This window comes from Neomonachus schauinslandi, chromosome 7 (assembly GCF_002201575.2).
Source record: "Neomonachus schauinslandi chromosome 7, ASM220157v2, whole genome shotgun sequence".
In the NCBI taxonomy this organism is placed as follows: domain Eukaryota; kingdom Metazoa; phylum Chordata; class Mammalia; order Carnivora; family Phocidae; genus Neomonachus; species Neomonachus schauinslandi.
In genome coordinates, this window is record NC_058409.1 from 88710977 (window position 1) to 88855155 (window position 144179).

Consider the following 144179-nt stretch of genomic DNA (forward strand, 5'->3'; position numbering starts at 1 on the left):
ACATCTAAATGAAGGATGAATAAAGTGGTGGTTGCAGACTCATTAATAAAAGGGAAAAGTTGGCAATTGTAAATGCCTGCAATTATATTACTATTTAAATTTAAATTTTACCATAAACTTTAAATTTTATGTATAAGATTAATTTAAAAAGATATGGAATAAGTATTAATTCACATTTGAATAAGACTTGCATAACACTTGTGTGCATATGATAATATTTAACAAAAATCTGTATTAACTTGCAAGGAAATACATAATTTATTTATTATGAAGGTAGTTTTCTATTCAATTATGAATTTATAATGAAGGTAGTTTTTCTATTCAACTATGAAAGTCCCACTTCCAACAAAACACACCAAAATTAACATATAATTATGATTCAATTTAAAGTTCCATCTTTAAACTCTTCAGAGTCTTCTTTGGTAAACAGGTCCAAAGATAGGTTAATCCTAAATAAAAGATGACAAAATTGAATCTTGTTAAGATAAAATGTCATGGTCAATAGTCACTGAAATATTTTAACATTTCTAAGACTGCTAAGCAACAGTTAGCCACTCCCTGTATTTACTGTTTTGATAACTTTTACTTTCTCTAGTTGACCATAAAAAGCTTCTAACGCACTCAACATGTAATTCATTTTTCTTCTCCACTCCAGCTCCTGCCAATAATCTTGATGACTTCAACTGCTCCAGTTACAGAAACTGTGTCACAAAAACACTATATCATAGTGTTTTATCTCCAGGCCGCTTCAAGCCACTCACAAGCAGCAGTATCACTTTCAACAATGTCATCACTTGGCACTTCTGCTTTACTTCTAGGTGCGGAAACTCTCAAATTGTTCCTAGCTGATGTATTTCTATACTCCTAAGTTTTGTACCCCTACACTGTCACTGAACAAGACCATTGCAACCCTTTGAACTGCCAAGCCCCTAATCTCCTGTAAGCTTCATTTGTACCCCACTCCACCCCTCTCATGACTTCTGATTAAGCTCCTAGAATCACTCTTTGAAACTAAGATTCCTCTTCATCCTAGACATCACCAACATTGTGTTCTCAGTCCTCTCCTCCCCCTCCATCCTCACATTGAGGTTTTCATGCACATCTACTGCCACAACTACTTATGACCTTCATGCAGCATAGATTGTACGCTAGCTCCAATAGGACACTTCCAGCTGCGCCCTTGGAATTTTCACCTGAATACGTCATTACAGCTAAAATTCAACACACCAATATAAAATTCAGTAGCTTCACAAAACCAGTTCTTCTTTTGACTTCCTTCTTTCTTAACTACTCATTTGCAGAACTTAGGATCATCTCTCTTATCCCCTACAGCAAGTCCTTTGTCTCCTCTCCACCACTCTGCTACTCCCATTTAAGTACATTTCACTTTCACTTGGACCCTGTCAGAATCCCCAGTTTTTTCACTTCCTGTCTTGCCTCCATTCCAAACCTTTCTACAAAATAACATCAGATTCTTTCTAAAATGCAGATCTGATCAATCCACTGCTTTAAAATGTTCTATACTGATGATGTACAAGGTATTTGCATAGTCTTTTATTATGTTTCCATAAAATACTTATTAATTACAAAAGGAAAAATAAATTCCCTAAATTTGATCATTGTTGTGTGGTTATATAAAAGATATCTTTGGGGTGCCTGGGTGGTTCAGTTGTTAAGTGTCTGCCTTTGGCTCAGGTCATGATCCCAGGGTCCTGGAATCGAGCCCCACATCGGGCTCCCTGCTCCGCGGGAAGCCTGCTTCTTCCTCTCCCACTCCCCCTGCTTGTGTTCCCTCTCTTACTGTGTCTTTCTCTGTCAAATAAATAAAATCTTTAAAGAAAAAAAAAATATCTTTGTCCTTAGGATATACACACTAAAGTATTAAGGGATAATATTTATATATTATATATAAATATATAATATATATATTTTTAGAGAAAGAGAGAGCTTAGGGAGAGGGGCAGAGGGAGAGGGAGAGAGAGAATCTCAAGCAGACTCCACACTCAGCATGCAGCCCGACACAGGGCTTGATCTCGCCACCCTGAGACCATGACCTGAGCCAAAATTAAGAGTCAGATGCTTAACTGACTAAGCTACCCAGGCACCCCTTAAGGCGTAATATTTTATACACACACATACACACACAGAGAAAGAAAGTGTCTAAGAATGAGAAAGCAAATGTGACAAGATGTTAAAAATCAGTGGAACTAGGTAAAGGGTGTGCTGGAGTTCTTTGTATTATTCTTGCAACTTTTCTGTACATTTGAAATCATTTAGAATAAAGGGTTAAGAAGATGTTTATTGCCTACTTAATGGAATACAAATATTACTCACATGAGACCCTTTGAAATACAGTCTCAGTATATTTTTATACCTTTCTTCACAATGACTACCGTAAACAAGGTTTGATCAAACTGTTCATTCCTGAACATTTTCTTGGACTCCACAGAACTTGCTCATGTCCATGTCTAAAATATACTCCCCTCCCCCCACATCCCCATGTACAAAAGTCTGATTTCTCTTTCCCAACACCCAGCTTACTTTTCTAGTACTTTCCAAACCCCACCAAACTGGATGTAATCTCTCACTAGAAATTCAATGAACCCAGATCATTAGCAAACCAAGGCACAACTGAAATGAAAGGAGAAAAGATGATTCACTTGATTGAAAACATGTAATATTTCAAAATAACTGTAGAATCGCCTAAAGAAATTCAGAGGTCAAAGATAGAAGGAAGATTTAAGGGTCATTTAAGGGTCATACACACAGTAATTGAAGCTATAAAAATGGGTATGTTGGGGCGCCTGGGTGGCTCAGTCGGTTAAGCATCAGCCTTCAGCTCAGGTCATGACCCGGGGTCCTGGGATCAAGCCCCACTTCAGGCTCTCTGCTCAGCAGGGAGCCTGCTTCTCCCTCTCCCTCTGCCTGTCACTCCCCCTGCCTGTGCTCTCTCTCTCTCTCTTTCTTTCTGTCAAATAAATAAATAAATTTTTTAAATGGGTATGTTATCTCAGAATAAATATGTAAAGAGAGAGCAGAACCAACAATTATTCCCAGGGCAGCATTTGTTATTAAGTGGTAGCAAAAGGGACAAATAAAAAATATCCAGAAAATATGGTCAGGAAGGCAGAAAGAGAACCGTGTCATAACCTCCAGGACACTAAGAAAGAAGAAAAATTTAAAGTAGTAGTAAGATAATATTAAATGTGACAAGTTCAAAGAGAAAAGGGACCTAGAAGATATAAACAAAGAAACAAACAAACCCACAGAAACCATGGACCATGGAAAGAGTAATTTCAATAGCACTGTGAATATGGGGCCCAAATGACGTTTATTAAATTTCAACAAATATTTAATGAGGGCTTACTATGTGCCAAGCACTGGGTTTCAGGAAGGAAACAGGCTGGAATTAGCAATAGGCATACACTAAAGGTTGGAGAAGGTCAGATGTAAAAGGAAAGGAAATAAAGCCTATATTTTACAATTGTTATATAAATGGATTCTTACCAGAAGATGATAAGAAGATTCACCTTGTGTACTTTGAGTCTAGGAACAACATAAAATATACAGAAGATTCAAGTTGGCCTCTAGCACTGGTTTTCCCATTAATAAATACATAGTAAGAAATAAGAATTATAATACATTTCTAAAACATTATTATTAGTTTTGTAATCTGGTTTAAAATTGTAATGCAAAATAATAAATTACAAAGTACTTGTTTATAACAGGCTATTTCTGGAAAACACAGAATATTATTTTAAGTTGCCAAATAAGCCTTACAAGATTACTTGACGTTAGTAATAAACGTCACAAGAGAATTAACAAGTTCAAGGTTATGGTCAGAGCAAAATTAGATGTAATCTGTTTATTAAAGTAACTGGATCTGGATTAACACCTAGAACAATGTCCAGGGTTTGTGTGCATTGCTCTGCCTATTCAAACATCCTTTTCACCTAAAAAACCACGGACTTCTTTTTTTCTCCTAATCCCCACTTCTGCCTTATTCTTTCTTAATTGAATAAAGAGTATCGCTATTCTGAACATTGGTTTATCTGTCATTATTGCAAACAATTTATGCTATTATTAATGCAATATTACACAAACAGTAATGAACTTCCAGTGTAACACTGCTTACAAAATGGCATTCTATTCTAATTATCATCTTATGAAAATATTCTGGGGCGCCTGGGTGGCTCAGTCATTAAGCGTCTGCCTTCGGCTCAGATCATGGTCCCAGGGTCCTGGGATCGAGCCCGCTTTGGGCTCCCTGCTCAGCGGGAAGCCTGCTTCTCCCTCTCCCGCTCCCCCTACTTGTGTTCCCTCTCTCGCTGTGTCTCTGTCAAATAAATAATTTTTTTTAAAAAAAAAGAAAAAATATTCTTCACAAAACTCAATTCTGCAGATTTACTGACTGTCAAAATAGAAGCTGTCATCAAGTGACTGTACTAAGACCTACAGAAGTGTTCAGCATGGTAACATGAGTATTAGGACAAGTATGTGAAGGAAAGGTAATAACTATTATGATCTACCAATTCATGTGGCATTATTAGTTACATAAATTTTATCCAACTTAATTGTTTGAGAATCCAGAACTTCCTATTACTTTAATAAGTATACTAGATTACATCTAATTTTGCTCTCCCACAATATCAATTCAATATTGATGCAGCTTTAGAACATGGTTTAATTTATGAGTTGTTTTACAGGAATGAATTAATGACATCAAGGCCATAATTCAAGGGCAGTTTTGTTAAATACATTAAATTAGACTGCAGCATCCATGGAAGGAAGTGACTATATGAAGTGACACAGAATGTATTATTTTATATTGCAGTTAAAATGTTTTTCTTCATCAATATGGATGAGTTTTGTAATCTGTATTACAAAGCTGGCATTAAAATTCAGATTTAACAGACAAGTGTGTTCCTTTTGCTCAGTAAATTTAGTCAACATTTACCTTCTCTGCTCCTCCACTCACACTTACACCTGTGGTCTAGTCTATAACTCAGTGCTTTAAAATGTTTTGTACTTTTAATTATGATGAACAGTGATAAAATGGTGGCTGCATTTCTATAGTTCTGTACACTGATTGTGACAATTAGGAAAAGTACTAGACTAGTGTGACCCAAGGGTGACTAAACAGTTAGGGAAGCCAGTCTTCTTTAATACAAGCAAAAACTGTGTTAACTTACTTTCACAAGATAGTTGTTGGTATTTTAGCCTGAATCTATATTTTTCATTTTCTTCAAGCATTCTAGAAATGACTTTGTACACTCTATTCCATACTGAAACCTTAAAAATATAAGCACAGTTAAGGAACACTGAGCAGAGAAGCAGGAATACATTTTGACAGAGGCAACTGGCAGTGACTAAACCATGCTGCATGTCAACTGATATCACTATAAAACAATAACAGCACTTAGAGACCTGAAATTTGTTTTCCCATAATCAGTGATCTCTTCTGCTAACTTCCTAACATTTCCTCTCTGTAGTATTTATGTTAACTCTCCTGGATGAAGGCAATGTCTATAAAGTCCTACCCAAGTTGTTCCAATACATTCAATTTTGTTTTCAACAGTTATAAAAATAGTGAATTTCTAGAGATTTTTTAATGTATTTTATTCTAGTTAAGAATTAAACATTTCTCCTAGGACATACCAAAGCAAAAATTACCAGACAGCATGAATATACTAGAATAGAAAGAATGAGAACTATGGAAGCAAAGAGATCTAGGCTCGGATTCTGGCTTTGCCACTTAACAGTTGCTTGACGTTGGGCAAGTGTTTTACATCTCAGCTAGTAATAACTTCATATATTGGATTATTAGAATTAATGAAAAACATATGTAAATATATGAAATATATGTAAAGCACATACCCCAGTAAGTGACATATAGTAGTTATAAGCAAACATTGGCTATTGCTCTCTTCTCCTCACGCAAGGGGAATTGGTTCTTGGAAGAAACAGTTCTTAGTATAGTGGGAAGATTAGATGCACACTCAAAATACATTTAGGATGAATCACCTTGAATGCTATTTTATACTATGCATGGGTTGTAACTCATACAAACTCAAAGCTTAGAAACAATACAATTTTATGTGTCATTATCAACTAACAGTTTCTTTAAACCAAAGTGTAAAATATATGGTGGAAAACAAAGATTTGTAGAGCTAGTGATCTTGAATATGTTTAAAACACTCAAGTTACCATGACATTTGGATAACTAGAGGTGAAAATGGTTCAGCAGTAAAGGTTCATCCTTGTTAGCTTTCCTTCTACCAACTAAATGTATATCCCTTCTCTTTAAAAGAGCAATATGACACCAGTATAGATACGTTATTCTTTTCTGTTAAGTCCATAATTTTCTCTTTATATTACACTATCTATGAAAGTTTGCTATATTCTATGAAACATGTATTTTCATGCTTTGAAAAATCTCCCATTACATTTTGATTAAAATGTGTTTATATTTTCAAACACTGGAAGGACTGTTCTCTACAGTTAATAAATATTTCCAAACCCAGTTCCATTTCTGCTAAATTAATTCTATTTTCTCATTTCAGTAAATTAAACTTTCAAAAGATGGAACTACTTTTACTGTTGCATATCTTCACACATTTGTATTTAGAGAGGTTAATCTAAAATTCAAATATTGCTCATTCTCCTTTATAATATACCTTTTTATTTTTCTTCATTATTTTGGAAGCTTCATTCAAAGGGATGGGGAAATCAAACTTTTTAGCTAAATTCTTCTGGGTTAAACCTAATTTTAAAAAAAGAGAGAGTGAAAAGGTAAAAGATCAAGGCCAGCACATATTTTAAATGATTCACTATCCTGATAATAGACACAATAATAAATGTCTCTTGAGTTGTCTTCGGGGATTTTTACACTTGTTGGTATATTTCTGTTAACTAGATAATACCAGTTTACCAATTAGCTAATACTATGCTGGGGGAGAAAACCAAGAAACTACCTTGGAAATGCCTAGGAAATCTCCTTTCTTTACTGATTTGAAAGGTGAGTCCCCAAAGTCAGCAACACCAAACAAAGACCAGAAGCCACATCTTGACCCAATGCATCTCTATAGTCTCCTTTCTTCTCCATTCAACTCCAGACACACATTATGATTTCAACTCTCCCAAATACCTGTGGTTCCTCAAATGCCTTGTTCTTATCCTTCCCAGCCTTTGCACATGCTGTTCTATATGGCTAAAACACTCTGTGTACATGCATGTGTGTACACACACACAAACACACACCTGCCAGGCAAATTTTTACTTGCTCTTCAAGACTCAGCTCACCCCATCACCTCCCCTCTACAGTCCCCTGCACAGCACTAGCTCCAGGAACACTGAAGTCACATCACTTAGCACACTTTTATATCACATATTTATAACGTGCTTCCTCCACTAGGCTGTGACCTCCCTGAGGGCAATGGCTATGTGTGTCTTAGTTATCTTTCTACCCACACTATGAGACACATAGTAGGTACTAATAAAGCTTTGTCAGAGTGAGTAAGCCTCCTCCCTCTACTCACCAAACCATGCTGCCTTCCCAAATATTAACTGTTAGAAGAAAACCCAAGGGCTTGTGTGTCCAAGGGCAAAATCAGAAAACACTGAGCACGTGTTCCCTAAAAGCCTTTATATTCGTCTGTAATCCGCCCACCCGAACACTTACTCACCTTATCCCTGCCCTACCACTACCACTCTATACCTGGCTTTCTTCCCCTCATTCAGTATTTAGCTTTCCAGGAACCTTCTCTGATTTCACAAAGCACCCTATGCTCAGTTATCATGAGATTTATCATGTTGTTTACTTGGGGAGTGTGTTTTATTCTTTAATAGAGATCCAGTATCTAATACCATACACACTAGATATGCAGTAAGTATTCCATTTGCTAGTGAATTAGAGTATGTTCTAAAATGGCATTTCCCAATTTGTGAGAAGCATACCACTGATTCTGGGTGGGGCACAGACCTAGCACTAAAGAACCTTAAATCACACAGTGAGAAACTCATTCTCTTTCCCATTATTTTTCAATCTGATGACATCAGGGAGAAAGTATAAGTTTGAAATTAGTATGTTATTAAGACTTCTCTGAGATTTGCTTCTCTCTCTTTATGACTATAGACAACCTTCGTTAGACAAGCTATTTGGCTAGAATTTAATAATATTGCTTTGCCTTTATTACATCATTTTAAATTAATTTCTATTCGTGGCAAATGGTACAGGTTTGCCACTGAGATAATGATGTAAAGTGTTCTAAAAAGAAATTTAGTTGAGAGGAAAAAAATGCACATATTTAAATAAATATATTAAGTAAATGATAGTACAGATGATATGCAGATACAGCGTAGGAAAATAACTCAAGTCTAAGAATCTCTGTTCTTCACATACCCATATGTACCTTTCCCTCTAAATGCCTATGCCTTTGGAATACTATACTTGCATCATTCTCAAATGTTTTCCATTTATAAGTCTTACCTAACCTAGACATTACTCCTTGAGGTCAGGATAGGAGCTATCATGTCTACCTATAATTACTGGGGATCTAAAATATGTCAAGGAGTATAGAGGATGTGAGAAAGAAAAAGACAAAATCATTTCTTCTATTTGTTTTGCGTACTTCACTAAGGGTAGCTCCAGTGTATACCAGAGACTTTGTCCCAACTTAATGTTTTCAATCTTTCCCTAGCCTTCTTTCTACACACTGTTTCTACACACTCAAAATATACTCCTAGTTCTTCCCTAATCACTCTCCATCACAGATCCATACCCAAGGCTATGCTCACACAATTTTTCCCACCTGTAATGCCCTCCTAGCTCAGCAACATGTGTGACTCTCATGGAGTTCCACCACCATGAAGCCTTCCCTGATTCCCTCATTCCCAAATTATTCACCACTTCCAAAGCATTTATTTGTACTTCCACAAAAGCACTTGTCATCCTCTGTTGTATATAAATTATGAATATATCTCCCAAGTTCTGTGAGAATTGATTTATTAGTCTTGCTTGAAATGTTAGAAGAGTTTCCTGATTTGCCTGCCCCTGGATTTCTAAACTCCACTACATTTTTTTTTTATAGTTTTTTTTTTTTTTAAGATTTTATTTATTTATTTGAGACAGGGAGAATGAGATACAGAGAGCATGAGAGGGAGGAGGGTCAGAGGGAGAAGCAGACTCCCTGCCGAGCAGGGAGCCCGATGCGGGACTCGATCCCGGGACTCCAGGATCATGACCTGAGCCGAAGGCAGTCGCTTAACCAACTGAGCCACCCAGGCGCCCCTAAACTCCACTACATTTTACAGAAACAGCTTACAAAGTATATCTTCCAGAAGTGTACTTGTCTCTGATTGTTTCACTCCACCATTCAAAAATCTTCAGTGACTATGAAATGACTGTCTCCAAGGCATTCTGCAATATTGTCCAAAACTTACTTTTCATTCATTCAACAAATATTTAGTCAGGCCCACTATATACTACTCACTGGGATAATCCCCCCTTTCCTCCAAGCCATCTCTGTTCATTTATTCTATATCAAACACTGTGCTGGACACTCTACATGCATTCCGTACTTCTCTTAGTCTTTGTAGTAACTTGTTGTGGAAAGAGCTATTATCCCCATTTTACATATAAGGAAACGGAGAATCAGAGTAGTTAACTTGGCCAATATTACACTACTAATAAATGACAGAGCCAAGATTATGTCTTTCTGACTTCAAAGCCAATGCTCCTGATAATCTCTACCTTCCACTAGCAATTTCTCTATTCATGTCCCTTGATTTCCTACCTTTATGCCTCTCCTTTCCCTAAACTATCAAAGCCTTTCTCAGGTGTCTTTCTTAGAGCATTCAAGTCGACTAGCTTGTATTCATATTATTCATTTAGAAGCTCCTTGACAGCAGAATATTCTGATTCTTCTATGTCAGTAGCACCTATCTAGTGCCCACAGTGTGGAAGACGTTCAAATGTTGTTGAATGGATAAATAATTTACCTACTTCCCCATAGAGTGGCAAGCATAAGTATTTAATAAACTTCCCTGTAATATTAATATTAAATACACCCCAAGCTGAGTAAAACTTAAGCACTTTCTGCCTTGGTTTAAATATAAATATATAACTCTATTCCTGGTCTCACAAGCACAGCAAGGGGGCTCTGAAGTTAATGGCTCCATCATCTGCCCAGCTGCCTAGCACAGAAACTTCAGATTTGGCATCAACCCTTCCTTCTCCATCTTTTATTCAGTCATTGATCCTCTGCTTTCTGTATTGCTGCTATGTTAGGTCAGACCTTTTATCTTTGCACTGGATTACTATGACTGCCCTCTAACAGGACTCTGGCCTCCAGTCTCTCCCAGCCCAGCTCCGCCCTAGTTCTCCTTCCTCCAGATCTGACCATGTCATCCCTACCACAAAGGAGCAGCAAAAATCCCAAAATTTCAAAACCAAACTTCAGGGCAAATTGCATTATTGTCTTTTCCCACCCCAGCAGAGAAGTCAACCAGAGGAAAGCCAACCTAGGTCTGTACGGTGCTAAGTTACAACAGCATAACACTGGTTTCATAATCTCAGCTACCCAGTTACTCCTAACCCACATAGGTGGGGATCTCTAGCACAAATTCATGCATCCCTTCCATTCTGTCCCCCTCCCCTCTGGGAGCTTCTTCATCCACTTTCAGTGTTCTTCACTTTTAATCCACTATCTTGCTGATGGACTATTACTTGTCCTTTGATCTGTGGCACTAAAGCAATACAGGCTCTCGTTCGAATCCACTATATTTTTTCCTGGCATCTCGCCTAAGCTGTAGAGCTCCTCACCACCACAACCACTACCACCATCACCATACTCTCTTCTCTTCCTAGAATAAACCTTTTATCCTGTTTCAACTATTCAAAGAAGCTGGAAACCCAGGGCTAAAGTGTCTTCTACTACCCCTGGATTTTTTGATCCCTGGCAGAGGAGCCAGAAAAAAACAAAACAAAACAAAAACGTGAGCGCCTTTTAACAATGAGGCCACTCAGGGCTTGGAGTCCAAAATCATGACCCTGCTTAGGTACCTCTGAAGGCTTCCCGCCACAGCTCATTCTCAGCAGTCAATCAAGTCACACAGAGTACAATTTCATACATCTAAATTATCAAAGTAAATTTAGTCTGGAAGGATACCAAACCAAATATTTATATATTCCTCAACTTGGGCTTCAGTCTTGCCTGCCTCCAATTCAATCTCCCTTATATAGCATGGCCTAAGTAAATCTAACCCTATCACTTCTCTATCTTTTTTAAATTTATTTATTTGAAAGAGAGAGAGAGGAGGAGAAGCAGAGGGAGAGGGACATGCAGACTCTGTGCGGAACACAGAGCCCGATGTGGGGCTCGATCCCACAACCCTGAGATCATGGCCTGAGCTGAAACCAAGAGTCGGATGATTAACCAACTGAGCCACCCAGGTGCCCCTCACTTCTCTTGTTCAAAAACCTTCAGTTTTGGACTTTCTGAGTCACTGAAGACAATGGGGAATGTAGAGTAGTTGACTTCCCAAAATTTCATGCCAAACACTTTCACATTTTGAAAATTCTACATAAAACCACACCTTCAGCATTACTTGAAGACAGAGAACACTGCAACTGCAAAATAACTGTCTAAGTAAAATAAGAAAAATCATTCAGTCACAGAAATATCGGGGCTCTGATCCCATATGCTCCAGCCCCACCCCAAGCAGGGCTTTGTGGCCAGCAGGGAAGAGAAGATGGACACTAAAAAAAGTGCCTGCAGGAGAGCTGGAGCAACCAACAGAAAGATTAAATCCACCCTAAATCTGAAAATAGTAAAACAAAACCCTACAGATTAGAGAAAAAACTACAGAAAAGGGATTTCAATGGGCAATTTAAAGGGCCAGACACCACATAAAGTACCAAATATGTCATTTAATGGAACTGACTCAGTTTACTAAGGGGCAAGCATGATTTAAAGGGACAGTTTTCCAATTGCATGACTTCCAGGGGAGAAAAAGAACAAAATTGAAGGATCACAAATTAGGTCACAAAGAAAACATCAGTAGCATCCATAAAAGTGCAGACCTTACAAACATTCAGATTATAATGCAATAAAACAGGGATGCCTTTGGCTCAGGTCATGATCTCAGGGTCCTGGGATTGAGTCCCACATTGGGCTCCTTGCTCAGCGGGAGCCTGCTTCTCCATCTGCTGCTCCCCCTGCTTGCTGTCTCTCTCTCTGACAAATAAGTAAATAAAATCTTTAAAAAAATAATGCAATAAAACAGTTTACTAACAAAAACAAAACAGAAAATTCCTGGAAATTAAAAAAACAAAACAAAACTTGAATCTATTAAGCAACTCTAGAGTGAGAAGGGTAATACAAAGTGAAATTACAGAATTTAAAAATATAGTGACAATGGAAACACTACATATTAGAATCTATGGGATTTAAAGTAGTGGTTAGAAGAAAATGCATTGCACTAAACACTTATCAATAAAAAGGAAGAATAAAAATAAATGAATGAAATGTCCCACTGAAAAAAAGTATAAAAAGAACAAAGTAAGTCAAAAGAAAGCACATATAAGGAGATAACAAAGTTTCATCTTTATTATTTATCTTTATTTTTTAATGTGGAAGAGACTAGAAAAACAAGATGTCTCATTAATAAATTGAAATCTTCTTTTTTTTTTAAATTAAAACAAACAAAACACTGGCTAACTTGATCAAGAAGTTCAAGAAGAAGGGGGACTACACATACATACAGAAAAAAATGACAACTGGGAAATAACCACTGAAACACAAGACATTTTTTTTTTAATTATAAGATACTACTTTGCAGAATTCTATGCAAATAGATTTAGAAACGCAGATGAAATAGAGAATTCCCTAGGGAAATATAGATTACCAAAATTGACCCATCAGAATTAGAAAGCTTAAAAAGAGCAATTTCATAGAAGATATAGAAAAAGTTGTTAAGAAATTATTCCACAAAAAGCACTAAACCCAGATGATTTCACAGAAAAATTCTACCAGGTAGTCCCACTGTTCTATAAATTTTTCCAGAGCACTGAAAAAGAAGGAAATGTTTGTAATTCCTTGTTTGAAGTAAGTATAACTCTAATACCTAAACCAGATGAAGAAGTACAAAGAAAGAAAAACTACAGATCACTATCTCTCATGAATACCAATGTAAAATTCTAAAGAAATTACTAGCAGAGTCCGAGCCACTTTAAGAAAATAACACATCATAACCAAGTAGGATTTATTGCAGGAATGCAAGGTTGGTTCAATATTAGAAAATCCATTTATATTATATACCATACTAATAAATCTAACAGAAAAATGTGTTTATCTCCATAGGTCTGAAAAAGTCTTTGACAAAATTCAAGACTCATTTACTATTTAAAAAAATGAAGAAAATAAAAATTGAGGAATACATTTTAATATTTTTAATATATATGCCTTTGTCCTAAAGCCAGCACCTTATTTAATGAGGAACACTAGAGGCATTTCCCTTAAGGTCAGGAATAAGGCAAGGATGCCCACCATCTCCACTACTATTGAACATTGTACTCGAGGTATTAGTAATGCATGTAGTAAGACAAAACAAATCTACTGCAGGCATAGGAATGGGTAAAAAAAAAAAAAAAGAAATGAAATCATCTCTATTTACAAATAACATCACAGTATACCTGGACAATCATTAGTATCAATAATAAAACTTATTGTAATAATAAAAGAATGCAGTGAAGTGCTAGGATTGAAAGTTAACATACAAAAACCAACAGGCTAAGTGAAAGAAGATAATCAAGAAATCTCACATACTGTATGAGACAATTTATATGAGATATCCAGAATAAGCAAATCTATGAAGACGGAAAGTTTAGCATTTGCTTAGAGCTGGGGTTAGGGCTGGGGGAGGGCAGTGAGAGGGAATAGTGAGTGTTAATGGGTATAGTGTACAGTACTAATAGGTACAGGTTTTCTTTTGGGGCATTAGAAATGTTCCAAAATTGAACGCGATGATGGTCGAACAACTCTGTGAAAAGCATTGAGTTGTACACGTTTAATAGGTGAGTTGAATGAACTGTGAATATCTCCATAAACTCTTTAAAAAGCACAGGTGGAGGGATAAGCCTTCAAAAAAGAAGAAAGACTTCTCCAGAAGCTAGAAATGCTCTATATCTTAATTGTGGTGGGTGTTACCAGAGATATAACTTTATCAAACCTCCTCAAAATGTATATAAAATCAATCCTAAATACAGTTGATTTTTTTTCCTTTCTTTTTTTTTTTTTTTTTTTTTTTAGAGATCAAGAAGTGGGGCTCCTGGGTGGCTCAGTTGGTTGAGCTTCTCAGTCTTCATTTCAGCTCAGGTCATGATCTCTGGGTCCTGAGATCAAGCCCCACCTCAGGCTCCACGCTGAGCACAGTCTGCTTCTCCCTCTCCTTCAACTTCTCCCCCTTTGTTCTCTCTCTCTCTCTCTCTCAAATAAAGATCAAGAAACTTCCTATATATTAACAATAAATAGAGGGGATTATGGAGGAGGAAACCCCATTTACAACAGAAAATCAAACACCTAGGAATCAATTTAGCAAAGATACACGCAAAACCTATGGGAAATTTTCAAATCTAGAACATTCCCAAGAGACACAAAAGCAGACTGAACAAATGGAAAGACATCCTATTTTTAGAGAGCAAGTGCCTCAACCTGGTAAAGACGTCAGTTCTCCTTAAGCTAATATAAAAATTCAGTCACTCCTAGGAATACCAACAAGCACGCCTTGGCCACCCTCATTGTGGGGGACGCAAGTGGCTCCATCCAGTGACCACTCCTGTCAGTCTGACTGACTACATGACCGGCACGTGCCCTTCGGCCCCCTATCCGGGACTCGCGTGAAGCCAGGGACCCGCGGGGCTCATCATTCGGCCCCGCGCAGGCGGCTGGACTGACAGGAGGCCGAGCCTGGCCGCCCACGGCCCGAGGGGCCCCCAGGCCGCGGGCCGCGCGGGGTTACCGCAGCTGGGCGGGAAGGCTGACAGGACGCTGACTGGAGGCCGAGGGCTGAGGCGCCCACCGCCCCGAGACCGAGGTTCCCGCCCGCCCACCGCCCCCTAGGCACCACCTGCTCGCGCCGCAGGCCGGGGACCGCTCCGCGCGCTCGACGCCCGCGCCGGTGGGGAGGCCGCGGAGGCCCGGGACGGAGGGCCGGGGGCCAGCTCCACGCGGGCCGGAGCCGCGGCCCGCGGCTCCTCGGGGCTGCAGTCGGCCCCGCGCCCGGTGCTCCCGAGGCCCTGAGCCCGGCGGCCGCCGAGCTCCAAGATGCCGCCGCACCGGTGCGAGCCGAAGCGTGTCACGTAGACGAAGCGCGCCAGGTCCCGCTCCTGCTCCCGGCCGGCCGCCGCCATCGCCGCCCTGGTCGCGGAACCGCCGCCAAGTTTCCTCAGCGACCCGCGGAGCGCACGGCCGGCGACCGGGGACGCGGGCGGACTGCGAGGACCGGGCGGCGGGGGCGGGGCCACTGTGCACGTGCGGGGGAGAGGGGCGCGCGCTGCAGTGGGGGCGCGCGCTGCAGTGGGACCGCGGGGCGGGGCATGCGCAGGTTGGGTGCGCGAGGCAGGCGAGACGCCGGGTGGTCAGCGGGGAGACAGCGCCTGGGGTCGACCGCCCTGCAGTGAGGCGGCGAGCGAGAAGGGTTTGGTTGGGGCGATGGTGGACCACTCAGCTGGAAAGTGGTGTTAAAGTTTGGGGACCGGATCATTGTGGGTAGGGAGCAGACTATGGGGGCACAGCCCTCTGAAGAAATGAGCTGAACTAAAATGAGGGTAGGGGGAAAGGGAGTAGGCCACTGGGGCACCCTCCCCGCGGCTGGGTGTGGGGAAGGTTTCCGAGTGAGGAGCTGACCCTGGACTTGACCACTCTGGAGCGTAGATCAATGAAGTTGGGGGACTGGGGGAGGGGAGAGGAGACAGCACCCTTTGCTGCCAGAGCGTTCCAGCGGGACCTTGGCCTGGTATATGTTGCGCTGGGCCATGGGCCTAAGGCCAGCGTCTTACTCACACCGACTTGAGGCCCATCGTGGTTCCGCTGCTGCCCAGCTGGATTATTTGGGCAAGCTACTTTTCTTCTCTAAGCTTCCAGTTTCCTCAGAAGTAAATTCGGGATGACTGGGTTGTTAAATCAAAATAAAGCATATTAGGCATCTGGCACATAGAGAGAGTTCCCTTAGACTTAACCTTCACGTCACGTTTATTGTACATACCCTATGAAGTGCATGTGGGCAGTATCTTTACATTTATACTTTACAGATGGTTTTCCCATAGACCATCCTTTTAAATCCATGCAGCAATTCACAGCAGAGGAACTGAGGCTCCAGAACGAGTGACTTCCCCAAAGTAACAGACAGTTTTGATAGAGACATATTTTCTTAAAATGAATCTTTTTAATTGAATTATAAATATGTGCAGAAAAGTACACCGATCATCAGTATACAGATGGATGAATTTTAACACACTAAACATATCCATGTAATATCCACCCAGGTTAAGAAATGGTGCACTGCAGAAGCACCTCATGTCCTCGCCCAGGCCCAATGCCTTTGCTTTCTTTCAGATTCAAACAGATTCAAACAGCATCAGTGAGGTTTGCCCTTTCTGTTTGACTTCCTTCACTCAAGCTATGTTTGTGAGATACAAGTTATTATATGAGTTTGTACATCATTTGACTATAACTCCATTTATTCCTCTATTCCACTGTTGATGGACATTTGGTTGTCTCCAGTTTGGGGTCATTGTGAATAGTGCTGCTAGGAACATTAAGATATATCTTTTGTTGAACATATATTAAAAAGTATATATTTTAGTGTGGAATTACTGAGGGCATTCATAGGTTCAACTTTAGTAGCTACTGACAAACGGGTACCCGGAGTGCTCGTACAAATTTTCACTTCCGCCAGCAAAGCATGAGAATTCCAGTTGCTCCAAATGTTCAGCATCACTTGGCATTGTCAGTGTTTTTCATTTTAGCCATTGTGATGGATATGTGTATTAGGGCTTTCCAGAGAATCAGAGCCAATAAAGATGTGGATGTGTGTGTGTGGGGGGGGGGTGTAAAGAGAGAGAGAGGTTTTAAGGAATTGGCTTACATAAATATGGAGGCTGCCAAGTCCAAAATCTTCAGGATAGGCCAGCAGGCTGGAGACCCAGGGAAGAAATGGTGCTGCAGTTCAAGTCTGAAGACCATCTGCTGGCAGAACTTCCCCTTCTTCAAGAGAGGTCATTCTTTTTCTATTAAGTCCTTCAAGTGATTGATTGGATGGAGGTCCAACCATACTATGGAGGGTAATCTGCTGTATTCAAAGTCTACCCATCTAAATGTTAAGATCATCAAAAAATACCTTCGCAGAAGCATCTACAGTAATGTTTAACCAAACATCTGGGTACTGTGGCCAAGGCAACTTGACACATAAAATTAACCGACACAGTGTGGTATTGCTTTCTTGTAATTTGCATTTCCCTGATGATTTAGGAAGTTGGGCTCATTGGCTATTTGGATATCATCTTTTGCGTTTAAATCTCTGGCCTAGGGGCGCTTGGGTGGCTCAGTCAGTTAAACGTCTGCCTTTGGCTCAGGTCATGGTCCTGGGGTCCTGGGATCTATCCCCACCTCGGGCTCCCTGCTCAGTGGGGAGTTTGCTTTTCCCTCTCCCTCCACTCCTCTCCCCCACTCTGCTTTCTCGCTCACTCACTTGCTCTCTCTCAAGTAAATAAATAAAATATTTAAAAAAATTTTTAAAAATAAATCTCTTATCTATTTCTATATGGGGTTTTCATTCTGTTCTCAATCATTATGAGGAGTTTTTATATATTCTGTATATTAGCTATTTGTTAGCTGTATGTATTGCAAATTCTTTCCTCATCTGACACACCTTTTATTCTATGAACTCTTAAAAGTTTTTTAACGTTAAAGTAGTCCAATATATCAATATTTTTTTTTAGAATTATACTTAATGCATTTGGTTTAATAAATCTTTACATATTCCAGGATATTCTCCTCTGTTATCTTCTAGAAGCTTTATTGTTTTATCTTCACATTTAAATATTCAATCCACCTGGAATGGATTTTATAAATAGTATGATGTAGAGAGTCAAGATTAATTATTTGTTTATATGGATTTCCAGTCCACTTTGGCTAAAACCTCCAATATAAGGTGAATACAAATGATGATAGTGAATATCCTTGTCTTATTTCCGATCTCAAATGATAGTTTTGGTGTTTTATTATTAAGTATAGTATTTGCTGTAAATTTGTTTTTTTATCATGAAATTTATCAGATTAAGGAAATTCCCTTCTATTTTGAGTTTAGTTTGGTGTTAAATTTTATCCAATACTTTGGCTATAATCTATTGAGATTATTATGTAATTTTACTCCCTTATTCTGTAAATGTGATGAATTGATCAAATTCTAATGTTAAACCAACCCTGTCTGGGATAAATCCTACTTTCTTGTAACATATTATCATACTATATGATTGCTATACCTTTAAATTTGATTTTTTACAATGTTTTCTTTAGACTTTTCACTTCTATGTTCATGAGAGAGAATGGCTTACAACTTCTTATGTATTTGGTAGAATTTATTGATGAAGACATCTGGGCATGGAGTTTTCTTCATGAGAAGGTCTTTAATAATTATAGGATTATTCAGATTTTCTATTTCTTTTTGGGTCAGTTTAGTAAACTGTGTTTTTCTAGGATTTGTCCATTCCTCCTGTCATTTAAAACTCAGTAGCAAAAATTGTTCAAATATTCCTACACTATCTTCTTAATGTCTCTAGGAGCACTGGGATATCCCCTTTTCATTCCTGATATTGATAACTTATGTACTCTTTTTATCTGATTTGTTCTCAACAGTACGTTATCAATTTTATTAATCTGTTCAAAGAATCAACTTTTGACTTTGTCAATTCCCTCTATTGTTCCCTAATTCTTTTTATAACACCCTGAGATGGATATTTAAATCATTGATGTTGAGACTTTTTTTTCTAATGCAGGCACGTAAAGCTATACATTTTCCTCTGAGCATAGCTTTAGTTGTATGCCACAAGTTTTGTATGTCATATTTTCATTATTCAAGATATTTTAATTGTAATATTTTAGGTAGGGATTGTGTGTAAGTATATCGTTTCATTTCCAAACATTTGGGAGCTTTTCAATTTTTTTTGTTATTTATTTTTAGCTTAATTCCATAGTGGTCAGTGACCATACTCTGAATGATTTCAGTCCTTTGAAATTTTCTGAGACTTGCATTAGAATGCAGTGTGTGGTCTACTTTGGGGAACTAACTGTGTGCAATTGAAAAGTATGTGTATTCTGTAGTTGTTGGGTCTAGTGTTCTATATATGCCAATTTGGTCAAATTTGTGAAGTGTCTTATCTAATAGGTTTCTTAATCAACATATCCTGTTGATTTCTTTTTATCTATTTTGTACTCTCAGCTAAATTAGGTCAGACTGTTCTATCAGTTACTGGCAGAGGTATGCTGAAAATCATCCTCTATAGCTCTGGATTTTTTGTTTATTCTTTTTGTTCTATCAATATTTGCTTTAACTGTTATTAGATGCCTACACATTTAGAATTGTTATATCTTGGTAATTTGACCCTATTTTATTTTTATGAAGAGTTTCTCTTTATTCTCTTTATCTCTAATGATGCTTCTTGTCATATATTCTAGTGGTTAGTGTTTCATGGTCTTTTTCATTATTTTACTTTCAACCTTTCTTCATTCTTGAGTTTATAATGTCTGTTGTAAGCAGCATATAGATTATTTTGGTAATTCTACAGTGTATTTTAAACATGATGAGACATTAATATTATTACTGTTTTAAACAGTCAATATTCATTTTGATTTACTGATTTTTGATATATTTACCCTCTCCATTGTGTTTTTATCCATTCATACATATCCATTTTTCCAAATGGGATTATCTTCCCTCTACCTATAGGACAACCTTTACATTTTACATTAGTGTGGTTGTACTGGTGATGAATTCACTTAGTATTTGTTTATCTGATATGTCTTTTTGTAACGATTTTTAAAGAACGTTTTTGGTGGGAATCAAATTCAAGGCTGCCAGCTATTTTCTTTTAGCACTTTGAAGAAATTCTATTATTTTACAATTTCTATTTCTTTTGAGAAGTCAACTGTCAGTCATATTACTGCCCCTCTAAAAGTAATGCATCTTTTCCCTCTGTTCTTCAGATTTTATTTTTGTCTTTACTTTTCAGCAGTTTTATTGTGAAATGACTCAGTATAATGGTCTTTGCATCTATCCTGTTTGGGCTGCATAGTGTTTCTTGAATGTGTACTTTGATCTCATTTATGAGTTTTCTTTAATTCTAGGTTATTGTTTTTCCACGATTGCTTCTGCTAAATTCTTTCCCTTTTTTCCTGAGACCCCACTACACATGTTAAATCTTTTTACCCTGCTCCGTATATCCGTTTTGCTCTTTTCTGTGGTTTCTGTCCTTGTTTCTCTCGATGCTTCTGTCTGGTTATTTTCTACTCATCTGTAGACCAGTCCACTAACCCTCTTTTCAGTACTATCTAATCTGCTGTCCTCAGGTGTCCCACCTTAAAGTCTAGGGCATTTACTAGGGCCTCCCTGGGTGTCCCTGAACACTAGGCTGCCACTCATAAACTGGGCAGCCTCTGGTTGGGGAAAGCTATGGTGTAGAGTCACCTTGGTGCTTTTCTTGTCCTTGGAATCTTGACCCCTCGAGGTCCTCTCACCTCAGCCCAAGCTCTCCAATCCTTTTGGACAGATTTATTTTTCCTCTTTAATCCAGTGTTTGATGATTTTCTTGGCAGGAGAGACAATAGATCTGACACAAACTAGTGCCCTCTGGGGCAGATGCAGGGAACGGAGAAGACCAAGGCTACTGTACCTCATGAGCGTCTTTTGGCCTACCCACATGGAACAAACACAGATTTCACTCTCACTGCCCCTGTCCCCTGGGGCCCACCCAGTGCTCTACGAGTAGTCAGGGGGGATGGCCCCTGACGGGACAACCAGTGGGATGTCAGGAGAGCCTGGCATATAAAAGGAGTTCACAAAGCCAGCACCTTCTCAGGGTTCAGATCTCAGCCCAAAGGACCCTCCTGAGAGCAGCCACCCTGGGTCTCTCTCTCCCTGCCCCCAGTCTCTTTCTGCATGGAAGTCTGGAAGTATCTAATTTAGTGGCTTACTCCTTGATTATCACACCACAACCCCTATAATTGCTACATGAAAGCAAGGACTTTGACCCTTTTGTTCCCACAACATGTCCCCATGCACTTAACACAGTGCCTGACACACACAGGCATTCCAGACTCATGTGCTGTACCTATAAAGAAAGAAGTAAATGACTAGACACATTAGAAAAAAGCCACGAACAGAAGGAATTGCTCAGCTAACATCACCCACCAGGTGGCAGTCACGGCTCCCATATAAAAAAGAGTCTCCCTTTTTTTTCCCCACCCTTTAAAAAAGAGACAACTCAATTTTTATTTTTACCAAGAGTTAGTAGCCTGAATTCAAACCACGATTCTTTCATTTGAGCTTTTTGAAAATAACACTTGGGGAAAATGCATTTCCAATCCCTATGCCCTGTGGAGTGAGTGGCCCTGGCTGCTGGTGTGTTGGCCGGGGAAGGGGGGGTGGCAGGTGTGCTCAGGTAGCGCACTGCATAGAAAGACCAGGAACAATTGTATAAGATGTCATCTCAGCCCACAAAAGAGATGATTTGCTGCTCCCTCCCTCACCCCTCATCAAACAGCTGCAGGAGCTGAGAGAAAAACCAACGGATGCATATTCCTAGTCATGAATTTCATTTGGCCAGCCGTAGGCATGGGGACATACGGTTCCCCAAGGAGACAGCCACAGATGACTGTCGGAAAAGGGCCTTCCCACCTCATCTGTGTCTGAAATGCTCTTCCTTCGCTCTCCCCTGGTTCTGACAAGTCCTTCCTGCAGCTTCCACCATGTTCCTGGGAGTATAAAAGGTGGGGGACCTGGAATGGTCCCTGCTGCTAAGCCAGCCCCAACTTTCAAAATGCTAAGCCCAGGGCTTCTTGAGAAAGAAAGGGGCCCAGGCCAATTCCATTTCAGGGGGAAGGAAGCATGAGGGAAAGTACATTTTTTAACATGAAGAAATTCTGATACATTTAAAAATGCTTACATTAAACAAAGTTTTAACTCCCGAAATACAATGTAACAGAATTATGTGTTTCTCAGAAAGTATAGGTATTCCTTTTTAAGACTGGATTCTTTATGTGTTACAGGCAGAGGATGTGGTAACGGTACCCAAGCATAAATGTGTATGATGGTTCTATTCTCACACCTGTCAGCGGATCTCTATGGCCATTGTTTAACCTCAAGATAATGTCGACTGACTCCATTTTTTGGCCGTTTGTGAATGAGAGAACCTTGGGCCCCAGGGGACCTAGCTCAACACCTGAGTTTGTTATGATTGAATGGATGGGAGGACCCTGCCCTGTGGGGAATACAGAGAAACTTCTCTAGACGTGGTCCCAGGGAAACTGAGCATTCCTTCCCTCCCCTGCTGCCTCCCCTCCACCAACTCAACACACTCTCTCACACATACACATGTGTGCACACACGCCTCGGCCCCTGGTTATTAAGCCCATCTCTAAGATTAATTAAATTGTCTGTGTCACCCATCTATCTCATCTTCCTTCCATACAACCCCTCCGAATTAAAATAAATGCTTAATCAGAATTAGATCCTGCTCAAGGTGTCTCAGTGCCACTCATTACTTGTTAAAGTGGGATCTCTCATGCCCTTTCAAACAAGCAAAGAATTTCAATGAGACCTCTGAGGATAGGGAGGGGAATGGGGTAAAAATTTCCCTTTGCAAACGATATCCTCCTTTCGAAGCTTCTGTGTGTCTAGATAGAATTAGAACTGCCTTGTTTCCTCCTGGTTCCACGACGGTTTTACTTTTGCCGAAGTGTTCTAAGGGAGTAGGATTAGTACTACAGGGTAAATTGTGTTTCCTCCAAAAATAGCACAGCAGGTGGCATTTACCAAAACCCAAGTCATTCTCCTATATCTGTCCCTCCAACCTGTAGCCCTAACATGCCCACCTCTCCCTGTTCTGCTATCACGCTGGCCCACGCTACCAAAATCCACTGTCCTCACCCCCAAACACTCTGCGGTCCCTCCTAAATTGTTCTTCTGCTCCCACTCTTGCTCCCCTACAGCCTCTTCTCCATGCCATCACCAGAGTGATCCTAAATCAGTTCCCGTCCTTCCCCTGCAGCTACTCTCCAGCGGCTCTCCATCTAATTTAAAATAAAACCCAAAACCTCTACCATGGCTAATAGTCCTCTGCCTTCTCTGGCCCTTTGGCCTCTCTGAGCTCATGTCATGACCTCTTCCTCTTGTCGCTGTGTCCAGCTGCACTGCTCGTCCTTTCCCAAATATGCCAAGCTTGGTCCTGCCTCGGGACTCCTGCATGGGCTGTTCCCTCTGCCCAACGTACTTTTCCCTCAGATTTCACCATGGCTTGTTTTTCTCATTACTCAGGTCTCGGCTTAAATCTCACCTATCAGAAATGCCTAAACCTCCAATTAAAGTAGCCCCACTTCTAGTCTCACCAAATTATCCAGTTTTATTTTCCTCATAACACTCAGAACATTTTCTTATGTATGTGTTTTCTTGTTGATTATCTGATATCCCCTTCCGAATGTAAATGCCAACAGGACAGAGACTTCGATGGCTTTGCCCACACAATATCCCCAGAGCCTAGAACAGTACAAACACTTGGATGCATGATTGAATGAACAAGGAAACCCCTCGATGTAATTCTCCTTTGCAGATTTCCACCTTTGGCTAACAGAGAGCAAGTTCACAATTCAGATGAGTAGTTCTGTGCATCATAAGAATGTGTTATCTTTGTCAGGGGCTATCTCCTGAGAATCTCCCGGCAACTCCCTATGTTGAGAATGGGCATCACATTTCACCAGGGCTCAAAAGCTGAAATGACTCACTCAAATCACAAACACACACACACACACACACACACACACACACACACACACACACTTACTTGAGGTCTCAAATCCAGGTCGTTGTTTCCAGGATGTTAATGCCAGGAGGACAGAGACTTTACCTGTCCTGTCCCCACAGTATCCTCAGGATAAATAATGTGCAGATATTTGCTGGAGAAATGAGTGGATAAATGAATGAGCAAACTCCTGGATAGAAATCTCGCTCTGGAACTAAGGCACATTCTAAATAACAAGATTCCAGCCTCTCATCCTATCTGGCTGGTCTGCTCTGGCATCAGGAGGATGTTCCTCCCCTCCCGGCCCCTGGGTCCTGGGTTCCAGCAGCTTCCAGCTCAGGAGGTGCACCCACAACCCAGCTCTCCCAGTCACTACGTTCACCCTGTCCTTGGTACTCCAAGGTTTAAAAATCCAAGGCTTCCTCGGGGACTGAGTTCTTGCTTCTCCGTGTGGTCTGAGAAGCAGCAGTGGTGGGTTCACCTGAGAGCTTGTTAGAAAGGCAGAGTCTCAGGCCCCCAGCAGTGCTGAATCAGAACCTGCATTGGAACAATATCCCCAGGTGAACTTGGTGCCCATGAGCACTGCGGGGCTCTGAGCTACCTTTATCTGGCATTCCGATCTCTATTTTACTTGTGACATACCTGAGCCTTGGGGCCCCGTTAGCTGTCAGGCCCCCGCTTCTGAGGCACAGATCCTTTAGTGGCTGTTTTGAGAGCAGGTCTAGGAAAGAGAACTAATGTCCGGATCCTGTGAGTCACTCGTCCAGTAAACATTTATTAAGCACTTATGATGTGCAAGGCACATGACTGGTCCTGAGGACACAAATATGCCTAAGACAATATTTATCTCACCCGCCCAGAAAAACCAGGTAAACAAATTATATATAATGCTAATTACACATTGTAAGAAGTACTAGTCAGAGGAGTGCTTCTGATGACACAGTGTGTTGGGGGGATGGCGGGGTGCTTTAGAAAGAATGACCCAGGGAGTTATTCTCAGAGGTGATGTCTGAGCTAAGTCCTGCAGGGCCAAAGGGGAGTTGAGCTGAAGTCTGAAAAGTCAGGGAGACAGGGCAGCGGGGCCGGGAGAGAATTTCCCCCTGAGGAAACAACCGGGGTGGAGGTGGGGGTGGGGAGAAGACCCTGCCCCAGGGGAGGGGCCTTGCATCAGAGGAATGGATTGAGGACCACAGTGTGGCTGGAGTGCCCAGTGGAGAGGAGCTGGGGATGGAGGCCGGGGCCAGAGGCCACAGGGCCTATGGACTTGAGAAAACAGATGCAGATTTATCTCCAGGGCTGTGGGATGCCGTTGGAGGGTTTGGCAAAGCCAGATTTGTGTTCCACTCCAGCTAAGGAGTGGCAGGAGGAGAAGGCACGGCACTGTGGGGGGTGGGGGGGATGGAGGAGTGGCAACAGGGCATTCCCCTGACTTGGTTCTCACCCCAGTCCTGGGAGGTGGGTATCACTGTCCCCTCTGTACAGAGACAGTGAGTATACTATCTCAGGGAGACAGGGGAGGGGACGTCCCCAAGGTAGTTGTGGCCCACAATGGCCAGATCTGGGACAACAAAGGTGATGATGACAGTCTTGAATGTGTATTGGGTAAGTGGTTTTTTTTTTTTTTTTTTTATAGATTTATTTAATTGACAGAGAGAGACACAGCGAGATCAGGAACATAAGCAGGGGAGTGCGAGAGGGAGAGGCAGGCTTCCCGCCGAGCAGGGAGCCCGATGCTGCGGGGCTCGATCCCAGGACCCCGGGACCAAGACCCGAGCCGAAGGCAGACGGCCAACAGCTGAGCTGCCCAGGTGCCCCAGGGTAAGTCCTTTTTTGTCCGATTGTCTCATTGAAGCCTTACCTCAACCCGATGATGGAGATATTATTTTCCGCCCCTTCTCACTGGTGAGACAACCAATATTCAGAGGTTACCTAACGTGGCCAAATTCACTCGCCCAGAGGTGGCAATGGGACAGAAATCCTGGGGTCTCACCCCAGAACTATGTCCCTAACCCCAGGGACCCCTGACTTCAAAATCCAAGTCACCTCTACTACCTCACGCCATGCCTGGGTCCACCTTTGCCTACGTTTTGCCATTTATAAAGGCAGAGGGGAAATAACCGAGAAACTAAAAATCGGATTTCCTCAAAGGCAGTATAACTGAATTGTCAGCTGACAGACTCCAGGCCGAATCTCTAGCTCCTACCTTTCTCTTCCTGCTTCTTTCCCTAAAGAGAAAGAATCTCGGCTCATCGGCAGCTCTCCAGAGCTGAAAGTCACCAGGGCACAGTCCCTGGGAGTTTGTGTTCACATTGGTAGCCCGGACTCCGGGCCCTCCGCTGCAGTGTATGGTTTCCCCCCGTGGGAGGAATCCCCTTCCCAACGTGTGAAGGAGACAGCAAGAACAGGGCGCAGCCAGGGCAGGCACTCGGCCTGGAGCCTCCACACTTTCTCCGTCACCATGGCAACTCTGGCAGGCTGGATGGGGCAGAACCCAGAGAAGACGCAGAAGGGAAATGATGGAGGATGGCGGCGGCGGAGGGCTCCTGCCTGCCACACACACAGTCACCCTGCCACCCCCTCCTGCCTCCAACCCAGCCCGGGGACCAGACCGGCACTTTGTACATATAATAACAGCAACAAGAATCATTAGGATGCTAATAGTAATAGTTAACATACACCCAGGGCACTAACTGCTGTCAGAAACAGATTAAGACATGCACAGACCCCACTTTGGAAGGTCATGGAGCTGTGCTCTCCATATTAACTCAAAGGGGAAAGTACTATAAAATAAGTATAATGAAAGCCAAGGAAGATTCCGATTTTCTGCCATCATGGGTGACTACTGCCGTCATTGCAAAAATGTCCTCATTCTGGAAGAGAGAGATGGTGTGGAAGGCTGTGGCCCCTGCTGCTGGCTCTGTGTGTGGAGGGAGGTGCTACTGACTTCTGACACCAAGCTGCATTTGATTAACTGAGTTCCACTCCCCTTCTCCTCCTGTCCTTCCCATTCCCCCTACTGTCCACCCTCACCCTCCCTCGTTCCCCCGACCCAGGGACATCCCTCAGGGAGGGCTGCTGATTCTGACTTAAGTAGGACACCTTAGGGGACCAAATCAGCGTCCCCATTTGTATCTCTGCCAATTTTAGAATGTAGTGTTTGGTCTTTGTTAGATTTGAATTCTTCGGGTGGCAAAGAAAAAGGAAGTTGCTGATGACTGTATTTGGCTGTGGCCTTAATGTCTCCCTCAGAAGGCCGTTTTGCTGCAAATCTATGTTCAAACATTCTAAGTTGGTTCTTCTAGGCTCTACAGCATCACATCTGTTCAGGAACAGCTGTTCAGGCTGCAGCAATGATCAAAGCTCTGCATTCCAGAGTTCCAGTGCTCTAAAAATGGCAAACACTTCTTTTTCTTTTTAAATATATATATATATATATAAAATCAGGAAATATATATAAATATATATTCTCTGCAAAAATCTATTTTAATAATTCTGACATCTCAGTCCAAAAGCAAAATATTCAAGTGCTGTTTTAAAATTCACCAGGAAAATTCATCAGTATGAAAGCCTCTCCCTGCTCTTTTGGATTTCAGGACTATTTTTGTGAGATTACAGAGACTTTGCAGAGTCTCCAAGAATGGGGTGCGTGAGGGAAGGCTTGATTTCTGTGTATAGAACGTGTTCAATTATAGTTCTATATAAAGAAATAAAACACTCTCTCCTGGGGGGGATTTTCCTTGAATCTAAAAAAAAAAAAAAAGATGTGTAGCTATATATAATATGTATGTAAATCTGTCAGTCTATCTTCGTCCATCCATACACCCACCCACCCATCTAGCCATCCACCCAGCCATCCATCCGTCTAGCTAGTTAGATATCCTTTCTTGGCACCCATGTGATTCGGTTGGTTGCACCACTCCTTAGTTCTCTCAATTTAGGAGATGATATAACTACCACAAAAATCACAGTATTGCTAAAGACATCCTCGTCAGACAAAATAAAGAGAAATAACTTTTCAATGCATTTGTAAAATGGTATACTTTCAGTATAACTCCTCTTCGGCTGGTTGGAAACTCAAAAGGGGCAAGGTGAAACAGGACCTAGTATCTGTGTGCCTGGGTTTGAATCCTGGCTTTGCAGATTAGTTAACCTTTCGGAACATTAGCCACCTGAAAGTGACCCCACTAACAGTACCTATCGCATCAAGTTGTGGGACGTTGAAAAGAGCAAACACCTCTCGAGAGCAAGATGCCTGGCACTTGGTAAGCACGGCATCCATGCCAGTTGTCGTTGTAATTATTGTTGTTCTTCTCCCTCCCAGAACTGCTTGTAGTTCTGGGATTTGGGGGTTCGTAGTACTACAGAAAACGGTCCTTTTTATTTGTTTCCTGCCCCAGACTGATCTTTCACTGGTGGTCAAAGAGAAAAGATATGCATTAAGAAGTTCTTCAAAGTGAATAGAAATGACACTTCAACTCCCTTGCCCCATCTCCTGGAATGAACAGTACACCAAGTCTGGCCACTGAACCACAGACACACACTTAAGGGAAGCCAGTAGCCAGACAAGAACCATAGAGGTAGCCAGAGCCATCCAGGCCTGATGACAGGAGAGCTTCCATCTGGCCTTCTTACCTGGTTTCCACTACCCAACTCCATGACCTTGAGTGAATCCCTCAAGCAAGAGTCAATTCTTCGGGGGCAAGTAGCCTCATGTTAGGACTCACAATCAAAACTCCCATTTTCTCCTGCAACTTTTGTTTCATCTTCCTGTCTCTATACTTTCAAACATGACACCTAGCACACAGATTCGTTTTTTAAGAATGAAGCTTCTGTTTGGGGGCGCCTGGGTGGCTCAGTCGTTAGGCGTCTGCCTTTGGCTGGGGTCATGATCCCAGGGTCCTGGGGTCGGGCCCCACATCGGGCTCCCTGCTCGGTGGGAAGCCTGCTTCTCCCTCTCCCACTCCCCCTGCTTGTGTTCCTGCTCTTGCTGTGTCTCTGTCAAATAAATAAAATATGGTAATAAAATAAAATAAAAATAAAATAAAATAAAAAATAAAATAAAATAAAATAAAAAAATAAAATAAAAAAATAAAAAATAAAAAATAAAATAAAAAAAAAGCTTCTTTTTTTTTTTTTAAGATTTTATTTATTTGACAGAGAGACACAGTGAGAGAGGGAACACAAGTGGGGGGGTGGGTGGGAGAGGGAGAAGCAGGCTTTCTGCCAAGCAGGGACCCCGATGCGGGGCCCGACCCCAGGACCCTGGGTGGTGACCCGAGCCGAAGGCAGACACTTAACGACTGAGCCACCCAGGCGCCCCTGAAGCTTCGGTTTTAAAAGCAAATGCAAGGGGCGCCTGGGTGGCTCAGTCAGTTAAGCATCTGCCTTCGGCTCTGGTCACGATCTCAGGATCCTGGGATGGAGCCCTGGCTCAGGCTCCCTGCTCAGTGGGGAGTCTGCTTCTCCCTCTCCCTCTGCCCCTCCTTCTGCCCCTCCCCCTGCTCGGTGTGCTCTCTCGCTCTTTTTCTCAAAAAAAAAAAAAAAAGCAAATACCAACTGAAAAAAATATCCTGTCCATTGTTATACCCCTGGCAGTGAGGTTTATAGGGAAAAAATGTGGGATTTGGTAGATGGGGATTGAATCCAACCTTTACCACATACTGGCTGTGTAACCTTGTAAGTCACCCAACGTTTCCTGGAGATAGTTCTGTGTTCTGTTCAGTACCTCCCATGGGTGCTAACTATGCTAATGTATGTAAGTGCCTGACCTACCAAGGTGGTCAGCAATTAGTGGTTTTGCTCTTTCAGAACCACTCCATCATTGCTGAGTTAGGAAAGCTGAGTCCCCTGATAGACGAGCCCACTCCACACCCCCACCCCCACCCCCCACTCCCCACCCTTGTGGCAGATCTTTGAAATCAAATCTTCAACCAGCAGTTGAACACACAAGGGCTGCTTCACTTTTCCCTCAACCATGAGAGGTGAATGATGCCTCTTTTCATTCAAATAAGGAGGCTCAGGTCTGTAGTGGACCCTGCCTAAAACCTTTTATGAAGTTTCGCAGATTTTTATTACCACCAGTTCTCATCCTGGGTAACTCATTTCAGAACAAATTTTAAATGCCTTGTGTTGCCCTTAGTGGGTTCTGCAGCGGGGTGGGCGTGGGAGGGTCGCTCCTGGGTCTGTTTGGTTCTTTTCTCTCTCTTTTGGTGTTGGAGGGGGGGTGAGAGATGAGTTGAAAATAATCTCTTTAAAATGGTGACATTTGCTTAATGACATTGACATTTTTATGGTATCAAAGCCCTGCTTACTGAAATAGAACTCCAATGAAAAGGATAAAGAAAGCTCAAGCTTAGCTTTTGGCATTTGTATTCACTGATTCACCACCCTCCACCCCCCATCTACCCACCAGCGGTTTTTCTCTGACACTTAATCAGATTATACCCAATAGAAAACACTGGTGGCTTGCGCATGCAGTGCATTTGGACGCCACTGTTCATTTTTAACTTCCTTGAGAAAAACTGTACTTTTCCACCTCTGGTCACCACACTGAATCACAGTATGACACTTTTTCCAGCCAGTCAACAATGACACCCAAATTGACTAGAAAAAGATTCGAACTTAAAATATCCCGACAAGATTCAGGCATGCCAAAACAAAATGTTCTTTAATAAGAGAGACTGCATTGGTACTGCTGAAGAGTTCATAGTAGGGCACAAATGCTCATTTTCTGAATTCTTAGAGTTTATTCAAAGCCTGCGGTCCCTATTCTCAGAGCATCGGCAGGGGTGCAGGGGGACATTTGCAAGGGAAAATTTTCCAAGGAGGGAAATGATAAAAATGATCAGAAAGATAGCATGTCATGAAGGGCAGATTCAAACAAGCAGCTTGTCTGTAGTAGTACCTGGGATGGCCCTCACGAGAAGTAAGGGCTGATCTGAGCCAGGGAGTGGCATAATCAAAATTGCTTTACAAGGTGATGGTTCATTTTGCAAAGCAATTTCTCTCCTTTGGAACTGGGAGTAGAGGGAGGGGAATTAAGGAGCTGAACTGGAAATGGTGCAGGGGTTAGAAGCAAGGCAACCACGTCAAAACCCCGTAAAGTTAAATGTAGACAAGGACAACAGCCCTGGGTATGACTAGGGAGGGACAAGGACCAAGAGCCCTTGCAGAACAAAAAAAACAAAGTGAGATTCTTTGACTTCCTGATACCAGTAAACATACCAACATGTACAGCAATGTATCACAAGTATGTCCCGTGGGGCTCCCATGTTATCTGTAATCAGAGACTACAGGCAAAGTAATTTGGTGGTGGGGGGAGAGACACTTTAAACAAAGAAAGAGAGATTTCTTCACTGTACAACTTCTCAAAGCCTTAACAAGCTAGCTGCATATTTTGATTTTCTACGAAACAGGGTACCTTATTTTCTAGGCTTATTTAATGACAGGGGATCAAGTCCCACATCGGGCTCCCTGCTCAGCGGGGAGTCTGCTTCTCCCTCTGCCCTAAAGTTTTATTTATTAAACAAAACTTTAAATTTTTTTTGTCTGTTTCTTGTAGAGAGGATTACCTTAGTGATCTGAAGATCACAATTTGTCAAATAAATATTAAGAGTTTCTTGTTTATCATTCCATCATTACATACTTCAGAAAAAGAATTACGCTTTCAATGTTTTTATTTCATTGACATCTTCACAATTCTTTAATTTTTAAAAGCAGGAATTTACTTCCCCCATGACTTCTGACCAGACATTAGGGAGTATTTATCAAACTTAAAAAAAAAAAAATTCCTAAAAAGATTATTTTCCTTTTGAACTGGGTATGAATACAAAACCATTACCAAAAGAGGTTAGGAGATAACTTAATTGTTAATAGTGGTTAAGAATGGGGTAGAGAACTCTCCTTTTTGGGTGAGTTTGGGTGAACTACCAGTGAATAAGGAAACACAGCCTAGATGGCCTCTCACACCCTTTTCAGATTCACTGTTCTGTGATTTAAAACACCGAAGTACTGCACCTACATATTATTTCAAGATTCAGTTGTTACATCAAGATTATTTCAAGATTTAGTTGTTACATCACTTGTAGTTGATATGCCTAAAATAAAGAGTCCTAAAATAAAGAAACACAATCTACTCATGTTTGGTTTTTTTCTCTTCAAGTGCCTAAACCAACCCAGAATGCCAAGGGATGTTGTAGAAGGTGGCAATCAAACGCCACCCACATCTCCAATGTCCCCGGGGCTTACTTAGGGACCCTTCACTGAACTCTGAACAGGAGTTTTAGCTACTGTCAGCCAAAGCTTCTGTGACCCGGTATTCCTGGGAGAGCCCATGTGCTGCTGGTTCAGCCCCTCAGGCGCCCCCTACAGTTCATAGAGCTGCATATTGGGGAAAAAAAGATTTAAGAAGCAAAAGACCTCTACAATCCATTTGTCTCAGGACGAGAATTGCTTCTTCTAGTCTTAAGAATACTGTACTCTGGGCACCTGGGTGGCTCAGTCGTTAAGCGTCTGCCTTCGGCTCAGGTCATGATCCCAGGGTCCTGGGATCGAGTCCCACATCGGGCTCCCTGCTCAGCGGGAAGCCTGCTTCTCCCTCTCCCACTCCCCTTGCTTGTGTTCCTGCTCTCGCTATGTCTCTCTCTGTCAAATAAATAAATAAAAAATCTTAAAAAAAAAAAAAAGAATACTGTACTCAAGGTGAGAAAGAACAGAAATCAAATCTGACAAAACAGAATATCCTCCGGGTCATACTTTATGTCATAAGAAAGTGTTAAGTTAAAAGTTTGAAAATGCAGTTTAAAATGTAAATACTAATACATCACAGTACTCGGTAGTCCCCACGATTAATGGGCCAAATCAAAGACGGTACTTTCAATTCACATGCTATAGAGATTATTATCCCTGAGGCCATATCCTATGATGTTAGGATCTCGGGAGGAACTGGGGGTTGAAAGTTAAGACTTGTTGACCGTGATCCTCTTGCACGGCGGCCAAAAATCAAGGTTCTTCATTAGCAAAGACCACAAACTAAACTTCCCAGGTAGTGACCTTCTCTATGAAGACACATGGTTCCTTACTTTTGTTGGACATTTGGCCTTAAGCAGGTGACTTGGCCTTAAGCTCGGATCCTGACTGAGGCCTCAACACACATACTGAAGGCAAAGAGAAAAAGAAAAAAGGACTGTGCAGGACAGTATGTGAACAAATAGTGCAGATCAAAGACCACAACCCACCGATACTCATAAACTTACATAAGCAATACACACTTGCCACTAGTACTTATATGACTGGACATCTTTTCATATCAGTTTGTTCTGCGTTGGCCCAAGAGTACATACCTAATATTTTTTTAATGATACATTCCTAATCATGGAAGCATAATCTATTTATGTTCACAATAAATAAGTATATTAAAAGAAAGCTGAGTTAAAAGTTTTATTCATTCAACATCTCACATTACAAATATTTAAAAATTATATGCATACTGGTATAAATAGTCATTTGCAAACTATTTAATAACATTAATTTTCCACTAGCACTTCAACAAATGAACTCTTTTAAAAAAGGAACTGTGTTATATAACTTAAGAGTAGAACATACAAAAATAGGAACTTAACGTGAAAATGACTTTAATAAAAAATGAATTACCCTTATTTAAAATGCTATAATAAATACTACAACCTCCCCATACACAGTAAAAACTATATGGAAATTCAGCCAAGTAGTACAATTAACTGACATACTTAAATAACTTTTCCTTCTGATAATATGAGCAATACACTGGAAAAAAAAAAACATTAGGGATTAGTAAAAACTAGACACCCACTTGCTAAAAGTTTCACTTCCAAAAAATATAACAAAAATCTGATGAAAATTATAAAAACTAATTATACTTTAAATTTTAAAAATATAAAAAATAAAACAGTTGAATACAATATTGTCCCAATTCTTACAATGCTATCAATCACAGTAGCTTTAAAATAAGATAATAAAATAAAGCAAATGACCAAAACCTCTTTTATTCCATTTTTAAAAATAATCTCAAATTTACATTAGTAGAAAGATTGATTTCTGATTCTTTTCTTTAGAAACACCAGCAAGAAAGAGGATTACTCTTAACAGTAGAAAATGACATTTTTAAATGTCTGCAATTAAAAACAAAGAATTACACTGCAAAGATCTTTCAAAAGTTTGAAATAAGTATTGCACATAACTTGAAGTCAACTTGCCACAATTCATCACATTCAAGTTTTAAATCACCTTTTAACAGAAGATTCAACTCTTCAAAACAAAAGGGGTGAATTATCAAGTCTTTCCAACAGCACTCTCATAAAATGCTAAATTCATTCACTGCAAGTTTTATTTTGCATTCTGCAGAGGTCTGTGTATGGAGAAGTATATATATTATACCAAAGCGTGGGGACCGAAGGGGAAGGGAGAGGGTTCCTTTACATAGAAAATAATCAAACACTTTATTTTACATTGCAAAAATAACCATGTAATTACTCTGTAACTACATTGTAAGTACATGGCCAGTGCCATGCTAGTGCGCTAGAACTACATGCTTGGTAAATTGAAGTGATACCCTAAAATCTGTAAACTAATTACATGTTAATTATGTTTTGAGTTACACGGTAACTCCCAACTACAATCCCATGTAATCTGAAGGACATGTAATCAATAAAGTTCAGAGTAATAGATAATAATTGTTTATGCCCTGTAAATTGAAGTGTAACCAAATAATCTGTAAACACGCTTGTCACACAATCACAAGTAAGTATTAGTAGAGTAACAATTTCTTACATTAGTCATGCATACTAACATTACACACCTGTCCCACGGCAGGCTATTTTTTTTTTTTCTTTATATATAATTAAAAGAGCAGACATCTCTGAATCAAACACTTAACATCAATTTATTAATATTAAAAATGGCTAAACATTCACCAAGAATGTCTGCGTTATGAATAATTTTAAAAACTTAGTAAGAAGCTGTAGACAATTCTGTTATTTTAAATTTCTACCCTATGCTTATGCATTTAATTTTTTTTTCTTTTTAGGAACTACAGTGTCATCTGTCATTCTCATGCGAATTGTTTTCCTTAATTTGTGACTTTACATAGACTATTTCTTAAATTATAGGTGCACCAATAGCTGGTGCTGGGGAAGGATGTTTAAGCAACATGCTTTCTCTTCTCTGCAGACTCGAAAATAGCATTGCCAGTGCACAACAGCCGTAATCTAAACTGTATGCAGAGCACTGAAATGTATAAAAAGCAGAATATAAGAAAATAAAATTTATTAAAATTATTTATATTAAAAAATGAAGTATATGAAGATCTCTCAGTAATAAAAGTACAAAAAGCTACTCTTTGCAATATGAAAAATTGAGGTATTGCATAAAGAGATATCCCGTCAGTGAAAAGTGTGCCTAAAAATGTTCACTGTTGGAAAAACAAGATATACAAAAGTAGTGCATAACAAATATACATTATGTGCATGACAAAATAAGTTAGCTACAAAAACACTGTACCGAAATTCAGCAGGTCATGTACAAAGGGAAAAATTATTATTCAAAGCTAGTTCTCAAACAGTGTTATTTCTCGGTAACTCATCACACCTGTTTACTGAGTAGGACCAGCACAATAGCACACCCCAAGCCACCTACAAGCATTTAAAAGAATAAAAAGAGGCAAATGAACATTTTGATTAGAATTATGTAGTTCAGGAGAAAAGAAAAAAAAGTCCCTGACCAGCTACACAAGAGCACCCTCCATTCGCATGACTGCTTTCAGTATTTGCAGGGAATTCTTTAAAAGCAGCTCCCTTTCTATGTTTGACCATTAGACAGCATATGCCTCCATTTTGACCTTTGGAACTTAACAGGTATATAGTTCATTAAAGCCTGTATTAAAAATAAAGGCCTGCTTTTCCTAGCGATAATCAGTAGGGGTCATCAGCCAGGTGGTTCCACCTTAGTGCCGGGGCAAGTCTTTGGTTTTGAAGGATCCAAGATGGTACTGTTAGGTAGCACAACTAGCAAGATTGCCGTTAGATTTTTTTTTTTTTTTTTAATGTTTTGCACACTGGTAATCATCCTTTTAATGGTGGGTAGGGCATTTGATAAGAGAATGTCAATTAAAATAAAAGTTACTTCCATGACCAGGGCTTCAAGAGACTATTTTAAATTTACTCCTGAAGCATACCGTTCAACACATAATAACGCCTTTCAAAGCTAGAATTTTATTTATAATAAAGCATGCATTACTTGATGAAGTTGGCACTTCAAACACTGACTATGTCCCATGCTAAGTTCTGAAACGGTAATGTTATTTTATTTTATAGGAAGAGTAAGATAAACATACGTACCTTTGCACAGATTTACACAGTTACTTAGTTCAACGGTGCAAAACACTTTGCAACTACTTGACTTTTTTTTTTAACTTTTTTTTTTCATTTTCTATGTTACAACTAAATTACAGGATACCCAAAGTAACTTTAAATCTAAAAGTAAGCCAATCAACAGCCAATTTGTATATTGGTTTTGTTTTCCAGTTTGGGCTACAATTGTACTATAACACAAAATCAAAAACGACATCCTTGAGGTATCTCTAGGTCCGTTCTGTTCGGTCTTGTTTTTGAACGTCAAAATGGAGCAAAGGCTGACACCTGATGAGTGTTCGTAAATTAGGATAGAGAGTTTATACAGAACATCAAAAATAAAATTTATACATTTGTTCTTCAGGAGAGGAAATGCTAGTTTTCCCACCAGTTGTCATTAATTCTAGCTTTGGTAGGTTTCCTGGGGCTGTGACCGGATAAGGAAGTTTAAAAAGAAGTAAGTGCACTCCCCTCAGCAGTAAATTTACCCAATTTTTACACTCTAGTTTTAAAAATGGTTGAAAAGAAAATCAACCTAGCTCTGCCTACTTAACTATTTGTTGTCTGATGCAGTTACTGGTAACTCGGAGGCGTCATGAAATTCTATTCGGCCTCTACACCCTCACAACTTTTGTTTTAATGCTGCTTCAATCTTGCTCATGCATTTGTGTTTGCTTTAACATGCTCTTTCCTGTTAATAATTGTTAACTTCCTCCACTGCTGTTAAATGAATAAAAAAGTGGGGGAGGGGAAAAAAGAGAGGCAAAAAAGAAAGAGAGAAAGGAAAAGGCAAAAGCACTTCTCTGGGGGAAAAACTGTGTCAGGACAGACTGATAGTGTTATCGGTGCGTGGTTAATTTTAATAAAAGTATTCTTATATATTATTAACAATAATTTAATTAAAAACCCAAAATACTCTATTGTTTCATTTCTCTTTTAATATTTCTCTTTCTCCTCTAAGAAAATGTTACAGGAAGTTTGGATCCTCTTGGTCTCCAGCAAAACAAGAGGACAAAACTTCCATGCAACACGATGGCAATACGAAAAAGGAGTTCTTACATATTGTTTTCAGTGACACAAGAATCTACAAAACGCCTATATTATAGGTCATTCTTTTCATTAGACTATTGTTAAGTTACGGGCTGCTACAAAAGGACATGCCAGCGTGAAGAGGTTGAGGAAGGGGTCAGAATTAACAGAAGAGTGCACTTATTCTGAGGCCTGAAAACGAGCGCTGTAGTTACCCTTTAGTTCCAGCGGAATGAAATATGTCGCGGACGGTCACCGCCTTCCTTCACCAGGGGCTTGTGGAATTCCCTGCCAGCACGAGAATGAATAGCAGCCCAGCAATATTCACAGTAATACTGCAGACAGGTAACATTAGCACAGAAAAATGGAGCAAATTTTCCCCCACAACGGGCCCCCTGACATTCATCACACAGCTGATCATCCAAGACATATGGCTTAACTTCCACCTGCAATTAAAAATAAAAGAAATGAGTTTACGTTTTTTAATGAGTGGCCCAGGCAACTCTGACTATGGTGCGTACATTTCCATCCACTGTCTGAGTGAATCTATGCCAGGGTGCCCAAAAACAAGGGTCAATAGCTCTTTTATTGGAATTAAGATAATCCATCTTCTCAGAACCTGGTAAGGTTTTTATACCCATCGTCTTACATTTCTGTCTTATTAAAAAGCCACTTTTCAAAGGAAAATGGGATTCTACCAGAAATCAAAAAGGGAAGCCAACTGTTTAGAACATTATGAGATTAAACCCACAGGAGAGTATTTATAGGCACAAACCATCACTTTAATTAGTGGATCTGGATTTTTGTCATATGTGGAATTATAATGTAAACAAACCACCTAAGAGCTTCCCAGTTCCACAAAACAGCACTTCAATATTCACATCAGAGGGAAAATGCGTGGCTTCTGCGTCATAAGCTTCTAAGTTGTAATAAAGCCTGGGTCAGGGTTTCTATTTACAGTGTACACATCTTGGGTTATAACCACAAACTCAGAACTCTGAGAAAACAAGATTCAGCCATAGTACTCACAACCTATAACCTTGCTTTGTTCTTTGTCAGTAAGAATGGTTGACTTCAGTCTAAAACTTCAGAGGTGAATTTATACAACTGGGTCTGTTCCAGTGTTCAATAGGCCAACCTGTCATTTGGGTCTCTCAAGCATTAAAAATAATCTGGCTATTAATTCACCAGTGAGAAAAGGGTAGGTTATTTTTACTCTTGGAGAGATTCATGGGTAAATTCCCTTATATCAGGCTATCACTACCACTGGTGCCATCTCGTTCCAACAAGGAATCCTGACAAAGGTTAGCTGTGAACAAGACAAGTGACATGAAGACAGGAAGAGCAGACAAAACTGGAGCATTAGCCTTCCGGCCCTGAGGCCATTCCATAAACATCTACGGAGTGGCAAGAACCCTGGTCAAAGATCTGATCACAGAGGAATACAAATGAAGTCTGCATTTCCAATGACTAACCTTACCTCTTGACACCTTTGTTGGGACGAAGCAGCAAGGCAGAAGACCCTGCTTACACGGATGTAGGAATTTTTTAGTGTGAATAAAAAACAAGTGGGCTTGTTAATGTATACTGCAACTTGTCTTGCCGTCTTCCTCTGTGTTTATAATAGAATCTATACCTTTCTTTTTATAGATTCACAATATAGTATGATATCCACTATAATCTTATATTTTATACTGACACTGAAGTAGCATACACATGAAATGAAACATAAGCAGTAAGTGTAAACCACTATTGACTTGATAGTTTCTACATAATGAATTGAGAACAGCACAATACAATCAATCAATAAGGACTTTTTTGAGCACAATGCCTCAGAGTGTTGATATCTAAGTCAGTCCTAATGAAAGTGCCAGTCTCCCATGAAATAAGGAGCTGACACCAGAATATAAATCAACGCATTGCTTCTTTCATCAAGAGAGTCTTTCTACGGGGAGGAAAAAAAAACAAGTCAGCTGAACTAAACATTATGCTTACTAATGCAGCTGATTCACATTCTGGTGTAAATTCCTATCTCACCACAAGCTAGTAACCATTGGCTGCCGGCCATCGATACCCAGGCCACACTTTGAGTAGTATCGGTATAAGATACACTTATATCTATCAGAACATAAACTCCTGAGGACAGGGACTTCTTGTCCTAGAGGCTAAAACATATGTTGAATGCATGGAACACAAAGATAAGAAATAAATCTGTGAATGCAAAGAAATAAGATGGACAACGGAACACAGAGTTTCAAATACAGTACCTTAGGAAACAGAGGAGAACACTATCTCTGAGGTTTTCTCCAGCTTTTTAACTCAGAAGCTAAACCAACAAAGAGGAATTTAAAGTGCTGAAAATAATGCTAATTACTACCTAATTTCAGGTGGTAGAATACACTAGAAATAAAAAGATTATGATTTCTTCTACTTAATTTGTTACAATGAAATATTGCTAAGATATGCAGTCCTACAAGTGAATTTATTCAGTCATTTGTTACATAGTACACTGGAAAAATAGGGCTTACTGAGGTATTCATGATCAAAAAAAAAAAAAAAAGGTCAGGAGATCTCAAGGGCATTGATGTTTGTACTTGATATAATGATATTTACTGAATGACTGACTAACTGAATAAATGAATGAATGGAGGCGATAGCTTAGGAGATTAAATTGCCCCGAGTAAACTGATACAGCGTTCTGGTTAGGCTACTCAAAACACGAAGGGATAGAAAAAATTCGTAGGAATCCTTAGCTGTATTACAAAGCATACACCTAATTGGTCCTAGAGGCGTAACTGTCAGCTGCCAATTTTACTGTCATATAAAATCCCCCCATTCCAATCTTGGTAATGACACACTGAGAGGGCCATTTCTAGAACTTTCTGGAATATAATCTACGACTTACCCGTTTATCTATCTCTCCATGCTGCAGCTGAACAAAGCGGGCACTGATAGCAGCTATGTAACTCTGTTGATTAGAGAATGCAACTCGCCCAGCGCCTTTTGGGTATTTCAGCTCAGGGTCGGTATCAATCCCAGCATAGCACACACCTCCATACAGACGATCCATTATCATGGCAAGCTCCACTAAATGAGAAAGGAGCAAAGAGGGTATGTGAAATCAGGAAAATCCATCTGGTTCACCAAAGGTTTCACCTAAAGCAGTTCATCTGTATTCTGAGCTCATACCCTTATTATAATAATTACTAAATCAATCATTAATCTTTAATCTTTTAAGTAAGGGCAGGTGCTCTGCTGGGTGCTTCACATATGTTCTCTTTTAATCTTCACAAACAACCCTAGGAAGTAGGTAGTAATTTCCTGGGGAAATCGAGGCACAGATGGTTAAGTGACAGTGCTGGGCTCGGCACCCTGGTCTGTCTGCTTCTATACCATGTTGACACCACACATTTACAGTTAATAACGTATTGCTTAGTATAAACAATCATGTGAACACTAGAAAATTGACTGGCAGACTTTGTGTGGAGGTCCTCCTAGATTATCATCATCCAATCCTTGTTACCTTTCCCTACAGTCTAGCTATTCACCAATTTTTTATATAAAAACCTGAAATAATGAATGTATCATGTTCTCCATGAAATGTTACAATTTTGAAACTGCATTCTTGTTCATTTTCTGGGTTTTTTTTTTCTCACTTATACCAATAAACCTCATTTTACTTGAATTTAGGGATGAAATTTCTCCTGTAAGTACTACTCCTAAAAATACGATGCACCAGGGGCGCCTGGGTGGCTCAGTCAGCTAAGCGGCTGCCTTCAGCTCAGGTCATGATCCCAGGGTCCTGGGATCGAGCCCTGCATCGGGTTCCCTGCTCAGCAGGAAGCCTGCTTCTCCCTCTCCCTCTGCCTGCCACTCTGTCTACTTGGGCTGTCTCTCTATCTTTCTGTCAAATAAATAAATAAAAAATCTTTAAAAAAAAAAAAAATATGAGGCACTGCTGAGAACCCTACTGTATTTCGGAGCTCAGTAAATAGCTGGTGAGCAAATGTGGGCATGGGAAACAAACCCTGAAATTCTTGACATATAATCTACTCTCGAAGGGTTTTTCCAGATGATGATGAGAATGATGCTCACTAACACCACACACAGCACTTGGCACCACTTTTTCCCACTTAATCCTCAGAACAATTCTATATGAAGCAGATACACTTACTACTCCATTTGACTGATGAGGAAATTGAAAATTAGGGAAAATAATTTGTCCAATGTCATTCTACTATTAACTGGGAGCAGAGCACATGAATTCAAACCCAGATACTTTGACTCTAAAACTCTCGCTCTTGGACATTAACTCAAATGCTCCTGGAGAATTTTCCTAAAAACCTTTATAAGGTATTTCTTATACTCAAGGGTAAAGGGGGTATTTCTGTTTGTTTCATCATACCAGCTCGTAATGGTCGAGGAACACCACCAACAAATATAGTTTTTCGTGGGTCAAGAGGCTGGGAACCATCCATCACAAAGTCACTGTCACTGAGATTCCAAGGCCGAATCTGTACCTAGGGAGCAGACAAACCGAAATGTCTCATTTTTAATGCAGACAATTTATGAGGAAATAAGTTTAAAATTATTGCAGAGTATTTTAAGAGCAACAATAATCCACATCATTATAAATCAATAAAGCTATAAAATTAGAAGACTTACATATAGCGTAGCCCAACCCTTCATTTCATTTTTAAGAGTAAACCAACTGATTTTTTAAGTGAACCATTTTTAAGTGAACCAAAGTGGAAAGTTCAATTTTTATTATCTATTATAAGCTAAATCACTAACATGTCCTTAATTACTGGTAAGTCAATCAGCTATTTCTCAAATTATTTGGGCTTCTATCTTCCCCAATCCCCCAATATCCACACAATGTAAGTTAGTACAGTATTTGATGTTGATCAGAATACAGTGCTAAGTAAACTAGGATTGTGTGTCCAATCCTACAAACGCAAACTACTCCTGATACTAACAAATCTGTTGCATTATTTCAAAAAGCATTTCAAAGTAAAAAGGTATATATTTGCAGTAAACTTATGATAAAACACTTCAATGTGCCCACTGCTTTAGTCAACTAAGAATCGTGCACCTTATTTTTATTGTTTGCATTTATTAATGGTTAGAAATGCCCACACCAAAGGCTATGAATGGGTTCATAGTAGGATATTCCCAATATGCACATCAACAAAGTCCTAAGCCAGAGGTCCCAAATTCAAATACCTATGGGGACTGCAAGGGAACATAAACAAGTCAAGTATAGAGAATTTAGGCCATGGGAACTCTGGGAAAAGTGTTCCGGACTTAGGCAATCCCAAGACACCAAGAGGAGCTCCATTAACTATTGCTTGAGCTGAACCCATAGGCACCTCCATTCTGAACTGTACCCCATTACTAGATCTGGCTGAGTGATAATAAATTGTTGATTTGCCAGATTCGTCCAAACAGGCCAGTTGCTACTATTCCTAAAGACTAAATTTTATGACAAAAACTTTTTCAAAAAGAAAAAACAGTATGCCATGTACCTTTCTGTATATACATAATTCATTTTACTTTGGGAGAGTACCATGAGCAAAAAGTTAAGGATAGTATTGGGTAAAATCTTGAACAAAGAGAGGAAGGAGACAGACAAATACCTATTTGTGATTTTTGAGTTCTATTATTCAGAGGAAATTCAGCTACTTTATCTTTATCAAATGCATTATCTTTTTTTTTTTTTTAAAGATTTTATTTATTTGAGAGAGAGAGAAAGAGAGAGAGAGAGCACGGGAGGGAAGAGGGCAGAGGGAGAAGCAGACCCCCTGCTGAGCAGGGAGCCCAATGTGGGACTCGATCCCAGGACTCCAGGATCATGACCTGAGCCGAAGGCAGTCGCCCAACCAACTGAGCCACCCAGGCGCCCTATCAAATGCATTATCAAGTTAAATCTTTTAATGGTAAAGACTTACCACTATTTTAATTAACTAAAAAATTCAATGTCAAAATAATGTGTGTAAATAATATAGAATGTCAACATTATGAGGTTGGCAACAACAGCATTTGTAAGTAGATTACAAACACATCAATTAACAGATACATCAAGATGTCTGTGGGTTTTCAAACAAAGCAGAGATGAAGGCAAAAACAAGAAGCTATTTTCATGTTAGACAGCACTCACTGGCTTATCTTTGATAGTGGGACTTGACACACACAGGTAGAGTTTTCCATCTTCTTCAATACATGCATCAATCAGAGCCTGAACAGAGCTTTCATCTTGAAAGAGCAGGAATGCATAGCCTGATAAAAAGGAAAAAAAAAAAAAAAAAAGGCTTATTTGTTCTCTAATTTTTTTTAAATTCTTCAACAGAAAGGAAGTATAAGCTGAAACTAAGGAAGGGAAAAAGAGTAAAAAAAATTTAAGAAAACTTAAATCTTCCTAGGCAAAGTCTGATAGTATCAACATTAAGTTCAGTTTGTTATCTTGAAACATCTTTTAAAGTAAAATTAAATTTGAACTGAAAGTATGTATTAGGTATAAATTTAAAGATGCATTTGGGAAAATATAAGTTTAACAATGGAAAATCTTACAGCAGAGGTAAACATTTATGAAAAGGCTAAACATTAAACAATATAAGGATACACTGTACATGTATACTGAATCTTGAGAATTACCTTTAGGAGGAAAATAGGATTTGCTCTCTGCTTTATGAGGCCAATCCACAATCAAAGGGCCAAAGCGACGAAAACTAGCTGTGATCTCATCTAATGAACAACAAAGCAAAGCAAAAAAAAGTAAATTTAAATATCTCTATAATCATTTTGGGGAAGTAGTTTAGAAAAAAACAGTTTCAAATCTACTATTTACAAGAACAATACAAAGAACTCCTGTATCCCCTTCACCTAGATTCCCCCAACTGTTACTATTTTACACATTTGCCTTCCCCTTCTTCCTTCTTTCTATCTCTATGTATGCATAAATCAACCTATCTACCTACCTACCTACCTATCATTTTTTTTTTCTAACGTGACACTCTATAACCCAGAAATACAACCACGGGCACCTGCTCAAAGCAAGGTCATTTCCTCATATATTACCATGTAACCTTCCCAATCAGGAAATCAATATTCATACAGTATTACTCCCCAATTCACAGACTCCATCCAAATTTCAAACTATCCCAATAGTATCTCTTTTCCCCTTTCTGATCCAGAATCCTATCCAGAACACACGATATGCTTAAGATGTTCTGTCCCTATAGGGTATCCGTATTCTTCACTTTTGGAACAGCTTCTCACTCTTTCCTATCTTTTACATATTTGACAGTCCTAAAAGTATAGAGGCCATTCATTCTGTAAGATGACTCCCAGCCTGTACCGTTTCCTCATGACCAGACTCATGAGTAGACTACAGGAAAATAAATTTCCAAAGAACTTCTGGAAAGAGTAGGTAAGCATGTATAGATAAGACCTGGGAGGAGGGCAGGACAGAGGAAAAGAAGAGATGGGGGATGTGTTCAAATTCCAAGCTGGTAGAACTGTTTTCCTCTCCTCCAGATTGTGAAAACAGTACAGTCTGCTCTGCTCTGCTGCCTGTTTCTGCAGTACCATTTAGCTCATGTAAGAGAGACTGGTGAATAGAGGAATGAAATCACTATAACCTAGAAGCTGTCCTGGTTCGCAAATGATTGTTCCCGGGCAAGGTGAGCTAGCATAGTGGGAGTAGAATTATAACCTTCATCAGGAAGAGAAAAAGCCCCTCACTTGTCTGATATGCAGGCAGGAGCCCTCCTACTCTCTTATAAGGAAATAAAAAATGAGCACAGCAACCAGGGCTCTCTTACTAGAGAGGCACACTCCCAACCTTGCAGGGCTCTCATCTCCTGGGAGCGTGCACTTTCTCAGGTGCTCAGAGGTCTGGTTACATCTGCACTGCCTCCAAGCCTGCAAGCCAGCATTTCTGCTCTGTTGGTTTTGTGCATTTTCAGTATTCCTTGAGGCAGTGTCTAACCACACTGAGCTACTTGCCTGAATTGTCCAAGTTATTTTCAAGGTATTAATTCTCTTTTTGTTAGTGCTTCCGGTACAAAGGTCATTGGGTTCTGAATTATTGCTTCCTACCCTATTTCCCGAGAAACCTTATACTCTTTAGTGTATAATTCTACAGAACACAATATTCTCAGGAATACATATTTTACATTATAGTAGAAAGGTCTGTCTACTTAAATTGCTACTGATTTATCAATATGCTTGATGATTATCATAATTCCCATTAATTTTGCTCAGTTTATACCATCTCCTTTGCCAGACTAGTCATATTTATCTGTGCTCCTAAGAATTTTAGAAATTGCACATTTAAGATTGCTCAGTAATTTTCCAAAAAGATATAGACTATCTGGGCCAGAGAAGGAGTTTATTCCAGGCAAGGTCAGATAAAATTCAGTCTTTGCTCTCGTTCTGTATGTAAGCATATAATTCATTCACTAAACACCATCTGGGCTAAGGACTTGACTTTCAAGGGTCAAAAAAACAAGAATCCACAGTACTAAGGAAAATGAGAATTCCAGGTAAAGAAAAGAGCAGGCCACACCCAGGAGCTTATTAGAGAGGCCAATACTGTGACCACACGGTCAGCCCAGGATGAACACTTTGGAAAAGCTAGGTCCTCTGAGAGCAGGATGAAGACTGATTCAGTCTAGCCTGAAATCCCAACACAGCTTCCACCCAAGACAATTTTTCATAGATTAAACAAAACAAAACAAAAGAGAACTGTGTTTATTTCAATCTTTGGCTTTTTGAAAACTTTGTCTCAACCTTCCAAAAGATTGACCATCTTAAGGAAAATGAAGTGACTCAATACATTTAATCTCAGTCTAAATTGGAAGTTATTAAAACCTTATTATTAGACCTTATAGAGTTTTAGAGAAAACAATTCTATTCTACATAACATTAATTGGTTTATTGCCATTTCCATTTAGGAAACCAAGACAAAAGAGATTAGGAAAACAACCACCACCACCACTAAGGATACATGGTTGCTATATGGTCTGCTACTTGAGTTTTAGTCTGAACTTGAACTAGGGTCACTTAGGCCCACAGATGTAGAAAATATTGCTGAACAACTAATCCTCTAAACCTTTGGCTGGCTCCTAATGCAGATCTCATCTCAAATATCACTTCCTTAAAGAGTACTTCCTTGGGACACCTGGGTGGCTCAGTCAGTTAGGCGTCCAACTCTTGATATCAGCTCAGGTCTTGATCTCAGGGTTATGAGTTCAAGCCCCGCATTGGGCTCCACACTTGGCATGGAGCCTACTTATAAATGAATGAATGAATGAATGAATGAATGAATGAATGAATGAATAAATAAATAAACAGAAAAAAGAGGCTTTCCTTAACTACCTAATCTAAGAAGATACCCTGAATCATATCATAAAATAGTGCAATATCATGCTATTTTCTTTTCAATACTTACTCTCTGATATTTTCTTGCATGATTACACACTTTTTATCTGCCTTCCCCTGCTAGAATTGAAACTCTATGCACACAAAGACTTTCTATCTTGGTTACACCGTAAACAAGCCTAAGAACAGTGTGTGACTTTTAAAAAGCCTGTATTTGGCAAGTGAAAAAATACTCAGAAAATGATAAAACTCTTAAGATTCCCTTTCTTGTGGTACAACTTTAGGGTTTATTTTTCAAAAGTTCATCCTTAATCTAAGATCTCAAATTTTCAATTAACTACATTTCTGGAGCAGGTAGGAAACAAACAGGAAAACATACCGAATCTGGCCAAGGCAGCACACACAGACAAAAATGCAGTAAGCACTGTTTGCCCACAACAGAACCCCTGAGATGGGTTTCCCAATGACAGTTACTCTTTTCATTTAATCACTTGCTTCAGCTGGTTCCCAAAGTCCTGCACCCCTTCCGTTGTAAACTAATCTTATATGCCAGGATAGAAAGACAGGACAAGAGAACAATGCAATCAAAACTGAATACCTGGAGCCAGATAAGACTGTTATTATAATAACAGCAACCACTATCTATGAGTTAGCTACTATGTGCCACAGCCCAGGCACTGTACAATTAATAGTTCTTTGTAAATATACCTTCATCGATGTCAGGAGGTAATCCGCCCACAAACACCTTGCGAGAATATCGTTCCACTCTTTCTCCATTCTGGTGAGTGAAGCAGTGAGGTGAACCCAGGCCACTATGAAGAGGTTGATCCCCACGGCCATCATCCAAAAATCCATCTTCCATTGGAAACAGTGAAGACTGACCTGGAAGAGAAAGCAGGAAAAAAAGCTAACAGCACATGTTCCTTGCCATTGCTGATCTTACACAAGAAACAAGGGAAACAGCAGATTCAATAAAATGGCTTTTATTTTTCTCACTGAATAACGAATCACTTAGATATGCTCTTGAATTCCCATCACTTTGAAGTCTTAGTGGAGTCAGAGAGAAAGTACATTGTTCAATAGAAGGCTGCTCCACTATCCCCCTGGGATCCAGAAACTTCAGTGAGGTGAAATGGAAGTACAGGAGGAGGGAGCACTCTTTTGAAAGCCGCTGGCAGTAGACGCATTGCCTTGGCAGGGCCCCAGGGCCGCAGACAGCCTAGACATGTACGCTAAGGATTGAATTCGACTATCAGATGCTAGGTCACTTAAATTTTTTAAAACACAAAATCATATAGCCTACCCAGTTTCCTCTAAGACTGTCCTTAAAATGAACAGGTCCATTTTTAAAGTGAGCACTCATCTTGGTTTACCTTAATGGGATATAATCAAAACCCATTTATCGCTGTTACCCAACTTCACTACCTAGTATTAAAGAATTTAAGATTTTTAGGCATGCTAAAGATTTATTTTTTTTAGTTGAGTAATTAGCAGCTGCCACTAGTGCTATCTAATTCTAAAAAGTCGTCATCAAGTCTGCTGTTTGAAAATCCTATCATACAGAATATATAAGCAGAAAAGACCAGAGATGCCAATGTGGTTAATATTATTCCCGTGTTTACCTGACAACAAAATATGAACTTTGGAAATCATAAGCAAAACACGGAGCTACAAAAAACCAGAATCTTTCAAGCACTGTTTTGTCACTTGTCAGGCTGGCCAATTTACTTCTAGGTACTACATAAGGAGTTTGTTAATGGATCCTAGAGAAATGTAGCTTCAGTGCTCTTCCTTTACTGAAACACTCCAATGCCTTTGTTGCCACACTTGTCTTCCTTTCAGCTTTGCTAACTAAACACAAGTAACAGTATATTTGTTATGAATTTACCCTACAAAACTCGAGTTATATAATGAAGATAAAAAAGGACGATAAAATTGGAGGTTATTTCCTAAATAATTTTTAAAAGTCACTTACATTTGGAAGTTGAGCTATTTGACTATCTAATTTACTTGCCTTTTTACAAGCAAGTAAATTAGATAGTCAAATAGCTCAACTATCACAGGCGGCAAAAATAAGGTTTATTCAGGCACCTCTAGGAAATGATTCTTTAAAATTCTCTAAAATTTCTAGAGCTTTTTCCCCCAATGTTTGAAATTTATAGGAGTAGTCACTTATTTAGCTAATCTCATTTTAAACCAAGTGTATTATGCTGACATAGTAGAAAAAAATAGACATAAGGTATTAAAGTATAACTGAGCTTCCAATATAATCAAGTCACACTATATTTTCCTTTTTAAAGATCCTTAATTTTTTTTCTTCCAAGAAATTCCTTTCAGAAAAGAAAAAGGTGAAATAAATCCTCAGATATAAATAAGTTGAGTTTATAATACAGGATATTGACTCAAATCCAGATCCTATCATTCTGACTCCTTCAAATTAGAAAGTCTATAATTTTAACTATGACATACAAAGTATGTATGGATCAAAGCTACGTCGCATTTCCTCCACCCCTCCTTCCCCACAAAGGTAAGAAATTGAGCAAACTTGGGTCCTCTCCAAATATAACTGGTACATTCAAAAGTTAGAAACAATAATGTTACCTCTCCTTCGCCCATATGTCCTTGCTGCATGTCAAATGAGAAAAAAAAAAACAACCTTTCAAACATTGTCAGAAGAATCAACTGTGATTTAATCTACCAGCTTTTGAAACTGAAAAAAAAAATTGGCTATGTTCCTCATTTCCTAGTAAATGTCAAAAACAAGGAATTTAGATGGTGAGAGGTCAATTTAATGCACGCTTTTTTTTTTTAAGTTCTTCAAGGACACTGTAAAGCTGTATTGAATTTTACTTGTGGTAAGATAAGTAGTTGGCTGCAACTGTCACTCAGGATCCAGACTAGTATGACACTAAGGTAATATGTAACATGATCTAAACCAATTCCTACCACACTGATCTTAAATGCTCCCAGAATTCCCTGCTAACTAGCAATTCAGTAAATATTTCAATATTTAATTCATGACTTTTTCACCACTACAGGATAAACAGCAATTTTACATCATGGCTTTATGATTAATCCCTAATAAAGAAAATCATAACAAATGAAATCTTTAGGCAATTTATAAATTTCCTTTTAGACAAAGGAAGTTTCTTGTCCCTTGTCAAATTTTCCACCATGTCCCAAATGCTGAAAAGTAAAAGGTTTGGCATTTTATTGCCAAGTAGGTTACAGCTAAGAAGAGAAAAAAAGTATATAATACAATATATGTATTTCCCTGAATACTTGGGAAATGGCAGTATAAACTTTAAATCAAGAAACTTTTGAGAAAATGTCTTCCCTGAAACAAAACGGGCACTTATAAGCCCAGCTTGTCCAGTTACCTCAATCCTATTCAACAAACATTGCTTAAATGCCTGATCTTGCTAGGGACTATGGATAAACAGCACATGGCCCTGACTACAATGGAACTAGCAACCTTAAATGCCAGACAGCCACATAAGCAAATAATGACAATGCAGCATACCTATTGCTATTGTAGTTATATGTTAGGTACAACAAGAACAGAGGAGGAGAAGCAACTGGCTCTTACTAAAGAATCAGAGAGGGGGGGTGTGGCATTTGAGGAGGAGATGGGATAGCATTTGAGACCTTAAGGAAAAAAACAGAGAAAGGGCATTGCAGGCCTGGCAATGCAGCAAATAGGGGTGCTATAATGTTCAGGGAAAGATGCCTAGAACAGAAGCATACGGAACAAGTGAGGGCTTGGCTAGAGAGGAGTGTTCGAACAGGAAGCTGGGAAAGATTCCTGAGTTAGAAGGTGTAGCACCTTTAAGAAGTCATTATTACAGACTGGTCAGGGTTTTAATTCTTAGCCTACTAGATAAATGCTCATTATGTATAACTCAGTTATAACTGAGTTGTAACTTAGAAGTACCATGTGCATATTTTCCAAAATGAAATTGTCTTACACCAAAATACATTTCTCCCATTACTAGATACATTGAATTTTCACCAAAGTACTTGAACAAATGGATTAAAACCCCATAATATCTCCCTCAGCTAGGATTTCACTTTGCTAGAGGTCTTAAATTTGGGGGGGGGGGGCCGGTATTTTCTCAGTCAACCTGACATAGGCTAAAAAGACAAAGATATCATAAAAACAGATGCTTAAGAACATTCTATTCCTATGACTGCTTCAATGATAAGGGAGTTTGGGAAAATAAATTATTTGAAAATTTTGGTTCTGTCAATCTTAAAAAGTTGATTGATGCTGCTTAGATTTCTAAGAAAAAGGATATTTGAAAAGAATAGAGACTTTTAAAAGCTACAAAATTAACATAAAATTCTCATAGCTTCCATTTATCAAAAATAACTAGTTTCAGTGCTACAGATTAAAGGCAAAAATCCAATAAATCTCAAATTCTTTAAATATGTTCTTTCAAACTTTGATCTTGTGCCACATAATTAAGCTGCTTAATCTAAGAGAATTCATGGTTAAATTCTGAAAACTACCTAGAAATGTTTTCCCACATTGACAGAAAATAAGTTATAGGTGTACAATGCTTACAACCATAAAATCTGCCAAATCAGAAAGGGAAATTAATATAAATTAGTATTAAAAAATAAAAACAATGATATTCTGAAACACAGAAAGTGAGTGCTTAATTTTTTTACTTCTACTTATTATAATGCTGTTAATAACTATACATTATTTTCAGTGTAGATTTTGACATGACATGTATACAGAAAAGTACACAAAGCGTAAGTACAGAATTCAATGAATTTCCGATAACATGAACATACCTATGTAACCAGAACCCAAACATTAACAAAATGATAAATGGTGCCCCTTCATCCTACACGTGAAAGATGTACTAAGTACCTTTTCCCCAACTATTTCAAATTATACTTGGCTTAAGACTATTATGATGCCATACTTGTAACACAGATCTTTACCACTTTACTGAGGAAAATGTCAGATTTCCAATCTCATGATTATCAACTGTTGCATATTATTTGATGGTTCTGAAACATCCAAGAAGTGGCAAGGTAAAAAAAATAATTCACTTTAAATAGGTTTAAAGAAATCTACATTTTGGAAAACTTCCAGCTAAGCTGGCTGAAATAAACTCTGCCCAGATCTTTCCTTTAATTACCAAAAAGTACACTGTTAAAAAGATTTTTAAAATGCATGCCGCTATTGAATACAAATCTTCTAGTAGCCATAGGATTTAAAATGACTACTATTTATACATTTATCTTTTATTTTTATTTCTTAGTTTTTACTTATGAGGTCCTCGATAACTTCATATTCAGTACTAATATGATTCAAGAATGTTCTAATAGACTGGAAATATTCTACTATAAATTTTTATAATTTCTGGATGCATGTTGCTATTAGATCTATTGAAAAGCACTTTATTTTCAAAATGTCTTCATAAGATTGCTTACAAATATCCTGTATTCACCATTAAATTCCCTCTAGTAAAACATTTTACTACTCTGGAATACTATATTTGCAAAGAAGGTACAGAAAGACTTTTCAGATCTTTTTTAAATATGCATTATATCTATATATATTTCATTATAAACATGAAGATACTATTTTTCTTAGAAAGTATCATTTTCTCACTTGTTATAACATTTGTTATAATCAAAAAGAAATAAAGTAGCCATAACAGCGATACAATCATAAGAAGTAAATACCTAGCATGCAGCCATTTTAAGAGTGGCACATATTCACGTGCTGATATCTAAACCTCTCTAAGATGTAGATGAGTTTTCTACGTGTGTATTGTATGATTCATTATTGTGTACATGTAGAAATAAAGAAAATATAAGCAAGTATGTGGGAATAAGCATAAATCTTTTTTCTAGAAACAACCACAAGAACCTTTAGAGAGAAAAACTGGCATGGGGAAGGAAAGAAGGATTTCACTTCTTGATTTATCCCCTTCTGTACTATTTACATTTATTAACTATATTACTACACTTGTTCACAGACCCTTTTGTGTTTTCTTCTTGGTACTTATGTTAAAAACAAACAAATGATATATTAAAGAAAAATATCCTTTCCTACATGAGAAGACCTAATCATCTTTGTAAAGAAGATGAGGGCTAAGATATTACTAGATTTTAGTAGGCAATGAAAGACTGCCCATACTCAGGCTACTCTGGCCCACTTCAGGCCCTCCATCTACCTCTCATTGCCCCCAAGCTGAGAAAGCAGATAGCAATTCTATTTGGAAAAAAACAAGGGGAGAGGGCTCAGATTAAAAGATGTTATCAAATAACTGATTTTTTCAGTAGGACTGGAAAAAAAAAGAATGTAGGGGAATTAGTTAAATTAGTAAATCATTTAAAAAGATGTAAGTCAAAGACTAGAAGCTAAAAGGAATTAATCTGTTAACAAAAGAATAAAGATGATAGAACCAAAAAGTAGACAATCATCATAAAGACCAGGGCATACAATTCAACAAAGATGCAAAGAATCATTTTATTTATTTAGTTATTTATTTTTTTTGTTAAATGATCTTATAAATCAACCCATAATGTAATGGACTGACTCACTGTCACAAAATTATTTTAAATATATGCCTAGTAGTTGAGATTTCATATGTCACATTGGCTTGTGTTTATACTAACTTGGTGGTATAATATTCAAAGAATGTCAATAAGATACTATAAAGATGAGACAAAGATATTATTTGTAAAGAGCTATCTTAGGAAAAAAAGGGCAAAGAATGGGACTCTAGTTTCTCTACATCCCTAACCTTCAGTTTTTTACAAAAATGGAGAGCTGATCAGAGAATAACAAAAGACACCCTATGTATACATGATGACCACACAGTCAGATGTTCAGTAAGTAGTAATTTTTTCCTTTCTGCAAAAGTAAACTCCTGTGTCTATATTCTGAGGTTGTCTTCAATAATTACTCTCAGCTTTTCATTACTATTCTAAGGCTAACAATTGCAGAGCACTTTAGAATTTACAATATGTTTCCATATTATCTTTTTCGTGAAGGCATCTTTCAACATCCTCCTTATTGTAGCAACTAGATCCACACTATATACATTTTCAGTAAGTGACTATAATGTACATTTCTCATGGGTAAATTATACCCTCCCCCCTTTCATAGATTTCTGTGTACCACCCCCAACCCTTAAGCAAACAATCTTCCTCCTTCCATTCCAAAGAACTATAATTAAGAGTTGTTCTATGCTAACCTTTTTTTAAAAGATCTCTTAAGTAATCCCCTCCTCTGGGACAAGCAAATATTTTAGTGGATGCTTCCAAGGGAAAGACATCCACAGAGAAAAGGAAATACATACATAAATCTGTTAAAACCTAATATATTTTGCTGTTATTCTATAACTTCCCCTGCCAGAGGTTTCATTTTTGAAGCAGTTAATCCTATGGGCTAACACAATGGAATGGAAGGTGGGGGATAAAAGGACCATGCACGAGCACTTTATACAGAGGCGGTTGGGATTGCATGTTAGTTTTCTCAGGCAAACTAAGTTTTCAAGATGGGTAAAGGGAAAATTAACCTTTCAATCTGATGTCTGTCTCAAAACTACACCAAGACATACCAAAGGAATCTGAGGTAAGTCTGGCCCAAGCTTAACACTCCTTTCTGACTTGGCTGAGACACTGAGTCAGTTTCAGGCTTGTTTTTCATAACCATAATATGGATGTTCTAACTACATTCCTATTACATAAAATTTACTAGGAAAAGGTATGTGATCTGGGATGAATTGTGTTTCTTCCTCAAAATTCATATGCTAAAGTCCTAACCTCCAGAACCTTAGAGTAGGACTGTATTTGACAACTGGGTCTTCGAAGAGGTGATTAAGGTTAAATGAGGTCATGGAGGTAGGCCCTAATCCAATAGGACTGATGTCCTTAAAAGAAGAGATTAGGACACCATTCATGCACAAAGGGAAAATCATGTGAACACAGAGAGAAGACAGCCATCTACAAACCAAGGAGAGAGGCCTCAGAAGAAATCAACCTTGCTGGCACTTTGATCTAAAAACTTCTAACCTCCAGGACCAGAAGCTCTGAGGAAATAAATTTCTGTTTAAGCCACCAGTCTGTGGTACTTAAGGCAGCTCTAGCAAACTAATACAGCATCCAGAAAGTAGCTACAAAGTTTGGTTTTTTTATACACTTAAAATCCAAGGATTTCCCCCAAGAATGTCCTCTAAAAAAAAAATCTGTAAAACTAATAACAGTGATGGATTGAATAATTTCCCCAGAATGTGCACCACAACACTCTTAGCACAGTTATCAATTATTATTTGTTGAATTATACGGGCAGTGTCTTTTGAAAGTCATGAGTAGTATATGAAGGTCACTGCGTAGTATAAAAACTGATGATTGAGCATGGCCAAAGGGGAAAAATAGTAATTTGATCCACTAGATGAGTAAGCTCTTTTTATCTTTGTACATGCAAATCCCAACATTACTCCAATATAAACTGCTGAAGCTGGTAGACTATTCTGAATCTTTTTTTCATTTTATTTATTCAGGATTTAAACCCCACTTCTTTTCCAAAAAGCTTGGACATTGCTTGAAAATTTCAAAACAAGTTATACAATGAAAATCATAGTCGAAATTCAGATGTTCATGTGAAGAGAGTAAACAGTTCTCACATATTTTTGTCTAAACAAAAAAGAAATGGCTTTCAACTCAACAGCGGCTTGTAAGAAAAAGCTCTGAAAGTTACCGTTGAGACAAGTAGAGTAGCTATATAAAATCACCTTTCTAAAGGTTTTTAAGCCTGAATAGATTATTTATGGTGGACAGGGAAGAACAGCTCCTTATAGTTCCTTAAAGTCTTAAAATTGAATAATGAATGTAAAGCAACACAATGTACTAGGCTTTTATTTCAGTCTTAAGAAAAGACTGCATGGATAGGAGATACAAAGGGAATGCATTTAAAAATGAATGTAGTAATTTTTATGTTATTTATTTTAATAATCAGCCAAAGAAAGCATGTTCAACTATAGATGATTTTTACACTCATCTTAATCCCGTTTTGTTTTTTCCTTATAAATTTTCAGCACTAATATTCCTAACCAAAATATATATGTATATATTAGCACTAATATTCCTAGCCACAAATATTCCTAAATATTCTAATTATTTTAACTATGTAGCAGCTCTACACTAAGTGATTTACACGCATTTCATCTTCATCACAATTCTGTGAAATGGGTAGTATTTATGAGTCCAAAGGTTATCTTCATTAAATACAAATAGTGCTTTACAGTAGATTTATACGATAGGTACCCCCAAATCATGAACTAAATTGCCAGCAAAGTTACTAAAACATCAACACACAAATGAGATGAATTTATCTATAGAAGCAATCCGCCATAGAAGAGGTTTCATAAATTTGACTGAAGAGAATGGGCAATGCCTACATCTACACCAAGGTGACTAAAAACTGTCTCAACATCCCTCCACCCCCACCTTGCTTTAATTTCATGATTTTAAAGTAATCTGCTATAATCTGGACTTTGCTACTGGAGAAAGAATGACTCTGTCAGTCACCTCCAGCATCTGGTCTACCTAGTTTTATTCCTTATTAAAATGTATAAATTGGGGGCGCCTGGGTGGCTCAGTCGTTAGGCGTCTGCCTTTGGCTCAGGTCATGGTCCCAGGGTCCTGGGATTGAGCCCCGCATCGGGCTACCCACTCCGCGGCAAGCCTGCTTCTCCCTCTGCCACTCCCCCTGCTTGTGTTCCCTTTCTCTCTGTGTCTCTCTCTGTCAAATAAATAAATAAAATCTTTAAAAAAAAAAAAATGTATAAATTGGCATCTGGTCCTAGCTGGTTGGTTATTAAGAACTAACACTTGATCAAATATGATAAAATCAAGTTCTAGGACCCTCTGAGATGAACACTGGATCTGAGACCATGGCAGTCATAACCCTTCTGGGATTATGCTTAAGGAACCAGCAAGTTCTCCCTCTTTGACAACTCTTTGTTCTTTATCTTCCTATCTTTCAGTTTGAGACAATATTAACCTCAGCTGGTATACTTTTCTAATAAACACAGTTTCCATGCAAACGACAGCAAAAACCATCCAGTCCCTTTTAGAATCTATGGACAAGTAAAATTTCAAAACAATTATTTGGGGGAAAAATTACCTTTATTTTTCATTGCCAAGTAAGGGTCACAAAAAATAATCTATTCATAAAAGAAAGGATATTAATGGCAGGGGCAGAGGAAGCAATCTCACAATAATAGACTCTAAAAAAATGAAGTGAATTTAGCTTTAAGGAAAACCCATTAGAGAGTCTCACCTCAACAAAGATGGACTCCAGGGGCAACTGATCTAATTTAGCAACTGCATGAGGAAATTGAGACAAAGAAGAGTTGACTACTTTGCCTAAGATCGCACATCAGCATTTCAAATCTTGGGTTCATTGCCATTTCCAGCACACAGACTGGGGAACTCGTTCCACAGGAAAAGCTAAAATCCTGCTATAATGGCAACCCTTATATTATTCCCACTTATCTTGATGCCATTATCACCACTGGGTTTGGTTTTCAGTCCACACACATTTATACTGAAATATTATATTTTGGCATTATTTCTGGTAGCTGTAGCATGAAAAGACCAAAGTCTGATGAATAAGTGAGGCTTTTACAAACTGTATAGTCTTCAGAGGATCTGATGTACCCACGGCAACTCTCATAAATCAAATTTCCTTTTAACTTTTCCTGGCTCAACAATCCTATGTTCTACAGAATACTGATGTCAAATACTAACCAAAAGTAGATCCAGTCATAAAAATTATTTTTAACCTTCCATTCACAATATACCATAGACGAGTACAAAGTTTGCTTGTTTGTTTTGGGGGGCTTTCTTTTTTGGTTTTGTTTTGTTTTTGGAATGATGAGAATATAGCTATTTAGCCAAGAACACTTCTTCGAGGTGGTGGGACTTACAATGAGCTTTGACAGATGGAAAGCATTGTGAACACACAAATTTAAAAGCCATATTCAATAGTGAATGAGTAGGAAAGAAGTAAATAAGACTTTTGTATTTTACCCAATTAAACTATAGTAGTACAAAACAGACACTTTTTGATTCTTTAATTCCTTCTATGAGGAGATGCCCCTTCCTTGTGCAATTTAGTCTACTGCAGCATAGACACATAAAAGAGAACTCAACAGCACATTGGTAATATTTAGAACCAGAAAGGAGAATTTCCCAAAGGCACTGTAAACGTCAATAAAACTTCATTTTTCTTGTTCTCATTAGACAGCAAATAGTGAATTGACCTTGTCCTTTACAATGTCAACCCCTGTGGTCTCAGGCTGCTTTTCCTGGTTTCAGATCTCTGATTACCCTCCCTTTCTCCTAGAACATTTTTCTAACTACATGGAAATGGTTTTCATGTTGACATTTCAAAGGTCACTCTACAGAATCTAATGGTAGATTAAACCATTCTTTATGTATAATTATGGGGTTCTCACTTATTCTGTCATCAATTTCAAGACAGAGAATAAGTCAGTTCTCAAAGTTTAAAAAAGTTACTGCCGCAATTTGGAGGAAAAATAATTATTCATTATACAGCTAATAAAGTAACAGCAACTTGCAATTATCATTACAGAACAAACTAATGTCATTTTTCCACTTGTCAAAGCATACCTACTATATTTTCTCATCTAGGACTAACTTGTTTCAGTTCTGTAAACTTCACTAGGGTAAATCAATTATCACTTACCATTAATAAGCAGAGAGCTATCGGATCCTGGATATGAATAGTTTAGACGACCTGAAGGTAAAAGAAGGCCGTTACTAAATTTATTTTTTTCATAGATGGTTTAAATGTATTCAGTAACAAAGCTGAATTAATAGCTTTAATAGGTAAGGTATTTTTAAAAAGCTTTATTATGGGATAAAACTTTGCTGTGCTAATGAACACAATGAGTCAGAGGACATATCAATCAGCATGTTCACAAACATCCAAAAAGGGCAAGTTTGAAAGTGGGAAAATAAAATATCCCTCATATTTAACTATTTGGTCTCTAATTTCCAAACTCCCATACAAAGTAATTTTCTTTATAACATTATATTCTAATAGAAACTCGTAATAATAGTTTTTTTGCCCCATAAATGTGAAAATGTTTTCATGTCTGTAGTTTTTTTGTTTTTTAAAAATACATAATTAGCAGGAAGATTTCTCTATATAATTCATAACAAAAGTGCCAGACTTATGCCTACATGTACAGACACACTAATGGGTTTAAATTCTCACTTTGGAGGAAAAGTACAGAAAGTAAAGAAAAACATATCACTGTACTTACAGGTGACAGAAAGTATCAAAGCACATAGCACAATGCCCAGAGCACAGGAGGTACTCAAAAAATGCTGGGTTAGTTTCTTTCTAATTTTGAAGTGGTTCAAAACCTAGTTTTGAACTTAAAATGGACACCCAAGATGTCCATCAAAAAAGAATCTGTGACAGTACTAAAATTTTTGGAGGATGCAACATCTTTCCAAATTGGTAGCCACAATTAAAGGGGCGAAACAGCACTGGGATTTCTCCCTTTATCAGGAATTACATTTCTGTTTTGGAAGAGTTTCTACATATTGAGTTGAGGTATCCAAACCACATACCATATACCTATTCTGAGTACCATACCATATGCCTAGCTCTATGCTGTTAAGTTATAAAAAATCATTAGGGCAACATTTTTAAGTCTCCATATTCTACATCTACACCCACCTTCATAAAAATGATGGAAAACCCTCTACAAGTCTTGATCATTTAGAGAATGAATAGAAGAATGTGACTGTTAATTATCTACCATAGTCAGTACTCTGTAAATTGGGTAGTGTGAGAATTTAAAATTGATTCATAATTACAGACATTCTACTAGGAAACAGCAGCCTAAACTCTACTTCCACAGGATCACAGCAGACTCTCCAAAGCTATGGAAAAAGTGGGGAAGCAGCCTTAAGGCTGAGGCAAGCCTTCCAAGATGCCAGAAAGGCTCTATCTGGTTCCACTGAACAACACTATGGGAACCAGAGCTAATATGTGGTCCTATCAATCCACGAGCCATATATTTACAACTCTTGAGGAAAAAGGAACTTTAGGCCTCAACTATCCTACAACTTCTCAAAATTCTGCTTCTTTGAAATAGTCTCTAAAGAACTGAACTCACACCATCAAAAAAGAAAACCATTCTCTATTGCTAATAGCTTTAATTAACCCATATCCAAAGCTTGGGGGTCTAATACGAAACAAAATCTGAACTTAACAATTTTCCTACTACAATTTAAAACCAAATACAAGGGTTATTAAGTTGTTAATTAGGTCACTTCAATTTCAGCTTGTTTCTATTTAGAGTGAAGGTAGGGATGGAGATGGGGAAGGAGGCGGCAAAAATTAATTTTGATATTTCAATTTCTTTCTAAAAATTGGCTCAATTATTTAAGGCTAACATAGAGAGCCAAGTATCCAAATCCAGTGAATTCCATCTGAACTGCTTTTAACTATAAACCTGGATCGTATAACCTATCACAAGCACATTTTTTAAAAAGCACAGACTGGAGATATTGGAAGAACATGACCTTAACTGTTACAAAAGTTAGGAGTGGGTGAGTAGTGTTTCCGAATCAGTTAACTCAAAGTAGCAGCTGATTTTCTGGAATGGAACACATGTATAAATTTTATAGCTGTAAAAACCATCTAGTAAATAAACTAACAGAAGTTCACACATACCATTTTTATTTACCATTAAATATTTTTTTAAGTTGATGTAGGTCAACACACAAAGTATTTAACTATATTAAACAAAGTTTAAGAGGAAATTCTTTATTTCGGAGAAGATACTCTAATTTTTTTAACGCTAACATTTCAACTGAAACCAGAACTGTTCCATATGAACTAAATGCTTCTCATTTGATGCCAAGAAGGGATAATGAACAATGAGAATCCAAAAGACAAATTACCAAACTGGCTGGCCCAGTTTAAACAAATCAAGTTCCAACCTTATCAGAAACTCACCTTTTGGGTACCTCTTTTAAGGAGAGAGATAAGAAGACTATTTCAACTTGACAGACACAAAAATGTCCCTTAATTCAGTTCTCAGAGTTTGCCTCAATGCACAGCTCCTGAAGAGATCCTACCCTCTACCACCAAGGTAGGTGACCTTTGATACTTTTTCTGCTCTTCAGACTTCTGAATGCAGTAATTCTACCCTTCAGCTAAGACAATAGGGCACTGAAGAATCACTGGCAAAGTCCATAGTTTAACTCTGAAAGTGATACTTGTTTTTAATTTTCTAACCTGATCTTGTGATATGAGTCCTGTCAGGCTGGAATCAATTTTGGCCTCTGAGTAACAAATACACCTGTGACATTTTGTTAACCAATCAGTAATGCTTTCTATTTCAATTTTTAAAATATAAGCAATGACATTTTTTTAAAAACTTTTTTTTTAACTTCATAATGCTTTCTTATCCTGCCTGTCCTATCTTTCTGTAAATTTTTTCTACAATTAAAATATCTAGAGTCATCCATTCATGACATCTATTACGGATAACCCATATCACTTCCTTTCTGGGAATCTTCTGTAAGCTCTCATTATAAGTGTCGTGAGACTTTCAAGTCTTCCTTTCATTCTCCTTGTACACCTTTTTATTCTCCTTGTATACCCTTCATTTCTGCTCTAAGATCCTCTCTGTTCTATAGATGCCAATTTATACAGGCATTTCTGCATTTTCTGTCCCACAGCTAGATCACTGACAGTCCCCTCTCTAGTCTGAGACAGTGCCCTCTTCCTTTGTTACCAGTGGAGGGTATTTTTCAATCTTTTTTTTTTTTTTTTTCCTTCAGATTCACCTCTTTCCAGGGCAACTTTCCCAAAAAGGCAACCCCCTTGTTAAGATTAATTCACCAACTTTTCTTTCTAGCTATGTTGCAACAGTCAACCTTCTTAGGTAAATCATTTTAGCTAACTTTTTTCTCTCTTTTACCATAATAGCCCCCTTTAAGAATCAGAGCTTTTTTTTTTTTTTTACCTAGGTACCTTGAGTTTCCTTGTTTGAGTACCATGTAAGCACTCAATGAGTTCATTCCACTGAACTTAAAACACCAGCGTTTCACAAATGAATAAAGTGAAGTAAAATAAAAATAAACAAGCTATCTGAAGCTGAATATAATCCAGTGTTTTGGGTTCTGTTTGTTTTGTTGTTGTTGTTGTTGTTTTTTTGATAACTCAACTATCCATAAATATAACCGAAGTTTTGGCACATCTAGAATTGAATTTCTCAAGGGAGAAGGAGGGCTTTGGGATTTCAGGCAAGTGAACCCTATTTGGTGGATAAAATTCAATCTTTGAAGGCTCCTGGTATTGATTGTGTTATAAATATAAAGAAATACTGCCTGATCAGCAGTCCTAATCTTATGACAGGACGTTATGACAGGAAAGTAGTCATCTCTGGAGGCCAGCTGTGGCATTTGGAGCCAGAAGCCTGGCATACATCATGCAGAAGGCATAGACTATATTTGGTGATATGACTCAACCTAGCCAAATATAGGCAACTGATACAGTGTGACTCTGGGGAACTACACTACCAAATTCTACAGCCCAGAAAAGATCTGTACTTCAACTAGGCAATTCTATGCCAGGCATTTGCAAGTTGGAGAACCAATATTTACCAACCAGACTAAGAACTGCTTGGGTGAGTAAGTGCCCAAAAGAACACTATGTACTATCATATTCTTTTAAGACTAAAACTAAAGTAACCTAGTCAATGAGATGAAAGGAGGAAGGACTAGAAGGAAATATTCTAATACATTAGAGGATATAAATGTATATATTCTTCTCAAAATGAGAGAAAAAGTTATTTTCTAAAATGTAATGCAGATATTATTGCTACTGATGATTCAGCAGGAATTGATATAATAAACGCTATTTCAAATATACAAACACTGAAAAATATCAAATGTTCTACAGAGCTATTAGACTTCATGCTATGACCTTCTCTTTTTCAGTCATACTAGCATTGTTGGTGATGTGTGTAGGCTAAGGAATGATAATACAGAATAACTGCAAGGTTATCCAAAATACAGCATGCAGTCCTAGAAAGTGACAAGTAATGTGAAATTCTAAGTTAATTTTTTTGATTGACTTACACTATAAAAACTTGGATACTCCAAAGAAAAGGGAAGGGTTTTCAGTGGACACCATTAAAAATTTCTAACAGGAAAAGGAGACATATGGGCTTAGGCCCATTTTTAAGGTAGAGCAAAGATTTATACACACCACACACATCCATACATGAACATACACAAACATTTGTTGTTGTTTAGCTAGAAGTGTTCCTCCTGCTCCTGTTCCTGCTAATTTTCCTTAGTTCACATTTAAGAAAGTCAAAGCTATACTGCCACAAATAATTGTTTAAAGGAGGTGCTACTCCACCTGCCTTTCTGCATCTGTAGTTTTCACCAACACTGCCTGAGATTTGCAGCAAGATGGCACTGTGGGGACCTAGACAACACAGAGCAAGGCTCAAGAAATGCGTAATAAATTCAGTTTCTGAATACCAAGTTTTTACTTCTACAGATGCAGAACACATATCAATATGAACTAATAAAATGTGTTCACTGTATCCTATCACTTAATGATATAAAGATAATTATTTTAATAATTTATTCTATTGACCCAAAAATAACTCCCCAAATCAAAATCAGTACCTTACTCTCTACCTATCTATGATACAACCAACTTCCAGTAAAGATGCTTCCATGCAAAATCACAGAGGAAGAGCTGGCTGGGGCTGACATCAGCTGGAGAATCTTGCCCCTCACCCACTCAAAGAGCCATTTAAATCACACACACATATACCTTTTAGGCTAAACAAAACCCTTCTCCAGGAAAGATGTGGCTTTCAGTTTTTTAAAAGCCAGGGCTTATTAAAAATTCTTGACTCCTCTTGCCTATCTCTCCAGGTTCATCTCTCCACACCACCATTTCCCTTCCCACATTAGGTGGTACTCCGGACATTCAGAACTACTGGCCCATTAATTTTTACCTCTCGGATCCTCCCTGTCTGGAATGGCCTCCTCTCTTTGTTCCCAATGTCTCACCACTCAAGCCACTACCCTTTTGCCCAGGTATCTTCTATCTCAGGCCTCACATCCTATGGAAAGTCCTCCCTGCCCCAAACCACCTGTTCTGATTCAGATGACCTCATGGGCTCCATACAATACCCTTCACACTTACTGCACTATATTTAAATTACCTATTTCTAAACTCTCTCTTTCTCTAAGGCAACAGAATCTTTAAGGATAAATTCTGGGTTTTGCATCGCAGAGCTTGGAGCAAAGAGGCTCAATAAATAGCTGTTGAATGAATGAATGAATGAATAAAGCTAAGCCAGCAACTGGTGGTCTCCCTGCCATGGAACATGCAGTGGAAAGGGTAGAGAGTCAGTACAATCTCATCTTGTGAGCTAGGTCAAATTACGTAGCTTCTACGAACCTCAGTAAAACAAATATTTCCATTTACTTCACAAGGCTATTGAGAAATTCATGAGACCATTTTTTCAGAATGCTCAGAAAATTCCCTGGATATAGAATAGGTGCTTTATTAATATTAAAGCCTTTCCCCTCTCAGAATATAAGCCAGAGATAATCAACAATTTTCCACTTGTGAAAGAAAGAGGAAGGATTCATTTTAGCCAAATAAAATCCAAACTGAAAACTTGGGAGAAGGGAGTGGACATCTGGGGGATTTTTCAGCTTCAGAAAAATCAGAGTTTGCTAGTGTTCTTGGTTACAAATGGATGTAATTCTTCTTTGGGGTAAGCAAGAGGAAAAAAAAAAATCGAACTCCTTACTTTTATAATAGCCAAATTGGCAAAATAGCAGAAGTATTTTAGGAAATGAAAACTGAAAATTCAACTGAATAATGTTCCTTTTTAAAAAAACTAAGGAGGTCTTCCTTTTGTACCAATGGCTCAAATTTACTTTTTCAGTTGTGATATGAGACTGTAATAGTGGCAAAAATAATAATAATAATAATAACATTTATCCATAAGATAAGGAAAGTCAATGGGTAAGTTTCTATAGATTACAGAAGGTTTCATATAAAAAGATGGCTTTGACTGTAACTCAGGGCAGTTACAAAGTTGCAAGATCTAAAAGCATCTAAGAATTTCAGGCAGAAGGGAGGAATGTCTAGAGAGAAACTAGCGAAGAGCTGACCCAGTTAAGGAATTCAAAAGATTTCCTACTGCCAGTAAACCAACAACAAGCGAGCAAGCAGGAAGGCTATTTTTATCCCTGCCAGAGGCCTTCTGACTCTGGATGCTACATTTAGAGGACAGAACAACAAGATAACTTGGCTTAAGAGGATGTTATGATACCAGTGATTAATGGCAATTTTTTAAGCTTAAAAAACGAGGCATAGTTTTTGTCCAAATTTAAACTAACAAAAGCCAGTCTTAAAAAAAGAATAATATAATGGAAAGAAAAGTGGAAAAATAGACCAACGGGTAGTAGAAAAGTTTTAAGTAATCTAGAAAAAAGTCAAGACAGTAATTTAAAATTCTCCTACCTTGCAAAAAAGGTTGAATAAAAAAGACATGTGTTACAAGACACACATTTGAAAAGAACCAGTGAATAAACATAAAGAGTTGTAGATCTGGCCCCAAGGTAAAAAATGATTATGAGAAATGGCTCTCTGTACTGACATGAACATAAAAGACCAAGACAAACTTAGGAAATCTCTAGGGACCATAAGCCAAGATACCTGCAAAAGATTGAGAACTTTAGAGAGAAGAGTGATAAACTGCTCTTAAAGCTGGTTACTGAAGTCCAACCCCCAAAAAGCAATCAGTAAAGTCATTAGTTGGCTTTCTGCATACATACCTATCATTAATTCTAATCACTTATTTAATACAAATTCTGATGACTTTATTGAACTTTAATGAAGAATGTGCTTGAATTTTCATACCTGTTATAATTTCACCTTTTGCTATTTCTCAGAAGGCCCTAGTTTCTATTTTCTCCTATCTATATTCAAGGCAGAGTCTTCCTCTTACTTACTAGCCTTCAAAACTAAATAATAAACAAGCCGTTCAAAAATATCTGCTAATTATTTGAAGGATAAGGTGCACGAGGCCGGGAGTCTTTGTTTTTATTCCCTGATATATCCCAACAGCCTAAAATAGTGTCTGGCACGTGGCTGATTCTTGATATGTATTTGCTGTATGAATGGCCTGCCATCGCTTTATATCAAAGTGGTTCACAAAGGGAGTGAAGATGGGGGTGGGGCAGGAGAGCAGTGTATTTGAATCATTTGGAGAATACACATGCTTAAGTCTCATGATAGACCTGGTGAATCAGAATCAGGGAAAAGAATAAGCCAGTTGGGAAAAGTTCCCTCCATGATTCTATTTTGACCTCCACCCCCAAAATGTACCCTTCAATAAGAAACCAGCCGATGTGAGATCTGAGTTTTTTACAGACTATGATAAAATACAGATCTTAAATTCTATATCCAGTCTCCTAAGTAGAAATTAAGAAACTTTTAATGCCTACTCTCTGTCTAAAGCATACTGGAAAAAAAAAAAAAAAAAGTTTAAGTTCTTTTTATGTGTGTTTCCTTCTTAAATGCTACACAATAAATATCCAAGCAACTGAACCAGGAGTCAGAAGCTGTGTGCTCCTGTCTTGACCCTCTAGGTACCAGTTAGTTGAGTGACTATAGAAGCTGTTGTGTCTTTCTGAACTTCAATTTCTCCAGCTGTAAAATGGAGATCACAAAACTCACATAAAAGGTTATTGTAAGGATTTAAGTTATATAAATCTCAGAAGGGGCACAAAGTAAAAGTCAGAGAAATAGTATCAGAAGTAAGTGCTTTTTTACTTGGAACTGGTTGTTAACACTGCTTCCTATACAGAATGTCCAGGTCTATCTCAAAAAAGAAAAATGTAGACTGGTACCGAATGTGTCCTTTGATCTACTACTACCTGGTACCTAGAGTGTGCTCAAATATTTGTGGAACTGGAATATAAGCAGGAGCTAAAATGTAAGATACTTCCAAATCATGTGTTAGGGGGAGCTGTCTCCCCCTAACACCCAACTCCAAGGTGCATTCCTCTTGTCATATGGCTCCCCCTATACCTTAGCATCGTGCCAGATGCAGCCTAAACATCCCATACTCTTAGCCCTGCCTCACAGGGCAAACAGACGGTTTCAGAAGTCAGAGACAAAGTTCCAAAATGCTATTTGATGGAGATAATAATCTAGGATAGAGCAAGTGACCTCCTCCCTCTTCTGTCTTCATCCTCACCATTTCCTCTACTAAATTCCTTCTTATGCTGTGTTCTTATTGGTAATGGGCAGTTTAAAGCAGAACAATTAGATAAGTTCTCTAGAGCAGTATTTCCTAAACTTCTGTATTTAAGACTAACTTTAATCAAAATATTTCAGAGAGCCTCCCCACCATGCTAAAACTGAGGTCCCCAACCCCCACTCCAGTGAATACTACAAGTAAAACAATGACAAACAACCTTAATACAAGGCTTCTGTAAATTTAGCAACACCTGTAAATGTATTTTAATTGCATTACATCAGCATCCACATGGTTTTGAAAAATAATCCTACATATGTAAATGAATCTATCACATAACTGGAATGCTTAGTCCTAATGGATTCACAGGCCCCATCAAATAATTCCCATGGGTGAAGAGGCCTGTGGTCCACACATTTGAGAACAAAAACATTCCATGAGGCCAAGTTTAAACAACTGCTTCTTAAAACATATTTTTAGGCCTATCTCAAAAAGAAAAGATGCTGTCTAAAAACAAGCCTTCATTCAACTGGCTACATTTGACTGATTTCTGGTATACCCTTTCTATAACCACTCAATATTAAATACTGCTACACGCAAACTCACATGAAATTCATACACTACTTTTAGTCATTAAACTACAAAAACCTTCAATTTTGTCCCTCAGGAATACCAGGTCAGAGAGACTGCATGGAATTGCTACTAGTAATTTAAATGTCACGATGTTTGTCCTTCCATTACCAGGTGAGGAAACCAAGATCTAGAAAGAAGTGATGGACCTAAGGCCATATAACTGCTAATGGCAGAGCCAGGCTCAAACACAATCCTAAATGCTTCTCTTTTTACCTCTTACAATTTGGGAAAGTCTGTTATAAGCTAACAACTACTGATCATTTACAACAAAGAGACTGAGTGGCTAATTTAAATATCTGTATTTAATTAACCATACCAGGCACTTATTATTTGGAATATTAGAGCTAGTAGAAGTTAGATTTTTTTTTAAGTTCTTTATACTTCAATTAATCATGACTACTCTTCAGAATTAAGATTTGCACTTATTGTTGGTTTCTTGAGAATTAAAAAAGGGTCCTCTAATTGGTTGATTCCTCCTTCTCTTTCCCAATGTATAGCAACTGGCACCAGCCCAACTGGATTCCAAAGAGATTATAGAACTGCTTTCCCTTCAGAGTTCCACTAATGTTCTTAATTGACTGGTTACCAGGTAATACCCGGAATAAAACAAAGCCTTGCTTTTAGAACAGAGTGCATGGCGTGGGACTGAATTCAGAATCAGTCAGTTAGACAAAATAATGAAGCCCAGAGGCAGCCTGGCCATTTCAGTACCTGACTGAAAAAAGTAGTAACTATTCAAAATTAGGTAAAAAGTAGTCCTTTTGCTGCATATTTTTACTGCTGAACAACAACAAATTCACTGAGTTTTTGCTCTTTTCCATCTTTTAACTTTAGTAGTGAGGACAGTGGCAACATGAGGGGAAAAAAATAAGGAGCACTGGGGTAGAGAAATTCACCGTATGAGGCATACATAGGTGATAAATGAATCAACTGCATACAATATTCAGGTAGAAATTCCACGCATATCAAGGAAGAAATAATTTTGTGGCACAATCGTGCAACGGTTCTGTCCTTCCTGTTACTAAACTGAATACAAAGAGAATCTTGGGTATTTTTATGACAGCTATGAATCAGGTGGTATTGCTTCCCTCCCTCAAAGTCAGCAAATAACATTCAAGGATTATATAACAGGATCAAGGAAAGTCTTAAGACCTTCACAGACAGCTCGCTATTGTATTACTCCATTATCAAAAGAGCTTTCATTATGCAGATATTAGTATACAGGGCTGGTTTAGTCACAAAATGAGAGAGCAAGTCACTTCTCCATAGAATTTTATAATTCAGAAGGGGAAAACAGAAAAATAATAAGTGACAGTACCAAAAGGTACACTTCTATTATTAAATTGGATGCAGAGCAGCAACAAAATGGATCTCTATAAATACTGTGGACCTCCTTCTACGATGTTTATAGTGTAGAGAGGTCCCTAATATTTAACACTGACAAATTGTTGACAACATCTGAAAACCTTACTACTGAAATGTCATCCTAATTTCATTTCTCAATGGAAAATAATAGTAATTTCTGTCCATATTATAATACTTATACTTATTAAGCTGTACACAACACTGTGGAAGTGTAAAACATTACGGGAAAGCACTTGTTACTTTGCTACCTGACTGCTGCTTGTTTTCGAAGTTATTATTTTCTCCGTATTTCTAAGTGTTAACTATCACCAGTCCCTGTTCTGAAGGTGTCCAACAAAATTAAGTCAAAACAGCCATAAAATATTTACACAATTTGTAAAGGAAAAAACAAGTTACTAAGTTAAAAGCCTCTTTTAAAGAAATGTTTATGAACTTGAACCTTCTAGTATTATAAAAAGTTCACTCTCACTTACCCCCCACACCCCCTTTACCTTCACCTCCACCCAGGTAAAATCAGAGATTAACAATGTTTTAAGAGGACCACTCAATTTTCATGGACTCAAAATAAGATTCTTTGTGCTCCATGTTCAGGATTAAGAGGACTGCTTTAGTAATTATGGACCCACATCACAGATGACATAAGACAAACTCCCCCTTTGTGACAACTGCTTATATGACTTTCAGAACAAATAAAAACAAGGGTCAATATTCTATCACAAATGTGTGGAGGATAGAGGGCAAAGGATCACTACTTTCTACTTACCAGTACATGTTAAGTCAGTAACTTGGGCAGAGGAGGATCTGTACACCGCACGAGGAGTGTTTAGTATGAACTGAGCTGGTTTCAGTTCAGAGGCTAGAGTGAGGAGGACTTCAATCCAATGCTATGAGCACATCATTGTTCACACACATCACATTTTGTTCTCCCAGGCATTCCCCTCCCCCACTTAAAACAAAACAACCAAACCAAAAACAACAGCAATCCCCAATCTGAAAAAGTGTAGTCACACTGTTCAAAATCCACACCTTTGTAAACTCCGCCTACACAGTGCTGTGAGGAATCCAACAAATCCTGACCAGTAGGAAACTAGAAAGGAGACGGTGATTCAAAATTAAGAATACACCCTGCATCCGTAATACAAAGAAAATCATGCCCCACTACTTTGTCCTCTCCTTGCTCACAAAAGAATTACCTCAACAAGAAGCCCAGGTCCCATCCTGCGGCACAACTAAGCCAAGCAAAAGAGAGAGACTGTTTAGGATGTTCCATTTCAGCAGTCATAAAAGGGAGAGTGCAAAAGGAGAAGAAACCACTTCATTTCTAAACAGCCACACACGAAGCTTGTTGTGGCCGAGTTTAAACTGTCTTCTTTGCTATGTACCTTACTCCATTACTTATGAAGCTTCTAGAAGTAAGGCAATTTTCTACTCTCTGGAGGCCTCACCCACTCCCCTCCTATGCTGCTTTGAGTTACTTGGTATCATCCAAACAGAGCTAGAAGGAACCGGCTGAGTTCAGGAAGGCTCCAGCAGGGCTTTCAGAGCAGCCGCCTGGCGGACTCTGAATCTTCAAGAAGGGTCTTTAAATATTACCCTTCTTCTTCAAGAAGGGTAATATTTAAAGACCCCCCAGTTCACCAGAAGACATCTGACATCAAGTGATGGTAATTTACTTGGAAGGCGAAATCTGATTAAGAACCACAAGTAAAATGAGCTAGTTTGCACTATCCATTTCTTCTGTATGGCACTTTGTATTGTGCTCTGTTACATCTCCCTTAAAGGAAAATGTCCATTTAGTCCTGTACAAAAGTGATGGAGGAGTGGGGTGCAGGGGAGTGCATAGCAGTCTTTTCTCAAATTGCCAGAGGCAAACTGATTCAACTAGAAAAGGGTTAAATACTGTAAGAAATGATACCCCTCACCACCATTTAAATAAATCATTTTAATATTATAGCGACAGAACTTATTTTAGTAAGAACTCCTTTCGTTTTTTATATTTTTATTGACTCCAAAATTCAAATCTATAACAATGATATTAAATTTAGTCCTACGATGGACTCTGAAAAACAAACTGAGGGTTCTAGAGGGGAGGGGGGTGGGAGGATGGGTTAGCCTGGTGGTGGGTATTGAGGAGGGCACATTCTGCATGAAGCACTGGGTGTTATGCACAAACAATGAATCATGGAACACTTCATCTAAAACTAATGATGTAATGTATGGGGATTAACATAAGAATTAAAAAAAAATAAAAAAATAAATTTAGTCCTATTTTCAGCAACTTTCATAGAAAGTTTTTGGAGCTATCTCAGTCTACAGAAAGCCGGTATGCAATATATGTTCTAAAACATCTGTATCAGTCTGCAACATCTGCTCTTTAAAATAGAGAACTACGTGGCTGCAATTTGGAATACAGAAATATTTTAAAAATTGTTCCTCAAAGGAAAATTTAAGGTTTCCTAGTTATTTTTTAATGGTATCTTTTTTTTAAGTAGTACTAACTTTTTTCCTCCCCCTACTGTAAAGATAAAGAATTTAAATTATCCCAACGGTCATTCTCTCACAGTGACATAAAAAAACCTTATACAAAATAAATGAAACAGGCTTTGTGTACTAAACTTTCAACAGAGTTTCATGATTTTCTTCTAGAGAGATCATTATAAATTCTTTTGCTTAGCAACAAAGAAAAGTAGCACAGATGGAATCATCGCTTGCCTACTCATTTAAGCGTTTCAAACAAATCCACAGGAATGAAACTAGTGGGGGAAAGGGCCCCCAAATTTAACGTGCAGTAAAAAATGAAAAACATGTATCAAAAATATTTTAAAACGCAAGGTCACAATACCTTCTGCAGTCAGGAATTAAATACATAGTATCTTTGGAGTAGATCCAGCTCTTAAAATAAATTCTTATTAAATGAATACATGAAATAAGTGTGGCAGTAATGTCTAGCTGTATAACATACTCCCACTACTTACTCTCCATATGCAATAGGTTTTTTGGGCACCATAGGATATGTAAAAGACTGGCACTTGAAACAACCTGCATTTCTGAATGCAATCATTATTGCTTACATTCATATCAAGTATTTAAAATGCCTGAAACTCAAGGGGATTGGGTGGATATGTTGAGTTCCCTCTTCCAAAAAATGAAAGCAAGATACATTCTATAACAATATGAAGAGAAAAAGATTCCAATTTCACAATATTTTGAGGAAAAATAAGATATTCTGACTCATAATTTAGTTAATTAATATCTGAAGAACAATTATAATGTTTTGACAATTTACAGATTGCCTTTTTTCTCTCAGTAATTTTGCTGTCTCATTTGGCTTTCTAATGAAATGAAGCACACTGGTACTAAATTGTTTCCATATATAGGATTTAAAATGCTCAACCACTATTATGAAACTCTGGATTGTTCTACTCCATCTGACATCTGATAATTTTCAAGTACTATTTTTTTCCCCTCTTTATTCCTGTGTGGTCTCCTTCTGCTTCCACTCCATAACTGCTACTTCTTGGTTTATATCTACAGTCTTTTATTTCCTTCCCACACAGAAAAGAAAAAAGGCTCCTTAATTTTCTGAGGTCTTTCCTACTATACACTGAATATAATACCATTTCATGAATCTTTATTTCACTGTGTCCAACCTATGCTTCAGAAGGCTGAAAACAGATGTACTCACATGTGGTTTTAATGTATTTCATGCTGCTCCATTTCTAAACAGTAAGTACCAATTTCACAGGCAAGAAAGGCACAAATAACAGTAAGATACAATACTCCCCAAATGATCAGCTGACTACCTGTAATAGTAAAAGATTCTTCTGTCCAGGTGAAGCAAATACTTGATAAGCCTAATAATTTTGCAGCAATGAGCAAGCTGTCACCTGGGATATCAAAATTCATTTGACCGTCTGTAGCTTAGGCTCGTAGCTTATGAGACTGGGTGTGCAGTAAAGAAAATGAAATCAGTCTCAGGGGAAGAGCTTCTACGGACTGTTACCGGCATTGGTTATGGAGAAGGCAATATACAATTTCGTGGATAAAAATAACATACAGACATGCCAGCTGATCAGAGAAAGGACATGGAGATATGGTAGGGGGGAGGACCCTTTTCCTCCCAAAGAGCTAATCCCCTGTATATGGAGAAAATTATAGTAGCCTTAAAATTCTTAGAGAAACTATTTAAACAGTAAGCAACACTAATATAAATCATGAAATGAAACCCAGGTACTCCTTTTGCACATTTGTTAAAATGTTAAAAAAAGAACATGAAAGGTTTTCAGCAAGCCAGTTGGAATCAATAACACGTTCATAAAGAAACTCAAAAGCTATATTTGAAGGTTCCTAGGCATATTAAGCATTTTCTCTGTTGACTGCAAAAATAAAATTTTAAACTGCACTACATTAAGGGAGTTGTTTTTGTTTTTGTTTTTTTTGCCCAAAATGAAAAGCAAAATTCAGTTTTCTGTTTGCATTTTAAATTTAAATGAATAATATAGCCATATCAATCCATTCAACTTGTAGTTCTTGTATCAACTCTAGGCTTTATTATTTGAATACATACAACAAATCACATTTCTATGAGGAACTGCAAATGAAGGATAAAAATAAATGAGGTCATTCATAATATACTTTATGAAATTATTTTTAAGATAAAATAAACCCAAATATAAAATTTGCCTCCCTATGATGGGCTCTTTTTTAAAACAGTCAAATTAATTCTTTTAACTGAATTCTTATAATTTTTTCCTGAGAGGCATATTATATTCTATTAGTCTCACAGAATCATTGTCCATTTTCTGTGTTCTCCATTTCTAAGGTAGCAGAGCACATGGAGGGGTTTTTATTTTCAAAATGCATTGGCAGGTTTTTATATTTATTTTAAAAGGACAACATGTTGTTTTTAAGATATTCAACTTTTGTTATCATCTTTAAACAAAATCTCACAATAGAATCACTGTTAAAATCAAGCATAGCTTTCCTAATAGCTACCTAATCAAAGGAGAGTTTGACCAGAAATGAAGTATTCCCTTGAGCCAAACTACATTTTGGTAGTGACAGACTAGAGTGATATAAAGTTCATCATCTTGGTTTACAAAAAAAAACAAGCATAACTAAAATGTGGCATTTTAGGACCATGAACTCACCTATGAATTCTTTACTGCTCTTTGAAGAAAAAAAAGGGACAAAGTTCATTTGATATGCTTAAGTCACTTTGGCACTTAAGCTTACGTAGAAACTGACTTTCTCATTTGATAAGCATGAAAACAGACTTAATACATATTTAGTAATAATCTGTACCAATTACTGAGTGTTTTCTATGAACTAGGCAGTATGCTGCATTTCATAGATATATCATACCATTTGATATTCACAACCACCACAAACTGTAGTGGCAGAATGGCAGTTTAAATCCAGATCTACCTGACTCTAACACCCATGGCCTTTCCACTCTGCCACACTTCCTTTTATAAATAACTATTTTACAAAACCTTTATGTTCTCAGACTAGGCCAATCAGATTTAATGTTTTCTGTCATCAGACTTAACTTTTCATTATCCCTACAGAATCAGCTTAAAGAAACTTAATTTAAGTAAAAGTTGGTAGAGGAAATTAAAAAGGGAATATAGAATAAAAGCAGAACTTTACACAATGATTTAGCAAACTAGGAGAAGAAATAGAAATAAACCTGAGAGATGTCCTGGCTATATCTAAATCCAGGAAATGCTACTGTTAGTCTTACTAGAATAATGTGTGCAACTCTTATATTTAACCTAAGTACTAGTTAGAGGCTTGCTTCTTAGAAGCAATACATAATAAATGGTTTATATCTGCTACTGTTTGTAAACTGTGTTTTCTCTGAAAGGCCCTTATCATGAAATAAAATAAATAAAATAAAATATCATGAAATAAAAAGAAATAGGCTCTTATAATGAAAATGAGTTCTAATTATTTATTATCCCTAGTATCAAGTACACAAGAGGCTCCCCCCCCAAAAAAGAAAGAAAGAAAGTTGCTGAAGGCATCTAACACATTAAGAATAAACAAAGTCCTTTACCTTTAACTACTTTTTCTGTACTTAGCTTTTAATTTTGAAATAATTGCAGACTCACGGCAAGTTGCAAAAACAGTACAGAGAGATCCTGTATGTCCCTTACCCAGTGTCTTCAAGTGGTGACATCTTACATAACTATAGTACAAACCAGGACACTGACATTGGTACAATCAATCCACAGACCATATTCAAATTTCTCCTTTAGCTAGTTTTTAAGAGTGTGCAGTTTTTCTGGTGCTAGAAAGGGCCTTAGTCTCTCCTCACTTTTCTGATGAGAAAACAAAAAGAAGGGTCAAAGAGGCTGAAATAGTACCCAAAGTCAGAGTGCTAAGAAATGGCAAAAATAAAGCTGACTCTGAATGAGAGATCATCTTTCCTCAGAAACAGAGTGTGTATTCGGATTAGAGTCACCCATCAGAATTCCATGAGGAATTCAGTAAAGATCTTCAAAATATTTTTACTTCAAAGTTATCTCAACAGCTGGATGCATATTTTTTTCACATATTATTTTTCATCTCTCCAGACCTCAAACAGCTCTCCTCACCAAAAAATTTACCATTGTTGGTCTGTTGAAAAATACTTAAAAGTTTCATTGCATTAGTAATGTAATAAACCAAACTCAAAGGAAAACCAGGCCAGGCTGGTCATCACTTAAAGTACAGGCTGTTTTGCCACCTTTGAACCCAGTGCAAAGCTATGTCTGGCACAAAGCAGGATCATAAACACCGAATGAATGAATGAATGAATGAACAGACGAACGAATGAAGGAACAAATAAACAACTGGGATGACCAAATATGCCAAACATTCCAAATTTCTTAAAGAAACAAGCAAAGAAAAACAACAACAAAAAAACCCTCCTTTCTAATTAAAAGACTTTTGTGCAGAAAAATATTTTATTTTGTGGGGTAGTTTTCACAAAATCAGAGCTGGAAGGGCCCTTAGAGAATACCTCCTCTGGTAATTCTCAATCCTGGTTACCCATGAGCATTACATGAGACATTAAAAACTAACATGCCAAGCCCTACCCCACACCTGGAATGGGGCCCAGGCATCTATATTTTATTTTTAAAGCTTCCCATTATAAGTCCCTTACTGCCACAGTGATTCTAAGTCCCTAATTATAAAGATTAGAAGTTGAGGACTTGGGGTGCCTGGGTGGCTCAGTCGGTTAAGCATCTGCCTTCAGCTCAATTCATAACCTCAGCGTCCTGGGATCTCAGCGTGGAATCTGCTTCTTCCTCTCCCTCTACCCCTCCCTGCACTTGTACTCATGCATGCTCTCTCTCTCTCAAAATAAATAAAACCTTAAAAAAAAAAAAAAAAAGAAAGAAAGAAATTGAGGCCTAGTCAAAATGAAATGTCTTATTCAAGATAACACACCTAGTTAGTATTAGAATTGAGACCAGAATCCAAGTAGAAATAGCACTATTTTTTAACATGATCCATAGAAAATATTTCAAGAATACAACTTCATTGGCCATTTTTTAAAATGTGAAACTAGACCAAAAACTCTACCAACACTTTGAACTCTACTAGTGTATAGTCATTGTCATGGGTGGAGAGACATACAGGTTTGAGGCACTGAGCATTTTTTTGCCTCAGATATAAAAAAATGAGGTACATGGTTCATGTCTTTCCAGTTAAATGCCCACCCTTAGCAATTAGTACTCTTGTAGTTCTCTTAATTGATATTGTGATGGGCGTACAGTGGATACCCATCAAATATGTTTGAGTTTTTAATGAGAGGTACATGTATAAAATTGATGGAACTGACTACATACAAAATATGAATCCATAAAATTTGCCATACTGCTCATGAGATTATATATATAATACAAAATTTTAACTATTCACTAAAATCAAATAGTTAGATTTTTAAAGTTACCTTTAATGGAATCATTTTCAGCTCTCATAATGTCAATGAGTGAACTCTCCAGTGAGTGCATATCAAATGTTCTGGGGCGATCCTGTAAACACAAACAGCCACAAACCACTTTTAAAATAGCTTTTAATTGTAAAAGGAGACAATAAGCTGCTTTCAATGGGACACAGATCAAAAAGGCAATTTTACTCCCTCTATGTATAAGGTACATTATTACTGCATTTTATTTTTTAACACTTACAAAACATCAAAACCACAAAAGTAGCCAAGGCTCAGCAAAGAGTGATTTGATTTCTAATAATTATTTCAATAAAAGCATTATTTTTACTAATAAAGCAGAGGCAACTAAAACCAGTTTCCATATAGTCAACAACATGAAACAAATGTAAAATAAAATTCATAATCTTTGTCTGCCACTTAAGATTGCAGTAACATGGCAAAACTTTCCAAACTTGCTCCAGCAGTCATGTACTGTGCTGCCATTCAGCAGATACTGCTACTGAATAGCAATATTCAGAATAGTTATTCAGAATAGCTATATTTTCTTATAAACCAAAATGTGAAAATAGTTATCCAAGGTCTATAAGACCACTAAGTGGCAAAGTAGTCTTCATTTTGTTGCCATTAAAATTAAAGGGAAGACAGGGTGTCAATACTGTTGGTCTAAACCCTGGCTTAACAAAATGCATTTCAAGAGTGGGTGAGGAATCTTAAAATATACAATGACCCAACTGCTCTGGCATTCTTCCAGAGGAAAAGTACTAGAAATAACTAAAATTAAAGTGTGGCTTGATAAGTGAAAAGTAAGAGATGAAACATTTTAAGAAGCAGTAATACAGATTTCTGACCCACCTCAAGAATAAAACTGGTGGTACACACATGGACACAACTGCAAGAATATTAAAGAAAAAAGGGGCTTCCACAGGAATTTGACAAGCAGAATTCTATAACTTTCTTTTCAGCTTTATTTTCTCTTACATTACTTTTTTAACTCAAAGCTTCGGCTTTTTAAAAAAGTTCACCTGATTTTATCCCCCACCCTTTTTTAAACTTTAAACTTTTTTTTAAACTTTCTCCCTTTCCCAGCTAACTTCTAGAACCTTAAGGCTGATAGAGCACACTCTCCACTGGACAGCATTTTTTGATCAACCTGACATTTCTCCTCTGTCCTTCCATAACACTACTTGTCTTATTTCCCTGAAATGGGGATCACTTCTCCTGACCCCATCCCACCATGTAGATAATCAGAATGCTCACTGAATTAATTGTTTTACGATACCAATTTTTTTTCACCTCTGTAACTTCAGGAGTCCAAAGACAGTTATATTTGGCTATAATCCAATATTTAAAACAGAGAGTATTACAGGATTTTTCCGGTGGGGGGGGGTGTGTGGAGAGGATGAAGATGGGGATGGGGAGCAGGTGCCTTAACATGCTATTCTGCTCTGAACTGGTATGACTCCCTCCAGAACATCTTTCCCACTTTTATTCTTGATTCTTTCCTTATCATCTTCATCTACTCAACATGGTCAATAGAGAAGAAGGAGGACACATGGTCAGAATCAGAATTTCTAAAGGTTAGTGTTCACAAAAAGGAAAATACTGTTCTGTTTTTTTTTTTATCCTTCTTCATCTTAAGCACTGAATTAAATCAAAACTTGTATTGCATATTCTTTTGGAAGCAAAGTGGATTTGAGGCAAAATTTGAGAAAGAAGTTAATACGAAATTCCACTCATTCTACAGTTATTAGATTTGTCCTCTGTTCTGAAATCTATGAACCACACCCATAACCAGGCCAGCCACTCTCTCTACTATCTCCAATATAAAACCAATCTTGGAAGCAATAATTCTCGGTGTCTAGTAACTTGTCCATGTCCTTGGCCAGTTTCCCAAGGGTAGGAAGTTATATCTTACATCAAATGTTCCCAATGTATACAACTCCACAGGGTGACAGTATGCCAAGATATTCATCTCCTAAGCCCACACGACTGACAGATGCGGTAGGAACTCCCTAGCAGATGATGTCTGCTTCAATATTATGTTTTCTAGGTGTGCCATGAGGTGACACAGGTTGAGAAACCTTGTCCTACATTTCTGTATCACTGTGCCTCACACAGGACCTGACAGGTAGAAGGTACACGTGTTTGCTAAAGCAATGAATAAATGAATTCCTTCAAGTAATTTTGTAAATGTTTAAAATATTTCTTTCCTTCTACTTCCTTAAGGTTTGTTTTTTACATTTTCCCACCCTGCTGTAGCGTTGTAGGTTTTCTTTTGCCAAAATAACTGTAATGGGTAGTGTGGTAGGGGGTACTCAGCTTTTTTTTTTTTTTTTTTTAATGCAACTAAAGCAGTAAGCAACCTTGTGAATTTCCAGAACTTGCATTTTGCCAATCACTGAATAACAAGATCATTGAAGAGAAGCAATTGATAAAGAATATTACAGTGTGTTTTGGTTTATGACAGCTGTGTCCATTAAATAAAGAAGCTTCCTTTTTACCTCTAAGTTTCTAAATGTGGTACTGGAATTTTAGCAAAGCCACTTTGTTACTCCCTACCCCACATATTGCCTGAAACATAGATTTTTGCTAAGATAATATCCACAACAGCCAAACTGTGGAAAGAGCCAAGATGTCCATCGACAGATGAATGGATAAAGAAGATGTGATATATATACAATGGAATATTATGCAGCCATCAAAAGGAATGAGATCTTGCCATTTGCAACGACGTGGATAGAACTGGAGGATATTATGCTGAGCGAAAAAAGTCAATCAGAGAAAGACATGTGTCATATGACCTCACTGATATGAGGAATTCTTAATCTCAGGAAACAAACTGAGGGTTGCTGGAGTGGGGGTGGGGTGGGAGGGATGGGGTGGCTGGGTGATAGACACTGGGGAGGGTATGTGCTATGGTGAGCGCTGTGAATTGTGCAAGACTGTTGAATCACACATCTGTACCTCTGAAACAAATAATGCAGTATATGTTAAGAAAAAAAAAAAAAGAAGAAGATAGCAGGAGGGGAAGAATGAAAGGGGTGAAATCGGAGGGGGAGACGAACCATGAGAGACGATGGACTCTGAAAAACAAACTGAGGGTTCTAGAGGGGAGGGGGGTGGGGGGATAGGTTAGCCTGGTGATGGGTATTAAAGAGGGCATGTTCTGCATGGAGCACTGGGTGTTATGCACAAACAATGAATCATGGAACACTACATCAAAAACTAATGATGTAATGTATGGTGATTAACATAACAATTAAAAAAAGATTTTTGCTAAGATAACCCCTGACTTCTAATTGGTGGAATACATTAAAATTAAAATCCTAAATGAAATTTTTAAATTTTCAAGTAATGCTTTATAGGATTAAAAACAAACCCTCTATCCTTTTTATACTTTGTCATGATTTAATACAAGAGTGACAAATAAAAACCAATATACAAACTCTGATCAACTGGTACAGACCCTCAGATGCAATGTGTTGGGAAGGATTTTCAGGCTCTGTATGGATTCAGAAGAGAATAGGGTCTGGACAGATTGCTGATGATTTAAGTGCAAGGTACAGGACCCAATGGCAGAGTTACCACATTCTTGCCAACCCTTGCCAATATGTATTCTTCCCCACAGTCCAACCTTATTATAATTATTATAAATGACTACATTTGTATAACATTTTATTTCTTATGATGCTTTGGCAATTCAAAGAGTTCAAAAGCCACATATTTTGTCAAATAAACATTCTGTTCTCAGAGAGGGTCTAAAGTTTATCCTTCTTGATTTATTCCCTCTCACTGATCTTTTCCAACCATTTTTAACCTCTAATTAAAAACAAAAGCAAAAAACTAAAATGTAAGTGTGCCACTAGGAAATAGGTGGAGGAGTAGAAACAAATAAATAAACCCAAGGAATAAGAACAGCAGCACAAACGATGCTGGTTTTCCTACCCGATAGAGCGTCAAATCAAGAGGGCTTTGACTGCCATATTTCATTCTCTGATTTTACCTGTATTGATTGCTAATTGGGCCAAATATCATAATCACTTATCTATTCTCTTGGATCCATTTCCCAGAAAGTAAACTAACTATAAAATAGAAACCTTGCTAAGTGACAACTCTTCTTGATTGAATGTGAGCTGATAACCAAAATATGAACATCAGCATAAATCAGAAGAATGAGCATTAGACACTAGGAAGCCCCAACTCCACCAGTGGTGTGTCAGGTGAGCTTGGGCCCTTTCATCTTCTAGACCTTTGCTTATCTGAAGAAGGAAAGAGTTTGATTAGATCTCTAATGTCCTTTTCCTAACTCCAAAATATATTTGTATTCTAGCTTCCTGACATCCCTAGCTTGTGCTCTCCCAAGATTTAATTTAAATTATAGTGATGAGTATGGCAGGAAGCAAAGTGTAAAGGAGAATGACTAATAAAAACTCATCACTTTGTGCCCACAAGAAGGTGACGGTCAATCACAGGTTAATAAGAAAATGAACCCTTAGCGTCTTAGGACAGTCACTACATCTTCTTATGCAAAATAACAAGCTTTTTAAATAAAAAAATTTACTTAAAACAATTGGTCAAAGTGGGATGCCCTGATTTCAGATAATAGGAGCAAAGAATCTATCGTGAAACAAAAAAACACCAGCAACCAAATTTGCTTCAAGCCACCTTCGCCAGTGTCTCTCGGCAGCCTAAAGGGAGAAAAGGGAGAAAAACAGAACTACCTTTTATTGAGCATCTACTAAGTACCTGCCTTTATTTTAGGTACTTTATTAATACTGTCTTAATTAATACCGCCTTATAAGTTAGATGGCATTATTCCTGTTTTAATGATTAAAACTAAGACCAAGGAAAATTCCATAATTACTGCACAGACAGGTTTCTGCATAGTTCAGCAGCTTAGTCGGGATTCAAGCCTAAGTCTCCCTCCAAAGCAGGCGATAATTCCTTGGGTAAGGTAATGGTCATGGCAGTCAAAGGACCACTCTAATTAAGACATACATTTGAATGAATGAGATATTCTGCTGTAAAGGTCCTGGGAGCAGGAACACGCTGGCAAGTGCCCAGCAAACAGCAGGCACTCAAATATTTCTCCATAAATCAAAAAAAGAACAAAATGTATATATAAGAATAATATAGGAATGATATCAGAGGTACTAAAAAGGTAAGAAGTCTGGGGCGCCTAGGTGGCTCAGTCGTTAAGCGTCTGCCTTCGGCTCAGGTCATGATCTCAGGGTCCTGGGATCGAGCCCCACATCGGGCTCCCTGCTCAGCAGGGAACCTGCTTCTCCCTCTCCCACTCCCCTGCTTGTGTTCCCTCTCTCGCTGTGTCTCTCTCTGTCAAATAAATAAAATCTTTAAAAAAAAAAAAAAGATAAGAAGCCTGATAAGATATTCCTTCTTCCTACTGAGGTGACAAACAGATGTGGTGCACAAATTAGAAAGCTACCACAAATGCCTCTCTAGGTTATCTACTGCCAACCACAGAAGTAGAAGTGGTAGGAACAGTAGTAATAATAATGATAACAGCAGCAGCTATCAAGTTCTAATGCTTTACATGCGTGATCTTATTTATTCCTCACAAAAATCCTACAAAATTAGGTATCCCATTTCACAGATGAAGAAACGGAGGTTGAGAGTGATTAAATAACTCTATCAATGCAAAGTAAGTGGAAGGGCAGAATTTGAACCTAGGCCTTCTGACTCTACAACATGTGAGCTTAATAATCATGAATGAAAATAGAAGAGCACCAATTATCTTCAAGGCTCAGCAAAGCAAACTTGATTACCATACTTAGTAAATCTCATACAAGTCAATATGAAAATCAAAGTTGGTAAAAAAAAAAAATAATAATGTTCTGATAAAACAAATTAGTATTTCAAAAATCAGAACCCATGACTGCCATGGCAAAATAGGAAGACTTACATCAGCAAATAGCTGATGACATGACTTTTCCTAACATTCCAGAAGTAGCCAAAAGAAACATGTGAACCTGTTGGTCTATTACCAACAGGAAGAATAACTACACTGCAATTATATCATAAACCAAAATCATCATTCATGGCTTTTTTTTTTTTTTAACATCCAAATGGATACTCTAAGCCAGTGTTTCTCATACTTGAGAGCATATCAGAATCATCTGGAGGTCTTGTCAAATCATAGATTACCCATAAAGTGTCTCATTCAGTAGGTCTGGGTAGGGTCCCAGAATTCACATTTCTAACAAGTTTCTAAGTGATGCCAGGGACCACATTTTGAGAAGCACTGAGTTAAGCAATTACATTCAACAGGTTAATTTCCTTAGGCAGGTGGCATTGTCACTTGTAGCTGACTGGCCATGATACAGTTCAGCTTAAATATTCTACATCAACCATATTAAGGTTTCCACATGAAGAGGCAGCCCTTGCTCTCAGAACCTAAAACGAAGCCTTCTCCAAGCTCTCAGATGCCCAACTTGAAAAAAGATTACAATCAAGTTCAATTTCAACAAATCAACCACCATGACCACTCTATTATTGGTCTTGTCTTTTTATGTTTGAGTTAGTATGTTTTCCCATCACTAGATGGGGTCTAAAACACACAAAGTACTTACCTGAATATAACACATCATTAAGAACCAAAGCCAAAAGTCAGCTACTCCCTTAACTCACTCTCTCCCTATAAAGACAGACATTACTGTGATTGTCACCTCCCAGACAGCTATGTATCTGTATCAGCTGATGAGGTTTCTCTTTCTGACTTAAACTTTCCCTAGTGAAGAAGGGAAAAGAAAATATTTTGGTTTGAAAGTTAAGTATATGCCAGTATGTCAGCTGCCAAAATAAATACAAAGTTTGAAATGCCAGTGAGCCCATAATTAATCAAAGGTACTACAGGAGTTTTAATCTGAGATTTGCCAAAATGTAAATGTTCTTCTTGGATTAAATATTTAAGACCACAGGCATCAAAAATTGACTACATAGTCAACTTTCAAGATTCCACTTCCAGATGATCCTCACATCCCTGTGCAGGCACAAGTCCCTTTTTCCCCATCCCCCTAGCATGATGCCATTCCATATGATGTTGATAGTTCCCTTACAGCTACCCCCCAGTGGACTGTGAGTACCACTCACCTCTCCATAGCCACAGACTGTAGCATATGTGAAGCATACTGTAGTCCATCATCATCACCGCCACCATTATTAAAGTGGCTAACGTGTCCCTCCTGGTTCAGTGTTGTGCATCTTATATGAATTATGTATGATTTACATACATTTGTTCCTCACAACCATCACGTAAAGCGTATACAAGTATCATCCCCATTTTAGGCAAATAATGCTATAAGAAGTTAACTAATCGCTCTCAAAGTCATACAGTAAGTGGAGGAGTCTGACTTCAGAGCAGAAGCTCAGAAAAGTGGTTCATTTAAATAAGCCTCATCGTGACCTCGAAATTTCAATTTATAAACAAACACCTGGCAGATATGACGTCCTTCACTATACACAGGGCCTGAATGCTGAGAACGAGGGTCAGAGGTTAAAGTCAAAGAGGTAATTATCTAAAGTAAAAGAAACCACATTCAGTAGCATCTTGTATTTCTGAACATGTTCCCTCTTAGTCAGTACTTTCTCATTATGATGGCTTAATAATGAAGGCAGAATCTTATAGACCGTAGGCTACCAAATGCTCCCTATAAAAAACTATAACTAAATAAATGAATGTCTTTGGTGTATTACCCCGATTGGAGCAACAGTTCTGTTTGCTCCCACGTGAACTGATGAATCAGATCTCTTCAGAAAGCCTTTGAGAAAACTTTCTTTAATTCCACCTTCATTAAATAAACAACTTATTTTGAGCATTAGAAATCCTTAAAATCGTAAACATTTCTTGTCACCACTTAACTGAATTTAAAAAAACAAACTGCCATTCCAGACTTGCTTAGTCAGTTCCTGGATCAACAGACCCCTTCTTCTCTTGACTATGTGTACATTCTCACCTTGCCTGGCAGAGAGAAATAATTAAAATCTATTCTATTCCAAGGGACACCTGAGTGGCTCAGTTAAGCATCTGACTTTTGATATCAGCTCAGGTTATGATCTCAAGGTTGTGAGATCAAGCCGCACGTCAGGCTCCCCACTAGGTGTGGAGCCTCCTTAAGATTCTCTCCCTCTCCCTCTGTCCCCCACAACATGGCTCTCATGCTCTCTCTCTAGAAAAAAACAAACGAACAAAAACAAACAACAAAAAACTATTCTATTCCAACACCTGAGTTTAAATTACCACTTATTAGACAAGTGATCTTGACATCACAGAATCTCTGAACCTTGGTTTCATCAGCAAAATGAGGATGATACCCCTCCCTTATAAAACTGGTGAGGAGAAATGAGATAAGGTATCTGACAGATTGTACAAAAGGTGCAGCAGTTAGTAGATCCATTCAATAAACATTCCCTCTGCCCCTCCTCTCTCTGGTGAAATGGCAAAAGAGCCTGAAATTAACATATTAAATTAGATATTGTTATATCTGAATAATTCAGCTAGTCTGTGCTATTTCCTGTAGCCCATTTTCAAAGGAAAATGAAACAGAAAAAAATATTCCTCCTACATAATAAGCTACTCAGGGCAAGAAGTCACTCATTTCAGGAAAACAGGTAAATATTACTAAAACTCAACCCTAAGGAATGAAGTCATTTAGACCCTTCTGGCCCTTCCTCTGTTCTATGTCTGCTGGGCCTGATCAGGGTCCAGAGTCAGCAAAGAAAATGGCCACCCAAATGCACAATCTTTATTCCTAAACTGAGGTTTGCTTGTGTTCTGTAACCCATGAAATCTCTCTTGTGAGCCTTGAGAGCAATGTCAAAAAGCAGCCTATGCCCAGTGTCAGCCTTTGTGGGCCCTCATAGTTCCCACCCCCCCATCCTTAGCTCTCCAGAGTTTCCTGAGCAGAAGGCACTTCTAAACACCCAGGTACAAAGAAGTCACCAGACTGTACACGTCACGAGGAGAAGGAGCATGCTTGCCTTGGTCATGTATTCCCAGCATATGGGCCATTGAAAGTATCAAACATTTATAGGTTGAAAGAGAGCAAGAGGTGAAAAAGTTTGATGTAGTCCAAAGGCCAGCAAAAGGCCCCAAACCTCTAAATTCTTCTTTAAAAACAGAAACAGACAAGCAAAAATACAACCAAAGAGCTCCCAGTCCTGTCCTTTCAGAGATCCTTCCCACAAGTCCATGGAAGCTCAAACCTGGGCTAAGAAGGTAAGAATAAGCTGGAGAAAGGAAAACTAGAGAATCCCCTCCCAAATTTTCAGTCACCAATTGATGTTTTAGCACTTTTGTTGGATCTCTCACCCCTCCCTTATTTATTTTTTTTATGGCCATGTGACCACCAACAACTTCTCTGTCCAGAAGGGAGGAGATGAGGCCAGCAGTGATTTCCTTAGAGATTAGTACCAGCTTGAGTGGTGAAACAAGCTGAGCAGGTGCAACAGAAATGTGGGCCTTGCTTAGGTTTCTATCTTTTCTTAAAAACCACTAGGAAATTTCTTTGTTGTTGTTTTTATGGGGAGAAAAAAAGACTCCAGCACTTACAATTGGAATGATACAATCTCTGGGAACTGCTTTAAAATAACATGAAAGGGGAGAAGGTTAGGAAGAAGACAGAGGAGTTTGTCCAGGAGTCGATCATTGTTGAAGCCAGATGATATGCACATGGGGGTTTGTTATACTATTTTGCCTATTATTGAATATGTTTAAATTTTTCCCTAATAAATTTAAAAGACGTGAGGGAAAACACTTTACCAAAATAGAGACAGGGAAAAAAAGAAAAAAAAACGGTTGGTCACTAAATTTTTTAGCAGTGTTCAAGAAAACGAGGACATCATCTAGCCTGATTCCCACTATTATTTAAGTACAGTGACTTTATTTTAAAAAATTATAGTTTAGTTTATGAAATTCTTCTTTAAAATTATGCTCGAATTACCATATACAAGTTATACCATATTTAATATTTTAAGAATATGTGCTATTTTCAAGATTTTGAATTAATATTTCTATTTGATGACCAGTCAAAACAAACAAGAAAATGAAGGATCAGGAAGGTTAAGTAGCTTGCCCTAGGTCATATAGTTAGTAAGTGGCAGACCCATATCTGGAACCCAGATCTGACTTCCATACTATAATTAGGAGATTTTTCTGAACAGCAACATTCTTATGCTCACTTTTTTTTTTTTAAGGTTCTGACAGATGTAAGATGACAACAGCTATTTTACTGACTAGCACTAGATGCATTCCTCAAAAACATCTGGAAGGACTACTATTAAAAGTATGTCACGTAATATTTAAATATAAATATGGCTTTAGAATGTATAATACTGAGGGATTAGCTATAACTTAGTTTAGATATATAAAAAAATAATGATTGGGATATTTCTGGTAATTATTCAGCAAACAAAAATTGCCCAATCTAAATACAATATGAAAAGTACTTGTACATCTTAAGACTTTGAACTTTAATAATTCAGTTTGCAAACATGAGAGAGGACCTGTAAGTGGCTGATGGAGTTTCTTCCTTGACATGTAATGAGACCTGAACTCGACTACCCATAGGTTAAAGTTTGCCTTTTGTGGTACCATTTTGCCACAAGACTTAAATAAGCACATGCTGCATACAAGTAATACATTTATAAATGTGACCATTAATAAAATATTTGAAAATACCACACTGTTTTTTTATACCTAAAGTTGGATCTGTTAATTTGCCTTAAAGTTTAAAACAGCTCATAGATTAAAATGACAGGAAATTATCAGTTGCTAATGTGTTTATAATGAGGAAAAAAAGCATGTTTAGTATCATTCAGGGATTAGCACAGATCAAAAATACATTATAAACCAAACCAAAACAACTTTTATGAGATATCTAGGCTTGTCCCTAGTCCATAACATTGGAAGTGCTCAATAAATATGTACTAAATAGGTTAATTGGGCGCCTGGGTGGCTCAGTTGGTTAAGCAACTGCCTTCGGCTCAGGTCATGATCCTGGAGTCCCGGGATCGAGTCCCGCATCGGGCTCCCTGCTCAGCGGGGAGCCTGCTTCTCCCTCTGACCCTCCCCCCTCTCATGTACTCTCTCTCATTCTCGCTCTCCCAAAATGAATAAATAAATCTTTAAAAAAAAAAATAGGTTAATTAAAATATAAAAAACAATACTGAATTCCAGGATAAAAGCTAAAATATACCCAATTCAAACCTATGGTAACTCTTCCTATCTCTTATCCAAAAAAATCACAAATTCTCCTTTGAAATAGTCTCTTTTAATGTATACAAAAGCAATCAAATGTTCTAAATTTCTTAAAATAACCATAGGCAAAATCTTTCAAAATACTGAAAGATGTAGTCTACCAATACTAATGAAAGTTTAGTTATATACAATTATAAAACTTCTCAAGAAAACTGATTAATTCTGCTAAATGTTTTATCTGTCCTAGGTTACATCTAGCTTATTCAAAAGGAGTACTCTAAGAAGTAAAGTACATATAATAAGATAAGCAATACAAAGGACTGTTCAAAATCTTTCATAGATACTATATTTGTAATTAATTTCATTATTTTACAAATTTTAGAGAGGCATACTTTAAATTAAAAAAAAATTTAAGCTACCTACTATGGCCACATACTTAAGGTGCCTCACAAAAACCCTTTACTATTGGGTATTATTACCTTGATGAGGTTTTCTTCCTGAATTTAAGCAATTTGCTCAAGGTCACAAAGCTAATTACAGTGCAGAGTCAAACTCAAGTCTGCTTGGATCCAGAGCTTATGCTTCACTCTACTACATGTTTGGCCTCAGAAAATAACCTATCTCAGTAATTATTCAAGTTTCACCTTCAGAAACTGATTAAAAATAGGACTATACCTTTATTATTCTATCTACTAAGAATTTTCTGAAAACCTGAAAGTGGAACTCTTTCTGTTTCAATAATATAAAATGTGATGAGAATCTATACTAAATTTGAAGTAAAAAAAATTACAGATTGCTATAAATTTATCCTGGTAAAAATATACTTTAATTTCTGCAAGAGTAATTTTCTTTGAACAATTAAATATAAAATGAGTTTGTCAGGAAATATTAAAACAAATGCTCATGTTATGAGCTCCCTGCCTTAAAGAGAAACACATTATACACATTATCTTATCTGTGATGGGACCAAAACCTGAGGTACAATGTAGTGCTGAAAAAAATGTGATAATGGATCTTCAAGCTAATTTTCCTTATAGCACGATAAAGTCATAAAAAAAATAAATATAGACTATAAAATTTAAACTAGGCATATGTTAACTTTAAGATTACTTTTCCATTTCTTTCTCATGAACACCAACAAGGATTATTCTTAAAAGCATAAACCCATGAACTAAGAGCATCTTTCTAGTTGCAACGGTTCACTAAGCTTGCTATCAATAGGTTTTTCCTGAAAGGTGTGGAACAATGTGTTGATCATATTCCATGGCTTCTGTGAAGACAACAAAAAGTAATCAAAAAACACTACCCCGCCCAAGTTTTGATTCCATCGGAAAAGCAATTAAACCTAGTTCAAAGGCTTTCTACAAAAAGGCGTAAAATTGTACCTGGTATGCTTTCCCAAAGTTTTTTCTCAATTATGCTGGAGCCAAAACCATCCAACCCATACTTTATAATAAAGAAATTAATTTCCCTTCTTCTAATATAAATAAATACAAAGTCAAAGAAAATGTTTCCCGTACAAAGATCCCTCCTGGGACTATATAAAAAACCAAAAAGTGTACTGAGGTTATACTTAGACAATTGTAATAATTCACCATGACTTTCAGAACTGAAGCAACGCAGTAACTTTCTATTTTCAAATATTAGATGCCATATATAATTTTAAGGATCAATAAACTGACAACACAAGCAGAGTTATTAAAGTGACATGAATTATTTGCCTGGCTAAGACAACTTAACAAATCCATGGTGACCGTGTCTGAAGTAAGAGCAAATGGGTTCTAAATCCTAAAATGTCTCCCTATCAAGTTTTAGGGATGGTCTTTGGAAAGATTTTGTCTACCCTCCTCCTTTTTATTTTTTCATTTTTTATTTTTTTGCCTACTTCCTGGTTTTTAGCTAATGGAGGTGTGAGCATAACTGAGCTGAAGATAAGAGACTATCAGAATATACTCTACACAATTCTCCTTTACTTTCCTGTAAGGACAGAAGATCTAGGCACCCCTCCAAAGAAGTGCTGTATTCAAATAAAATTATTGGCAAGTGCCCCAATATATCATTTGGTTTGGACACTGGAATTCCAGGATGTGTTTGGCAGGACATGGAGGATTTTTTTCTCCTTAATGTAAGGGTCAAAACAAACATTGCCCAGTATTAGTTACGTACCAGGTAAATTCTTTCCTTTCAATAATACTAATATTATAACGTAGCCATGTATACTGCTGGATCCTGTCATTTCTGTGGTATATTTCCAGATCTCTCTATAACACCTAAGGAATTCTTGACAATAGCCATTAAAACTGAACTACTAACATCTGTAAAATTTCTTTCCTAAAATTAATAGTGTTTAGGGTAATAGATTTAAATAAGATGGCAGCAGTTCAAAAGTGTGGTTGTGTCTGCAGCAATTTCAATTTCACAGGAGCTCACCTCAGGACCATAAGGAACTTAGACATCACCTCCGTCACCCCCCCGCATCTTATGGAGAAACTGAGGCCCCCAAATGTTATACTGATAGGGCAAAGAGCACACCTAGTTTCCAGGCTCCCAGTCAAATAAACGTTCCTTCACGTTTTTCATATCAAATTTAACCAAGTAATTCATACCAACCCAAAACTGTATTTTTTTTTTTTGCCAAAACCAATTCAAAAGAGTAACTGTTAAAACACATACACATGCACACACACAGAACTACATACATTAAGTAAGCATACAGTATTCAGTTTACTAACTTCTTGTGTTTTTTTCAAAACCCAAAACTCCAGTGTGACTTTCAAATCACCCCCACACTTGCTCCTGGCTCCCTGAACCCTCCCTCCTGTTTCTAAAAGTGGTGGGGGATGATGAGCAGAAATCAACAATTTACTTTTTAATCCTACCATATTTGAGCCAGGTATATTGACTCATCCTTTTTCCATCCTCAGCATAAGACGAGAACAATTCTAAGGGAAGAGTTAGTTTCTAACAGTTTTTTAGTAGCAATCTTAAGTTAATTTTATTATTGTTTCATAAACCAGCTTAATCTCCAACTGATCCAAAAGATTTCACATGTAAACACATTCCATTAGCCCCCCAAAATACTGAGAATATGCATGTATACAGTTCATTTATTTTCTGAAATTTTATTTTTCCCAAAGCAAACCTTCATCAAAAGTCAGTAAACTGAGAACAGAAAATAAACCATGAGGTCATATAAGTTCAGTCATATAAGTTTGTTCTGTCAGTGTACTGTAGCAAAATGAAAAAAGTGTATTCAATTCTGAGCCAATCTTAATCCAGTTAAAATGTATAAAATGCCACCTTAGATTTAAAAATTAGCAACAAATGAATAATTCAAAAAAGTCACCTTTGCACTAAATTTTCTTTAAATTTACGTTCAAAAGAATATTAAAAGCAACTTTTTAAAAATAGACTTCATGAAATTACCAATGTCTAAAAGCCTTTTACCTAGCTACTAATGCAAGATAATTGCTCTTCAGTTTCAGTAAAAACCCTTTTTAAAAGCAAAAGCCAACAGCTTTCTGATATGTAGGCAAAAAAATTATTTTTAAAAATCTAAAACTAAATCAAATATTTTAAGATACATCCTAACTATTCCACCTGAATCCTTCAGGGAAGGGACTTTTAATTCCTTGGAATGACACAGGATTCTCTTAGCAAACTTGCCCTCCCACTAAGCAAATTATTAATCAAACAGATAGTTCTGCTTGTGCTGACATCATATTTGGGGACATTGCAACTGTCTTGTAATCTGTGTTAGTCCTTGCAGAAAGATCTCTAAAATAATCCTCTGTGGCGCATGTGTATATACATATACATATGTGTACATATGTATACAGATATATATTTTAATCCTTGTTTTTTAACCTAGACTTTGTACTCTTATCAGCAGTGTGCTTTTGGGCAAGTTATATCTTTCTGATACTCAATTTTCTCATCTGCAAAATGGGGATAATAATAGAACTTACCTTGTGGGGTCACTGTGAGGACTGATTCAATGTTAGCTTATTATCCCATATAAATTTCCTAAACACATATAAACAATCATACCTTCAAATATACAAACTCAGTGGGGCATCTGATGCTCAATTAACTATGAAATTCCCTTTATCTCATATCTATCACCTAGACTGGCTGCTCATTAATTCAAAAACATCAAACCATGTGACTCTTGCAGAATAAGGATACACTGGTGGCAAGAAAGACAAGTGATCTTTGCCTGGATCTATTTTTAGGAATGGTTTATCTACACCCCTAGTGTTAACACTGGAAAATAAACAAATGGATGAAAGGCATCATAAAAGAGTCATTCTGAGATCAACAGTTTCATGGTATTTGAAAATAAATGGGGATGAAGAAAACATTTAGATCATTTCTGTACCAGTCCTTACTGACACAGGGCAGGCCAGAATTTGCAGAGAGGTTTAAGAGGAATTGCTGAATTGATGAATTCAGACTGTTCAGACTGCAAGGTTCAGAGAGGTTCTAGGTTTAAAGTGTAACCAGTGAGAAAACTGTAATTCAATAGTTGGTTTTCAGTAAATCACTATCCTACAGTGGAGGAAAAAAATGAATTTTTTTGTTACACAGTTACTTCATCTGAGCAGAAAATTATCATCGGTTTGCACAATGAATTATACTATATCTATATATTATTTATTCTCACCTAAAAAAGTAGGAAAAACCAACCCTGATGATCCTGTCAGGCTAGAAAGATATTATAGTTAATAATTCCAACATCACTAGCTACCTGGTAGTCATAATTATACCAATTCATACTATTATCTATGGGGAAGATTACAATTAGAAATTTATCAAAGAAACAGCTGAATATTTTGTTCCCAATTATACTCCTGCCCTGCCAAAATAATGTCTGGCAATTAACTCATTTTCTAAGAAGAGTTCTGATATGTACATGGACCATTCAAACCTCTTAGTTAAATAGATATTACACCATACAATTTCCTTATTCATCTCAATCTATTAATGGAACATAATCTTACCGGAAAAGGAAAAATGTTGTCAGCCCTGTTCAAGCTATCTTCCATCCAGGATTTAGGAGCAAATGCAGAGCTGGGGCGAGCGTACTTCTGCAGCTGAATATGATTGCTTGCAAAATTTTTCTTCAAAGGCGAGATGGAATTCAGGGGCGTTATTCCTCCATTCAGCCCTCTGCGGTGATCTCGGCCCTGGGAACCTCCCCAGCCCCCATATCCACCACCTCCCGGGCTCCAGGAAGAAGATGGTGTAGGAGAGGGACTCTGGTAGTTGCTCCATGGAGAGGGGGGTTTGTTAAGATTATTCGCCAAATGAGGCAGCTGGTTAAAAGCAGCATTTCTGTGTGTGAAAGGTGGGGGATGGGGACTGGCAGGAGACCTCCTCTGCTGCTGAGGCTGGTTGTGATGATGCTGGAAATGAGGATGATGAGGGTGGTGCTGTGAGAGGGGCCCGATCTGAGGGGAGAAGCTGCCTCCAAAGCCAGGGCTGACATGATGGGGAAAATTTTGAAACAACAGAGCACCGTTATTAGCCGAAGCAGCCGGGACCCCTCCCTGGTGAAAGAAACTTGCATCTTCATTGATGATTGTAGAGGAAGAAGGTGCTATCGCTGCTGACCAGTTACTGAAACCAGTAAGAGACGATGCACTAGACGTCAAGGGCTGGGTCGAAGTACCCAGCCCCGCGGCTTCTTGATAATCAAACCCTGTCAACACTGGTGACTCGATTCTTATTTTCTCCTTCCCATTGCCATTTTCTGAAGAATTGTCCCCTTGATTTTCTTCTGATTTTGCCTTCTCGGGTTCAGGCAGTATTCCAGCTTCCTGACTTGGACTGGGGGAGAGCGGCTGCTTTTCTAAAGGGTCTTGCTGTTCCTGTTGCTGACTTTTTGCTTTTTCCGACCCCAAGATCTCATCCTGAATGTTATGGGTAGCTGGAGCAGGAAAGAGCCAAGCTGACCCGGCACTGCTGCCATTGGCAGCTGTGTTATTATTTATAAAAGCAGCAGGGCTGGGGGTGGCATTTTGGTGATGGTGTGGAGGCTGCAGATGTGGATGGAATCTGACTGGAAAAGCAGATTTATTCCCAGTATTGCTTTGCACTAGCACTCCAAACCCGTAATCCCCCATTTATTATTTTTAGGATCAGATTCTTACAATAAAAAATGACAACCTGATGTCTCACGTCTTTGTATCCTCTACCCAAAATTTCAGTTGTTTGTTTGAAATGTCTTATTTATAGCTAGCTCAAAGATCGCAGCTTATCACTTGAAATAGTTCTGATTTGGAATTCTGGCCTCTGAAAGGAAAAAAAAAAAACTAAAAAAAAAAATCTCTTAAAACATTGACATGAATCCAACTGGGCTTCTTTCTAGGAGGGAATAAAAACGAAGAGGGTAAAAATCAAGTCTTTGGTTAGTAAAATAGGCGCTTTTTTTTTCCAAAGGAAAATGTACATGAATGACAAAAACACAGCTTCTCAAGCATCTATGGATGTAGAAGAATAAGCATTGCGCGGAGTAAAAATATATATATATAATTTAACAATCACATATGGTCTTCCTCAGCAGTTTAGATTCACTCACATAAAAATTAGAATAGGGCTAAGAGGAGAATACGTTCTTTCCTTGGCAGCTTGGTTAAAAAAAATCAGGAATAATTTAAGAACATTATATATTATATATTTATATATATAGATTATATTAGGTTATCTGGGGTGGGAGGTGAATTCCTGGTTGCGGGAGAGGAAATCAGCATTGACTAATGGAAAGATGATTGCAGGAAGGTTTCTGCTGTTCCTGGTCCTGTTTCTGCTCTTTCACGGGGTGCAGTTTTGGCCTCTGGGGCTGTTCCTGAGGCTCTGGGTGCAGATCTTGCTGCGGTCGCTGTTCCTGGGCTCCCCCCCGGCCTCCTCTCCCCCATGAAATGGGCTGAAAACACCCGTTTCTCCCTCTTGGGGGGATCGCGATAAGGAAGGATTTAGCGAGACTCGACGAGAGCGAGCTGGCGGCCCGGGGGTGCGGGGACCAACGGGGCGACGTGGAAGGTCCTGCGGTTTCGGCCTCTTCCCCTCTCTGCGGCTCCGGGGTTTTTTTCCCTCATGGGACCCAGGGGCGGTTTGTTCAGTTCTCTCAGTTCGATTCTCCGCAGGGGGAAAAAAAGAGGAAAAAAAGGGAAAACCCACTAGTGTAGTTATTCTAAAAGAGAAGGGCCTCCCCCCTTTGTGCTCTCTCTCTTTTTTCCCCCAGATTTTAGAAAAATCTATAATTTAGAAGGCTTTTGTTTCTCCTCACGGTTGCTGGGCCGTCGTCGTCCCCACCGCCGCCGCCGTAGCTTTACCCCGGTCCCGCAGTCACCGCTGTCGTTGTTGCGGACTCCGCCTGGCTCTTCTTTTTCTCTCCTTCTTCCTCCTCTTCCTCCTCTGCTGTCGCCGATGCCGCCGCCGCCGCCGCCGCCGCCACCGTCTCCCGGTGCCCGGGTCCCGCAGCCGCGGCTGAGTCCTTCTCCTCAGGACCGAGCCGAGTGAAATGACAACCAGCTGGAAAGACCGAGAGACACTTCCGGTTCGAAGAGGGAGGGGTGGGGTACCGAGGGCACTCCGCCCACCTCTCGAAATACCAATCAGCTGTTAGAATTTCGACAAGGCCACGCCCCCGGATCAGGTCCCCTCCTAGGAAGGTCGAAAACTTATCTCGAGAGACGCCTCTTCCGTCTGGGCCTCGCCCGGTGAGGCCTGGCGCCTGGAACCCCCACCCAGAGTGAGCGCAGCAGGTTGCCATCTTTAGTATGGGCAAAGGACTCCTTCGCTGTTTCTCTCCCCTCACCACGCTTTGCAGGAGTTGCATATAGGGATGCACGGAAGAGAACAGATCCCTCGAGCACTAAGAAAAAGAGTCAGAGTCTTGGGGATCCAAGGGCGACCGGTGAAACCGCGGATGAACGGGACGCCTGCCCACAGTAAAGGTGGGTCCCCAGGCATCACGTGCTTTGGCTCGAGCTCCGCCCCAGAGGGATCTGGAAGGGGAGGCGGGTCTCCCCAGCCGCTGTGCCGTGCATAGAACTGCGTACGTCCCCGTCCTGCCTGTAGCCCTCACGCGGGACTCTCCCTTCACCATCCATCCCCCCACCCCCACTCCCCAGCTTGGCTTAGTTACCCGTCTGGTGCAGTCTGTCAGGCACAAAGATACAGCTGCTGTAAGCGTAGGTAGTTGAGCCCTCTTCTCCATCCTATTCTAGTCCACCGTACAGGCTGTACCAGAGGGACATTTCCAACACAAAAATCTTACTGTGGTCCTCACCTGTTCAGATCTCTTTCTATGAAAAAGGCCAAACTCCTTGGTCTGGTATTCAAGGCCTTTCCGCTCTGTGGGCGGTGCATTTTAACACCTCATCTCCGAACAAATGCCCCATACCAAGCTGTTCCAAAGATACTCTCAGTGCCTTTTAACATGCCCTTTCCTTTCTTCTCCACTTGGTAGACTCCTGTTTCATTGTAGGAATCCGTTCAAAAGCTACCACCGGCTCTGTCTTCTGAATTCTCTTACGAGCATACATGGCTCGTAAGTCCTATGTGTGTATGTTTTTCATGCTCGTTTATCACACGATTGTAATGGCGGCTTAGGTCTGCCAGACCTGGCCTCCACTGTTGGCTCGCTGAGGAGAGGACCTTGTGGATAGGAGGCATTGCTGAATGAATGCTGAGAAAAATGAATCAACAAACCAACTACGGTGGAGTTACCTTGAATGACAATCCCTTTTCCAAGTCTGAATTATTTCATTACTTCTGCTGTTTGATTTGGAGTTCACATCTCTCAAACTTTTATCCTTTAGGTTGTCAGTAGCTGCTCCACTGTGTGTCTTGTTCATCTTTGTACATTTCTGCTTAGGACCACCATCAGGGACTAGGGTAATGCCTTGCTCTCAGCACAGGCTCTAAGGACATTGAATAAGTGTTTTCCTTTAGAAGGAAATGAGAAATGAAGAGAAGAAATCACAGTAGAGCCAGAGTAGGAAAACAAAGAGAGATCAAAGACTTTTAAGAAGACTCTTATGAACAAAGGTGGCTTCCATTTCATTTCTATAGCCCTCCCTGAATGGCCCTGATTTCTGCTGCCTCAGTTTCTCAATCTGCCAACACTTCCATGTAGAATACCTGTTCAGAGCCTTAAGAAGTGATTTTTATTCTCTTTCCTTGTATCATGACCATGAATCTTAACCTCTGCAACTCTACTCCGAGTTCTTTGAGCATAGGGTCTTACCCTGCTGTTTATTCCCCACAACTGGACATACCTTGAGACTTCCTGATTCAGTTAGGTGTCATTTCCTCCAGAATGGTTTCCCTGACTGCCCTCTCTCTAAAATCTTGTAGATTCCTCTCTTTAAATTACTGCTAGTTGTCAGTGGGTTAGTTTCTTAAGGGCAGAGGTTTTATCTGACTTATCTTTGTGTCCCTAGTGGCCAGCATAAGGTCTGGCACAAAGCAGACTCAGAACATCATTGAGTGAATGAATGAATGAATGAATGGTCAGTACCCAGTAGATGGTTGAGTCTTTTGCAGCTACCAGTTCTCAGTGGCTAAAATGGCAGCCATGACTTGAAAGAAAAAGGACTATCTTTGGAACCCAACATTGTAATTTGAATCCTACCTCTGCTACTTCCTAGTTGTCCTGCCCTGGGCTTTACCTCTACCAGCCCCTAGTTCCTCATGGATAAAATATGAATGATATTTCCTCTCTCACTAGGTTGGTAAATTACATGAGCTACATGTGAAGTGCTGGGCTGAGGTTTAAAAAAATATATTAGTTCCTTATTAACATATGAAGCATAGAGAACTTGTATTTCACAAGTGTCTTTTGCCTAGAAGCAGCTGTGTGCATGACTGAATCCAGGAACCTGTGTTGATTTGTAGAGAAGGAGACACACCCGAGCCACAGTCAGGATGCTACTAGGTCAGCCTGATCTTTTAAGACTAAATCAGATGTGGGCAGTAGGTTTGGGCTGGACTGAAACTAAGATGATCACTATAGACGTCAGACTCCTGGTTAGGGAGTAGGAGCATGGGAGAGGGAAGTGGGAAACAGTTCTCTTGGGTCAGTTGTCTGCTCAGAAACCCAGGATACCCAGCTCAGGGCTGCCCTCCTTAAAAACATTCTGGCCTCAGAAACTGGCCCAGGTAACCATGACAACGATTCAGCAGCTCCATTTAGGATCTCCAGAGGGATCTACAGTTGCAGATGAGTGCTGGCTTGAATGCTCTGCTGGCAGAAGAGAGCCCCTCCATGAAGCATGCTCACTGGGAACTTTTCAGGTTGCAGAGAAAGCAAGCTCTAAGCTCTGCCCAAACATTAAGGTGCTACCAGATGAAAACAACAACAACAAAAAACAAAACAAAAATACCTCCCTCCCTGTCCAGCAAGGGATTGACACACCTTCAGAGAACCTGTAGACTAGTGAATGCATGTACCGTGTTGGCTACTGCCCAGCCCCCTCTGGGGTTTGAGGTCAACCACACCCCAAACCCAAGCCTCCCACGAAGCATGGCCCTAATATCTCTTTCACCAGCCTCTTTTAAAACTTGGCAGGTGATATAAATCTCACCTCATAATCACACAGAATGAACTCTGCCCCATTCCAATTCTGATGTCCTCCACCAGTGCCCTTGAAGCATTTGTTAGCCTTCTTCCAACAGCACACACCCAATTCCCCAGGGGCCTGCCTGGTGACTTTAATAAGGGCTGCCACCCAAGGCTGCTCCTTTTGTGCACTATACAACTCACAGGGCACCACAGACTACTATGTGAATGCCACCCCTTGGAGTTGTACAATGTGGCAGCCCTGCTTCAGTTCATCTGAGTAAAACAGAGGCACCTTATGGAAATATGACACCCGTACAAAAAAGTGACTAGATACTACCGTAAATTACATGAGTACATGCTCATTGCATGCAGAAATATTTAAAGCAGTTGGTCCATTTATAGTTTAGAGTCGGTGGCCCGGGAGCTTTCTGTGATGGCATTGAAGGACACGGTGTCCTTGGTGTTGTTGAGTAGTGAGCTGTAGCAAGAAGACAAGTTTGGGCATGTCCATGGTCCCATCCCCTAAGAGATTAATGCCCAGCGGTTACTTTGCTTAGCTTCATTAATAAGCCTTCTCATGTAGTGGTGGAATATATATTTTACTGAAATTAAAAGAATATAACAATAATATTTAAAGGTAGGTCCTATGAAGGTAGAGGAAGAGAGAAGAGTGGAATTACTTTTGGAATATCTTCTTTTCCAAAAGTATCTGGATGCTCACTCCCAGAAGGCAAGCTGGACAGAAACAAAGCCAAGTCCTGAAAGCAGGTTTTATTAAACCCCACCTCTGCTCTTCACCCTGTTTTAATATTGAAAAGTGTGCACGTTTACTTAGAAAACACCACTGTGTTTTGCGTTTTTTTGTGTGTTGTTTTTTTTTTATGGTTAATTGCTGGGTTATATTTTCCCTTCTTGTTTGTTGTTTTATAATCTGCACAAACCCTCTGCATTTTAAACACTGTTTTCCTCCTGCTTTCCCATGTAAGGTATTATCATTCACATACAGTCCATAGTTAACAAGCATTTTGGTGGGGGTGGTGAAGCCAGTTCCTCCAATGCATTGTTACTGAATAAATGGCTTGGAAAGGCCCTAGACACAGACATGCTTCACTTGAAATTGCTTTATCCTGGCAAAGATTTAGGTGAGCAGAACAGGGGGTTGACCTTCCAAACTGTGATATGCATCACATGGAATGACTTGGATTCTTTCGAGGCCTCAGCCACCTATGTGGATGGGCTGCTTACCTAGATTACCCCTTACTGTTTTGATTGGACACACCTCACTTCCCTGCACCCAACCTCACTTCCCTGCACCCAACCCCAGCCATGCTTCTCAAGAGCTGCCATCTCACACCCTGTAGATAGGCTGGAGGATTTTCACCTGTGATTCTGGAAAAAGAATAGCTTTTTAGAGCTTTCAGGGAAGCTTCGGGGTCCATAGGTCAGAGAGCCGGGAGTCAGAGACCAAAACTCTAGCCCCAACACAGCCATAAACTCATAGACACTGGTTCAGTTTGTCTGGTGATTTCCTTTCGGCCAGAATTTTTGCTACCTAAACAGTTTCACTTTGGAACTCTTAAGCAATAAAGGTTCAAAGAAAGGCATCTATAAAAAAAAAAAAATTACTAAAGATGCTCCTCTTCTTTTATATCCAAATTTCCTGGTCCCCTATTCTTAGAGTATATATATTCCTGAAGAACTGTTATGAGAGAGTTGATTCATAAGCATCCAACCTCACACTTCAGTGTGCATTGGTCCCCAGTAGGAGCCCATCAAATGCAGATTTCCAGGTCGTGCCCCCCAAGATATTCTGATTAAGTTTTCTCATACTATTTTCTCATAAAATTTTAAACTTCAAGAGATTTTTCTCAAAATAATACAAGAACACAGAAAAAAACAAAATAAAAATGGCTAAAACAAAAAAGTTCCTTTCTCACATGAAAGAGGTTTGGGAGAGTCAATATAGGGCTGGTGGGGTGGTTTTAAGAAGACATCAGAAGCCAGGTTCCTTCTATCCCATTGCTTCCTTCCTCAAAATGTAACTTCTGCCTATGATCCAAGATAGTTGATCAAGCTCCAGCCATCATGCCTGTGTTTTAGATTGAAGGAAGAAGGAGAAACATGAAGAAAGACATGACCCTTCTCTCTGAGGAAACTTTTCAGAAGACATTCACATCACTTCCATTCTCCTCCCACTGGCGGGCATTTGGCCATATGGGCACAACTTGGGCAAAAGACGTTGGGAAGTATGGTCATTATTTCACACTCATGTACCTAGCTTTATAAAAAGTGACATTCTATTAACAATGAAGAAAAGGGGAATTGGATATTGATGGGTGAGGCATTTTGGCCTAGAGAAGTTTAGTGACTGACCTGAGTCTTATAGCCAACTCAATGCCCTCATTTTGCAACTGAGGAAACAGGTCCAGGGAAGGGCCTTGTCTAAAATAATTCAGTTATTTTGCCCAGGTATCTTGACTCAGAACTCTTCCTCTACCCAGTAGTCCTCAAATTTTAGCATGCTTCAGAATTGCCTGGAGGACAAGTTAAAACAAACTAGAATTTCTGATTAGATAGGTATGGGGTAGAGCCAAGAATGTGTGTTTCTAACAAGTTTTCAGTTGCTGATGCTGCTGGTTTGATGAACATGCTTTGAGAATCAGTGATCCACAGAACATCCCCACCTGGGATTAAGAAGGGCCTTCAGTTCACTGTGGCCAGCCTTAGTCCTCCTTCCCTTTTCTCTGGTTTACTCAATGGTGCCGTGATTCATTCTCTCAGTTGGCTAAGCCAAATGTAGGAGTCATCCTAAACCCCTCCTTCTCCTCCTCCATCCTCTTATAGTTAGTCCCTAGGTTTTCTTCATTTCTCTCTTCAGCATCTCCTCCTTCTCTCCATATCCTGCTTTGGTTCAAGTCTGATCATTTCTCACCTGGATTTTTTTGCAGCTCCTATCTTCAGGCTTAATACCTGGCCTTGCTCACTGAATCTTTCTAAATGGGGAGTCTACTTACATTACTCCATTGTTCAAACACTTTCCGTGGCTTCCTGATGTACTCAACTGTATTTTTCTTTTTTTTTTTTTAAGATTTATTTATTTGAGAGAGAGAGAGTGGGGGAGGGGCAGAGGGAGAGGGAGAGAGAAACACAAGCTGATGCCACGCTGGGCCCAACATGGGGCTTGATCTCAGGACCCTGAGATCACGACTTGAACCAAAACCAAGAGTCAGACACTTAACCTACTGTACCACCCAGGCGCCCCTCAACTGTATTTTTCAAACTTCAGTGATTTTCATTCCAGCCTCACAATTTCTGCCATATTAGTATAGCTCCTGCAGTGTCACACATTTAATGTTTCTATAAGTTGGCTTACCTTCTAAAAAAAACTTAAAACCTTATTTAAGGCAATGTGATTTACCACTCAAAATGAAAAACAGTTATCACTTACTATAACCAAAAAATAATTGTCATGTTTAAATATTGAAAACAAAATAATGGTATGAATTTCTCCTAGATCCTGTATGCATTTCAAAAGCTCTAATGTTGAGGGCTTCTTCCTTTTTGTTAAAAAGGAAGATCAATAAGGTTAGAAAGGTGCTAAAGACTTACTAGCCCAATCTTGAAAGATCTTTACGTAATTAGAGGGACTGACAGAGAATGGAAAGGGAACTAAATTTCTCATCATGCGATTTAAGAGTATGCACTGCCTTGTTGGGGTTTCACCTGCAATCATCTCGTGTACCCCACTGGAAAAGGACCTACGATCTGAAAAACACTGCCAGACTCCTTAACATGTCATCCCATGCACCTGACAAACTGGATGACGTTTTAACATCACTTTGTGCAACTCTCCCAGTACATCGTTCAAAGCATCTTGAAAAACTTGAGGTTCCATGAACTTGCCATCAGTCATGAATACTATTTGCTACAAGTAACAGAATGCATGAGTAAGAATGATCTAACTATTAAGAGGTTATTTTTCTCACACATCAAGGAGTCTAGAGGTGGGTGGTTCCTCGTGCTGGCTGGTCGATGATGTCAGGACTCTGGGTTGGAATCTCTAGATTCTAGATTCTAGACCTTTCCTTCAAGGTCTTAAGATGTCTGCCACAGACCCGGTCATCACACTGTGGCTTTCAGAGGTGAGAAACCAAGGGCTTCAAAGAGTTGAGTTTCTTTCTAGTCATGAGTTTTCCTCTGATCAAGGAGAGTAGGTCTTTCCCAAGGGCCCATCAGCACACTCCCTGTTACAGTTTTTAGTTCAAAACTGGGTCACATGCCATAATCTAGACCAGACCTGGGCCCACCTCCCCTGAGACTAAGGAACCCCCAACATGAAACGATCCCAAATCAGGATTCTGCTAGCAAAGGTAAAGGGAGAGTCTTTGGAAAGAAGTCAAAAAATGTCTCCTATGCATACCACACAACTTCCTTAGGCCTTTCCATATGTGTCTGTTTGCCAAGAACACCTACTTTGTTTTCCAGAAGGGCTCCTACTCAAGCACCCTCATTGGCCTTCTTTGACTTCCCAGCAAAGGTGGGTGTCTTCTCCTAAGTGGGCAGAGACACTTAGCCATATAATTGACTATTATGTTAATGACTATTTAGATCCCACTCACTAGTCTTGCTCCTCTGGGTCAGGTACTGTTTTCTCTTTTGTATCCTCTGGGCCCAGCATTATGCCAGCACATGGTAGGCCTTTACTGAGTGTGTGTTGAATTAAGGTTGAATTAATCAATTTTTTTTTTCCCTTCACATATACAAGTCACAAGTAAACCCAAAGTAATAAATGTTAAGTTGAATTTAACAATAAGCATACTTTGGAAAATCTTACAAAGAACACTCTAGATTTTACTGTTGCCATTCTGTGTTGTTCTATGAAAAATACAGCAATCTCCTATTAGCATACATCAAGTTACTATTGGCATAACGCTTCCACCACACTGCTGATCTTCTGGCAAATCACTCACTGTAAATCCTGGAGAGTGGTTTATAAACTTAGTAAACCACTTCAATCTTGTGTAAAACGCATTATACATGGTAATAGCTTCGTTTGGCCGAGTCAGTTTAGGTACAGTTCCATGACTGCATTAAGCTAGTCTGTATTGATATACCCTCAATGTTAAACAGCTCCCTAATGAAGTGGATTGCCTCGAAGCCATTGGATAGTGCATGCACACACACACACATACATATGCATACACATCAAGTTATCACCACCCAAAAACAACTGCAGAGGCAGTAATTATATAATATTAATGAACAGTATCATATACAGTTGGATGTACCAGTTTCTAATGTAGCTGAGTTGATTCTCAGTAATGGGTTTCTTGAAATGACCTGGCCTCCACAAAAGTACCTTCAGGTTCAACAGCCCATGTAAAATAAAATAAATGCATAAATAATTTAGCAAGGGAAATAGGTAGCATTATGGCCACACTTCTGTGTGGCTGTTATTTAAAAGCCTGGCAGCTTGGCAGTTAAAAACCACTATGTCCAGGGGTGTTGTAATTCACTATTTGCTCGGAGTTGAAATGAGGCAGAGGAGAGCTCCAGGCCCCTAGCTCATTTTTTATTTAGAGGCAATTTTTTTTTAATCCATTCGGCCATTTAAGTTCCAAAAATAGAAAAAGGAAAAAGAAATAAACATGCTTCAAATTTAGAAGTTTAGAGGGTGGTTGTAGCCCTCCTTAGGCAAGGTCTGGGATGCATTTTCTAAGCAACGTTTTACAAACTTGTAAGTGCATGGTGAGAGTTTAAACATTCGTCTCATTGTATGTGTGTGTCTTTTGAATCCCTATCTGGTGGTTTATGAGGCAGAGTTTTTCAAATTCTAGTCTTTTTTATTTTTTATTTATTTTTATTTTTATTTTTTTTAAAGATTTTATTTACTTATTCATGAGAGAGAGAGAGAGAGGCAGAGGGAGAAGCAGACTTCCCGCAGAGCGGGGAGCCCGATGCGGGACTCCATCCCAGGACTCCGGGATCATGACCTGAGCCGAAGGCAGACGCTCAACCATCTGAGCCACCCAGGCGCCCCTCTAGTCTTTTTTATATACTCAAGCACATGATTGTTGCTGTATTATTATATTACCTATCTTACTATTCACCCAACTTTATTTGTAAATGGACTCAATTTTTTTAGAACTTAACTAAATAAGTTTAAAAGGAAAATTTTATATCACTAATGTGAGCAGAAAAATCAGTGTCACGTCATAAAAAGATGCTGCTATTTATGTTTTCCTAACGCACACTGAAATAAATACGTACAGAGCCGAACAAAAGCCTAGTGATTCAGAGTTTCCCTGTGTCCCACCTGAGAGTGTCTCAAGGACTGTCGGTGGCAATTTTAGGGACATACTCGCTTACTGGTTCAGAACGTGCACCTTTTGAATCAGGTTCAGAACGCACACCTTTTGAATCAAGATTGGTTCAAATCCCACCTGTGCCATTTGCCATTTGCTGAATGACTCATGAGCAGGTCTCTTCATCTCTCTGAGCCTCCGTTTCTGCATCTGGAAAATGGGGATAAAAATTGTTAAGCAGTTAGCTGAGAGGATAATACGAGGCAGTACACGTAAAGCTCTTGGCACAGCACCTAACCTATAGCAAATGTCCAAGAAATGTCAGCTGCGATTATTATTCATTGGTGGTTGGGGAGATGTGGGTGATTACGGAGCACCTACCACCAACAAATTCAGTTCAGAACAAACAAAATAGATTAGGTGTCTACCATGTGACAGGCTCTGTGGTAGGCCCTGCAGACATGGAGATGATTCTGGAAGTGACAGACATAAGGAGCTAATGACAGCAGTGTATGGGAAGTGCAGTGAGGGGTATGTGCTCAGGTTATTATGGCAGGCCAGAGGAGAACGTGAGGAAAGCCAGCATCATGAAAGCAAAAGGAGCAGATCCATCCATCAGGCCCTTCCTGCTGGGTTACAGGGACATTCATCAGTACTGAAAGGTACCAAGTAAATTGGATTTCTGCTGGAGAACAGAAGATGCATGGACTTCAAACATATATACAGCAATGGAGACATATCATCATTTACTTAAGTGACACTAATGAATTGGTGAATATCACCTTCAAAGCCAAAGAGTGATCAAGCAATGTGTAAATGGAATTTTAATTTTCTTTCCTTCTGTTGAGGTCACAGGCAGGTGGTTCACAGATATTTTATATTGGGCCTGCAGAATAATTTACTTTTTTTAAGCTATTACTTGCTAACATGTAGAAATTATGCACTTTTATGAGAAAACCCAGATTTGTATCTATAAAAAAAAATGGAAGATGTGGCCATCTGGATTCCCACATAGGGCAATTTGGGGCTGGAGTTAAGTAGTTGCTGTTCTCGTAAGATGGGGTGTTCATCATCCAGTTCACCATAGTCCCTACCCATCCAGCTGATAGTGCTGCCATAGGAACCAGGCAAGTGGGTCCCTACCTTTGGCCCCATGACTTAGAGGCACCACTCTGGCCCCTCTCCAAAGGTGCCCTTCCCCAGGAGTTCATGAAGCCAAGGGACGCCTACACTGCCTTTTTTAGACCATACTGCCGGTGCCAAGGGACCCACGAGTCCCCTGCCCATGTGACCTGTGCCTGCTTCTGGAGACCTCTTTCTCAATTAGTTTTTCCCAAGGTGAATAGCACTACTAGAGTACATACCCTGGGCCTTAGGGATGGTCAAGAGAAAGCTAGGGTGTTTTGGTGGGGAGGGAAGGGAATAAAGCTTGAATGTGCAGGCCAAGGTGCCACCCACTTGTACAGTCTTTTGCTGTGTGAGCAGGAGTCAGGCAAGGGAGGAACAGAGGTGTGGATGGTGTGTTGCAGGGGGGCACCTCGGGCTAGGGACCCTATTAGCATTTTCAGGTAAGGAAGTCTGAGGAGTCTGAGAGTTCTAACTTGAACCTGGCCTTCCAGGTCATTATAAAGGTGTATTTGTCAAGGTAGGAGACTAGGCCATACTTCAGTTTGTTAATTCTATTTGTAACTTATAAGTATTTAGATATATGGTAGATGGACTTCCATTTATACTGTTTCCCTGGGCCACCAAATGTTAGCAAATATTAGGAGTAGGTCAGTGGGTGAATTTCACTTCTTTCTCTTTGCTGCCTGATCCCCTTTAGTGTTTGAGTTTGTGGCTCCCACTAGATGTGAGTATTGTGAAAGTGGCGTCCACCACTCTGCCCCTAGCCCAGTCCTCCTCAGGTATCCAGTGAATATTGAATGAGTAACTAGGTAATCTGAGAGCTGATATCTCAGGTTAGTCCTGTTGAAATTATTTTCTTCTGTCATATATGTACACACTCACAATTATTTTAAATTTTCTCTTTAAATGCCATTAATTGGAGTGCCTGGGTGGTTCAGTCGGTTAAGTGTCTGCTTTCAGCTCAGGTCATGATCCCAAGGTCCTGGGATCAAGCCCCACATCGGGCTCCCTGCTCAACGGGGAGCCTGCTTCTCCCTCTACCACTCCCCCTGCTCGTGCTCTCTCTCTCTTTTTCTGTCAAATAAATAAAATCCTAAAAAAATTAAAATAAATAAAATGCCATTAATTGCTAGACTTTTTTTTTGTGATTTCTAGGTTTCTGATTTAAAATGAATTTATATACACAGCAAAATAATCCAAAAGGTTTAAAAAAGCAAAAAGAACCTCACATGTTGCCCTAACTCCCCTGATGCCAGCATTATTCACATTTCGATATCTGTATTTCCAGTCTCTTTTTTTCCATTCATTCCTTTTCATAGTTGAGACCCTACCTAGAGATTGATGACAGGAAGCTGCCACACTCTAACTATTTGAGCAGGTTTTCTGCTGCCGTTTGTCATCCCTGTGATGCATTTTAAAAGATAAATTGCCTAAGAAACTTCTTGATTTCATGGAGAAATATTGAAGTGAGGAGTGTTATGAACACTTTCCAGAGAGGTGAATGACATGGTTCTAAATTTGTGTGTGTGAGAGAGTTCATGATACACTCTACTTACCAATCATTCATCATTTTTATCAACATCATGATCACCATCAAGGGTCAACCATTAGCCATCTAATTGTTTACAACCTTTTCCCGTGAAGGTCTGTATGAAAAATACTGCATACACTTGGCCTGTTCCCTTTCGAAGCTGACACACAGCCATGGGTACATGCTTGTGGTTCAGTCAGCAGTCCACACACGTGTATCAGGTGATGCCCCAAAGCCATGCATCAACGAGATCCCGAGACGATCCAGTGCAACAGGGGAGAGATGATTAAATTCCAAAGTGCAGAAAGCATGATAAGCCTGTAAATAAGGGTGCCGTGGGGACACGGGAGAGAAGCTGCCTTACTCAGCCTGGGCTCCAGGGAGGGCTTCCAAGAAGAGGGGAAATTTGAGCGCTGTCTGGAAAGCTGAGCTAGGGGTTGGCAGGTGTGGAAAGGAATCGGGTGTCCGGTTGGGGCCCCTCGAGGGTGTGGCTGGTAAAGAGAAGAGCACCTAACCCACATTCATTGATGACTGTGTACTCTGTATTGAAGGGCCATGTTGGGTCCTCGGAAGCTAGAGATGGATGGGCTAATGAATAAATACAAGAACAGACCTTTGGGTGACATCCCACCTAATAGAACATTTCAGATCTACATCCCGATAAAGAAGCCTAAGTCCGAGGCATTCTAGAATATCCCTAATGAAAGTAATTTAAAATGCCCTCTATCATTTGGCAGTGTCTATCAAAAATGTGCATAGCCCATTCTAGTTCTTGGTTTCCGCTGTAGAGAAAAAATTTGTTCAAATAATCTGCTTGTGTAAAAGGGTACACGCACTATTTGTAAAAATGAAAAAAAAAATGGGATCACCCAAACTATTTATGCATAGAGGAATGGTTGTCAAAATGAGGCTATATCTATCCCACAGAACTGTATGGAAAGTTAGAATGAGGTAGATTTATATATACCCAGTAAAGGCTCCAAGACAGAAAGCTGAAGGGCGGGGGAGGAAGTCATGTAACACACATACATGTTATCATTCATGTAAAGAAGTGATTTTTACATTTTACGGACACAAAGAATATCATGTTTTCTATAGTTACAGAGATATACAAGTTTTTATTAGTTCATAGGTACACATTTCATATAAGCACTCAGATAACAAATTAAATGCATTACCAGAGGACGTTTGCCAAACTGCAAACCGTGGCTACCTCTGAGGGATTCAGAGATCGGAGGAGGTGGTTGAAAGAGATTTTGGCCTTACCTTTTAAATTCCTTTACAAGGAGCCTGTATTCTGTGAATTACTTCTGCAATTAAAGATTAATTAAAACAAGGAAAATGTTCTAACTTTCGTGGTAAATCAGTACCGCCGATTTGGGAACAAATTGAGTAACGTGAAACAAGACACTACAATGTTCCTACCCTGTGACTCAGTTATTTTCCTTTCAGAAATCCATCCAGAGGAAGTCACCCTGGGAAGTCACAAAGTCTTTCCTATAAATATGTTCAATGCAGTATTATTTATCATAGTGAGGGGAAAAAAAGGAATCCTCTGAACTGTTCAATAATGGGTAAAATCTTAGATGGTAAGTTTGCATATGGAATGTTGGGAAGCCATCAAAACTTGGTTGCAGAAGAATTTTTTTTTACTTGTAAAAATGTTAACAAAGTATGATTAAGTCAGAATAGAAAAATGTGAAGACAGTATGATCTCTAATATAATAAAAGCACCAACACATATATACAAGACCCATGGGGGTGGAGTGGGGGACCCAGAGAGCAATTTGACAGGGTCTCATGTTGGCTTAAGGTCTCAAATTTAGCCTTTTGACATGATCTCTAAATGCAGTTTTATAAATAATCACAGGGATACTCTGAAGAGTTACACATAGTCACAGATATACTCTTGCCATTTAACAATCACGTGACTCTGATTGTTGCTTGTAAACATTACAATACAGCACAGTTTTTCCCATCCTGCTTCACGAATAGAAGCCCAGAGTGCTCTCACTCACCGAGAGGGCCCGTTCTGCCACAGGCACAAAGGGGCACAAGGAAACACCCCAAATGGGAGTGCACGTGGGATTATAGACTTTTTTAATGGTCCTTTTTCTGCTTTTCCTAAATTTTCTACAATGAGCATGGGTATTTCTTTCATAATTTAAAAATAGCTCCTAGAGTAAAAATTAAAAAAAAAAAAAAAGAAAGGAAGAGGAAATGTCCTTCTTTAAAACACAAAAGCAGCGCCTGGATCTAGAATGTGCCACATCAGGATGTCCCTGGGTGGAGACCAAGCAGACTGGCACCAGGGCTGGGCAGAAAGAATGCAGCTGGACCCTGCTCCAGTATGTCCCAGAAAGGCCAGCGATGACTTCTGCCCCCACCCGTCCCCACACTGCGCTTCTGTGTGAGGCCAGAGCGATTCTGCAGGCCAGAGGGGCAAGATGATTCTGGTTCAAAGCAGGACCTGACAGTTGGAGGGGGTGGGGAGATAATCCAGGCTCCTGATAAACTGGGTGAACTTGCAGCCCTGGTTCCGTGGCTCTAAGTCAGGGTGCGTGGGAGCCAGGAGGAGCCGCTCATTTGCAGGAACAAATGGGATAGTCAGGTTGGGCTGATAAATAAATCCCTTTATCAGGGACTTCAGAACAGGATTTATTCGCATGACAGACAAACAGCACATGGGATGGCAGGCACAATGGGGTGAGAAGAGACAAGAATCACTCGATTACAGTGGAATCTCTTATTAATGGATTTGGGCCCTATTCTTGACAGGTTCAGGGTGCGTGTGTGCACACGCGCGTGTGTGTGCGTGTTTTATAGCCAACAAAAGTGAACACTCCTTCCCACCACCCTCCACCCTTGTGCTCCAGGCTTCTTCCTCCCACTAACAAAGCGGGTGTAACTGGTTCTATCAGCACAACAAACACACTGGCGTTCAGTTTTTCCCCTTGCGAGGAAATCGCTCCTGCCTCCTTGCAGGAGACACACAGCACTGGTAGGTCAGGGAGCAAACAGTGTCTAGTGGTGAACAGCTGGGGCCGGGAGCCAGCACCCTCATTAGAGGAAGCCGCTACTGTTTCCAGGCTGCTTCTATTCAGTGAAAGCAGGTCATTACAAACACAGCGCGTTTTTGCATATTAACCAAATTAAAATAATAATATGTTCTCTCCTTTCATGTGCTATACTGATAAATCCCAATTTATGAATGAAACATGCTGATTAGTTAGTTAAAAAATAATTAGTCCCAGAATGTGTTTCTGAGTTGGAGACTTAATGAATGCACACAAATACGTCTTCCCAAGTCCTCAGCACATTAGTCTTTTAAAGCAAAATATTCATAAGAGGCGTTCATGAGAGAAAAACGATGAAGTAGCCTGATTTTATTTTTCTTTCTTTCTCACTGTGTAGGGTAAAATTTGGATGTTATTTGGTGCCTGTCAGGCTGGGTCACTTTAGAATTATGGATCCAAGCAATGGCTGTTATACTCCATTGAGTTTTGACGTTTGGATAGTAAAGAGACAAGGTCTCAGCTCTGAAGCTCCTTCTTGTCCTGGAGAGGACCTTCCAATTCTGTTATGGAGCCTTCATTTCTGGGGTCAAGAGGTTAATTACACAAAGACTGGGGCAGTTGAGAATCAGAGGCTAGCATCCCAAGACCAGAGTGGGGTCAATTAGATTTTCATTATGTTCCTACACGTGGGAAAACCAGTACTGGGTTTTGGACAAAATCTAAGTATTTGGGCCACTGAGAATCAGAAGATTCCAGACACTCCAAGGACAAAGGGGCATAAGGATGACCGCCAAGCTAAGGGCCTTTTAACCTGAAGACTAGCTAGCTGACCCATTTCTAGCCTGGGATGCTGTACACAGCACAACTGCATCTTACTGGGGCATTAAATTCCACAGCTTCTACTGCATTGCATATTGTAAAAAACCACCCTTGAAAATTACTGGACTTGCCCATCAGATGTGCGTCATACAATAAGATTGTTTCGTTTCCATCATTGGACCAGGTCACTACTTCTTTGATTGAGCCTCCAGTGAAGTATAGGCTTGCGTTTGGGAACTTTGTTGTGTTGAAATCACACACCAGACTCTCTCTCCTGCCTCTCTGCCTTGACTGTTCCTTCGGCCTGTAGTTCCCCATCTTGCATTCTGTCTGCCTAATGAACGTGCTCTCACAACTCAGCTCAAGCATCTCCTCCTCCAAGAAGCTCTCTCTCAGTCCACTATGGGCCGAATTCGCTCAATTCTGTGTAAAGGCTGGGATCTGTTCTGAGGCATTAGGCAACAACTCAGCCTTGTCTGTCTGTACCAGTCATAAAATATCTCGAAAATCCCCTCGTTCCCTCCCCCTTCCTCCCTACTCTATGGTCCCACAGCGCTCTGCATGTATCTCCATCTTTATTATCCTGGATTTTCATTGTTGGTTTTTCCTTTCCTGCCTCCCTACCTGACTGCGAGGCCCTAGAGGCCAGGTTGGAATATCACTCATCTCTGTAGCTAGCCCAGGGCTGGCACTAGGAAGGTATCAATAACGGAGAAAGACGGAGAGGGCGTAGGAGAAAGGAAGATGGGTAGAAGACGAGCAATGTGGGGGAAAAGGGAGCTGGTGTATTTTGGGCGCATGTGCTGATCACCATGAGGAAGTGGCCACAGGCTATAAAGCTGTCTTTATAGACACCTCCCCCAGCCATCTGCCCCCAAAACTCTGGCACAAGAAATCTCTGCCTTTCCTATAAAAACTTCAGCTCATATGCAAATCGTATATAAGTGTTGAGTATTATCTGGGTTTTGCATTTGGAAAGAAAAAAAAATCTCTTGCTCTTGCCTGTGTCTGTTTCATTGTCCAGCCCTCTGAGGCTCTGGTCTGTGAATGTCTGTGCCAGTGTGTGTGGCTGAGAATGGGCGCTTTATGTGCAAAGGAAGCAAGGCTTTTCTTTGGCTGGTTCTCTGAACCCAGCTGCCAGTCACAGGGCTGGCCGCCTCGATCCGCATCAGGGAAGTCTCGGTCTGTGTTTGAGTTCTGTACTGAGGAGGCTACTGCCTTGCAAAGCTGGCCTCTAGGACATCCCTTGAATCAGGAGTGCCCTGGGCCATGGAAGGCTCACAGCCCAAGCGCCAGGCAAGCACAGAGCAAGGGCACAGAGCCCTCCCATGCCTTCCTCATTTGGGAAGCTATGTGCTGCTATGGAAAGGAGTCAGGCAGACGGTGCAAACCTGCCTCCAAATCTTCAGCCGTGTGATGTCTGATAGGCTTTTCGACCTCTCTGTGCCTCACATTTCCTCATCCATGAAATGGGGAGAGCAGAATTGCCACCTTGATAGAGTTGCTGTGAGGAATTGAGACAATGCTCCTGATCACATTTTGTGAACGGAAAGGTTAAATGCACATGTCAGTTTATTATTAACAGATCAAAATGGGAGTTTCAGCAGAGGCACCAAGGTACAGCAGCTGCTGCCTTCCGTAGGCAGGGCAGGGACTGCCAGATAAAGAATTTACAAAAGAAAAATCCCCAAACCAGTCCCACACTTCTCAAAGCCCTTCACCACTTCGGAGGATAGAACGGGGTTGGGTGATTGAGATTTAGGGAAGATTTTGTGAAAATTTCTTTGGAAAAGAAGCTTGTGCTTCAGCCTTAGCCCTTCATCATTCAGGGACTCTCAGAGAGCTTGTTTTGGGTGCCCTACGGTGGGGGATGTGGTGGGCCTGGGTCTAACGCATGCTCAAGGAAGTGGGGGATGGCGGCAGAGGACGGAAGGTAGCACCATGACCCTACGATGACAGGTGAGAGGTTGTCATCACAGGTGGTCCGGCAGGGACGCTTCCAGAAAATCTGAGTGTGAAACTGTCAACCTAAAACATTTGTCACACTCAGAGAATGCAGAGCCAGCCTTTCACAGTATACAAACAATTGAAAACTTTCCTATCCCCATTACCTTCCTTCTCTAGCCCCACGTGATTCTTGGAGTATCCGGAAAATAGGTTAGCAAGCTAATGGAGGAGTAGAAATGCTGGCAGCAGACCCTATGGGGAGGAGGGGAGAGGATGTAAGTACTGAACTGAGGCAGTGTCCCTGAGTTAAAGTGATCAAAGGACCTTTTATTACCTAACAGTGCTTCGGAAACTCATGGGATTGACCAAATTCTCATTCTGGAGCAAGGAATAGATCGCACACAATGAAAAGGCATAAAGGAAATGATAGATAAAAATAAATTGCTTTTATAGGAATCCTGCTTGTTCAATGTATTGGATGCATTATTATTACTTATCCAGCACTAACCATGTGCTAAGCACTGTGCAAAGCACTTTAGATTTTCAAATAACCCATGGAGGTAGATGCTACTAACATGTCCATTTTGCAAAGGAGGAAATTGAGGTTCAGAAAAGTTAGATCACCTGCCATAGGTTGCAGGATGGTGGGAGGGAGCCAGTACTCGGAGCCAGGTAGTTGGGCTCTAGAGTTGCCCTACCTCCTTCCCACCTCGGTGTCTCAGTGGGCCGATCAGACAAGGTATGTGGTGAAGGATTACAGTTGTCCTTCATGCCTCCAAGTGCACTCGGCTAAAAATACTTCAAGAGTGCATAGGAATTCTCAACAATCCCTTCAGGGAGGGACTCCAAGGAGACATGCTGTTTTGGTTAGAATGATTTGGTTTTAAATATCAAGACCCACTCAAGCTAGCTTAGGGCGAAAAGGAAACATTAACAAGAAGATACAGGCATATGTTCCTGTTGCCTGTCCGGACTCTCTCTGCCTCCATTCCTCTGGTTTCTGTTTCTTACTCCTCCTTTTCCCTCTGCACATTCCTCAGTCCATTTTGCAGAACGTGGCTGCCTCAGATCCCAAGTTAGGGCAGGCACCTCAGTGCCAGCTCTGCAGAGACCAGCCGGCGGAATCCTGATTCCAAGTGAGGAGACAGTTTCAGTTAAATATACACGCAGTACCTACTACATTGCCAGGCGTTATCGTAGGCATTTGGGATACAGCAGTGCACAAAATGGGCGGGGGGGGGGGGCGGGGGGGGAGAAAAAAGACACGTCAAAACAAACCCTGTCCTGGGGGGGGGTCCCCTTCCAGTGAGAATCTGATTGGTCCACCTGGGGTCAGCTGACCTCTTCCCTTGGCCCAATCAAACGTGTCCGGGGGCGGGGTCACAGAGTACAGGCTGGCGGCTGGAAGCCCAGCCAGGAGACTGAGCTAGGTGTGGAATCCAGGGCTGTCTGTCCCTGAAGCCATCTGAGCCATATTTCAACCTACAGCTGAGCTACTTCTAGCAAGGTTTTGGCCCTACATAGTGGCAGCTGCCCACTGTTAGGTCCTACTGACCGTCTCTCTCAGGAGGGTCCCCACCTCATCAGCCTCGTCCCCAATCTCTTTCATGGCAGGTTTGACACACATTGTCCTTTATCCCACCCCCTTTTGTGGTGGACGAAGCCAGATTCCATTTACCCGTTGCTTTTTGTTCTTCTCTCTCCTCCCTGAGGGAATGCCTGTCGTGGGGAAATTGGGCAGTGTCCCCCTGCGCTTGTGCAAGCAGCAAGGGGAAGCAGAGCTGGAAATGACAGCCCACCCCGAGGAGGACCTATATCCTGGGGCTCTCGTCCCCGCACATGGTCTTCTCTGAGGCAGTGACCTGCTCTGTACAACCGAGCCTGGCTGTGGGAGCCTGTCTGAAGGCGGCCTTGTCAAAGAGGCCTCATCTTTCGCTGTCCTGCTGGAGGGAATTAGGATGACCCGGACAGTTAGGGTCCTCCCCTGCTTCCTGTCTGATGGCCGCGGTGATCGGCTTCCGTACTGCCAGTTTCTGCTTTTCAGTTGGCCGGCTTCTGGGCCGCCCCCCTGCCGACCATTTCTACAGCCATTTTCCTTCTTTCTTTCCTTTTTTTTTTTTTCAACAGGAGCTACTGCACACTCAGTAATGGAATAGATTACATCAGATCCTGCGTTTGCCAGCCTCCGTGCTAAGCTAGCTTCTCATTCCTGCAGCCGAGGACACCGACCTGGTTTATACTGGGATGGAGCTCACAGTGCAGAACCCCTCCCCCAGACGGGTTTCTGTGGGATCCCCAAGTTTTGTCAGTTGGAAAGTGTGGCATTTTGTTTTCTCCTCATGGTTAAGGACATGAATGTCTGGGGGGGGGGGGCACCAGGATTCCATCCTGCGGGAGCCACGCGGTTCGCATGACCCCTTCGCGTGTAATTTAACCCTTGATGCCCCGGTTTCCTCGTGTAAAATAAGGCTGATAATAGTTTCCTCGTTGCATAATTTTAAGTTTGAATTGAGATAATGTATGTCAGGAGCTTAGCATGGTTCCTGGCACATAGTAACTGCCCAACACACTGGCGGCCATTGTTAATGTATTCCTTACATCTCTTCCCCCACTCTGTTCCCCCACATCATCTCCACAGACACAGTGTGCTAGAAGCAGGCTCTGGGGTCAGACAGACCTGCAAAGTTGTGACAATCACATACACTCTAGATGAGATGATTAGAAGATTAGATGAGATCATGTCCATAATCATAATAAACACGTGTAAGTGCTTTATACATCTTACTACTTTAATCCTTACAGCAACTTTAAGAGGTAGGGATGATTATTATTATATGGATTTTACACATGGGGAGGCTGAGGCATTAACTGGGGCCTTAAGGAGCTGGCTTAAGGTTAGAAGCGAGACAATGGATAAGGCAGCAAGTGGGTAGAGAAAGCATGTCCATTCACTGTCAATCCCACTCCCTACCACATGGCCTGAAGTGCCTGGCACCCAGTAGGAGTTCAAAGAAACGTGAAGTGCGTTTCTCCACGTTGCAGATCTATAAATGACAAGACTACAGAGCAGAGGATGTTTGGGACACTGTCTATGTGAATCATTAGGGAATAAAGTCAAGTCAATGACATAACCAAGTAAGGTTAAAAGTAGCTACTGTGTGTGTTGGGGCGCTCCTGAGGGCTTGGTGTGTGTGATTGCAAATTAATCCTGAGAAGCACCATGTATGGTAGGTGAATATGCCCCAGTGGTTCATGTGAATTCTGTCCCCATATACATCGGAGATTCCTGATCTCAGATTAAGCCTGAAAACCACTTTTTCTTACAACTGGGAGGAAAAACTGGGAGGACAAGGCCACGTTCAGACAGACTCTTGTGACTGGCCCAAACTGAACAGCAAACAGGACGGGCAAAGATGTGGAAGGACAACCTTGTCATGGCCAAATTTCCAGCCTTATTTTCCACTGGTCCAGAAAAATATATGCACAGAGTAAAGCAGTACCCAGGCGGAGAACCTGGAGGTGTCAGTCAGGGGCTGGCCGGAAACAGATGGCACACTTAAATTAGTGATTCGAGGAGAGTTAATAAAGGAGCTATTTACAAAGATGTGGGGAAACCACAGGGATAGTGCAGTTCCCTGGGGCAGGGAATAGCTGAGTGCTGTCACCTCCCCGAGGCCTGAAGAGAGAGGGGACAGAGTGGTGACCTGAACCCTGAGATAGTACTGTGTGGACAGTCCCACCTGGCAGGAGCTGTGGCTTTTGGTAGAGGGACCCAGCCAAGCCACAGTGGCCCAGCAAGGCGGAGGCAGGGGAATAAATAAATAAAAACCTTGCTCTCTCTCCTCCCTCCTTCCCATTGCCTGCTCAGGCTCCCCATTGTTTGAACCCAACCAGGAACCAGAGGGCAAGGGGGCTCCATTGATTCAATCCACCTAGATCAGCCTCCCCAGGGCACAGAGCGGGTGGAAGAGGGTGGAGTGTGGGACTGGATGGACAAAGGGAAGATGTCTGGAACACTGCTTCTCAAATGGAGCCATAGAGAGGCCACTGCCTCCCTGGGACTGGGGATTCGCAGGCAAAGAGAAGGTTGGCATCTCAGTGGTGGCGGCCTGCTTCAGGGATTGTGGAAAGGGCTGGCGGGCACACATGCTTGGCAGACTCATACCAGCTGAGCCAGGAGCCTGACATCACCCTCCGTCCCTTACACCTTGGCTAGGGTCTCTTCACCAATTCGAGTTGAATAGAGTATTGAATTTCACTTTTCTTTATGGCTAAGCTCTTCCAAGTCAGAAATAGCCAGAGGACTTCGCAAGCTCAGGAGTGTCTCTGACTGCAAACGCATTCATGTCCTTTAAAACTGGCATAAGGGCGCCTGGGTGGCTCAGTTGGTTAAGCGACTGCCTTCGGCTCAGGTCATGATCCTGGAGTCCCTGGATCGAGTCCCGCATCGGGCTCCCTGCTCGGCGAGGAGCCTGCTTCTCCCTCTGACCCTCCCCCCTCTCAGGTACTCTCTCATTCTCGCTCTCTCAAATAAATAAATACATCTTTAAAAAAATAAAAAAATAAAACTGGCATAAATTTGACTTCTTCTGTGACTTCTTTTCTGATGTTTGTGTATGTCCCTCCCATTGTCTAAAATATAAACCCCACGATGGCGTGTTTTAGTCATCTCCATATGCCCAGAACCTGACACGAGGCTGACATTCTTTAGAATCCTAAAAAATACTCGTTCAATCTTTAAGTCCCTGTAGTCCTCAAGAGATTCCAATTTAACCAGCATTTATTAAACCCCTACTACTTTCCAAGTGCTGTGTCGGGTCATTTTTATCTCAGTTCTCTAACGTAATATTCCCAAACAGCCCTAGCTATTATCCCCATCTTTACCAATATGGAAACTGAGGTTCAGAGAGATGAAAGAGGTAGAGCCTGGATTTGAACAGAGGTCTGCTTCCCTGGTCGAATGCCCTTTCCTTTCCTGATCAGAAGATGTCCCTCGATTGGTCAATGGACAGTTACTTTATGCATATGCATGAGCTGACTGCACGAATGAGCCCAGTGGAGCCTCTGTGTGTGTGCGCCGCGCACGCGCTTTGGGAAGCTCTGAACGTCATTGATGGTGCTGGCTCTCACGCAGGGCTCGCCCCAGTTTGATGGTTGCAGCCAAAAGAGTACTCCTGGATATCCTCCCTGTCAAGTCTATCTTAAACCCACCCTGCAAGGTAAGCACGAGAGCAAGTCAGATGGGTGCTGTCCCTAAACTTGGCTTTTGGGTGCAGGATCCTGGCTCTCTCCGAAGTAGCTTGCTCCCGTTGATTCAAAACACACCTATTTCTGAGAGTTTCCTCTGTTGAACATAGAAAACATAAAATTGTCAAGTGCTTACCCTTTAGTTGTTCTGGAGCTGCCAAAATTCTAATTGGCCAATAAAATCCACCTGTCTCAGAAGAGCCCCCAACATGCCCCCACTTACCAGGAAGAGAAAGAAAGTTAAAAGCTGGTCCTTACACATATTCCGTATGCCCTGAATTTGCCTAAGTTCTCTCCGTCTTCATAACGGCCCTAAATATAGGAACTGTCGTTAGTCATATTTTGTAGGTGCTGGGCCTGAGGTTTTAGGATGGTGGGACACTTGTCCAAAGTCACATGGTTAGGAAGTGACAGAGCCAGGCTCAGGGCAGACTTGGACTTCTGGCTCTTGCCTGTGGATGCGAGCAGCCCGAGGGAGCTTTCTCAAGCGTCTAAGCCCGCTGGCCTCAATCACAGGTAGGACCACCTCAATTCCTTCTCATTACCCTCTGCCCTATTTTACTGAGGATTCAGGGCAGATTCAGATCTGGCCTAGAAAAACATCATTCTGACCCCTCAGAGAAAGACGGAGAGAGCTAGAAAAAGAGAGAGAGGAATGTGTTTCTAGGCTGTTCTGTAGAACCTAAGGCATTTTCATGACAAGCCTTTCTCCTTCCCACTAATCCTCAGGACGCGTTATCTTCCCCTTCCTATGGCCCTGTCACAGCCTGCCTTGTTTCTGCCCTATCTCTCTCTCTAGGCAGGGGGCTCTCCAAGGGTGGGGTCTGTGGCCCATCCTCAGCCCTCCTCTCACATCCAAAGTCTCAGTGTCCATCAACATGTACTGAGCACCCATCACATGCCAAGTTCCCTATCAGACACTTTCACAGCTGCGACTACGCTTCTTTTGTGTGACCACCCATGTGGAGTACATTGTAGGATTAGCCCATTTTACAGATGGAGATGCTGAGGTTGGAGGGGCAAAAGAACTGGCCCAAAGCCACAGAGCTAGTCAGTCAAGGGCAGTGAGCACTGGCCCGTTTTGCCCCAATACCGGTGATCTTCCCACAACATCGCAGCTGGAGAAGAAGGAGGAATACTGAAAAAAAACCTCAAAGACCGCAAAATAAAAGAGAAAAAATAGACTGTTTCAAAGCAGTAAATTGGTGGAAGATTAAAGAAATGGGCCTAGGGTCTAACTTCCTTTCTTCTAAGGTCATGAAAAGAATAAAAGGGCACACACCCAAGATCAGAGAAAGAAACACAGAAGCTGCTGGAATTTTAGCTGCAGATGAATCTTTCACCAGCCTTTCTGGGGGAGTGGCTACGCTCAGTCGCATCAGGATGCACTGCACAGCATGTGTGCTCTATGTTGAAACAGTAATATTCTTTTCAATGAACTTGAGCAATTTATACGTACAGTTTACATATATGAATACGCACAGTGCAGTTAAAGAAGGCACCGCCCTTGGAGTTAAATGACGGAGGTTCAAATTCGAGGTTGTCCTTCCCTAGCTGCCCAGCCTTAGGTAAAACGCTTCTCTCTCTCTTAACCTCTGTTTTCTCATCTGGAAAATAGGCTTGACGACAGTCCTCATTTCACAGGGGGTTAGTATATCTGAGTCAAGTAGTAAATGGAAGCCCGTAACAGGGATTTAGGTATATGTTCCCCACATTGTGCTATCTAATTAATTCATTTTAAATGAGGAAAAGGAAAGTAGCCTCCTCTGCTACCAGCTCCAACAGCCTACCTGTGATAGCACATGGAGACCGTTAAGAGTAGTAGGTGTTTCCAAGGAGTCTGGAGCCAGGCTATGGGCGTTTAAGCGTGGCTTTGCCATTGCTAAGCTGGGTGACCTGGGGCAACTTACTTAACCTCCTTTTGCCTCAGTTTTCTCACCTGTAAAGTGGGCATAATTATAGGGCTTCCCTCTTAGAGTTCTCAAGAAGAGTATGGTCCCTGGGAACCCTGCCTGGCACATGGCATGTGTTCAGAAAATGTTCATTACTACAGGATTAGCATCTTCATTATTACGTGCTGAGTGTTTCCCTTATGGCTGCATTTCAACTGTTGCATCCTCTTGTTCACCTCCCCCGTATCCCCACTGCCGAGCTGGAGGACCCAGATCCGCAGGGCAGAGAGGCATTACTTAAGTGAGGAGTGAGCCTCATTGTCTTTCAGTGATGTCAGCAGGGCTCCTTATCAATAATTGAACAGTTTTTCCAGGAACACAATCTAGAAAGTGCAGTGTCCTGGCTGCAGCAGGGCCTGGCTGGCTGGGGCCCCCGGAAGGCTCTGGGCACAGTGGGGTTTGTTATCCGTCTGCTGTGCGGGCAGAGGGTTCTGCTTGCTGCTGGAAGGGCTGCAGCTACAGGGTGGGACTTGAGACTCAGCCTCGTCACAGGGCCCTAACTCTGTCCCCAGGTCTTGCCCTCGCCGTCCTGTTCCAGCAGCCCCAAAGACAGGGTCCTATTCTTCACCTGGTATGCTCAAGGGAGCCTGGATCCTGGAAGTCATTCTCAACACTGACCCCCACCACTGCTCGCTTCCAAGCCATCCACAGGCCCTGATGACTTTGTTTTTAAACATGACTCCAGTCTGCTCCCTTCCTCCATTCTCATCACCGCTACCCTAGTCCAAACCTACTGGGGCCCCCCCAGCAGCATCTTGCTGGTTTCCCTGACCCCCACTTGCAACCCCCCCCCCCCCCCCAGGGTACGTGCTTGCGCACACACACACACACACACACACGCATGCGTGCACACAGCAGCTAAGAGTAATCTTCCTAAAATGCAAATTCCGGTCCTGTCAGCTCCCGTGCCTAAACTTTCAGTGCTTCTGGGATGCTTTTAGGAAAATATCAACCCTCCACATGTCCTCGAGGCCTGTGGCGAAACTCTGTCCAGCTTCACCTGAAGCTCTTCGTGTCTTCATCCATGACCTTCCCACCACACCCTTGTATCAGTCCCTGTCACAGAGGCCTCACAGCTCCAGGCCCTCACCCGTTTGTTCTCTCTTCTGTGTCTGCCTCCTACTTATCATGCAGCCCTCAGATGTCACCTCCTCAGAGAAGCTTCTCCTGACCCTCCTTGTCTAAATCAGTGACCCCACACCCCACCCCCCAGCCCCTGAATATTTCTATGATGAAACTCATCTCAACCAGAATGATTTTGTCAACCTACTGGCTTCCTTATTACTAGTCTGTCTCCCCCACTAGAAGGTGAGCCCATGTGGACACAGATCCTGTCTGTCTTACTCACAGCTGTATCCTTAGGACTTCCAATAGCTCCTGGTGCCTGGGAGGTGGGCAGTAAATATTTATTAAATGGATGGCTGGAAGCTGGGAGGTTGTGGAGTATTGTGGCGTGAGCCCTGTACTTGGAGTCGAGAGTCCTGAGTTTGAGTCCCAGCTCTGTGACGTGCTCACCGTGTGTGATCAAGCACATCATTACACCTCCGAAGCTGCAGCTGGAGTCAGGAGCCCTGGGGTCTAGCCGGGGCTCTACCCCTTGCGGACTGTGAGCTCAGGCAGCTTCCCTTATCTCTCTGAGCCTCCTTTTCCTCTGCTGTCAAGTGGGGGTGGTACTATCTACCTCACAGGAAGGTTGTCAGTGGAATGTGTGAATGGAGTGTGTGGAACCGTGCATGTAGACAGAGTCTGGCACGTTCTGGGGCTGCGGCAGGGGGACCCTAGGGCCTGCCGGATCCTACAAGCATTCTGCACTGAGCTTCACAGAGTCCCCTGGGGAACCGAAGGGGACATAGGTGAAAGGCTTTGAAGTGGTAACATTTGCTTCGAGACTTTATCATTGGCTCGAAAAGAGGATTAACGAGGTAAAAAAATACGTAAGATGCTTTGCACTGGAGTCAGCCGGTGGCCATAAGGGGGTGGCACTTCCTCTGACAGTCTTAGAGCTACTGACATTTAGATTTTACAGCTATGAACTCCCAGCTACAGAAACAGCCTGACCGCTGGGACTCCTGTAGGAGAAGTGATTTTTATTATTGTGACTCTAAAGATCTCTAGTCCAAAACCCCTTTTTTTGGGTTTTGCTCCCACTAAAACCATTTCTTTTATAACTATGACCCAGAACTCATGGTTATGCTGATGTTAAAGCCAGAAAGGGCCATCAAACCTTAGCAGATATGTTCCCACCTGCCTGCCAGGATGTTGCTTTTTTTTTTTTTCTTATCTTTGAAAAAAATGTTAAAGTGGGTAAGTCACTTAACTCAGCACCTGGTATATAGCACGAACTCTGGAAACATTAGCTGTTATCATTCCTACTCCTGTTTTACTAACGGTAGTATATATAATATAAACACACTTCATAGTAAACAACCTCAGATCCTTTTTTGGGAGAATGAGGTGAATGGCGAAGAAATTCTGGGAATGGGGGTACATTCTAAGTGCCTGGATAGAGTGAATTCTGTTCCAGTGTCAGATGACCCTTAATGCAGTCACCCTATATCCATCAGAGGATGCCTGGCTGTCTCTCACTCCTAAAGCTGACCTAGATAAAAAAAGAAGCCCCTGATTGGAAAAGAGGAGGAAACTTGCATAATGTAAACATCTACGAGGTCCCTCCAAATACCTTATCATATTCAAGGCAGGTAGGACTTATTTTCCACCACTTAGGTATAGAAAAACCAAGTCGAAATAAAATTCAGTAACTTACCAAAGGAATATAGCTAGAAAGCGGCCACGCTGGATTTAAATCTAGATCTTTATGACTCTGAAGACTGCAATCCTCCACTGTCTGGAATCGGTTCTCAGGCCTCGGCTACTTCTTTAGGAACCTGCAGCAAGTTTTAGCTCACCAAGTTTGCATTTGTTCAAATAGCGGCATCCTGAGTTGTGATTTACTTTTGAGTGTTCATTCCTCATTTTGCAAGCAGCCCTGCTCTGGACCTCTGACTTCTCTTAGTTGATCAGACTTCTCGTCCGTAACCCAACCTACGACCCTAGCAGAATCCAGTCAAAATAAGTTATCTGCTGTCAGGGATGCTTGAATATTTCATGGTGGCCTGGATGGAGGCGGAGGACAGATCACTCTGCTCTGGGGACAGGCAAGGCAGCTAATGGATCAGCTGCAGGCACCAGATGTCCAGGTGCTGGGATAGATGGCCCATCAGACAAGGCAAGCAGACGACGATGCTTTGGGTTAAGCATCTTGCTAGGACAGGGCTGCAAGTTTGTAAGAGGTCAAATTTTTAAATGCCTGATTTAGGCGGTCCCTCGAACCTGGACTTAGAGGACAAGCTGCTTTAACATTTTTATAACCCTTATATCAGCCCCTGCATGATCTTAGAAACACACACACACACCTCAAAGAAGGCTGGTTGAGCACCCCAATATGCAGATGGGTAAACTGCAGCTCACAGAATTTAAACGACATGCTCTGGGTTACCCCGAAAATAATGGTAACTCTGGGATCTGATCCCAATTCTCTCTGTCTCCATCTAAGAGAAGTGACCAATTATAGAAAAGGTCTTGGGACATGGAGAAAGAAAAGAAACGTAGGTTCTGTTGCCATGTCTCCCACTCACTGCCTATGACCAGATCGCTTTCCCCCTTGGAGCTGCAATTTCCATCTTCCGAGGAATTCTTGGGCTCTATGATATTATCGCCAACATGGCTTTTCCCCCCAGCCAGCAGGTTAGGAGGCGGCTATGGCAGAGAAGGCAGGGATGGGGACCAAGGGGATGGGAAGGCCTTTCTAAGTCCGTGCCCAAGATCTCCACCTAGAGAACGTGGTCCTCAGTCCTGGGTGGAGAAATGAACTGCCCACCAGGAAGCTGCTTGTGTGTCGGCTGTTTTTTAAGAGTTTAGATGCAAAGAGAGAATGCTGATGGTTAGGGGGAGATGCCTGGGAGGCTAATCGACTGGATGGTGTCTCTGTGAGCCAAGCACTCTGTGCTGCTAGGGAAACAAGGAACCTGAATCCAAAAAGAGCAAGGGAAGGGTTCTGAAAGGTGGCGTCTAGCAAGGTGGGAGGTGCTTCAGTTTAGAATGCCCGCCCTCCACTTCTCACTCCTCCAGAAATGATTTAGTGAGTGCCTGCTACATGCCAGGCACTGAGCGAGGTCCTGGGAGCACGAGATGAAGAAGACAGACACGGCCCTCTCTCTCGGGGCCTACGTTCTAGCAGGAGAGGGGCGTGCTATCCCTAAAAAAGAGCAGTTTAAGGAGTCCCAAGGGTTCTGCAGGAAATTGAGCACGGTGGAAAGGAGGGACTGGCAGAAGGCCAGGCCAGCAGGGAGGTGACTGGGAGTGACCACAGAGCTGGGCCTAAGGATGAGACGGAGCCAGCTGAGAGGAGAGCGTCAGCAAGAATAAAAGGCCGTGTGCATAAAGTAGGATGACTTCCACTAAAAGTAACAGAAAACCCAGACGCAAGGTGGCTAAAATGATAAGAACATTTCAGACCTCCCTGAGCTGGGAGTTCTCAAATAGAAGGGACTCTCATGGGCGGGGGAGGACACAGCCGTGCTCAACCGTGTCATCAGGGCCCAGGGTCCTTCCATGTGTCACTGCTCTGTCAGTCCTTCAAAGCAGAGCAGACCTGCTTGAAACACACGGTGTAGAGTGAAAACCACCTAAGTTCACCTTTCTTTTGGGCCACTCAGCAGCGATGGGACCTTGGATGAGACCCCTGCCTGCCTTGCATCTGCCTCCTCTTCTGCCTCCCCCGGGTGCTGTGAGGACCCACAGAGACCATGTGCAGGTGCATTCTAGCCCACCCCGTGGTGCCCTTGCTTTTCTCTTGCGACTGGGGAAAGACTGAAAAGTTCCCCAGAGAAAGAGCCTTTGGTTTCAAACCCCCTTCCCAACCCACTGGCCCTAAGGAAACCCCATCTTGTCTTTTGCCTTTGAGTCAACAGTCCCTAGAAGTGGACTGCTCTGGATGGTGGTCGAATCAGCTCGGGCCACCTTGCCATGTGGCCCAAGCACTTGCTATTTCAGTCACGGTCACTAAGTGCTCCCGTCTAAACCTCTTGAGGCTAAAAGGTACAAAAGGTTTTGAATTAATTGGCTTCTATTTTCCTTCCTGTGTGTGTGCCTCAGTGCCTTTTTAGGGCAAGATTGACTGGAGGAATCCTTCCTGAATTCGGGCAGCCCTGATTCAACTTGGAGTTAATTATCTCTAATATGCTGTACAATTCCCTCTGTACCTTTTATGACATGGAGTGGAGGCATAATTTATCCAAGTCTATCATTTGAGGCTTTTTTTTTTTTTACGAAAAGAAATTATTGTGTGTGCCTTATAAAAGTATTCATTCCATCCGTCGTTGTTTATTCACAAGATGTTTATGGAGGACACACCTCTATGCCAAGCATTGCACTGGGTCGCTTATAATTCAGGTTAACTTCTCACAAGCCTATCAGGTCACTGGTCTTATCGCCATTTGGTAGAGAAAAAACAAAAACAAAAACAGAAAACTAAGTTCAGAAAGAAGAGACAGCTGGGGAAAAAAAAACAAAAAGAACGAAGAGAGGGTTGACGTCTTTCGTCCTCACCCCTACCTGCTTGGACGCATGTCTACCAGGAGCTACAGACCTCCATGACAGCAGTTCCCGATAACATGGTTTCCTCCCTTTGTCCCCTGGGCCCGACGGCTGGTACCAGCTTCCCTCTGTTGCCTGGTTTGTCCCCTCGCTCTCTACGTGACCCTTTCCCGAGGATCTCCTCATCAGAACCACGTGCAGGGCATGGCCTTCCCCCCAGGACCCTAACTGATCCACCTGGACAGCAGCATGCAGCAGATAACGAAGTGGACGTTCTCCCTCTGTCTACTCTCTGTCATTCTGCCCTCTGCCCCCTGTTATCCCAAGAACCTGTTCCTTCGTTTGTTCGTTTATTTGTTTGTTTGTTTGTTTGTTTAGGAAAAGAAAAAGGGAGCCACATTCTATCTTCAAATGTCTCTGCATTTTTAATAGAAGGGAGCGGGCCTTTTTTAGAATCCAAGAGAATGTGAGTGTTTCACTTCCAAAATTCTATTCCAGTTGACCCAATTGAAATCAACCACCTGGTTCCTTCTGAGACTCTTGTCCTACTGAAGATTCAAAGACAGCTGTGGGGAGCCCTGTTCATGAAGTTTCCTAGGGCTGCCATAACATAATATGTACCCTGGGTGCTTAAAGCAACAGATACGTGTTCTCCCCCAGTGCTGGAGGCCACAAGTCCAAAGTCACAGTGGCAGCAGGGCTGTGTTCCCTCAGAGACTCTGGGTAGGATCCTTCCTTGCCTCCTCCCAGCTTCGGGTACTGCCAGTAATCTCTGGCCTTCCTTGGCTTGCCACTGCATCTCTCCAGCCTCCGCCTCTGTACTCACCTGGCGTTCACCTGTGTGTCTGTGTGTCTCTTCTCCTTGTAAGGCACGGAGTGCTAGTGGAGTAAGGGCCACCCACCTCCAGCTTGACCTCAACCCTCAACTAATTACACTGTCAACAGCCCTATTTCCAAATAAGGTCACTTTCCAAGGTACCGGGGGTCAGGACTTCAACATATCTTTTTGAGGGACACGATTTAACCAACAACCGAGCTCTCACTGAAGTCTGGGGACCAACTGGGTGGGGATCCCACTTGGAGATTCGCTTAGCAAAAATGATTTAAGAAAAGAAAAAGATCAAGAGCTACAGCAAACATCGAAGGGCAGGCCTTCCTCCCTCCCTCCCTCCCTTCCTCCCTTCTTTCCTTCTTTCCTTCTTTCTTTTTTAAACGACCATAGGGGATGTTTTCACACATCAGCACACATCAGCTCATGGTCCCATTTAGACTGACAAGGATGGCGGTGGTGGGGACTTAGAGAAGTGGATGGTGGGACTAATTGCCATTCTCATAGACCTAACAGCACCTGCAGGTGCATTCAATGTGTGCAGCAACTGGGGGATGTGGAAGACTTAAAAAAAAAAAACAAAACCCTTCTTTTTGTCTTTCAGAGTAACATTTATTGATCTGTGCTAGTCTGTGCAATATGCAAGAGCAAGAGACGGCCAAGGTGGAGGGACAAGAGGAGCTTGGGGCAAGTGGGGAAGGGTCGGGAGGAAGAGAGACTTTGGAGAGGCAGTCTGCACAACTGCAAGAATCAGCACTTCTCCCTCCTTCCCTTCCTTCCTTCCTCCCTTTCTTCTGTCTCTTCCTCTTTCAGGCTTCCTCTCTCCTCCTTGACTTGCTCCCATATCATGATCTTGCTTTAAAAAGAAGCACAGACATTAGGCTGCCTGGAAATCACAAATCAAACAATTAAGCCAAGCCCCAGCTGGGGCGGCTGATTCGGTTGTGTGGTGAGGAGGAGACCGTGAGTGTGTAGTGTGTATCATGTACAGCGAAGACAGGACATCGCCTGAGCCATCTCCAGCCTGGGCAGGCATTTAATGAACAAATGCAAAAGTATTCCAAGAGTAGAGCATCCGGAAGGAAACTGCGTCGGGGTAGAGAGAGAACCCTGGGGGTTCTACCCTGTTCTTTTCAAGACTTCTCATTATAGGAAAAATGGAATTGACACTTTTTAAAGCTGTGAATTATATTAATGACCAACTCTGTGCTCTCAAAGTCCTTGTGACAGGACAACATGTTTCAAAGGTGTTTGAATTTCTCATATTTGAATTATTTTACTAGAAAAAGAATACATGTCTGGGAGAAAAATTTTCAGATGCTGCCAAAAAGTAAACAGTAAAACATTTCTAATTCTTCGTCCCCAAGAGGCAACCTCTGTTATGGGTCTTCTTCAATTAATTATCTTTGTAAATCAAAAGGTTAGTGTCTTCTTTGCTGGTAATGTTCTAAGTATTCAGTCCAAATGAAAGTGCTCTAAAGTAATTCAAGAATTTTTTTTTTCCTCTTCAAAATAAAACTTGTTTCTCTGGAGACCAACTACTCTTTTCTTCTACTCAGTCTTACCACCTTAAGGCTAACCAGGGGGGCTAGGATGCATGACCAATGAAACCTGGATATACCTTGTGAGGTGGGTGTTGTGACGCTCCTCTGTAGGTATAGTTATCCTCCTTTCACAGACGAGCAAACTGAGTTCCAGAAAGACAGAGTGACTTTCTCTATGGTCATAGGACAGATAAGGTCTGACCACAGGTCTGGCTGGCTCTCTTCAGTACATGGAGCTGCCTTCTCCCTTATTCCAAGAAGACTACTGATCTATTTTATGTCAGTGATTCCCACATAAATTAATAAGTAAATGACTGAACTAATTGATCAAGCAATCAATCCCTAACAAATATTTCTTCAAGCAACTATTATACATCCTCTTCTGTAGCGGATGATTTCAGAGGATAGGCAAGTAAGGAATGGTACATACAAAGATGGCTGCTAATTTTTGCCACTTCTCCCATGAAGAGGTGGAGTTTATTTAGAACCTGGATGAGCCTGTGGTTCGCTTTGATGAATAGAATCCAGCAGAAGTGAGCTGTGGAACCCTCAAGGCTGGGCCTTAGGACATCTGCAACTTCCACTTTCACACCTTTGGAACACAGAGATGGAGAACCTTGGAGACAGAGGGCAATATCAACTCCCTATTCCCTTAGTGGGAAATAGTACTCAGCAGTTGCTGGTCCTCTCAAATCCACTGCCCTCTTCTACTCTCCGGACATCTGAAGCCTGGGTGATCGTACCAACAAGCACAATTGGTCACATCTCTACTTAAGGCCTTTCGTGACATCTCCAGTCTCCCAGGAGAAATCCACGGACCTCATGACTTGCTCCTTACTCCTCCAGCCTCCTCCCCTGCCTCCCTCCCTAACTTTTCCCTGTAAGTTTCAGGAACAGGCAGATGCCACCATGCACCATGTTCTTACCTATTTCTAGGCCTTTGCTCCCACACCTCCTTTTGCCTGAGCATCCTTCTCCTCTTCTTCCCTTGGCTGATTCTTATGTTAAGATTCAATTGTCGCCTCCTCCAGAAGCTTTCCCATCTCAGGGTAGGTGCTGATCCTTCCAGATCTGAGAACACCCTCTGTTTACTTCTGGAGATGCCCTATCAGATTCCATTGGAATGGCCTGTTGATGTGTTTGGCTCTCCCACCGGACAGATGGAGAATTCCCTGAGTATTTGTGTCCTCAGAGCTGGCGCAGAGCTGAGCTAGGGCTTTTCCCGCGCATTACCTCATTTCTTAGCTACACTATTATCATCAGCATTTTTATTATTGCTGTGGCTTCTCCTTTCATAACGGAGTGCTCCTGGAGCAACACTGTCCAAAAAAATCCCTAAGTGTACTGAAGAAAAAGCAAACAAACGGTATTTCAGAATTGAAAAACAAAATAAAGAAATAGGCCCAAAGTTTATATACAATTTCCTCTGGTAGTGGTTTAAGCAAAAGGACAATGAGTCCCCAGGTAGTGTTTACAACTAAAACAAGTCCTGGAGGACATAGAGGCGACCCTGAGTAGTAAGACATTGCACAGGAACATTGGGGAGTTTCAGCGGAAACCAGTTTCTGGGAGGTAAAGCAGCCCAGCTAGTCCCTACCACCTTGATTTCAGACCTTTTGCCCAAACCACTTGCAGCCTTGGGGTCCATTGCCATGCCATACATCTGGGGGTGGAGGGGTTCCCCACACCTCCTCCTGGGGCCATATCTCAGCCCAAAGAGCTGGGACCACAGAGAAGTCTTACGGAGTTCCAGTGCTGGTGGTCCCATGGGAAAACTCAGACCCTTTTTTTTCCCCCCCTCCAAAAGCTCCCACGACCCCATCCCTTCCCCAAGGACTCTTGGCTGCAGATTTGGGGGTTTGGGGTGAAGAAGAGATGCTGTTGGAGCCCACCGTCAGCATTGCAGGCAGAGGCCCCACGGGGGCAGGCAAGTGTGTGGGAGCGTGCAAAATGCCAAGTGGGACAAGTCCAGTGATACAAATATGTTAACTGGGTCAGGGGTAAGGTGGTAGAGAATGGTGGGGGAATGAGAAAAACTAGGCCACTCAGCTCCTACTGATTCTTGCTACGAGGGGATGTTGGGTCTGTGGCAAGAGCTTCTTGTGTTTCTTCAGATGCACCGAAAAGTTGGAATTTGAATGTGAAATTTCCCAGTATTAAATATTGAACATGAATTTATAAAATTTAAAAAATCTCTTGCCAGATAAAGCACAGGCCCACAGGTGTCCAGCTGGTGACCTCTCTTCTACTAACATCATGTGTTCCAAATGATAATCCAGGTCCGAATATTTGCTGCTGCAGAAAGTCACAGAATCAATCTCTTCTGCCTTACCAGTTCTGGGTAATTGTAAATCCATAGGTGGAATGAGGCAATGGAAACATTTGGGGAGTCAGAAAAAAGTGAGTTTGAATCTCAGCTCCACTCTTTCCTAGGTATGTGGTGTTCCCTGAGCTTTTACTTTCCACATCTGTAAAATGGGGGCAATAATTGTAACAGACACTGTTGGTTACCTGCACGCAGCCATCCCCTCTCCCCACCCCCTGATTTGTTCTTGCCAATAGAGAATGATTTTGTTCAGGTGCTGGAGGAGCAGCAGTGAACTCAAGGGGATGAGCCGTGCTAGCTTAAGTCTTTGTCAGACTCTATCCCACTTTGCCAAAGATTTGCCTGGGGACAGGCATGAGACCCAGGTTTGGGCAATGAATTGAGAAGAGAAGTCTGCTGAGGAGGTTCCTGAGATGTGTTTTCCTCCCTGATGAAAGAGAAGGAAGAGGAGCCCCCTTTCTGCCATCACCTTGTCCTTTCTGTTTGGGACACTGCAAGGTGAATACAGTATGTGATGCTTAAAGCTATGGCAGCCATTTTGTGACTGTGAGGGAAAGGTCAAGAGAATCCCAGAAATGCTGCTTCACAGTCTTGGCAGTGTGGAGTCTGCTTCCAGACATTTCATTAAGAAATAGTAAATGTCCTTACGGTTTAAGCTGTTCTTTCTCAAACTTGAGCATGCATCAGAATCACCCAGAGGGCATATTAAAACACAGATTGCTGGCCCTATCCCCGAGTTTCTGATTCAGTAGGTCTGCAGTGGGCCCAAGAATGTGCATTTCTGACAAGTTCCTATGATGCTGATGATGCTGGTGAACCACGTCTTGAGAACCATTCTTTAAGCCACTGTTAACTGCATATCCTATTACTTGCTGATGAAAACTCCTAACAGATAAAATGACACTCGAGAGAAGCATTTGGCTATTCATGGAGACTCCATATGTGGCCAGCAAAGCCGTAGTGCTGGTAGACCTTCGTTTCTTTCGTTGTCTCTCATTTTCATTCCAGGTGTTCCCCCCCCCACGCCAACCTGATACAGGTTTAGCTTGAACTAACAGTCTGCAATGCACCCAGGATGCATTTCTCAAAAAAATAAAAAAAAAAATTTATGCTAAGAGTAAAGACAATGAAATTTCCACTACATAACTTCTAATGGAACCTCTCACCTCCAGCATGCTTGAGAAACCTCCTTGAAAAGTACATGATGGGACTGGCTTCTACCCTCAGGACAAAATGTCAATGCAAACCATTGGCAAATTTAATCTATTGAGACATAGCCCTGATTTTGCAGTATAAGGGCTTGTGATCAGAATTTCCCTGCATAGGGACACCTAAGTGGCTCAGTCGGTTAAGCATCTGACTCTCGATTTCGGCTAAGGTCATGATCTCAGGGTCGTGGGATCAAGGCTTGTGTCGTGTCGGGCTCCATGCTCAGCTGGGAGTCTGCTTGAGAGTCTCTCTCTCCCCCTCCCTCTGCCCCTCTCCCTGCATGTGCTCTTTCTCTCTCTCAACAACAACAACAAAAAATTCTCTATACAGGTCTTTTCAGAAGCCTCCCATGTGGTGACCTGGGACCACTCTCATTTACTAGACACCCATATAGTCATGCTCAGAAACCAGTACAAACTATTTATTTCCCATTCTCTCCCAGCAGAAACAGTCTCCTCAGAGTGTCCTTCCCCAGACCTGCCTGGTGTCCCCCTGTGACCATGCTCTTTCTCGTCTTTTTTCCCTTTACACAGATGTCTCCACTTCTACTTCCTGTGTGTCCTTTTCTTACTCTCCAAGCCCCCCACACTTGCCTTTTTCACACTGTGTTGCCTTTCTGCCCAACTGGAAGGGCTTCCAGGGAGGCAGTGTGGATCACTAGGAACAGTCTGGCAAAACCACCCTTAGGAAGCGCCCCTTCCCTGCTCCCAGTCCCTCTCTGGCCCTCTCTGGTTAGAGTCAGCAGGTCAGGGAGCCTTCTATAGAAGCCAGCCTGCTAAGCTTTCATGTCCATCTCCTTCACTTGGGGATCTGGTGAAAATGCTGGTTCTGTCCAGGGGGCAGGGAGTGCTTGCTGTTCTGCAGGTGGGATAGACGCTGCTGGTCCGTAGAGCGCCCTTGGAGCGGCGGAGACGCACATCGGAGCCACCAGCTGAGGCGGCCACTAGCAGGCAAGTAGCTGCCAAGCTCCTGAAATGCGCCAGGACCCAAACCGGATGTGCCGTCAAAGCAGAATAGTACCACGATGTCAGATTTCTCATAAATAATTGTTTATAATTGATTCCATGTTACAAGGATGGCATTTTGGAAATATTAGGTGAATCCATTGCTAAAATTCATGTCACCTCTTCCTTTTTACTCCTTTGTTTTCTTTTACTCCTTTGTTTTCTAATGTGAGCTAGGAGTAAAATTTAAATTCCAATGCTAGCCATGTGGCTAGCGTTTGTGGCTCATGCTGTATTTCTATTAGATAACACCGTTCTGGAACATGCTCCATGTATACAGAGTGGGGACCATGGATGTCGTGCTCAAATGGCTAAGAGCCTATTTCTGGGAACTGCATAGGCTCCTTTCTCAGGTCTGTCCTCCTGAAGACTGAGCTCTAGCTGCCCTTATGCAAACCCCGAAGCTCAGTGGACGCCAAAGGGCAACTGTCGGTGGGTAGAGGGACTGGATGTGAGGCCGGAGTAGCGTCAGCTGTTTGCCTGCCGAAGGCCCATCTCAGTATAGGACAGAGACCAAGGCTGGGGGTCAGGGCCAGGCCTGGGGCTGAAAGCAGCCTTCCTATGTCCCCAGATTTAGTCACAAAATCCTGAGGCATCTTGAGAGTCCTAATTCCATCTTGGCCTTCCGGATTGTTAGGCGTGTATATTTGTCAAAGTATGTGGATAGAACATACTTTATTTAACAGTTTGTTAGCTTGATTTATAACTTCTAATATTTAGACATATGATATGTGGGCCTCTATTTGTGCTCTTGCCCTGGGCAAGTAAGGTAATTCCCGTACGGTTGTAGAAGGCCTGTGATATGGGATGTACACGGTGCCATGGGAGCCCAGAGGAAACACATGCTCTGCCTGGGACCCAGTGCTCTTTGAATAATATTGTAATCCAGAGGAAAATGTCATTGCTGAGGGCCCACTAGTTGAGTGGGAAGAAGTCAAACTCATTTATTTTTCTGTGGCAGAAAGGCAGGAGGAATATCCCGGGCATTTAGCTGGTGGGTCAGGGATGCTGGTGAGCAACACGGCCAAGCAGCTTTGCCTCTCTCCACTGCCTTCCATTTGCAACCACTGAGCATCTGGTTGCGACACTATCCATCTGTTTCCTCAGGGTAAACAGAAGCTTGATTAAATACTGTGAGGGCCCAGGCAGGGCTCTAGCTCTTTTAAGATTCCCAGCCATGGCATCACACGTAAGACACGGGAATGCTTGAATTTGAGCGCCAGGTCATCCTCTCTGGGTCTCAGTTTCCCCATCAGTATAATGGACTTGATAATAGTGCAAGAAGAGGGTTCATAGGAAGATGACTTGAGATACTATTTATAAAGGACCTGGAAAAACACCTGGCTCAGCCTAAGGGCTACACAAATGCTGGTTCTTACGAATGCTATTTACAGGTGGGACACGGAGGTGTGGAGAAGTGAGGGAATCTTGCTAAAGGACAGCACCTTCTTTCCTGACAGAGCTGAGCTTCAAACCCAGCTTCCCTTCATTCCAAAGCCCATGCTCTTTCCTGCTATCACGTGCCTCTCACATGTGAGTATTTCTCAACCACAGAGATAAATTTGTCTCCTCTTTCATGTGGGGTGCATTCACTGAGCTCGAGAGAGAAGGCTAAAAATACCGCCGGGTGTAAATCTGATCCAGGGAGAAGGGATGAGCTGTGGTTGGGTTGGGTAGGGAAGGAAAGGCCCCTCTCCTGCTCCTCTGCGGTTTTTCAAAGGCCTCTGGTCTGAACGCGCACCTGAGCCTGTGATGAGCTTCGGAGACCCGCGCTGTGATGGCAGAGCAGGAGGTCTTGCCAGGGCCCTGCGGCCTCTCCAACCTCTTCTCCAGCCTCCCGCCACCTTCTTCAGGCCTTCTCCCTGTGCTCCGTCCAGCCTTGCTGAGCATGTTTCCATCCGGCCAAGCCAGTGCCCTCTCCAGGACCTCATGCACACGCCCAGAGCCAGATCTTCCCACATCCCTGCCAAAGCGATCCTCGCCGACCACCCTAGCTGACGTGGCCTCCACCACTTCCCCACGCCCGCCCACTCGCTCTCTAGCGTGGTGCCCCTCCATGGTCTGTAGGGCTCTTAGCACAACCTGTCCATTTCTGTGTAGGCCCGGCCCTCGTATGTGAGCCCTAAGACAGCCAGCGCTGCGTCGGTCTCGCCCGCTGCTGTGTCTCTGGAGCCTGCATATGCCTGATGCCTCTTCGTCTTCAGAAGTATTTTTTTGAAAAAATAGATGTATGCATGTAGGAATGAATGAACAGAGGAATGAAACCTCGGTTCTGGTCCCCGCACTGCTACTCGCTTGCTGTGTGACCTTAGGAGAGGCCCTTTGCCTCTCTGGCTCTCATTCTTCTCAATTATAAAATGAGGGGATTGCACGGGATTAGAAAGTTTTAAGGTTACTTTGTGGGTAATATTGAAAGGCTTACGCAGGAGAGTCACATGCTCATATTTGCATTAAAAACAAAAAGAAAACTACTCAGGAATCCAGTAGGAAGTGGATTAAAGGTGCCCATTCTGGGGTCCAGGGAGGGGCCAGAGGGCTGGGACAAATGTACAGACCAGAGAGAAATGAGTCACCAGGGTTTATCAGAAGATAGCAGATAAAGCTCACCGTCCCAGGTGACAAACTCACCAGGGACTCAAGCCCACTGTAGAGTTGTATATGCTGTGGTTGAAGCTTCTCTCTCTCAAACACACATACACACACACACACACACACACACACACACCCCTTCCCCTCCCACAGCTTGCTTCATTATCATCTGGGTTTGCCAGATTATGTGATTATGGCAAATTAAAAAATATTTAATATTTTGATAAATTATCATCCCAGTGACTATACATAATTGATCCCATTCTATGGGCAGCTTATAATAATACATTAAATATTATGTATGTACAATACTATAATGCAATAAAATAATACAGTAAACAGTAGAAAATGATAGAGACTAAATCAAGATTAGGGAAAGGTAGATTTAATAGATCAAGACCAGGAAGGCAGTTATAACATAAATAAGCAAACAGAAGATTCTAGGCTTATATCAAAGTTGAGCCACAAATTTGGCTTTGAGTTTCCTAGTGGCCAGAACAAATAAGAAACATGACCAGCTACATTATTTACATTATATAAGAAATAGGGGCACCTGGGTGGCTCAGTCGTTAAGCGTCTGCCTTTGGCTCAGGTCACGATCCCAGGGTCCTGGGATCGAGCCCCACATCGGTCTCCCTCCTCGCAGGAAGCCTGCTTCTCCCTGTCCCACTCCCCCTGCTTGTGTTCCCTCTCTCACTATGTCTCTCTCTCTGTCAAATAAATAAATAAAATCTTTTTTTTTTAAAGAAATAAGTTATACTAATATCTCAGGAGGAAAGCTTTCCTTGGCATCTAATTTGGAGAGAAATGTCTCACAGGGGTTTTTTTATAGAGAGACAGCTAAGTGATGTCATGTGCATGTTTCCAATTAAAAATATAGAAATCAGTTGTATTAGCAGTCATTTTATGAGAGAAAACCTTATTTTTATTTACTTTTATTTTTGAGGAGGGGGAGGTACAGAGGGAGAGGAAGAGAGAGAATCTTAAGCAGGCTTCACGCCCAGCATGGAGCCTGATGTGGGGCTTAGTCTCACAACCTGAGATCATGACCCGAGTCAAAATCAAGAGTTGGATGCTTAACTAACTGAGCCACCCAGGTGCCTGAGAAATATTTTTTGATTAAGAAAGGGAGACATAAGGAGGAAGAAGGATGGGGCTGCTTATGCATCAGCAACATGTGTTTGGACTTGGGGTTGTAAATTAATCAAGTAATCATAAATTTAAAAAATCAACTCTTCTTCTCAGTAGAAAAATGAATAAAAAGAGTTACAGTTTACTGAGTCTTTATTATATGCCAGGCACTATGCTAAGCAGGTGACCTAACTGAGCTCAGTTCTCCACCAGACCTGAGAGGTAGGATTATCATTCCATCAACTGATGGATTTAGCTAGTTCCTGTACCTTGCTGGAGATCAGAGAGCTCTTAACACTAGTCCTTCTGACCTGAGATTTCTGCTCTGAAGCACGAGACTCTTCCTCTCTTGGGGGAGTCTGTTAAATGCATTGAGGGTGTGAGTTACGGTCACAAGGCCAATTTTGTTTCATATTGAACCAAAAAGGAAGAATCTTGCAGGAGATTTCATCCCGGGATGAATGCGCAAAATTGGCCACATCAGTTCCAGAGGGAAAAATTGATCAATCCACCAAGATGTACCAAAATCCACCAGATCGCTATAACATGGTGGCATTTTATCCAGAAAAAAAAAATGCCCATATCATCAGACAGAAACTATGTTGCCCTCACATTGCTGGTAGGAGGGAGAGAGGGGCAGACTTCGGGGAGCCAGAGAGTGCTGCAGGACCCTATTCTCCTTCATTTTGTTTGTATTGCTCCATAATGTTGGCCTCACTAGAAGAGAGTCTTAAAATCACAAATTCTATTGTTTGGAGAAAACATCCACAGAGTGCTCTGTGTCCATGCTCACACTCAAAGTGCAAAGGTGGGTTCTGGAGTTGGGAAGAATTGAGTTCCGTTCTTTGGCTGTGCCCTCATTGAGTTCCTTGGCAAGTTCCTCACTCACTCTAATAACAATAGCTCTGACCCCCCAAGATTACTGTGAGGGTGAAGAAGTGAGATGCTGCTGGTTAAGGGTTTTGTCCCACGTCGGGCACACAGCAATTGCTTAATAGATGAGAGTTTTAATTATTCACCAGCTTGGATTACAGCCCATCCCTGAACTAGGCACGGTGACCAGGGGCATGTTGTACTCCACCTGGCCAGACCTGGGTCAGAGTTCTGTTCTGAGGGTTGACCCTGACTGCTGCATGGACTAGGGGCTGTGGGAAGGCAAGGGTGAAAGCGTGGGAAGCGGTGATTAGGAGACCATTGCAGGTATCTGAGCAAGACATAATGGCGGTCGGCCAGAGGGGGGTGACTGTGGCGGTAGAGCTGAGGTTTAGGCCTTGTGCTAAACCTGTGGGGCAACATGTGCCATGGGCTCATGCAGAACCCAAATAATGGGCTGTCTTTCCCACACCAGGTCAGGCCAGCAAGTAACGCCCTTCCTGGATCTTGGATTTCTAAGAAAACGCATGCCATAGAGGAAGGGTGTGTGGTGAAGCCAGAAGCGGGCTCAAGAGCCCACCACCAGTCATGCTAGCCCCAGGAGACAGGCAGCAGCCCTTCATGCCAGCAGGACTGGTACTGGCTGTCCCCAGCGTCTACTACTCATCCTTGATTGCAAGCAAGTCCTTGGGTTTCAAAACAGGAAGTAGCCTGATGTGGGTTGCTGTCCTTCCTGGCAGCTTCCCTTCCCGGCAGCCCCTCCTGCAGAAAAACAGGCGAGACAGCTCTTCCAGAGTGAGACAACACCCTTTATGGTGCTCTGTGGCAGGAGACAGAGTAGGTGACCTGGGAAGGGTCAGCATGGCCCATCACCTCGTGCAAGGCCCACTTGGGACTGACAAAGCAAGCCTCGCTCAAGAGGGGAAGGGACATGGCAGGCATTGAGAGCCAGCCATGTACCATGCATTGGTAAGATATTTTATCTTGGAGATGCCTCTCAACAACCCCGCGAGTGGGCCTTGTGTCTCTCATTTGACAAGCTCAGAGTTGGTAAGTGGCACGGCCAGGACTCACATCTCTGTTGGACTCCAAGGGTCCTTACTTTCTTCCCCATCACCTGGTCATTTTCACCTCTAAGAGTGACCCTGTGACTCCAGCTGATTTTTTCCGCCACTGATTTGGATGAACCAGTAGGAGAGCAGTTAGAGACCAGCAGCATCTACTACCTGGAGATAAAAAGCCTTGTAGCCGGGTGTACACATACACATCTAGGCATGTACTTTGCATATTGTAGAGGGTTATGAAAATGTTATGGCTTATCAATGAGCAGCTCTACTGTTTATCATCCCAATTCTCCTCTTAAATTTGGACAGTCTAATTTCTTTGAAGTAAGGAAGCATCTCTATCAGTTGCATCCTGTTCACCCAAAGGGTAGTCCCCACCAGTATCTCCCACATGACAGGTGCTCACTGTATGTTGCTTAACCAGAAATGAACTGAATTACATGTTTTATCTGTGCTTCACAGTTCTTTGGAATCTAAAGGGACCTGATACTCCACAAATTTTATTGCCTTGTCAATGTTAAAGAGCTTTTCAAAGGGGAATATTTTCTTTAAACTTCAAAGGGATTGGCAAACATTAGTTTGAAAGAGTATAAGGGCATGATATTCGGGCTCATTTCTCAGAAGAAGGTTTCATATCTAACACATGTACAATTGTGTTGCATCCAAGACACTTATTATGCTTTTCAATTTGACTCTGACGAGAGCCTGACCAACACCCAGTGGCCTCTCCAGCTTAAACTGAGGCTTGTCTTGCCAGAAACCAAAGTTCCCAGCCATTAATCAATGTCTAGTCCCTACCAGGCTGAGAATAGACAACTTGCCTGTAAAGATGTTCAAGGAAACTGCCAGTGGCTTCCGGTAATAACTAGTGTGAGTGGGAAAGACATAAATTATCAGGGGGGTGGTGTTGAGTGGACAGGAAATGAGGGACCGTTGTCAATAGTTTCAGCCAAGGCAGGGTGTGATTTTAAGAATAGAATAGCGTAGCGTAGCGTAGCATAGCATAGAAAATTAAATATAACATAACATAAAATATAAAAAATAAAATGAATTCAGTAAGGCCAACGTCACTTTCCAGTTCATCCTGAATTGGACTTCAAACAGTGATTCTTTGTCTCGGTCTTTTCTATGAGGCAAGATGTGATTACAACTGAAGTACATTGATGAACCCAAAATAACTTTCCCTGAATTTGCTGGATGCTCAGGAATACTCTGGAGACCCTGCTTTTGTTTTTTGAGTTAGCCATTTGGGACCTTGGCGCCGATCCTTGTGCAATCATTCAAACTGAGTGAACCAGAAAAATGTCAGGAACTACACAAGGACATATAGTACAGTTTAATTAGTTTAGAGAGAGGGTGGGTTCCCCCCCCTCCCTAAACATCACTCGGGCAAATTGTTTTTTTTATGGTCTTGTTAAAATAATTTCATGGCTGCAGTTTTGTTCTCGTGCTAACTGAGCAGGAGCGCGTGGATTATTAAAGAGGGTAGTCAGTCTGGCGAAGGTGGGTGCATTCTCTTTGCTTTTAAAAACCATAGGGGTTTAATCACCTGGCTTGTGAAATGACATATTAAAGAGCCCAATCTGGAATGTCAGAGCAAGGCTGAAGCTCCTATTAATAATAGTCGCTAGCTAGAAAACTCATCTGCTGCCTTTAATCGGAAATTTTCCATAGTAACGGAGGCTGCCCATGGTTAGCCGGGCAGTGGGGATTTTCATTCCATCAGGCACATTTTTCTGTTCGTCGCGGCAAGGAGAACATTACTTACTGGAACATGTGAGCAGAGCTATGCTCTCTGCGAGTGGAAACCTTGCTGTTCCTCGCCCCCAAGACAATTCCTCAAACTGACTGGAGAAGTGTTCTCTTTAAAGGAAGGCAAGCCACCACAGTTTCAAAAGATTGGTCTGACGCATTTGACACCAAACCCTCAAGTCTTTCTGGTGTCACTCTGTCTCATCGTATAAATCTTGCGGGTGTCATGGCAATCAGGGCAGCCCTTCCACCTTCTGTGGGAACCAGGTTGTGATTGCAGAGTGGTCACTTCCCTGCTAAAGAAACTTCCATGACTCCCCATGGCCCATAAGATAAAAAATCAGATTTTTTAGCCTAATTTTTAAGGTCATTCATAATCTAGCCACAAACCATTTCTGGCTTTATTTCCCTGTCCCCACGCTGCCTGGGTACCCTGAGTGGCTCTTCGGAGCCTCCTTAACAAGACTCTTCCTGTGGCCTTAGAATGGCCTTCTCCAGCCTCACGCCCATCAGGATGGCTACTGTCAAAAAACCAGAAAAATAACAAGTGTTGGTGAGGATGTGAAGAAATTGGAACGCTTGCGCACTGTTGGTGGGAACGTAAAATGGGACAGCTGCTGTGGAAAACGGTATGGCAGTTCCTCCAAAAATTAAAAATAGAATTACCATATGATCCAGCAATTCCACTTCTGGGTACATACCCAAAAGAATTCAAAGCAGGGTCTCAAAGAGATATTTGTATGCCGTGTTCACAGCAGCATTATTTATAATAGCAAAAACAGGGAAGCACCCCAAGTGTCCAATCGAAGGATGAATGGATAGACAGAATGTGGTGTAGACATACAGTGGAGTATTATCCAACCAGCAGGACATTCTGACACTTGCTACAATGGGGATGAAACTTGAGGATATTATGGTAAGTGAGATAAGCCAGTCACACAAGGACATAGACTGTCTTCTCAGAGGTACTTTGAGTAGTCAAAATCATAGAGACAGAAAGTAGAACAGTGGTTGCCAGGGCCTGGCCGGGGGAAGAGAGGAATGGAGAGTTGTTGTTTCATGGGTATAGAGTTTCAGCTTTAAAAAAATGAAAGAATTATGGAGATGGATGGTGGTGATGGTTGCACACCCTGAATGTACCTAATATCACTGAAATGTACACTTAAAAATGGTTCACATGGTACATTTTTTCTTATACGTATTTATCATAATAAAAAAGAATTGGAAAAAAAAGAAGAATGTTCTTCTTCTCCAGGTCTGTTTGACAAAGTCTTTTTCATCTATCATCTTTCAGGGCGAAACTCAAACAGCATCTCCTGCAGGGGCTCACAGTCTGTTCAGTAGACTGTCCCCACCACGGTGGGATAGCTACCTCGGATTGAAGCTTTTATAGAAGGGTGTGCGTGGGTTTCTGTGTGTGGCTGTGTAAGCCATTCACCCTTTGGAGGGGACGGTGACTCCCGTGAGCTTTGCTGCTCTACGCGAGGTTTGCAGCATCCGTGTCAGCTGGGAATTTATGAGGAGAAACACGTACCTCAGACCCAACCCCACAACTACTGAATCGGGATCTGCCTTTTGACCAAAGCTTCAGGTAAATCATTTGTGCCTTTATGCATTAAGCCCTGGTCTAGAGGGCCCAGCTTCATGAGGGATGTTTCTAATTCCTCCGTGGGACATGGCTGTGCAGCAGAGTCGGCATGAAACTTTTCGTGTCACACACCTCTGAGCCTCGCCTCATTCAGGACGTCCGGCGCACTCTCTGAAGCCAGTGTATGTTGAGTTCCCAGGTGATTAAGATGCACCATGGGCTTAGCCCAGTGGTTCTGTAACTTGAGTGTTGTGTCAGAAAATCTCAAAGGGCTTGCTCATCCAGGTTGCTGGGTCCCACCTCAGCATTCCTGAGGCAGTAGATCTGAGGTGGGGCTCAGAGACTGCGTTTCTAACAAGTTTTTGAGTGATGGCGACACTGCTAATGTAGGGACTTCACCAAGCGCTACTGGCTTCACACATGGGAAATACTGGGAGGAATAAATTGAAGGAAAATTAGAAAACAAATAGATTCAAAAAATGTCTAGTGTTTTAGTGATCAATTGTGTAACTTGCCATCTCCAAATGTAGGGGTTTGAGACGACAATAATGTGGGGCACCCGGGTGGCTCAGTCCACTAAGTGCCGACTCTTGATTTCAGCTCAGGTCATGATGTCAGGATCATGAAAGCCCCACGTAGGGCTCCATGCTGAGCAGAGAGTCTGCTTCTCTCCTTCTCCCTCTCCCTCTGCCCCTCCCTCTGCTCATGCTCTCTTTCTCTCTAATATAAATAAATAAACCTTAAAACAACAATAATGTATTATTTCTCACAATTCTGGAGGTTAACTGGGCTCAGCTGGGTGGTTCTCTGGCTCCACGTGGTGGAGCTGAGGGCTGGAACTGTCACGACACCCAAGATGGCCTCTCAACCCTCAAGGCCTCTTCCCATGCCATGGCTCTTCACCCCTCAGTAGTCTGGCCTAGACTTCTTGGAAGCAGCTGGCTTCCAAGAGGGAGAACACAGAAGCTGTCAGTTTTTCTTTTAAGGCCTGGCCTTAAAAGCCCCAGAATATCATTTTGCCACATTCTATTGGTAAAAACCATGCCTCAAGCCCAGCTTAGGTTCAGGGGACAGGAGCTAGATTTCACCTCTTAATAGGAGGAGCAGCAGAGAATTTGTAGCTATCATGAACCCACCATCTCTAGTTTATTACAGAGAACAAATCAAGGGACCTAATGAGAAATGCCTAAAATCCTGCTAATCTGTCGGTTGGTCACATTAGCGATGCCTATGGCAACCATCTATTGCTCTCCATGCAGGACCTCCATGGCTGGGAATTCAGTGGTGGCCATCAGCTTTGCTCCGCATTCCTGCTCAGTCACACCCTCCTTGTGATCTCATTTTTTTTTTTTTTTTTTTTTTTTGGACCAAGGCTTTCTTCTTGTTTCATCCATAATGCTGAAGATAGAAGGGGCTTGGGGGGAATCAGTTTATGGGTATAAAACACTTCACAGGAAGTTCTATAAGACTCACATACTGAGGCAGTGAAAGCTCCTAATTAGTGCAATAAAACACTGATGAATCCCTTCACCCTTGATGGTCAGATGGCAAAAAAATAAAAAATTAAAAAAATAAGAGAGTTTGGGGAATGAGTGACAACTTGAATGACCGTGACATAGGACTCTAAGATGGTCCATTCAGTTGGGAGTTGTAATTAGTAATATCATTATTTTGGTTTTTAGTACTTTAATAGCAAATTACTTTAACACCCATACTTTCTGTAGCGTCTACAAAGCCCATTTTCAGGGGCATTATCACATCTGATCCTTCATAATCATCCATCAGGTGGTACTTAGCCT

The 144179-nt window shown here is 40.8% G+C and overlaps 2 protein-coding genes across 6 annotated transcripts; both read right to left on the minus strand.

Moving 5' to 3' along the window:
* Positions 1 to 633: 633 nt before the first annotated feature.
* Positions 634 to 15409, minus strand: C7H5orf47 (chromosome 7 C5orf47 homolog). The gene is made up of 4 exons (XM_021695696.2): positions 15127 to 15409; positions 6678 to 6763; positions 5193 to 5292; positions 634 to 701 (listed from the first exon to the last, which is right to left on the minus strand). Exons 1-4 carry the CDS (start codon positions 15407 to 15409, stop codon positions 634 to 636), a joined length of 537 nt encoding a protein of 178 aa, XP_021551371.2.
* An 18085-nt stretch (positions 15410 to 33494) lies between these two features.
* On the minus strand, positions 33495 to 95874 carry CPEB4 (cytoplasmic polyadenylation element binding protein 4). Of its 5 annotated transcripts, none has more exons than XM_044917107.1 (10): positions 95695 to 95874; positions 93361 to 94726; positions 77146 to 77227; positions 58613 to 58663; positions 47575 to 47748; positions 44137 to 44226; positions 43643 to 43761; positions 41888 to 42002; positions 40388 to 40569; positions 33495 to 37928 (listed from the first exon to the last, which is right to left on the minus strand). In XM_044917107.1, the coding sequence occupies exons 2-10, from the start codon at positions 94483 to 94485 to the stop codon at positions 37701 to 37703; spliced, it is 2166 nt and encodes a 721-aa protein (XP_044773042.1). In that variant the 5' UTR covers positions 94486 to 94726; positions 95695 to 95874; the 3' UTR covers positions 33495 to 37700. The 5 variants fall into 5 exon arrangements, with proteins under 5 accessions (XP_044773042.1, XP_044773043.1, XP_044773046.1 ...); XM_044917108.1 differs by adding an exon at positions 49468 to 49491 and having other exon boundaries at positions 93361 to 95874; XM_044917111.1 differs by lacking the exon at positions 58613 to 58663 and adding an exon at positions 49468 to 49491 and having other exon boundaries at positions 93361 to 95874.
* Positions 95875 to 144179: the final 48305 nt, after the last annotated feature.

What these genes read in the sequence shown, in the direction of transcription:
- CPEB4 (XM_044917108.1), bottom strand. Translation starts at nt 94,485, where the DNA reads ATGGGGGATTACGGGTTTGGAGTGCTAGTGCAAAGCAATACTGGGAAT. An exon ending in GACATATGGGCGAAGGAGAG is followed by an intron (nt 47,749 to 49,467) that starts GTAACATTATTG and finishes TTTCTCTTCCAG; the next exon opens with GTCAGTCTTCACTGTTTCCA. An exon ending in CCACTATCAAAGATAAGCCA is followed by an intron (nt 42,003 to 43,642) that starts GTGAGTGCTGTC and finishes TCTGCTCCCTAG; the next exon opens with GTACAGATTCGGCCTTGGAA.
- C7H5orf47 (XM_021695696.2), bottom strand. Translation starts at nt 15,409, where the DNA reads ATGGCGGCGGCCGGCCGGGAGCAGGAGCGGGACCTGGCGCGCTTCGTC. An exon ending in CCGGCCTGCGGCGCGAGCAG is followed by an intron (nt 6,764 to 15,126) that starts GTGGTGCCTAGG and finishes TTTTAAAATTAG; the next exon opens with GTTTAACCCAGAAGAATTTA. An exon ending in CCAACAACTATCTTGTGAAA is followed by an intron (nt 702 to 5,192) that starts GTAAGTTAACAC and finishes TTTGTGACACAG; the next exon opens with TTTCTGTAACTGGAGCAGTT.